Here is a 111,650-nt window from a genome sequence, read left to right as displayed (position 1 = left end):
TCTAATCTGTCTGTTTCGGCTTGGAGTGTGCTGAGTATTATTCTCTCTACAATCTTGCTGATCGCAGGTAGTAAGCTTATTGGCCTGTAGTTTTGCGGGAATGTGTTGTCTTTTCCGTGCTTTGGTGACATTATCACATGGGCCTCTTTCCATCTGTTTGGAAATTTCATGAATCTTGGCATCGCATTAATTATGTTTGTTAGATATACTATGGCTCTCGCTGGTAAGTATTTTCGATTCCTGTTCGTGATTTGATCGGGACCAGATGCTTTTTTCGGCGAGCTGTTTTTGATTAATTCGTTTATCTCCTCCGGTGATGTAGGAGGGATGATTTAGTTTGAGTTTTTGGGTAACTCATTTCTTTTGCGGCGGCTGCTCTTTTATACGGTCGAAGGCCTTCCATCTCCTATAGCGCACATCGATGGAGGATGGACTTCTGCTAGGGATGCGTGAATACGAAGAGCTGACGGTATCTAGGCGATGCAAATCATTACAATTGCTATGATCATCCTCTTTAAATTTTTATCTAGATTATCTCTTGTAACACATACAAGTAAGTAAAATAAAATTATAGCTAGTAGATCAATTAGAATGAGAACTTTTTTACCTATTTTTTTGGAATTGCTTTTACTAAAATTTGTCAAATTAAATAAATTTTTACAATGCAGTAAAATAGTTACCACAAATTTGCACAATGTATAAATATATATTGCTTACTTAGATGTATCCACAATATGTGAGACAAACAAATGTTGAAACAATGTGTTGATCTAGGAATTGTGGTGAAGCATATTGTTAATGATTCTGGAAAGATCCAGGCTTCTTGATTACAGCTTGTTTGAAAGTAAAAAAGAAATGATTTTGCAGATTCAGTCAAGATACACCTTCTAAATAAAATTGCCAAAGTATTTTACTAATAATGTCAAAAGTGATTCGAATTTGCAATCTTCAAGACCTATAAACAATGCAAAATATTGATGATGAATGAATTAAACCTCTACCACTAGACTCAACCACTGTCAACTAATAATTAAAACTATAAATACTATACAATAAAGAAACTGATGATGAACTGCAAGATGTTGAAATCACATTAACTAAATAGTGAATTTTTTTTTACTTTTTTCTTTCAAATAATTTGTTTATTAAATTTGTTTGTTTAGTTCTCTTCATTTGTTTCTTTTACAAAAAATTTAATATATTATTTGTTCTTATTTGTTAATTTCTTGTTCAATAAAATATAAGTGTGATAGTCCGTACCATAAAATACGATAATTTGAACAACGGCATACGATTTTCTGACTTCGATGACCTGGCAACGCTGCATTACAGAAACGTAACTAGGAAACGAATTGGTTTGGTGGCCCCACTTACTGGGTTTCAAATATGTTTCTCCCATTTTCTACCATTCAAAGTGGATGGAAGATACAGTATATAGTTTTATTCAGAATTACCAGAGCGTACTAAAAATATAGAGCTTAATATATGTCTTCGAAATAAAGATTAATTCAATTTATCTAAATTTTATATAAATTCCTGCTTTAGAAAGGGAAATTTAGAGCGATTGGGCCCACTTAACATAAATGATACGCATCTAAATCTAGTCATCTGGGCATCTATAAATCCATCGTCAGACCTGTAATAACATACGGATGCGAAACGTGGACCATGACCAAAGCAAACGAAGGAAAGCTGAGACGCTTTGAACGAAAAATACTTTGAATTAAAATCGAATTAAAAGCACTCTACAATGACGCCGATATCGTCCAAGAAATTAAATCACAGCGACTAAGATGGGCAGGCCACGTGCACATACCGAGACTGCATAACGAGACTACGGGAGGAATGGGGCAGAGGAAATACTGGACCCAGACTGCAGCGTTATACCTGGAATACTCAGTAGTGAAGTAAATTAAAACATTTCTGTTCTATTCTCCGCTTGTAGAATACACCTCCGTATTTTATGCAGAGATATTTGCAATCTTGCACTGTGTAAGATAAATTAACATGAGAGATTTCGAACTTAACCGGATCAATATATGCACAGATAGATATTAAACCCCACAGCGGCAATGTGGGCTTTTATAATCCGTAACGTTGCTAGTGTGAGAATACTAATATTGGTATGACTTTTAGATGCCAGGGAACTATAAGTCAATGGAAGAGCTAATGAACTTGTCAGAGGAGCATCAGCTACAAAATTTTTTGGTCCAGAGTCAATTGTGAAACTGTCAAATTGCATCGTAGGCGACCAAACAAAATCCTGCAACATAACACTTCTTCTTCTTCTTAAAGTGCCCTCTCCTCAATGGAGGTTGGCTACTACAATTTTAAACTCTTCTCTATCTTCAGCTGTTCCTATTAGCTGTTCAAAATTTAGCCCTGTCCATTGTCGGATGTTTCTGAGCCACGATAGTCTTTTCCTTCCTAGGTCTCTCTTTCCCTCGATTTTTTCTTTCACTATAAGTTGGGCATATTGGTACTTAACATAACACTTACTGGTTAATATATCCGGTTAAGCATCACAAAATAGATATTGAACGGACAGGTGCTAATAGGGGTAAAGTACTGCGAAAAATAAGCAGGAATCAGACCAGGGTCATAACAGGTTTCCTCACTGGATACCTGCATACGATGGGACTCCTGCATACCCATTCACTAGACCTATACAAGCTGATGCAAAGTTTTAAATTTCTGGAATGGGTATCATAAATATACGGAATATGTACAATAAGTCAATTTATTGGTTGCAGTACGACCGGGACTTAATTATGTTTTATAAAATCCGGAATGAAAGAAAAAACTGTGCATATACATCTTAAACGTGAAATGCTTAGTGACTTGGGGCAGATATACAGCAGGTGAAGAAATATTACCCTCAATAAAAAAGATACTAATAAATACTAAAAAAAATTTCTTATTGAAATTTACCATAATTCCCCGATATTTTGAAATTCGTTAAAATGTGCAAATAATTGATTATTACAGTCCATAAACAACATTAATTTTTTAATTTAAATTTATTTTTAGAATAATTGCCCATAAAATGAAAAATAAAATCATGCAATTTATAAAGGATGAAAAAACTACGGCAAGTAATAATAATTCATTGGTACGGAATAGGAATATTATTATTATTATTGGGTATTAAAATACTGCAAAATACATAATGTAATAGTATAACTAAGATTAAATTGCAAAATTAAATATGGAAAGAAGTAAAATTCAGAAGAGAATTGAACAAGACGGAAATAAAAAGATAATTCGAATCCAAGGAAGAAATGGAAAGGAAAGTAGAACTCAACAAGTAATGGAAAAGAACATAGCATCGGAAAATACTAACAAGGAAAAAAAAGGAACATAACTAGAAGAGTATACCAAAGAACAAGAAGAACGGAATACAAAAATTATGATAAATAAATAAAATAAAGAATCAGACTTAGATCTCTAACAGAGTACAAATAACACAACACCAGAAAACTGATAAGACCAAAAGAAAAGTAAAACAAAAAGTACCGCCAATCACGGATAACGAAAAAATTCCATTTCCAAGAGCCATTCTCGATGGTTCTTTCCAGCATTTCGATTGGTATTTCACCAATGACTCGAGTAATATTGGTCTCCCATGCCTCAATCGTATCTTGTTTATTCACGTAGACTTTGGACTTAGGTAGCCCCAAAAGAAAGAGTCTAGGACTGACATATCACAGGATCTAGGCGGCCAATTCACTGGTCCAAAGCGTGAAATAATTTGTTCACCGAATCGTTCTCGCAGTAAAGCCATGCTTTCACGGGCTGTATGGCAAGTAGCGCCATCTTGTCGCCGAGACCACGAGCTTCAATTTCAAGTACCAAATAGTCCGTTATTATGTCACGATAACCATCTCCATTCACAGTAACATTCTGGCCGGCCTCTAGTTTAAAGAAATATGGACCAACGATTCCACCAGCCCATAAACCACACCAAACAGTTGTTTTTTTAGGGTATAATGGCAACTCTTGAACCTCTTTGGGTTGTTTATCACCCCAAATACGGGCATTTCGTTTATTAACGTACCAAAAATAAACCTCATCTGAAAACAAAATTTTTCTCGAAAACAGTGGATCTTCTGAAAGCTTATCAAGAACCCATAGACTGAAACGGTGACGACTCGGCAGGTCGGTCGGCTTCAGCTCTCGCACTAATTGAATTGTGTATGCTTTTAAACCAAGATCGCCAAGTTCTTCGTCAAGTTCGTAAAATACGCCAAGTTCTTGCTTATGACAAGCCAAGCTGTTGAGAACGGCGACGAATCGATTCTTCATTATTTTCGAGTACACTATCCGTTACCGCCGCTATATTTTCTTCAGTACATGCTGAATGTGGTCTATTTGGTTGCGTGTTATCCAATAATTAAAACTGGATTTCAAACTTACTAATCGTAAGGTGAATTGTACGTTCGATAGACCGATTGTGTGGACCATAAATTGCTCTAAACACACGAAACACATTCCTCACAGAACTCCCATTTTCAAAATACAACTTAATAATTTTTAGACGCTGAGCCGGGAGTCTTTTCATCATGAAATGTCAAACAATACTGAACAAAAGCGAAATGTCAGTTTGACAGTATTTATGCACGATCTCCAATCAAATCCCCACCAAAAAAAGTACCTGTAAATGAATCACCCTTTATAAGGAAAGGTACAAGGTTAACAAAAAATAAGGAGAAGTGGATGAAATAGCAAGAAAACTGGAAGAAATTTATAAAAACCCTAAAAATGATTAATCACAATTACGCAAGGACAAAAAACAGAAATGAATTTACAGTATAGGAAAAATACAGTTGCAAAAGAAGAAGCATATATTTTCAAAAACACTCATACCACGTATTGATTTAGGACGAATGGAGCAAAAATAATAAGAAAACTAAAAGAAAGCAGAGTATCAGGAATAAAAGACATCCATAATATAGCACTAAAAGAGATACCGAAGAAGACAATTGTACAACTATTCTATGTATGATATGATAGTTCTACTAAAGCCCAAGTAAGACGAAAGAAGATTCCAGAGAAAGCTCCATACCAATAACTCTACTGTAACCACTAGGAAATATTTTCAGAACAATAATATACACAACATAGTCTAAAAGAAGAAGAGTAGTACAAAAAGACCAATTTATACTCAAAAAGTAAAGACATTTCGAGCTAAATTAGAAAGATAAATTAGCGAAGGGAATTGAATACAATTGTTGAACAGGCCAAAAGCCACAGAGGGTTGTAGCCCTAGAGGAGGAATAATAAAATAAAAATAAAAATAAAAATAAAAACATTTATTGCCTAATAAAAAGTAACATTTCATTCAGTATATGATTCATTTTAGCCTTCTTTTTTCAGCGTCCCGCACTTGCACCGCCAGATTCTTGGTTATTTGTCCTCTCGGCATCCTGGACATCTTTGTGTAGTTTTATCCTCGTCTGCTTCTGTAGGTACTAATTACGGTACCGTACCTACTTCCCTGTTTGGCTGTTTTCCGGCAACCATCCGGCTAGACCCTGATCAGATGGTCGATCAGTTTGGGGGTGGTTTAATGCATCCTCTGGATCCTGTTTTTCTCGAGGATGTCCCTGGTCTTTCGGAGTCTTCTTGTAGCCTGGTGGAAGAAATACCTGGTCCTTTTCTCGGCCACCTCCCTCAGTGGTGTGTACTGGTGCCTTTCTCTGATGGTTGCATTCATAACTCTGTTTTCCCATGATGTTCTGTCGATGATCCGGTAACATGATGTTTCGGTAGCTTCTAATCTTCTCCAGTGTGTCTCTGCGATGGAACTCCACACTGGAACTCGCATACAGTATCACCGATCTCACGTAGGCCTGGTACAACTAAATTTTCTTGGCCTTGGAAAGCGGGCTGGTCCTAAAAATGAAAGGGAGAATTAGTCTTTTAGCTGCATTAGCTTTTACCTTAGTTTTTTGTGTATACACCCGGAAGTTGAGTCTTCTGTCGAGGTGGACTCCTAGGTATTTGACTGAGTCTTCTTCCTGGATCCTGTTGCCTCCTACTCTGATTTCGTTTTGTAGTGGTCTCGATTCCTGGCTGAAAAGTATGAACTGCGTCTTTTGAGCGTTGATTTTTATCTTCCATTTTTCCGTGTATCTCGTGATTTTCTTTAAGTGGTTTTCCATATTGCTGATGATTCTTCCTTCGTCTTTTCCGGATGCATACACTGCTGTGTCGTCTGCATAAAGAGCTGTTGAAGTTCTTGGATTTGTAGGTAGGTCTGAAACAAAAATGTTATATAAAATTGGAGATAAAATGCTGCTCTGAGGCATTCCTTCCTGTATATCCTGAATTGCTGACATCTTTTGGTCCGCTGAAACTTGAAATGTTCTGTTGGATAGGTATGTGTCACAGATGTTAATGAGGTAGTGAGGAAGCCTAGCTTTGTCCATCTTGAAGATTAGTGCCTTTTTCCAAACCGTGTCATGTGCTTTTGCTGTCCTTTGGTTCCTGTTGAATTTTATTTTGGTGTCGCTGATGATTCTTGCTAATTGAAGTTCGCAGTTCCTTCCTTTTCTGAATCCGAATTATTCCTCTTGGATAATTCTTCTTCTTTCCGTGTGCTTCATCAGTCTCTTGTAGATGATCTTTTCCAGAATTTTTCCCATGGTTTCTAGGAGAGAAATAGGCCTGTAGCTTTCTGGTCTTCTTCCGTCTTTCTTCGGTTTTAGAAAGGGGATGATCTTGGCGTGCTTCCAGTTGTTCGGAAAGTGTCCTTTCTTCAAGCAGAATTTGAAGATATAGTACAGTTGTACTATGATCTTCTTTGGGAGTTCCTTGAGGGTGATGTTGTGAATCCCTTCTGGTCCTGGTGCTCTGCTTCCTTTCAGTTTTCTGATGATCCTTGCTACTTCGTATGGGCTGGTGTGGTTTCTTATTCTATTTGGAATTCGTTTCTTCTTTTGATCCTGTTGTACTCGTAGTCGACTTCTCTTCTTGTTCTTGCGTCCGACATGTCCTGGTTTTATCTGTGTATGGCTGCCATATTCCTTGCGATGGCATCTACCTTTTCTTGGGTTTCGTAGTGTGTTCCCTCGTTATCCATAATTTGTGGCATCTTTTGTTTTCCTCTTCTCTTGGCTTTCAGCATTTTCCAGACGTTTCCATGGTTTTCTTCTGCTTTCCTGATGTTGTTGTGCCACTGGTTTTCAGTAAGACTTCTCAGTCGTACTCTTATTTCTTCGGATAGGGTATCTCCGTATTCCTTGAATTCCTGTCTTCTGGTCCTCTGGAATGCTCTTCTGGCCTTGTTTCTGTCCTTGATGATGTCCTGAAGTTCTGTTGGGATGATCAGTCCTTTGTTGTTCGTCATAGATTTCGGTATGTTGTCCTCCATGGCTTGTTGAATTCTTCTAGTTATATCTTCTATTTTTCTTTCGACTTCTTCTATTGAATGGAATCCCCTCTTCATCTCGATTTGGTTGAGTTGTCTTCTGTAATTGGGCCAATTTGCGTCTTTCCATCGCCATCTTTCTACTGGTTCTATGGTGGGTAGATCGACTCTTGATGTCATCCTTCCTGTGACTGGCTTGTGATCCGAACTGCATTCGAAGTTGGCCCTAATATCTTCTATAATGACGTCCTTTGTGATAATTAAGTCCAACGTTAAGTTGTTGTGTCCTCTTATGGGGCTGATCCTTGTTGGTTCGTCTGGTGCGAATAACATCTTGTCCCTGTCTTCGCAGTACCTTAGTAGTGCAGTTCCTGGTGCTGTGTCTGTCACACATCCCTATGATGTGTGTTTGGCGTTGAAGTCTCCTGATAAGACAACGGTTGATGCTGAGTTAAGCATGGCATCTAATTCTTCAATGGCTGGTTCTTCTGACTGTTTCCTGTAAATAGAAAAGATATTAGTACCACCTACTTTGATTCCCACGTTCTCAAAGTGGTTGGTTTCCATGACTACTTGGTTCCATTCTATGTTATTTTTAACTCATCTGTCGTTGAGCACGTCTCTCCTTCCGTATCCGTCATAATTTGTGATCCTTGGTAGTTGAGTCTAGTAGGTACCTGGTAGTAGCGTGTTTCAGACAGGCAAATGACATCTGGATTGTGCCTTATTACCGTCTCTCGAAGTTCGTTTATTCTTAGCCGGAGTGAGGCTATGTTGAACTGAAGGATCCTTAGATGCTTAATTGGCATTGTAGATTTCTTCATATTTCAGGAAAATCATTGCATGTTCTGCAAATGATTCGGCTGCGAGAAGTTCTTTTTTCATATCCTGAAGAATGGCCATCATCTTTTCCACATTGACGATTTTGTTAATCTCTGCCCACGCACTCTTGACTCCTTCTGGCTTGGAGGTTGGCTGTTGGGTTCTGGAGTGGCTTTAGTTTGAGGCTGGTTCCTGTTCCTTCGAGCGGCTTGTTGATCTAAGTATTCAAAGTGTTTCCTGTACATTGAATAATTGGCAGTATGCTCTTCCTGGCAATTACAACATCTGACTTTGTTCTCCTTTCCCTTCGGTAGTGGACAGTTCCTAGTTTGATGTCCAAGTGCACATTTCATGCACCTTGGAGCCTTGAAGCAATTTTCGCTGAGTGCCCAAACTCTTGGCAGTTGTAGCACTGTGTAGCTCTTGACGGTTTCGAGTAAGCATCCCATCTCACTCGAATGTTTTGGAGGCCATTGATTTTCTTTACTCCCTTCAGGTCCTGCTGTTTGTCGACTTGGAGGAGGTAGGATTTGCTAGTTCTTCCATCCTGTCTAGCTTTCATCTCTGTCACTTTTGCGACAATTCCCTGATCTCGTAGTTCTGCTTCAACCTCATCCAGGTCCATGCCGGGGGCTGCCTTCATCACTATCTTCTTAGTGACCTCTGATTTTTTGATGTACGTGTGGAAGGCCGTACTTGTAGAGATGAAGTCGTGTTTGAGCTTCTCGTAGTCCTGGTTTGTTCTTAGGTACACCCTTGTACCTGCTTTGCCGGCTGGAGCAATCTGGAAGTTATTATGCCTCAGAAGTGTTCTGATTTCTCTGATGAAGGTGGTGTAGCTTTCAATCTGTCCTGAAATGACGATAGAAGAGGAAGACGAAGAAGGTTGAAGGTGAGCAGAAATAACATATAAGAAATAACTTAACATAACATTACTGGATAATCCAATTCACCCAATTGGCAGCGTACGCAGCTAATATCAATATAATGAGCAAACCAAAATATGCGGCGGAAGAAACTAATGTTAAATTAAAATAAAGTGCAGAAGTTGTAGGGCTAGCAATAAATATAAAATAAGACAAAATAACTCGTACAGATGATATCAAATAGACAAACACAACAACAATATTCTATCGATGAAACAAAATGCGTGAACTGATTCAAATACATACTTAGAATGGACATGGTCGCAACTAATGAAGAAGAACCTGAAATATATAGCAGATTTATACTGTCCAATAAAGCCTATTTCGCATGTGCCATATTCAAATTTTGAGATCTACATCGGAACACAAAACTCGGAGTCTATAAAATAATGATCACATCACAGAAATCATTCAATTCATTAGATGTATTGGAAAGAAAAATATTTCGAAGCATACAAGGCCTAACCAGTGAAGAAATATACGAACAATATAGAGAACCAACACTAGCACAATGTACTAGGCTGTAATAATTACGATAGACAGGACACGTAATCCGGATGCATGAGAACAGACTCCCCAGAAAATTACTAAACGCAAGAATGCAAAAACCTGTTGGAATGCCAAAAAAGAGATGGCAGCACGAAGTAGATGAAGATGCCAAATATCACATAAAAAGGTTAGTGGAAAAGAACAGCACTGGATCGAGATCTTTGGAGAAGATTAGTGAAGGAGTCCGAGACCCGACTTGGACTGTAGTGCCATTCGATGAGGATTAACTATTAGTGACTAAATTATTTGCATCCAAAAACATTTTTTGATGATTACTTTAATTCGGTTTCTGCATATACTTGTATTTAGTTTTATATTGTTAAGATTTAATATTTGATATAAAATGTAAGCCACAACTATTGCATGCAAATAACTATATTCCTGGTCATTGGTCTTTTCAACATTACTTAAGGCTGAAGAAGAAGAAGAAATAAAATGGTGTACTTCCCTTAAAGCAAAAGAATCACTGATGTTAATTCCTGTATCCACATCTGGTTCACTAACACTAAAAATTACAGGTGTAATTAGTTTGCGCGTTAGAGTCTTATTGCTTTATTCTCCCCCATCATAATAGAACAATTTCACTTTTAAAGCACTACTTTACCATAATATGTAAATATTTATGCATACAATAAAATTTAAATATTTTAATTTTAACAAAAACTAGAAGATTAATGACTGCAGATAATACCGGTTTAATACTGTTTCAGCCATCATATTTTTGGGCATCTTCATGGATTGCATTTTTTCAATTTTTAATATCTTCGGATGTACAGTTAGGTCTCCGAGTTTTATCAGTTTGTGGCTTTTCGTAAATGCCGTTGGACATTATTTTGTATACTGCGCTTAACATCGTGATTCAAGGATAGTTTCCACATTCCAACTAGTCTCTTTTTTTATGTAATGGTACAATAATACTGCTATTTCACTCCGCTGGTAACTGATTATTCAACTACATCTTTGTTATCTGCTCATTTATTGTTTTTAGTAATGCGTATCCTCCTTTCTTCAGTAACTCCAATGTTATTTGTTCTGATTCCGGGTTTTAGATATTCAGTCTTCTTCTTCTTGTAGTTCCTTCTCCTATCGGAGGTTGGCTATCATCACAGCTATCCGTACCTTATTGGCGGCTGCTCTAAAAAGATCTACTGAGCTGCAACTATACCATTCTCTTAGGTTTCTCAGCCAGGAAATTCTTCGTCTTCCTATGGATCTTTTACCCTTGATTTTACCTTGCATTATGAGCCTTAATATCTCATATTTCGCACCTCTGGTAATGTGGCCTAAATATTCCAGCTTTCTTCGTAAAAATTCATAAAATTCGTGAAAAAGCCTCAATTTTTGTTCATACTGTATCTCTTCACACTTGAAGTTGCATTTGCACAATATCTAAAACAAAATTTCAGAATAACTACTGCCCAGAAATAAAAACAATATTCGACTGAGCTTATTTCCAGGAGGCTGCTTGGCAGGAACTTTTCTATTATATTTTCTTTATATAGTACCCTTCTCCAGCATTTCTTTTTTTTTCTGCATTTAAGATTATAGAGAACGAGATAAACAATAACAACTTTAGTAATACAACATCAACAATACTGATACTGTCATATTTATTGGCACTTACTACATTTTTTACCGGCGACGTTGTGGCGATTGACAAACACGCACTCTGTTGAGAATTTTTTAAGTACGTAATAATAACCCGGCGACTTAGCGTATTACAGTGTATATAGGCTGTTGGTTATGGTACTTGGAACATTTTAAAGGTATAAAATAAAACTGAGATTTTTTGGCACTTACCTCATTATTTATTTCATGTCTTCAAATATGTTCTGATTATTTTACATTATGTATGGAATATAGTCTTGGTCACTGGCTTGGTCACGTAGAAAGGATGCCAGATAATCGAGCTGTAAAAGTAGTCCAGAGATGGAAGCCCCAAGGAAACAGAACAAGAAGAAGGCCCCGTAAAAGATGGATAGACGACGTAGAGAGGGATCTTAAAACCATGAACATCAGGCAGTGGCGAAGGAAAGTATCCGACAGGGCAGAATGGAAGAACATTGTTAAGCAGGCCAAGACTCACAAAGGGTTGTAGCACCATTAGAAGAAGAAGAAGATGGAATATAGTATTTATCTCGGTAAATAACGAATGTATACAAAAAAAATTGTATATAAAAGTTGTTTAACATATAATTTCCCATAATAAGGCACCATGCAGTTGTTTTTATTACAGAAAACAACTGAGTAACAAAAAACAATTGAATTTTTTAAATAGCAATGTCCCCTTTTAGTACCCTCCTACAAAAAAATGTTAAAAAAAAATTTAAAAATATTTACTGACCTACAATCAATTCTTAAGACAAATGAAAGATGTCAAGTATCTTAATATTAATGTAATTAACTAGATTGCTGTGTATAAAGAAATTGAAAACTGGTTCATTTGTTTTATTTTGATATCTAAATTAGTGTTATTGATGTAATCAACAATAAAGAGTTTTTACATTATTTTTATATACAGTAGGTATTGACCGAGTTGTATACTAGGTATAGCCCAGTCTGGTTATACAAAAATCATCGATTTCACGGCAAAATGTTTCGCAGATATCTGAAGCTTTTAAGACATAGGTGGGGGTTACTAGATGACGAATAAATAAAAAGATACTCCTATTTTTAGCTTGGGTTTTTTTTAAAGAATAATTTATGGTCAGAATTTGATTTTTTATCTATAACGTTTTTCCTTTATAATTTAAACAAACAATATTTATACCATTTTTTTATATCAAGAATATCCTTATTTTCCCGTTTTTTCAATTAAAATTGATAAATAATTTACGGAGATATTTGTAAAAAAGCAGTTTTTTTTGCACTAATTTATAAATTTAATTAATTTTTTTATTAACAAAATAAAATGTTTTAATAAATTTCAACATTGAGGAATTACCGTCCCTTAAATTTGTGCGAAATTTCATCCCGATCGGTCAAATAGTTTAAAAGTTATTTAATTTGTTTATCCCTGGGACTAATTATTTAAACCATTGAGCTTGCCCTATGAATGATGCTAGACACATTTAACAAATTTCATAGGATTCTTTAAGACTTATACTATCTCAGAAGTTAAATGAATATTGAGTTTTCATCGAAATTATTTACAAAATAAACGTTTGAAAAAGGGGTATGTTTTTGACGTGACAACGTCTTAAATTAGGTTGTGGCTTGGAGTCACTCATGAAAAAGTGTAACGCCCGCTCACGTCTGTTACGATGAGTCACCGAACGAGAGAGAGGCCCGCCGGACCGGCGAATGCCTTGCGTCTCTCTCCCACTCAAACATGATCGGTCCGCTGCGCGCGCAGCACTAGAGAATTAGGCGCGTTGAATTGGAATAGAAATTAGTTAAGTTTAAGTTTACATGTACAATGTTTTAGTAAACAAAATATATTTCTATAGTTAAAATTTGTGCAATTCTTATTTTCATTCAATTCCTTGTTCCTATTGTGCAATTTAATAATATTCATATCAATAAATATTCTACCGAGAAAAAGACGTTGTCACGTAAAATCTTCGCCCGTAAAACCGACTTTACAGGCAACCGATTTTTACTTATAAACAATTGTAATAACTTCTATATTTTTCAAGTTACAGACTTATACATATAACCATTAGATAGCTGGTAAAAAAACTCACATTTAACAAAAAAAATAAACCTTCTATGAACAATAGGAACGAAGTTAGCGACAATTTTTTTGTTAATTATATCTCCATTGTTTATAAACATTAAGAAGTAAAATTTGCACAAATTTTTAATGAAAATCTAAACTTTATATTGAATTTTATAGCTATAAAATTCATCCAATTTTTCGAAATTTAAAACCTTTCGAAACGAAGTTACTTTCGAAAGATCGACATAGGAAAGTGGAGGGGAAACTGTTTTAACTCCTCGCTGCAAAATTTAATATTATGGTTACGGATTTATCATTTAAAAGCTTTAACAGTTCTGTAGGAATTTCATCAGGTCCATTTGCTTTTCCATTTTTAGCGTTTCTTATTGCGTATTCTACTTCTTCTTTCAATATGTCTGGCCCAGTTGCATTGATTATCTGAGTTAAGTTGTTTCTATCGTCTTCAAATAATCCATTCAGGTATTCTGTCCATCTTTTTATTTTATTCTCTAGATCTACAATAAGATTTCCATCTTTGTCTTTAAGTTTACCTATTTGGCATTTCTTTATGCTTCCTGTTATCTCTTTTACTTTTTTGTGCATATTGAACGCATCGTACTTTTTCTCATAGGTTTCCACTTCTTCACATTGCTCTTTAATCCACTCCTCTTTGTCTTCTTTTATTCTCTTTTTTATGTGTTTATTTATTTCTTTGTATTTGTCTGGGTAATTCTTCATCTTTCTTTGTTCCATCAAGTCTAGTATATCTTGTGTCATCCACCCCTTATTCTTTGTTGTTGTTTTTGTAAGATATTTCTTTCCTGCTGTTTGTATAGCTGTAATTATGTACTTTAATTTTTGGTTAACGTTGTTTGTATCGTTAATTTGTTGCTGCACTGAACGGAGGTTTTCATTTATTTCTTCTCCTGTTTCTTGTCGTATATTTTTGTTTCTAAGTTTATTTAAATCTAGTGCCTTTCTGTGTGGTCTTCCAATCTTTTTTGGTCTCGCCTCTATCACAGTAACTACCGGGTTATGGTCTGAGCCTATATCAGCTCCTGGGTACGTCTTAGTACATTTAACAGCATTATGATACCTCCTTGGTATCATAATGTAGTCTATTTGATTTCTCACTATTTTTTCTTTGGTATGTTGGGGAGATGTCCATGTATATAACCGTCGAGGAGGTAATTTGAAAAAGGTATTTGTTATTACGAAATTTTCACTTTGGCAAAATTGAATCAATCGATCTCCTCTGTCATTTCTGTTTCCAAGCCCATATTTTCCTACTTGTTCTCCTACCTTACCTTGACCCACCTTGGCATTAAGATCGCCCATTAATATTTTAATGTATGAAAAGACTGACTTAATAAGTGAAGACAACCAACCTGCAACAACAAGGTTTAAACCTGACAGTGAAGTCGAATAAATGAACCAAATTTATACTTTTAAACCAATGTATGTAAAGAAAATAAAAAAAGTACAGTTCAATAAACATTGCAAAATTTAATAAGGCAAGTGATGAAAAAATCGATTTATTTTATCAAAGCAGTAAGGCAGATTAGATTAATATTGTATATCATATTTTGAAGAAAAATAGAATAAAAATCCATATTGTTAATTATAAAAATACAAACAACTATAATTAATATAAGGAATATAATAATATAATGTGTAAAAAATTATTAAAAATAAAGTATTATTACATCATTGATATAAAATGAAAAAACATATGTTGATTTTCCGGGATTTTCCGAGATTTATGGGGGGTGAAAATTATGTCATCATTATTAATACTGCGAGAGACTATTGGAGCAAATTAAAAAAAAAAGGAAGTATTTAGGATGAATTTCAAATGGACTCAATTTTTCCGAATTTTCCCATATTTTCCGGCCAATGAAAACTATGTAGTTATTCATATTTCGACGAGCTACCCCAGAATGAAAAAAGAAGCTTGCAGCTGCAAAGCAAGCCGAGATAATGTAAATTTTTCCTACGAGTTGCAATTTGAAGTTCCGATGCCGAAAAAAAAATGGAGCTGAAACATATCCTCTCCACTTTCGTATGTCGATCTTTCGAAAGTAACGTCGTTTCGAAAAATTAGATAGATTTTATAGCTATAAGTTTCAATATAAAGTTTAGATTTTCATTCAAAATTTGTGCAAATTTTACTTCTTAAATGTTTATAAACAATGGAGATATGATTTTTTTTAAAATAGTCACTAACTTCGTTCCTATTGGTCATAGAAGGTTTTTTATTTTTTAATGTGAGCTTTTTTACCAGCTATCCAATGGTTGTACGTACAAGTCTGTAGCTTGAAAAATATAGAAGTTATTACAATTGTTTATAAGTAAAAAACATACCCCTTTTTCAAACGCATATTTTGTAAATAATTTCGATTAAAACTCAATATGCATTTAACTTCTGAGATAGTCTAAGTCTTAAAGAATCCTATGAACTTTGCTGAATGTGTCTAGCATCATGCATAGGGCAAGCTCAATAGTTTAAATAATAACCCTCAGGGATAAACAAATTAAATAACTTATAAAATATTTGACTGATCGGGGGGAAATTTTGCACAAATCTAAAAGATGGTAATTCCTTGATGTTTAAATGTATTAATACCATTTTATTTTGTTAATAAAAAAATTAATAAAATTTATAAATTAGTGCAAAAAAACTACATTTTTGCAAATATCTCTGTAAATTATTTATCAATTTTAATTAAAAAAACGGGAAAATAAAGATATTCTTGACATACAAAAATGACATAAATATTGTTTATTTAAAATATAAGGGAAAAAATTTATGGACAAAAAATCAAATTGTGACCATAAATTATTGCTTAAAAAGAACGCAAGGTAAAACTAGGAGTATCTTTTCATCTATTCATCATCTAGTATCCCCCACCTATGTCTTAAAAGCTTCAGATATCTGCGAAACATTTTTCCACCTTTTTTTTTAACCAGACTGGGCTAGTATATATTACATACATAATGAGCACTCTTTATACAGTTATGCATGAAATATACCTATATAAATAAGATAAATTAGTAATATTTAATCATTTTTAGGCATTACCTTAACAAATTTGCTTTTCTTAATAGTATCCTTTGTTGTACGTTTGATCGATGTTGTTATTCTAGCCATGCAATTTGAATTTTTCAACTTCCCTTTTTTATTGGTCTTTAAAGGGACTCTTTGATAGCCTGAGTTCGATATGAGTGTAATAAGAGCTTACCTGCATAAATAGTGAGGAGAGTTTTTTTCGTATTTTTAGTTCTCCAGCTTGAAAAATAAATGCTTTTATATTCATTTAGCCATTTATATAAATGTCCTCTTCATTTCTAATGTCAACACTATACTCACTTATCTTCATTGATTACACTGTATTTAAAATTTTTTGGTAAATACATTATGTAAATAAACACATATCTAAACAGCAAGCGAAAGTCATAAAAAATGCCGCGAAAGCGAAATCTTCATAGTAAAAGAAAGAAATAATGCCTCGCTAATGTAACTATCTATATTGGTTGAAAAATGACCGCGTGCCGTAAAGGACCAATAGTAAAGTCCTAGGTGAGAGATACATATTATACTGAATGTTTAGATGCATCCGGTAGTGGTCAAGTTAAACCATTTTCATAGTTTATGGAGCCAGGATAATCTTCTTCTTGGACCACTTTTTCCATGCACCTTACCTTGAAGTATAGTCCGAAGTAGATCGTATCGTAGTGCATTGCGCATTATACAGCCCAGGTATTTTGCAACACGTTTGCGACGTGTTATGGTTATGACTAGTTCGATTAGTTGGCTCTTCAGTGATGCTTCAGTAAAGGTCCATGACTCTACTCCATATAGAAGAACAGAGAATAGATAGAGGGTACATACAGAGACATTTTGTTGCTTTAGAGGTAACATTTGCCCATTTGCGGAATGTGCGTTTCATGTAAGTTTCTTTTAAATGAAGACTTCGAGATACATATCCTATTGCGAGAATTCTTTTTAATTGTGTCTGGGTGAAGGTCCTCAGTTATACAGTTTTCGAGATATTCGAACCTGGAGACTTAATGAATATTATTGCCGTTTACATTTATACTCAAATGTATATTCGGTGTTCTGCCAAAGATCAGTATCTTCGTTTTATCTGTGTTAATTTTTAAACCAAATTTTTTATTTTAATTAAAATAATAAGGCTAAACGAAGGTTATTAACAACCTGACAATTAATCTTTATGCCATCCTCATCCTGTCCTACACTTTTATTCGTTGGTAAGTTTTTTAGAGGTTTTTAATGAATCTTAAGTCATTCTGGTCTATCATTCTGCCTTGTAGCAGTTTTATTAGCTATATATGTTTGACACAGTCGAACGCTTTCCGGTAATCAATGAAGCATATGAAAACATCTTTGTGCTGATCATACTGAAGAGTGCTTCACTATGCCGAAGCTTTGCCTGAATACAGATGAGAAGAACCAATGTCTCTTTCACATCTATAAATTCTTTAACGTACTATCTTTAAGAACAGTTTTAGGACCTGACTTAATAGATTGATCATTCGGAGCTGGTTACAACTATTTGAGTTAAATTTCTTCGGAATAGGTACAAATGAAGTCTTGAGCCAGTTCTGCGGTATTTCGCCAGAGTCATAGATGTGTTGATTATTTCTACCTATGCATCCATCTTCTCGTCATTTAGCAGTCTTATTCATCATCATTGGCTAGACAACCCTTTTTGGGTCTAGGTCTGTTCCACGATTCTTCACCATTCTGATCTGTTTCATGCTGTTTTCCAATTTTTTATTTTTAGGATTGTTATACCATTTTCTATTTGTTCTATATGTATCTCAGCTTCGGTCTTCCTCTTGTTATTTTTTCTACTGACACTTGTTTGCTTATTTTGTTTAGGATTTCGCCTTTTTTCATTTTTTCCATATGTCCCATCCAAAGCAGCCGTTCTATTTTAATGAATGTTATGATATCAGGATCGTCGTATATTTTTTATTGTTCAAAGTTATCTTTTTTGTGAGATTAAATTTTCTTTGTATTTTTGTATATATTTCGCAAAATTTTTCTTTCAAAGGTAGCTAATAATATTCTCTCACTGTTAGAGAGTGTCCAGGTTTCTTAACCGTGTGTGAGTACTGGTCTTTTAAGGTTTTGTATGTTTTGTATTTTGTTTTTCTTGCGTTGTTATCTGATCTTAGTTACCTAATGGTAACATTTATTGGCAATACATATTTTCCTTTTCACTTCATCTGCAACGTTGCTATCAGACGTAACTAGGCATCCTAAGTACTTATGTAAAGTTTTTTACTCCCTAAATGATGTATTCTCCTATTATATTAGATTAAGAGAGGTGGCCTTTCGGCCTATTCCACTGCGAACTTTTCAGATCTATTGTGGTCCATCTAGTCCTAGATAACATTCTCTAGCCTAACCCTTTTTATAAAGTCTAGTAGCTTCGGGACTGTACCTTCCATGTAGCTATTTGCCGGTGGATTTTCTTCTCCTAATGCAAAGAACAGCACATTTGCCAGACTTTCACACTGACTTAAAATGTGATCTGCTGTTTCTTCTTCTCCCATCAGCTTCAAGTGCCTATTCAGCTTACAGTGCCCTGTTAAAAGACCTACTATGGCCTTGACTGTTTTCCTGTCTTTGCTTATTAGGTCTGCCGTAAATTTTGGCAAATGTTCTCTAATTAACTGTTTCGCCTGTCTTTGTCCTGGTGAATTCCTCCGCCATTCCAAAGATTTGTGAGCTACCCACTTCCTTGTAGCCGTTCTTGTTACTGATTTTGCAACTCCGCAGAAGGGTTCCGGTCCAATTGACCTCTACAGAATTGAGTGCCTTAAGCGCTGCCTGACTATTCTCCTATTGTTAGATTTGCACGCATATATTTTGTTTTGCTCTGATTGATTTTAGAGCCACTATTTTGTGGAGCGCGTTCTATTTGATTGAGTGTCTCTATTATTATTTTTTTGACCTTTTTATGTCATCTGCAAACGCTAGTATTTGGACACTTTTATTATTTCAATATAGTTATGAAACCAAGTCTACCAGGTATTATTGACTATTCCACATACAATTCAATCTTTTTCACGGTCCGGATCCGATCGGATATATTCTAGTGCAATCGTCAATAATTAAGGGTATAATTAGAAAAACTTACAAAAATTTCATCACTATTTTTAGAATCGACACCTACCTGAGATAACAATGAGTCATATTTCCTTTTATACCATTCATTTTAACCAAACATCATACTATTTTTAATTGCCTATAGGTTTTGTATTCTATAATAAATTGTTTGTAAAAAACAACTACTTAATAACAATAATTAGTATTATTTTCTTTAAATTTAAATGTCTGATTCTGATGTAAAAGTTTTAAAACAAAAATGTTTGAACATTAAAAAAATGATCATTAAGTTTTAATTAATATTTAGATACACTGAAAAAAGATACATTAACTGAATTAGATATTTTTAGACTACACTACTACACGATAGACTTAATGATACTGCATCTTTATTATTAGAATTAAAAATATTAATAGCGATATTGAACTAATGTCTGACGATGTTGCACTAGATGAACTCGACAAAGAACTTGATACATTTGAAACAAAATTTTATTATGTTATTGTCACAGCAAAATTATTATCAAAAATCACGACGATTCCGCTTCTTAACGTTCTAAATTTATAGAAGTTATAAAGTTATAGTTATATTCATACTCATTCATGTAAATCAGGTGGTACAAAATTATCAGATATTTCTTTAGATAAATTTAATAAGAGAGAAAATTCTCTCTCGTGATGACAATCAATATGTAGCTTCGTCATTTAAAAAAAAAATTTAAACTGTTTGTCCTTGTGTGGTGTTGTGTTAATGTATAATTTTTAGTGTTTATGACATTCTCAATAATTGTTGGATAGGCCAAATTTGACGAAATGCCCCTGAAGATGCTCTGCGAAAGTACTTGAGCAAGATTTAATAAATAAACTGTGCTCGATATCTGCCTTCATTTGAATAAAAATTATGAATTAATTAGACATATTCTTCAACACAACTTATTTTCTATAATTTTGAAGTTTTGTCAATATGCCTATGTCGTGTATACCGATATCACTAAAATCTATAGGCAGCCTACTAAATCTAGAGCAGTAGTCACTGCAGTGAATCATATAGCGTGAAGATCATTTAAATCCATTAAAAACTTAAGAGCTAAATACGGTTACCTACGGCCAAGCTTCAGCTAATTTTCTCGCTATATTTGTTTGGTACAATTAGCAAACGAAATTGAAGAGATTCCAGCCCAAAAGTTGCAAGAAAAATCAGAGAAGACTTTTATGTCGACGATACTCATAGCAACAAATAGCAGCTATTTCCTGCTTCTACAACACTGGGCTACTACAACAAATGGTCGGGTTTGGGCAACAAATTTTTTAATTTGATTTTTGTGGAATCCAGAGAACAGTCTTTTTTGTGTTTTTTTTCAATGAAATATTTTAACATATTCACCTTGAAGGAAAATAAATCTGTATTTTCCTATTGAATCTCTCCTAGTAATGATACTTTTAAAAATTTGACCATAGTTTACACACTTAAAAAGTACTTTTTTTTCCATTCTTTGATTTGTCATAAATGTGTACAAAAACATATCAGTCTTTTCATTTAACTCATTTTTTACTGTAATCTTTTGAGTGGCGTACATAAATAATTTCATTTTTGAATTAATTCGAACTTGAAGAAGTTATCAGCATTATTTTAAATTTGAAAAAAATTACATTTTAAACAAACATAAAACAAAGAAGATTTTCAGAATTTTAAGGTTATTGTTATGATAAATATGACTCATGCCTAAACTGTAAATATGTTTTTTAATAAGGATTTTTCTAGTAGTTTCCCCTACGATAAAACCGGTCTTCTTTCCATGCTGTTCGAGAGAGTTCAAGTCTGACGGGACGCCAGAATAACGGCTGTTTATATATATATATATATATATATATATATATATATATATATATATATATATATATATAAAAGAAATACTGGATATTATTGACTGTCGATATAAACAAACAACAGAGTTTATTAGGATTCCTGTATTCTGGCTAAGGAAAAAAACCATTCCAAACGTGTTTTCTTGGAAATGTGTTTCATAAAATCTAATAGGTCTTGTATTAATAAAAAGTCAGACATAGATAAATTGAGCAACATTTGTTACTTACTGACAAAACATCAAAAATAAATATATATATATATATATATATATATATATATATATATATATATATATATATATATATATATATATATATTACTTTTACATATACACACCGTAATACACCTGCATACAAAACATGTTGCATACTATCAAGTTTAAGATACTACTTCCATTAATATAATAGCAAGAACTCCTAATTACTTTTTAATCACACTATTTTTGTTTTTTTTTGTTCTCTATAGATCAGTCAAAACACACCATGAAAAGATGTCACTAACAAAATTTTAAAATTTTAACTTTCCAACTAAATTTTAAAATGTATATTGTCCATTATTTTAAATGTTATATTTTATATGTGTGTTTTTAATGTTGAGTGTCGTAACTTTTGAAAAATAATCTCAACGACTAGTAAGTTGTAATGACAGTTTGAGATATGTTGTAAATATTTACACTTTCTTCTAATTACAGTGTCTTGAAGAAGGTATAAAAGAATTCCGAAAGCTCGACCAAAAGTCAAAAGAGTGTTTCTATAACATCCCGGCCAAACCTACTGACTGGCCGGGATGTTATATATATATATATATATATATATATATATATATATATATATATATATATATATATATATAGGATTTTATTACAACTAGTCTGAATAATAATATCGAGTCGAGTTTTGAAATGGAACTAGCGTATTGTCGGGAATATAAATTGTAATAAATGTTGTGAATAAATTATATAATTATAGTGTAAAATAAATTAGTGTAATATTGTATAAATAAAGACGTTAATAAACATAGATAGAACAAAAACATAGAAGTGTTAGAACGTTTTATAATAAATAAATAAATTAGATTAACAAACGCAGTTCATTATAATGCATAGTTGACAGATTTCTACCATTTAAGGTCAAGTTGACTATTAAACTGAAATTTACACTTAAAGCGGACGTTTAATTTATTTATTGTTCACTTTATATTAATTATGATACCGGGCGTCATTCACAGACGATTTTATATAGTTATTAATTGGATAAGATGACATTTATGACTTCTGACAGTTATGGTGAATTTTGTGGTTCAAGAATCGTTGCTAATCGAATTTTCGAATCGATCTTCTATTTTTCTGTTTGTTTTCTATCTATCTATCTATCTATACAGCCCTTGCTCTTCAATTTTAGTCATAGACCTCCTCTTCCTTCTTCCACGTCTCTGTATTGTAGGCAGTTTGTATCCACTTCGTGTTTCTTCAGGTCATCTGACCATCTCATTTGTGGCCTTCCTCTTTTTCGTTTGTAACTATATGGTCTCCAGTGTATAATCATCTTATTCCATCTGTCGCCTTTCTGTCTTATGGTATGTCCAGCGAACTTCCATTTAAGTTTTGCTATCTGCGTTAATACATCGGTCACTTTTGTTTTGTTGCGGATCCAAGTATTTCTTTTCTTGTCTGATAGCCTGATGTTCAGCATTTGCCTTTCCATGGCTTTTTGCTATTTTTTTTATGTTTTCCTTTGTAAACGTCCAGGTTTGAGAATCGTAGGTGAGAACAGGAAGTATACATTGGTCGAAGACTCTTGTTTCTAAATATTGGGGGTATTTTCTATTTTTTAGTATATAGGAAAGTTTTCCGAAGGATACCCAAGCCAACCGTATCCTTCTCTTTATTTCTCCGGTCTGATTTTCTTTCTGTTCTTTTCTGTTTGTTTTACTATCTTTATTGACAGATATACTTTTCATTTTTTACTTTTTATTTAATGTCTGTATTATGTTGGTTATTTTTTATGTAGTTGTTAATTTAAACTTGCTTAGAATAAATATATGATAACTTAATAAATTGATAGAGAGTGGTGAATCGATGTGAAGACCCGCTATTCTACGACGCTTCTCGTAGGGAAGCCGTCTTGTGGCACTAGTTCTGTGACGCTCGCCTCAGCATTTCACTATAGAGAAAAAAATAAAATACAACACCAGTATAGAAGCTTCGCTTCAAAAGGTCGTGGATACAAAACAATTAAATGTTACATAGGTCTTTTCATTTGCTTTTCCACCAAGTCCGTAAATCTAGAATTAATTTCAAATTTTTCATCTAAAGCATTTTTACTAGCTTTATAAAGATTTGTGTCCCGAAGAGTAAAAGTAACAAAAATGTTCTAAGACAATGGAACTAATTTTACAGATGCTCAACAAGAATTGGCATTTCTTCTAAATTCACATGCAATACCAAACAAACTATGAACATTATTAAATTAGCTAGCAAATGAATGGCAATTTATACCTTCCTATTCACCTCATTTTGGTGGACTCTGAGAAGCCAGAGTAAAATCTTCAAAATTGTATCTAAAACGAGTTTACTCAAATATAGTACTTATTTATGAAGAATTTCAAACTTGAATTATTCAAATAGAAGCAATTTTAAACTCACGCCCTTTTTTTCCCATTAGTCCAGATCCTAACGACCTCAGTCCGTAAACATTTGTTCACTCCCATATTGGTAAACCAAGTCAAGGCACGCTGACAGAAAAATCAAGAATCTCCCACAGATGGAGCCTTGGTCCTTATAAAACACGACAACACTAACCCAACATATTGGTAGCTAGGCCGAATAATCAGTGTACATCCTAGAAAATACAATATTATTCGAGTAGCTTCAATTAAGACTTTGACTGGTATTATCAAACGGGTATTCAACAAAATATGCCCACTCCTCTAGATGGTTGAAAGGAGCCTTTGTAGGTGAGGAGAATATTCGAGAAATTGTGCAACGCCGTCCCTAATGTATGTTGCACTTCACTCCTCTCCGGACTAGTAAAGGAGCAGGCAGTTCGTATCTTGACATTTAAATGCGATACACTAGTTATACAAGTAGTATTTTGTATAACTAGTTTCAATCTAGTCATTATCAGTTATTATTGACAATACAATTCAATCTTTTTCTTTCGTCGAGTATTGACTGTTGCGTCCCTTATTATTTTTTTTAGCATATTGTTGAACAAGATGCACGATAGGGCGTTTCTCTGATGTAGTGTCTTTTTACATTTATTGTTTCCGTTAATTCGTTTTGTAATCAGAATTTACTTTCTACTTGTAAAGTTTCTTTTGTCAGTACTATTAATTGTGTAGATACAGTCTGTCCCAAACCCTTCTTTCAGTGCGTCACTAATTTTGACGTCATATAGGATTTTAAGAATGTCGAGAATTATTGCATGACATTTTAGTTAAATCTGACAGTTGAAGGATCGCAATCGGCTAAATGTGAAAAGGTTATGTTTTGAAAATGTGGAGTAAAAACTTAAGAATTCAATTTTTTTTTTAATTTACATATTAGATGTCCCGTCCTGTATAAAAATTTTTATTGCGCATTATATTGGAACGGCAGTTTGTCATAATTCCTATTCTATACATGCTATAAAGGGCTTAATTAGCTAAGATTTATTTATGTATTTATTATTATTTATTACAAACACTATGGCTAAAATGTATAGTATTTAAACTACTAATATGAATATTTTTTAGAATAATTTAAAACTTACTTCACGAACGGCAGAAACTGATAATAAAGTTGTCCCAGCCTCTTTTTCTAATTGAAAATAATTTAATAATTTTAATGTTAGTCTTTGTTCATTCTCGGTATATCTCAGCATATTTAAAATATTTTTATGACAATAAATACAAAAATTAAATTTTCACTGTAAAATGTCTGAAAATACTAACCTGGAATGACAATTATCATTTTATCAGTTGACATTGTCTAAGTACTGTCACTATCGAGACCATCTGCGTCAAATTATATTTATGCGCATCATTGATTGGATATTTATTTAGCGTATTCTAAACTTCAACCAATTATATATCCGTAAGTAGAATCCGCTTTAATATGCAAATACCCGTAAACGATATATAATTTTCTAAGTTCTATGTATAATAATCACAGACTCACGTTTTTTTCTGTCACTTCTAGCTTAATGCGTTAGAGAGAATTCGATCAACTGTGACGCACTGAAAGAAGGGTTTGGGATGAACTATATATTAAATTCTTTCATTGTTTGTGTTAAGAATTTTCTGTTTATATTGTCATAGGCGCTTTCGAAGTATTTGAAGAGATGATTTGATGTATGTCGCTGTTATATTCTCTTGTTTTTTTAGAGGATCTATCGTAGAACAAATACTTGGTTTGTGGCTGGCTTTTACCTGCAGAAACCACATTTTTATTTGCTAACTATTTTTATAGCGTGTGGTTTAAGCCTCGATGGGCATTATTTTGCACATATGCTGTGTTTAACAGCATGATTCCACGGTAGTTTCTAAGTTTCAACTGGTCTCGTTTTGTATGTAATGGACCAATAATACCACTATTCTACTCCTCTGTACTTACTCGACCATATCCTTGTTATCAGTTTACGCATTGTTTTTAGTAATGCGTCTCCTCCTTTCTTCAGTAGCTCCGAAGCTATTTTATCCAATTCCGGTGTCTTATTACTTCTATGTGTATTTTATCTTTTGTTGCTGCTTTTTTTTGTTAAATTTGTTTTATTGCCTTTAGGATTTCTGACTTAACTAGTTTTGGAAAGGTTTAATTTTCGTTTGCAAGGTTTCGCTGGTTATTCTCTGCATAGAGTTGTTGGGTATACGCTTTTCAGTGATGGAGAAGTGTCTTAGGGTCAGAAATAATATCATTCTCCTTTACTATGTTGTTCAGGCTGCAAAATTTATTTCACTTGTTACTTCTTTTACTAACTTGTGTATGTTGAAGTTGTGATCCTCAGGGTATATGCATCTATCTTTTAACCTTTGCTTTTTGGCTTTATGAATCTGTTTACAAATGTCTTTATCAAGATGTTTATATTCAATTTTGTTCTTATTTTTGAGTGATCCTCTTTTAACCATAAGAGACAATATTTCGTTAGAGATATCAATATCGGTCCGAGAATGATAATGTTTTTTCATTCGTGATCTGAGATTAAATTGATAATTTCCTCCTATTAGTGAATAAAAGTGTCGATTTATTAGAATTTATTAAGATATACTGAAAGTCCTTTTTTCAAACACCATGTATAAGAATAAGTAAGTATTACTGTATAGGAATAAATAAGTATTACTGTATAGGAATAAGTAAGTAATACTTAGTCACTCCTATTATTTGTCAAATAAGCCAATTGTCTGTAGTCACGCCTTACGAAAAAAAAATATTTCTCTCATTTTAATATTTTTGCTTTTTTAATAACGTTTATTATATGATTTACAAAATATCTGGCACATACTTTGGTCTACAATCACCTTTTTTTGTTATTATTTTATTACTTTTATTTAAAGAGATCATAGTTAACAATATATACCCGAATCAGTCTACTTCTAATTTTTTGAAGCTTCCCTCGACTCCAAACAGATCTTCAGCGTTTTTGGTTGCACCTTGTCGCTTGGATTCGTCCACAAGTTGATTTTCTTGAAATTTCAAAAGGCTTTCAAAATCTCTTATTTTGTTCTTAAGATTTTCTGAAAAAGAAAAAGAATAAGCGTGTACTTAAAAAAATTAAATAATTTCATAATATAGATTAAAAGTATAAACGAACAGTGAAAACAGTGTTTTGTGTTTAGGTTTGGCATTTTATGCTCCCATTAAAAAAGCCTATAATAAATAAATATAATAAATACATAATTAAATAAAAAATAAATTAATTAAAAAATTAAATAAATAAATAAATAATTGTTAATTATATCAATATTCCACTATAGACGCCTGTAGACCTTTTTCCCATGCGTTTTCGGAAGTAACCATATTTAAGTAATACCTGATATTAAATTTTGAATTTTTCAACCGGTTTTGTCCTTGTATGTAGATTGTAGTATCTTTGATCTTGCACTGATAACTTGTTTATACTCCAACAATTAATATAAAAAAGAATAGCGGTAGGTACAGAAGTACATCTAGCCTTCATCGACCTAGAAAAGGCGTATAATACAGTTCCAAGACTTAAATTGTGGCAAGCTTAACAACAACTCGACATTAGTCCATACCTTTTAGGAATAATCACAGAAGTATATAGGGATAACACTACTTACCTAAAAATCGGATATAGACTATCAGAGCCAATAAAAGAAACTAAAGGACTAAAACAAGGATGCAGTATGTCACCCTTACTGTTTAATTTATATATTGAGGCAGCCCTCCAAAATTGGAAAAACCACTGCCAGGGAATGGGAATCCCCATATGAAATGACGTACTGTTCTCCCTAAACTTTGCGGATGACCAAGTCATCCTAGCTCAAGATTCTTATGATCTAGAATTTATGATAAAGTGTCTATAGAGAAAATATTTAAAATGGGGGTTACAAGTCAGCATGAAGAAAACAGAATATTTACTTAATTATCAGTTCAGATGCAAGGTTTGAAGTGTTGAGAGACGAGGACGTGGAAATCAAACAAGTGAAAAAATTTAAATATTTAGATCCACTCATTGCTAAGAACGGCTTGAGAGAAACCGAAATTAAACACGAAGTAATCAGGGACGTAAAATTGTAGGATGTCTGAACTCCTTATGGTGGGATCACCACATTTCCAAAAGTAACAAAAAAAGAATAGGGCAAACCATGGTTGAATCAGTTCTTTGTTCTATGGCTCTGAAGTATGGACAATTAATGCAGACCTGAAGAGAAGATTGTTGACAGTTGAAATGGATTATTTGAGAAGAAGTGCTAGAATATCAAGGCAGGAAAGGAAGACTAACGAATCTATAAGAAATAACATGAATGCTACAGAAACGGTCATTGACAGAATAGAAAGAAGAGGTTCAAAATGGTTTGGACATCAATTGAGAATGTCTGACAAACGTTGGCCCCAAAAACTTCACAAATCGAAGCCCCCTGGAAGAAAAAAAAGAGGTAGACCTCGACGCTCTTGAAATGAAGGAATTAGAAGAGCAATGGAATCGACAGGTTTGGAGGAGGAGCATGTCTTGTACCGGGAGGATTCCCGGAGGAGAACGGGAATACGGCGATAGCCGTCTTCAAAATGTATTGTATTTACAAGTTCGATTAATGTCAAACGTCAATAACCTTATTTTAACCTTCAATTTTGGCTTATTCCCATTAAAATAGTAATTACTTTAAAATGCCACAAGAAAATAGCTTCAGAACAATAGATAAGATCTAGATAAGAGAAGAGAGTGTTCCAAAAATGTCGTCAGCCTTACAGTGGCCATCCCACTTTCGGAATACGGTACGTGCGACAGTCAACTGCGCATAAGTAAGAGAGGGTGGTTTTAGTTGGTAGGTAGGATAATAGATACCTGAATCTTTGGAACTGCTATCTTTAGTACTTTAAATTAAACTAAAACCCAAATTGTAGGGACTCAACATGGAGGTAGCATAAAAAAATTTCAAAACCCCCCCCCCCCTAAGACATATTCTGGGTGCGCCACTGATCAAGATAACTCTATAACAAAATTATACAACAACAACACTTAGATAAACAGAAAGACCAAATTATAAAGATAATATATTAGTATAGTTCAGTTTAGTCTTTAGAATTGTGTAACCGCCATCTTGTCCTACAGGGGTAATGCCGACAGACCAATGGGGGCGGGGGTAAATATCTTCGACAGATGTCGGTATTACCCCATTTATTTTAAAATTAAATATGCAGTTATTTGATAAAAAAAGTCGTTGCTTTTGATGTGTTTTAGATGATGAGATCGAGAAAACGATGCAAATGGAACGAGGAGACACTAAAAAGGGCATTCGAATTGGTTAAAAGTGGATGATCCGGAAAAAGTGTTGCCACTGAATTAAATATTCCAAGAATTAGCTTTATGATCGTCTCAAATCTAATTCTACCAAAAAGCCACCTTGGGAAGAAAATCGTACTTTTCTGCAGAACAAGAAGCTATATTAGCTGATCATATCAAACAACTATCAAACCAGTTTTATGGCAGATCAGTTTTATTACTATAACAGACACCGAGACTCGCGTATGATCTTGCTGAAAAGTTAAAAATAAAACATAATTTTAATAAGGGTACCAAAATAGCAGAAGATGACTGAGCTTTCGAATTTCGTAAGAGACTGTTACCTGAAGCCTAAGACAATCCTCAGCAATAAGTCTGAACCGATTTATTGCCTTGAACAGATCGTTTGGTGGATTTATTTTTTTTTCCAATTTGGAAACAGCTTACAAGAAACATCTTTTTAAGTCCACTAAATAGAATTAATATGGACGAAACCGGTATATCGACTGTTAAAAAACCAGTAAATATTTTAGCTTTTAAGGACCAACATCAGGTGAGCTCTGTCACAAGTTGGAAAAGAGGCAAAAACATTACGATTGTCTGCACTTTGAGTGCTTTAAGTGCTTTTTTACATACCGCCATGTTTATATATCGAGGATGTTACTTCAGTTAAAGAAAGGTGGAGCCATTTACAAATGCTCCCATAATGGCTGGTCAAATGAAGACCTCTTTATGCAGTGGCTCACACATTTCAAACACAACGTAAAACCAACAGAGGAAGATCCTGTCTTATTGATCAAGGACAATCACGGGAGTCATATCTTCCTTGATAGTTATGATTATTGTAGATCTAATCGTATACACGCTGCTGTATGGGATAGAGGCCTGGACCTTAAAGAAAGAGGTGAGCGATCGACTTAAGCATTCGAGATGTGGACCTACCGAAGAATATTAAAAATACGTTGGGTAGACCGAATAACAAATGTTGAGGTCCTCAGAAAGATGAAAAAGGAAATGGAAATCATGAATACGATTAAGATAAGAAAGTTACAGAATCTCGGCCACGTTATGAGAGGGGATAAATATGTGTTGCTACAAACCATAATGCAGGGAAAATACATTGAAAACGAAGTATTGAAAGAAGACGTATTTCCTGGCTCAACAATCTGAGAAAGTGGTATAATTGCAGTTCTGTCGACTTGTTCAGAGCTGCAATCTCAAAAGTGAAAATAGCTGTGATGATTACCAACCTCCTTAGAGGAGACGGTACCTAAAGAAGAAGAAATCGTATACATGTTGTCTCAATACCACCTCACGCATCATAGAAACTACCTCCTTTGGACCCGTCGTTTTATGGCTCCCTGAAGAAAGCATTCAACATACAGTGTGATAGGTTCTTCAGGAAAAACAAATTTCAGAAGGTTTCAATGTACGACATAGCATCTATATTTATTGAAGCTTACTTAGAGGTCGCAACTATGGATAAAGGAGTTTCAGGGTTTATTGCTTCATGGATCTTATCGTACAGCCCTTAAAAATTTACTGATATAAACTTTGTCACTAAACAAGATACTCAAACTTCAATCATCGTTCACTGTGAAAATGTTGATGAAACGGCTATTGCTACAACTCTTCATGAGCACAACCATTATGTCACTGGAGAGCTCGCAAGTGCTAACAAGACTTGTGTCAAAACTTGTCAGATTTTAGAACATAATCCAAAAGATACGGTATAGAAATCTGGAACTAAGACAATAACCAGCTTAGATTTAAGTGGGATTTATAAAAATCCATTACCTGGTAGTTGGAAAACGAATGTACTAAATTCTTGTCCAAAATCTACTAAGAGTCTATCTCATTTTAAAGACATTTTGGAATCTGTATCACCTCTTTCAAAATTATTTAATGATGATAAACCAAATCCAAAAAATTTCAGAAAACAACACACAGTAATTATGACTGGTACCCCTATGAAAACGGTTTTGGAAGAAGCAAAGAAGAAAAAATAAATTAGGGACTTAAAAGCCAAGCGTAGATTAGAAAAAATTATGCAGGATCCAAAGATCGTCCCGAATGTGAAGCTCAAAATGTTGAAGAATGAAAAAAGTAAACAATTAGAAGTAATTATTAAAAAGAAAATGAATCCCTAATAAAATTGGTTAACATTAAAACGCAAGGCTGCAAATACAAAAAGAAAGTGACAAGACAAATTAATTTTGAAGAATCGTCTTCCGAAGAAGATATAGATTAATCAATAATAATGTGATGACAACGAATTTGATGACAGTTTTGAATTATTTTCCAAAAACACTGAAATGTGTTTGGTTTGTGATAAGTTTGTTGTAAAAACTGAACTATGGTACATATGTGTGTTTTGTGGATAATCGGCTCACGCTGAATGCAGTGGGTAATTTTTGTTCTATAAAATAAGTTCTTTGTTGTAAAAACAACTTTTGATTTTTAATATGCCTACTTATGTATCTGCTTATCTTGTTTTCGTTTAAGTATTAAATGTTTACGTATATAATGATACCATCAGTTGTCTTATTATTTTCCTATAATTACTACTGCCGACATTACCTCAAACGTCTGTCGGAATTACACCTGTGATCGGGGAAATACCGACACCTTTTAAAAGTTAGGAAAATATTGTTTTTAAATACTTAAATGACATTGTTTTAGCAACATTACACACTCAATGGATGCGGAAAATTCCAATTATAGTATAGGTATTTTCACAAGAAATGTAACTAATATAAAATAAATCTGAAAATTTAAATTGTCTTAAGGTGTCGGGATTCACGCGGTCTACCTTATCAAAACTCCTTAATCGAATGAAAATAGAACAAAATCTAAAAAAAACCTAGTGGATGCGGACAAGAATATAAGATACAACAAAACCTTTAGATGTATCAAATCAGGAGGAAATATTTTCATAGAATAGAGAATAAACAAACAGAAAATAGAAAATAAAATAAATAAACAAAAGGCAGAACCCAAATAAGGAAGATGGAATATTATATTGATTTATATAGGTGTTACAATAGTCCATCTTTTAAAACAAAATACGAAACGAATACTTGGAAATATAGATGAAATTAGAAAAACAACAAAAAAAAAGTTTATCTAAAGATACTATTCAATAAAATGTTTGTTTGAAGGAAAAATGCCACAAAGGTCCAACAACGAGACCACAATATTGATACATAAGAAAGACAATCCAACACAGATCGCTAGCTATAGGCCTGTATGTTTCCTATCCCAAATCTATAAAAAATTTAAAGATGTCATTACATATGCATTAAACAGCCAAATTAATGCATACCAAACATCAGAACTACTTAATCCAACTGATCAGTGCTCCTTCTCCTTAATATAAATACGGCGGTAGTAGCAGCTATACCCCAAGATAAGCCGTATAAATGTAAACGGCACCTACGTCCTTATTGGAATATTAATTGTGACAATATTATCAAACAAAGAAAATTAGCTTTAATAAATTTCCAAAAAAAACTAATTTTAAAAATTACGTTCAATATCAGGAGATCTCGGCTAGAACCAAAAAAATATTAAAAAATATATCAAAAAAGCATTGGGTTGAATGGGTCTCCTCCTTGAATAAAAATACGTCAGCTGAACTCTTTGGAATTAAGCTAAAAGACTTTACAGAAAAGCTTTATCAAACATAGAATCTTTCGAACATAAATGGATGGATGACTTTCTTATTAAAGTTAGCACTCCCAACTGCGAACCCCCAAATAATTCCCAGTTACGTAGCATTAGCCTTAGCTGACAAAAATCATTTTCTATTAAAACCCTTCACTTAATGAACTAATTTTCGCTATAAATAATCGAAAAGATAATAGTCCTGAGTACGATCTCATCAAATACTCCATGCTTATTAACTTTCCAGAAGTAGCAAAACATTTTTTATTAAACCTTTTAAATCGTATTATTCAAGAAAATTCTGACGTAAATATTTTTAAAGACATCATTGTTATTCCGATTCTAAAACCTGTAAAACATCCAAATTCAGCCGAATGTTATCGACCCATTTCTCTCTTTTCGTGTGTATTTAAAACTTTAGAACGGATGTTAAAACACAGACTAGAATAGTGAGTCCATACCAAAAAATGAGTACCAAACAATCAGTTTGGATGCAAACGAGGATGTGAAACTTTAGATGCTCTAACTACACTTGTAACGGATTTATAGAGTAATTTTTCTAGAAATAATTATTTACCTACTTCATCTCTAGATATAAAGGCGCTTATGATAGTGTGTGTTTACCTCGATTAAAAGACAGAATGCTCAATCAGTTTCAAATACCCACAAAACTGGCACAAACCATTATAAATTTCTACGCTCATAAACACCTTTACGTTAGAGACCATAAAAATGAACTTCTTGCACCACGTTATAATAGTTGGGGATTACCCCAGGGATTAGTCTTAAGACCTTTTCTTTTTTATCTGTATACTGCTGATTTTTATAAACTTAATGCACCAAATATTACTTATAAAACAGTTCAATATGCTGATGATTTCCTCGTCTATACTGACAGGACAAAATATGAACCTCCCCTTACAATCTTAAGAAAATTTTATGAACATTTCTTAAACTGGTTTTCTGAAAATGGTTTTAATATATCCACTTATAAATCTAGTGTGTGTATTTTTCACGACGTACTATTTCTAACATATATACTATTTTATTAAATGACCAAACTTTTAATTTCTGTAAGTCAATAAAATAGCTAGGTATGTTTCTAAATCAAAAGTTAACATGGAAATTACACATCGAGTATATATTATGCTTGCCAGAAGCAGTAAAAATATCAATTTTTTTAAATCCATTTCTAAAACTTGATGGGGAGCCGACGCAGAGACAGCTTTGCTTTTTTACAAATCTTACATCAGATCTACTCTCGATGATGGACATATACTTTATGGATCAGCAAGCAATAAACACATTTTAAATAAAATTGATATATTTCAACATACTGTTTTACGTATATGTATGGAAGCAATGAAGTCTACTCCAATAGCTCCGTTGCATGTTGAAGCTTTAGAACCTCCCTTGAATTTTAGACGAGATTCTCTAAGTGAAAAATTTGTAGTCAAAATTTCATGTATCAACAATTCCTTATATTTTGGCATAAGCTCACTAAATACAGATGATTTAAGAAACAGTTACAGGACTCATAAAAATCCACAACTCTACATGGCCTTTAGAGCTGTGTGTAACAATAAGTATACCAACAATATAAGCAACCTTAATATTAATTAATTAATATTAATAACGACTATTTCGCATTTTTTTATGAAGCTGACATACACACACCAACATATAATACTTCATTAATAAACTCATGCATCTTAAATACCTTTATTAAAAATAGCCCAAGGCAACTATCATCTATATAGATGCATCCAAAACATCGGACAGGATCAAATGTGCTTTCTACATTCCATTCAAATCGACAGAAAAAATGTTCAAACTACCTTCTAATTGCTCAAATTTTAGTGCCGAAGCATTAGCAATTCTTGAAGCCTTAAGATATTTCGACAGTTTAAACAATAATACAGCTTTAATAATATCCGATTCATTGTTAGTTTTATTCCCTCTCAAAAGCTCAACGTTACTCAATTAAAATTATAATCCTTTCATTTACCAAATTAAGAACATGCTTGTCAAGCTTAAAAATAAAAATAAAACTACTAATTTTATTTGGGTAAAAGCTCATCTTGGTATAAAATATAATGAGCATGTTAATTCTATTGCTAAAGCCGCAATAACCTCTTCACCTGAAATGTTACCAGATGAAGAAATTTGTGTTTCTGACGCTTTTCTAATCTCTAAAAGAAATCAAATAGATCGTTGGAGAACTTTTTGGCAAACTTTTGTCGACCAATCAACAATACAATACGTTTGTATATAATCCACATATCCCAAATCCCAGATGGTTTAAGAAATTTAATACTGTCATAAATATATAACAACCTTAATAAGATTGAGATTTGGTCACGCTTGTTATCCTACTCATCTTGTAAAAATCAAAATCTACAATGCTCTTACGTGAAACATGTCAAGAACAAGGAGATCTCAATCATATTTTTTTAAGTGTTCCAAATCTTTTCAGCATACAAGAACACTTTAAACAACTTGCAAATTGCAAAGATTTCCTCCGTATCAAATAAAAACCTAGTGGCTACTAATGATAAAAGAGTGTATGATTGTCTAATTGAATTTATACATAATCCAAACGTGTGTCTGTAGTCAATCTTAGCTAATGTCGTTAACGTTTGTTTTTAAACCAATTGTTATTTACCTTCCTTCCTGTGACCTATTTCTAGTAATATCTTAAACAAATGTCCTAATGGGTCCCTGGATGAGAAGCGAGTATTATTAATTAATTAATTGCTATTATTTTCTCTTTTTGTTTGATACAGTTATAGAGATTTTTATGAGGTTTTTTGATTCGAATATATATGTTACGAGCAAAGCCCGAAATTGGACAATCCTAACATTGTACACAAATTATTGTCCATTTCTAGCATTGTACCCCCAAACTGTACAATGTCCGAAATAATCAAAATAATTGTCGAAACGCTCATTGGTTCAAATCGATTATTATTGACAAGCGACACATCAAATCAAAAATTGAAAAATCGAATCGAAGAAGAAATTGTTCTACAATAGAGATATTGTTAGTATGTTAGTGAAACATTTCAAAGCTTCAAGAGATAGATACATCACTATAATATAGGGAAGATGTTTGTAAAACATCTTAGATTTTCAAGAGATATGTATGATAATTTAAAATAATTTAATTCTAAGAATCCAAAAGTCAAAAACGCTGGTTAATAATTATGGATTTATAACCTCAATTGATGTTTATTTGTCGTTAATAAAAAATGGGGAATAATCGTAAAAATCGATATGAATCGATATCTGATATATTATCTCAAACTGACGCATGGCTACTTATTGAAATTCGAACATTGTACAGCAATTCTTTTATACAAAGTCCGACGATTATATATATTTCGGAGATTGTACAGTAAAGGGGTACAATGCTAGAAGTGGACAAGATTTTTTGTACAATGCTAGGATTGTCCAATTTCGGACATTGCTCGTAACATATACACTTTTTGCACTAGCAATTATTAGTATAGATATACACTTAATTCTAAAGGGTATCCAGAAACTTTCCTGACAAACGAAGACCGGAGATTGCCCAGATAATCTTAAGACAATTTTACTTAATTCGCCTAGACCGAAAATGCTTCCTAAGGGAGCTAAAGCTCTTTAAAGATCGCACCTTGTAATTAGATTTTTTTAAATACCTCCACAACGCTTCTATTTAGAGAAACGAAAAGTTGGTACGATTATTTAACCTTCAGAGTTGAGTCGATTTAATAAATTGCTAATTTCTAGTACCGATCATAGGCGTCCGTTTTGGGTAGGTCATCGGTTATTTTAACGCACTTTTATTTTAACGTTAATTATATTATATTTTTCAAATATTAATGTTCGAAATAGGCCACAATATATTTATTTATAAGTTTTTAGTGACGTTTCGATCTCTATATCCAAAGACCGCTTTCAAAGATATAAACGATAGTTATATTTATTTTATTTGTTTATTATTATATATTTTTATAATCTTATATTATTTATTTTCTTTTTTTTTATATCTTTAAAAACGGAATAGAGATAGAAACGTCAGTGCATTAAACATGTAAATAGATATATTGTGACTTATTTCCAACCTTCTCCCTAAAAATACAGAATGCCACAAACAAAAAGCTATAGAAAAATAAAATATCTGTCATTTGTATGTTTGAAAACGGTCTCTTTATAGAGATCGAAACGTCCGTAAATTAAACATTTGAATAAATATATTGTGGCTTATTCCCAACATTATTTCTAAAAATACAGAACGACAAGCAAAAAGCCATAGAAAATAAATATTACTATCACTTGTATAATTGAAAACGGTCTCTGGATATAGAGATCGAAATGTCAGTAAATAAACATACGAATAAATATTTTGTGGCTCATTTCCTACATTCCCCTAAAAATACAAAATGCCACAAACAAAAAGCTATAAAAAACAAGTAATTTTGCAGAAAGCTTACTGATACCACCCGGCTGTCGCGGAAGTTACGCTAAAATGTCGTTTGACGTGACCCGTCCTTAAAGAGTTACACAACGAAATTTTTTTAAAACAAATTTTAAGACAGTTTCTTTTTTTAAATGGGTGTTCGCCAAGAGCCATATTGTCTTATTAAATAAAATGAACAAAACAGTAAAACAGTATAAAACAAAACAAAATAAAATCCTATAAAACAAAATAAAAATCTATAAAAACAAAATAAAAATAATGTTTGATGTAACAAAACATTGTACTATTCTATTTAAACACAAACACTATACACACTTACTATGTTCTTCTCGTTTTCTTTTTGTTTTTGGTTTTTTTATGCTGATGTTCTTACTAAACTATTAGAAAATATTATTCGCTGTCTAAATCTGAAGATGCAGTGCTGCTATCGCTGTCATTATCTTCACCACCTAAAGTAATTATAATTGGCTCTAGTAAAACTTTGATATGAGTGTCAAGTTCCCACATACGATGTTCTTCTTTATTTATGTGGCCTATACATTTAGCTCATTTCTCTGGAGTTACGTGGAGGATTGCTTGAATCAAAAATCATCAGTCATCGTTTTCGAGCTCTTGAAAAATATTTTTCAGTGTTGGAATTTCACTCCAAAAATAAAATGAATGAATTTTTCGACGTATAATATTCCTTGTCTCTTCATCCAAAACAATGCTTTTCCTACCTCTAGTTTTACCTTTTTCTTGCTTTTTATTTTCCGATGTATTTTTAAGTACAAGATAAATACAGCTAACGGATACTGATGGATACCCTCGAATTAGAAGTGGACTGTATGTTTGCTTTGCTTGAAGTATGGTGGTTTTACACCCATTGATTAGATGAATAATGAGCCAGAAACTAGAAAAACTACATGTTGACTTTAGAACGTATATTTCTAGACTGTTGCCGGACGGCGCGAGCAAGCTGCCTCGACCGTTAAACCTACAGGGTGGGCCTTGCCCAAAATATAAACATAATTATATTCATTTAAAAGAATGAAACTTGAACAGATACTTTTGTTAAACTGCTATAAATGTCGACCGCTTGGCTAACATTTAATGCCATTTTTCTGCCGACAATTCCTTCATAAACGTTTCGTATCATTACCTTTTCTTCGGACGTTAACATTTTCCGTCTCTTTTGCGGCTTTTCATTTTTGGAATCAACATCAGAATTTTGCTGTCTTCTCTTAGAACAACTCGGTTTTTCGTCCAACTCCAATAAAACTCAAACCAAATAATCACAGAATATAACTAAAAATTTACTATAAAACGACAAACTATAACACACGTATTATCAATAACACGTTTTATCAATAGCACAAACTTATCGCATAAAATATATTCACAAAATGTAACACATGCACTACCCTCAGAAATGCCAATGTAAATGAACGATTGTTGATGGGCACTTGCTCGGCAAAAACCAGTTTTACGGCTTTCTGTTGGTCGGAATTGAAACGGAGTTCCGTCGCTAATTCCAAAGTTGCCAAACGAATGAAAAATAATGTTTTAAAATATCGATTTTTATTTTATAAATTTAAATATGTAACGAAACGGAACATATAAATAAAATTTATTTAATTACAATTTTGTGCTTAATTTTTACTATTGAAAAAATCATGTTTTTTGGTATTTTTATGACGGTAATAATCGCTGCGTGGAAGAATACAGGTTTTGTATGACCATAATTACTACTTGTGAACAAGAATTGGCTACACTGTACGCCAACTTCTGGTCATTTTTTCTATAGAGAAGCACAAATAAATATACTACTTATATATTGTGTAATTTCTTATGAGAAAACGCAAATTGCAATTGAGAAAACGGGTAGTTTTCGAGGGCCGCTGTGTACATTTAAATTTGAGGATATTCAGCGTTTAAGCGATGAATCACTATTCCAAATAGTGGAATTGTAGTTTAGATTATTAAATTTTTAGGTATTCTTGTACTAAAAGGTACTGTTACTCTATGGTTTACTCTAATCGATTTGAAAATTTTTGGTTTTTTAGTCATGAAAGTTAAATTAGTATATTTTGCACTAGTTGGCTTGGACCTGTCAACAGAAGTATAACCTACGTTTTTCACTGTCAAATTGTAGTCGGTCCGCGAAGTTTATCTTTTAGTTTTTTACTTTGTGGCATTCAAATATAACAATTTCAATTCAACAAAAATGTTTTTACTAATGATTAATACCCTGATATGCTTAAGTTTATGGCGAAATGAGGTGTAACGCTCGAGCAGAACAACGTAGATACCCTAAGAAATTTTTCGATCATGATCCCACTCAGTCAATATTTACAGCTCTTCATCAACGATTAAGAGAAACAGGTTCAGTGGTTCCAAAAAATAATGAAAGAAGACGACATGATTATGTAACAGCAGCACATGAAGATGTTATTTTATTGGAATTTGAGGAAAACCTAGAAATTAGCGTTCGAAGACTATCTGTTATGTATCTCATTATTTTAAAATCTTCCGTATGAAATCCCTTACACAACGAAAATTTATATCCTTTTCATTTTACAAAGGTACAAAGGAGATTTTCCTACTGGTTTTGTTTCAATTTGATTTTTTGCTTTTTTTCCAAACTTTTTTTACGAATTGTGTGCTGCATTTATTTAAACAAAAGATAAGGTACCTATTAATTTAACTTTCATGACGAAGAACGAAAAATTTTGAAATCGATTTTTCTAGAAAATGGTGTATCCTACGGACTTAAAGTAAGAGTATCTTTTAGTACTAGAATGGTAGGCGTCCAAAACGGACGCCTATGACAGGTAATAGAAATTCACAATTGATGCAATTGATTCATTCGGGGTTAAATTGTCAACACTGACTGAGGTGATTGCGAGGTGGATTGAATAGCTCTGCGGTTACCACAGCCGGTCTCAAGCCCGGATAAAATATGAAGGATGATCGGCAAGGTTAGCAACTTACCAATCGTAAAACCAAATACTGCTCAAAGAAATAATGTACAGCCTCGGAACCGGATTGATACTATTAAGACGAAGGACAAGCGAAAAACATCCAAAACCCAGATGAGAATTACCACTTGGAATATCAGCTCACTCAACTTAAGGGACCAAGAAATAATCAAAGTGCTAAAAGAGAAAGAAATAGACATTTGTGCTCTACATGAAAGAAAAAATTGAGGAAAAGGCCAATCAAAATTAGGTGAATACATACTAATCTACAGTGGAGTAGCAAAAGAAAACAGTGCCAAAGACTAATACACCAAAGGTACCAAAATCACATCAAATAGTGCCAATATATATCAGAAAGAATAGTAACAGCAAAGATAAGAATGGAGAAGGAAGACCTGAACATCATCGGAGTATACGGCCCAGAAAATAACAAGCCTCAAACAACAAAGGAAGCGTTTTATGACCAATTACAACAATTAGTAGATCAAGTCAGAGAAAAGATGATAATATTGGGGGATTTTAACGCTCGAATCGAGAAATACCCGGCATTAAACAAAAACATACCGAGAATGTTAAAAACGAAAATGGAAAACTGATGATCAACTTCTGCACGAATAACGAACTAAGAATAAACAACACATTTTTTGACTAGAAAGCTAGATATCTAACTTATATAGTCTGACCCACTTTTCTAATTAGATATAGTTGTGTATGCTTGTGTATGGATATAGTGTATGTACTTGTGGTACAGACGTAGCTGGAATTGATAGGATATCCCTGGCCAAACGAGCCATGGTAGAAAATGTATTGTGGTTGTCGTTCCACCAAGATAAGATGTCCACGTTTCTTTTTTCTCGTTCTTCTGCAAAATATCAATCCAGTTTGCCATCAAAGCGCACCTTTTTCTTGTACAGTGACAAAATTTTGAGATTATCCTCGCATTTAGAAGACCCAGAAAAAGATCCAACTTCCTTGTTGCTTTCAGGTTAAGGCTCTTTTGGTTTTTATATTTCTTATTTAATTCTTTTTGACGAGAAGATGAGTTAACATGTTAATGTTAACATGTTAATTTCCCCAAAAAAGACAAAATGCATGGTTACAACTTTAGCGAATTTACTAAGATGTAAATTGGAGCTGGAAGATGAGATAATAGAACAAGTGATGGAGTTTAAATACCTAGGCATCACATTATCTATCTACGGAAAGCTCGAAACCGAAGTGGAAGATCAAGTGAATATAGCAAACAGAGCCGCAAGCTGCCTAAATGAAACAATATGAAGAAATAAAAATATTGGGAAAGAAACGAAAGGCAGAATTTACAAAACAGTCATCAGACCAATAATGACATATGCGGCAGAAACAACACCTGTCACAAAGAGGACAAAAAGGATGTTAGAAACAGCAGAGATGAAAAATTTATTGTAAGACACTATGGTACAGAGCTAGAAGTACAGATATACGACGTGGATGCAAGGTAGAGAACATCAAGAACTGGGTAAGAAATAAAAGAGTAGAATAGAACGATCTTATAAGACGAACTACAACAAATAGAGCAGTAAAGACGGCAAGAGACAGTTTCCCAATAGGAAGACGATCAGTAGGAAGACCACGAAAACGATGGAACGACAACTTACTGGAGGCACATTGAAAAACAGTCATGTCTATATAAAAAGAAGAAGGAGAGGTTTAAATTGTCTTAAAATTATCTGATGAATCTCCAGCCTTCGTTTGTCAGGAGAGTTTCTGGAACCCTGTATTAGAATAATAATATTAGTAATTTTTCATTTGTTTATTCTCAACACGTATCTGGCTAAATAGCTAATTGCTAAAGCCACAAAAAAAATCATTTGAACAAGTAGGGTTTCGAATGGGACTGGGACATCTATAGTAAGGGATAATAAAAGGTATCGATAGCATAAAACCAACGAATATAGACTTATATGCGTCTATATAGGGATAATAAAGGAATCTGCGCACACGGAAAATATTAGCTGCTGGCTGATAGCTTAGGAAATTGATCACGGCGGTTTAAAGTAACCAAACCAGAAATTTAAAATGGAATATGTTGATTTGGTAGATTTTATACTCTATTCAAAAATTCATTTAAAATAAAAACGAAGTTATTTGGCTTTTTGAGAAATCTTGAATCTGAAGTTTATTTTATACATACATTCAGTTACATTGGCATCAAAGATAATGACCTGTACTAAAATATATAAGAGGAGGTCAGCCTAAATATGTAAGGTAATAAAATGCGTAAATATAATTACTGAATTTGAAATATTTATCATGATAACCTTGTATTTCATAAATGTACAATCGCAAACCAGTTATGTCTGCATATTTATGTGTTCTTTCATTTTTTCATACATAAGGTGTTAATTTTGAAGAAATTGGTTTGTCTTTATAACTATGCGGGATTTCTTTGATATCTTTTACACACTTAAGCTATTTTATAACGTGTTATCTTACTTTAGATCAAGTATTCCCTTAGACTTCCTTGAAATATAAGGTTTTAATTGTTTTTCTTTTTTAATCTTCAACAGAATAAAGTTATATTAATATCAACGAATATACTCATATATGCATCTATAAGGTAAAACTACCTATCCACGGCCTATACAAATTCGTGATGTAAATTCGGCATATTAAAAAAATTTTAAATTCTTTGTAGACAAGGCGAAAAGCTCGGGTTCGTTCGGAAAAATATTTTCATGAGATTTTTTTGCATAATTACTTTCATGAGATACCCCAAAATAAGGTTTAAGAGGTCGCCCAGGCGAAAAATTGTTCAATAGTTTTTCAACAAATTGTAACAATTAACTTTTTCATCCTAGACAATTTTTTTTTAATTTATTGGATCATTCTGAACAAAATAAGTTTCTTGTAGTTTTTCTGTAAACCTGATCATTTTTATTTATTATTTACGAGTATTTATTTATTTATTGACGGGCTAAACCCTTTTTCAGTTTTTGTACAATATGTATAAAATACAGTAAGATACATAAGCTAGCTACAACAGTTTTTTGGAATGGAAATCTACAAAAAACAGCTCAGAATTACGGGTTCTTCACATAGGTATATTAAATGAGATTAAACCCAAAATTTCAGGGTAATTAATAAATCCATTTAGAAGCTTATGTAAAAAATATAATTCGAATTCAGCTCTTCTTGTCTCTAATTTGTTCATTTTGAGTTGATTATAAAAAGGACACCATATAATACAGCAGTATTCTATAATTGATCGCACTAGCGAACAGTATAATATTTTAAACGTAAAAACTGAAAAGTCCTTTGAATTTCTCTGGAAAAATCCTAACATTTAAGTTCAGTTTTCTATCCAGTGTTATACCCAAATCCCGTACCTGACGTATCTCCTGCAGAACAATACCATCAAGTGTGTAATTATTATTAAAAGAAGCCTGCGTTTTACTAAACGTGATTTTAAAACATTTTTTAGATTTAAGTTTAAAACATTTAAGTTTAAAACTTCACACCAACGTGAAAAATTATTTAAGGGCAACTGCAAACATTCACAATCAGAGAGGCAAGCAATGGATCTAAAGATTTTTATATCATCAGCGAATAAGAGAAATCAGAGAAAGCAGTGGATCCAAATGAGAACCTTGTGGAACACCTGATGTTATATGAATTGGTGTTGAGAAAAAAACTACCATATTTAACCATTTGAGAACGATTAGATAAATAATGTTTAATCTAATTTGAGATATTATCGCTAATTACTATTTAAATGGGAATAAGCCACAATTAAAGGTTAAAATACGTTTATTGACGTTTCAATTTCCAAATCGGAAATTGAAACGTCAATAAACGTATTTTAACCTTTAATTGTGGCTTATTCCCATTTAAATAGTAATTAATTTAAAATGCCACAAGAAAATAGCTTCAGAACAATATTATCGCTAATTCCATAGCCACAAAGTTTGGCAATCAAGATCTCATGATTGACTTTATCGAAAGCTTTTGAAAAATCAGCATAGATTGAATCGACCTGAGAACCAGACTCCAACGAGTTAATGATAAAATTTGTATAATACACGAGATTTGTAACATTGGCTAAACCATGTTGTTCACCATTCTATTTACAAAAAAATCTAATAGTTTTGGTAACTCTGACTGTATACAAACTGCATGGTAATTTTCAGCTTTATCTTTCTGACCAGAGTTGAAAATTGGTTTTAAAAAACTAGATTTCCAGAAATAGGGAAATATCCGTGATGTTAGTGATAGTAACCAATAAATGGTGTATTGATTCTGCCAAAGTGTATACACATTTTTTTAAAAAATACAATGGAACTTCTTCAGTCCCTTGGTAAGTTTCCACTGGCTACTCAGAATCTCATCAATTATTTCTTTAACGTCAACAACATAATTGCTTACACTCGCAGATTTCTTAAATTTAAAAATAGGAATTTGATTAACTACAACATCATTGTAGACAGTTGAAAAAAGTTCGCAAAAATATCAACGATTTCTTGACTATTTTCCCCAGTATAATCATCATACTTAATAACTGATGGTAACATATGTGAGTTTCTTTTACTATTTATAAATTTCCAGAATGATCTAGGGTTTTCAGATATATTGTTTTCAGTTTCCTGAATATGTCGTTTATATAGTGAATTCGTAAGTTCTTTACACTAAGTTCTAATATCGTAAAATATATTATAATCTTCTTCCCTACCTGTCTGTTCGAATGTTTTATGAGCACTTTTCTTTTTTAATATTAGCGATTTTAGATCACAGTTATACCAATTAGGATATGTGGATGTTTTATACATATGTGTGTATGTGTAATAATTTACCTTGTATAACCGTGCAAGATTCATAACTACCACCATATTCTGCAGGAAGTATATCTTGGGGAATGTCTGTATAAAGTGTCTTGATTTCAGAATGAATAGCTAGCTGTAAATAAAAACAAATTAAAGAAATGTATTGCAATATTAAAAAACATACTTACAGAGTCAAAAAGTTCTTTTTTCATAAAAGGTTTCACTAAAGCTAAAACTTTATCAACAAATGAGACTATATTGATTAAGTGTATCTTTTTCAGTCGTATAGGCATTCCTTCCTAAAAAAATACAATATAATTAATATATAAATTCAGCGATTAACAATATAATGGGGTAACTATGTATTTCTCACATTTAACGATTTGAACTAGCCAACGCTAATAGTACTAGCACCGCAGCCAGTGATATCAAATCTGATAATACCGCAAAATCTACTAATTTCAATATCAATATCAAAATTAAAAAGACCGATGAAAAAAAGAGCTTAATATTGGGGAGACCAGGGGAATTCTGTGCATCAGAAGAAGTATTTTAACATTCAAGACAGCGCGCAGTCTCGTATTCGCTGTAATAGCCGACCATATGTTGGTATAAAAAAAAAAAAAATAATATGACTTATGACTGCATAGTGCATTCGTAGTGTTGGTTTAGACAAGGTGGCTGATTGTTTGTTTTTCAAGACGTTGATGTAATTTTCGAATTATTTTTAAAAAGTAGTAAGTGCTTTTGTTTTAAATTTTCATTAAAACTATTCCATGATTATTTTATATATATATATATATATATATATATATATATATATATATATATATATAACTATAATCAATACCTATAATATATACAAAAACAATTCATTGTAAGTCATGAACGAACAGTGATAAGTTACGTTAGGTTAATCACCTAGAGGGAATAACGCACAGCTGCGCGGTATTACCCCGTGTGAGAATGTTTGCTGATAGTGTCTGTATTGCTTTTTAGATTCCCAAATGTCTTGTGCTTACATTTGGAAAACCGAAAGATCAGAATGGACAGAAGATAAACTAAAAGCTGCTATCACTGCTATACGATCCGGGCGAAAAATACAAGAAGTAGGACGATTATTCAATATTTTAGAATCCACTCTACGTAACAAACTAAAATCCGATAGCCACAAAAGAATAAAACTTGGTAGGAAACTAATTTTTAATCATGAACAGTAAACAATATAGCCAACCATGTTAAAAAATTGGCGAATATGTTTTTTGGAATCACACCAAAAAAACTAAGATGTTTAGCATACCAGTTTACTGAAACGAATAAAATAAAACACCGTTTCGACTCGATAAAGAAAATTGCTGGTGAAACTCGATAAGGAAAATTAGTTACAATTCTTTTTAAACCGTCATCCAAACATTAGTGTTACAAACCTCGCAGATACCAGTCAAAATCAGATTTTTTAACAATCTTGTCTTTAAAACTCTCAAGTCTTTAAACATACTTATGGAAAAGTTCAGATTTCCCGAGAGTGGAATTTAAAATGTAGATAAAACGAGCATACGGTCTAGAAACCATCAAAAATTTTGGCATCAAAAGGTCACAAGCAAGTAGGATCAGTAATATCTTGGGAAAGAGGAAAAAATGTTACCATAGTATGCACTGTAAATTCTTCAGGACATTTTGTCCCTTACATGTTCATATTCCGTCGAATACGTATGAATCCACAATTAATGAGAGGAGGCCCAATTGGAGCAATATACAGATGTTCAAAAAACGGTTGGAGAAAAAAAATTATTCTTTGACTGGATAAAACATTTTCGTTAGCATAATAGTTTATGCTATATGGTAATAATTCGTCTAAAGAAGATCCAGTGCTTCTAAAATTGGATAACCATGGGAGTCACATTTCTTTGGAGACTTATAATTACTGCAGATCACACGGAATTGTTATGGTTTTACTTCCCCCCATACAGGCTTTAACTTCTTGACTAAACTTTTTTTGGACCCCTAAAGAATTCTTTAAACCCTGAGTGCGACTTGTATCTGAGAACTCATACTCATGAAAAGATCACACATTTTGAACTTTCTTCCTTTTTTAACAGAGCGTATCTGAGAGTTGCCACGATGGACAAATGAGATCCTAATAAATTCTCTAAAGATGTTTTTAGCTTAGTAGATCACACTGAAGTTTCAGATATACACTTTGCAAGAACAAATGACACCGACGATACCAACGATGATAGTGCACTTGAGCAGTCGAATGTAAATTTTGTATGGTAAGCATAGAACGTTTCACAAACAATACTGTCGAGATGTGAGGACATGAGGACATCGAAATGTGATGAAACTATGTAGAGAACTCCACCTAGAAATACCGAACCCCAACCAAGATGTGATGAAACTATGCACAAGACTCCATCTAATAATCCCAAATTGAAATCAAACCAGCCAGCGAGATGAATCCCAGCCTGGAACATCAGATGTTAAAACTCAGTCTAGTGTACCTATTTAAAGACTAGCGCCTCCTCATGCCAAAATTGTAAAGAAAAGTTTCAAATCACGTGCAAAACAACACTCAATAATTTTCACTTTCTCGCCACTTAAAACTCAAATAGAAATAAAACTAGAAAGGATAAAGAAATTTTAAGAAAAAAATGAAGAGGTCAAAAAACTGAAACCAGGAAAAGAAGGACAGAAACCGTAGGAAAACTGGCTACTAAAGCGAAAGAAACGACATATAACCAAGAAAACTGGAGTTAGAAACTTACATTTTAGTGTAAAGTGACAAATCTGGTACAGAAATCTGGTAAATACAGTGGATACTCCAACAACGACTTTAATTCATGGATTTTAGCCTTATATGACGACTTTTTTTCTTCTGCAAACCGGGTCTTTTTTTACGAATTTTTTTCTTCAGCTTATCTGAAAGATTACAATAAGATTTAGAATTTATTGTTTTGCTAGGTTGCAAGTAATCCACGAATAAAATTCTTTTCGCATCCCATAAAACTGATGCTAATAACTTCTTGGTCGATTTCTGAACACAAACTCGTTTCGGAGCCGAAGAATTAAGTTCACACCACTCTTTAACATCTTGTTTTGATTCAGGATCATAAGGATAGATCCAAGTCTCACCTATAGTCATGAATCGATGCATAAAATCTACTTTATTCTTTCAAAAACGCTCTAAATGTCATTGAGAAAGTCGCATTCGAATGTGTTTTTGTTCCATTGTTAGCGAATGCGGCACCCATTGTGAACACAGCTTTCTGAAACCCAATATTTCAGTCAAAATATTGCTTGCACTGTACAATGAAATGTCTAGGGCTTCTACTAAATCTCTTTTATTTACTCTATGATTTTTTAATACGATATCCTGTATTTTTCAACTATTTCTGGTGTTGTTGATGTTTTTAGGCGTCCTTCACGTAGATCGTCTTCAAGGCTTGTACATCCACGTTTAAATTCAGCAACTCATCTTTCTACTGTACTAATTGTGGTTGGGGAGTCCTTATACACTTTCAACATTCGTTCATAAATTTCCTTTTTTTTTTTAAACTTTAAAGCTCTTAAAACCATATTTTATCCGTCGTAAAAAAAATCTGTGACACGTCGATACTAAATGGCTTAAATAATGAATTGGCAGATTGATATAACTCACTGATATAACCTCACACACGTTCATATAAAGAGTGTACCAACATAACCAAACATTTTGGAAAGTAGCAAAGGCCTCTCCTATTGAACCGCAAAGTTATTGAACAGGCCTATTATTTACAATAGCCTATAAAAGTAAAGCAAGGAGACGGGCTGGCACCGACACTATTCAACCTGACCTTGGAATATGTGATAAGACAGCTGAATATAGGAAGAGGTAATCTCCTAACAAATAAATCAATACAGATTGCCGCCTATGCCGATGATATCAGCATCATGTCTCGCAGAACAGAAGAGGCGGCAGAAATATATTCACAATTAAAAACACAGGCAAAACAGACCGGACTAGAAATAAATATACAAAAGACAAAAAAGTTAACACAGGCAAGAGCTAGGGGAAACAGACGTACAGTGGAATTAGAGGACGATATTGAAACGGTAGAAAGTTTCACATATTTAGGAGTTGCATTAAACAAGGATGGAACAGAAGAACCAAAAATCCAAAGAACAATAGTTTCGCTCCAAAAACACACACTGGAGATCAAACATCAGGGTCTACAAAACTATTATCAGACCAATAGCATGTGAGACATGGATGATGACAGAAGAGACAAAAAGAAAACTGGAAGTCTTCGAAAGAAAAGTCCTAAGATATTTGGACCTATTAACGAAAACGGAATATATGGAGATCCAGGTATAACCATGAACTCTACCAACTGTTCAAAGAGACACCGATATCAGAATTCGTTAAAATTCAGAGACTTCGCTGGGCTGGTCATGTAGTAAGAATGGAGACAGAAAGATTGCCGAAAAGAGCCTTAAATAGTAAAATGTAGGGCGCAAGACCAAAAGGAAGACCACGGAAAAGATGTGAGGATGAAGTGGCAGCGGACGCGCAAAATTTGCTAGACGTGAGAACCTGGAGAAGATCGGCGCGGAACCGACAAGGTTGGAGGCATAGTTTGGAGGAGGCCAAGGCCCTATTTGGGCTGTAGGGCCATTGGAGAGAGAGAGAGAGATAAAAGTATAGTTTAAATAAATTCTTTTGTTAAAATATTACCGTGAAATAGTTCTGAAAACTTTAATGATATAGTTAGTATAGTTGTAGAGTAATAAAGAAGTATTTTTGTCAACTTACCTGCAAATAATATAAAAGCTTTTTCATAAGTACAGGACTGACTTTGAGAAAATGCCCGAATGTTGATTGGCTCATGTCAATTACGATTTGAACTCCATTCATTGGTCCTTTTTCGTGTAAATTGAGTAAAGTAATAACATCGAATAGTTTACATTGTTCAGGAGGATTGTAATGAGCTGAATTTGGATCCATTAGCTTTCCTATGATCACAGTATCTCCTGATGGAGTTTTTTTTGGAAGAGCTGTAAGTACACTAAAAAACAATATTGTTAAATTAGTGTTGAAATTCCAACTAACGTCGTAACAATTTTTTCGTTGCAATATTATTTTACTAAGGGCAGGGTATTTTATTTGAAATAAAATATAAGATCCGTTAATATTCTTTAAACCGTTTGTTTTAAAGAATATGGGAGATCATCAACATTTTCTGTAAATTTTTTGCTGCCCTTAAGACAAACGTGCTTTATCATCATCATCCAGTTGCGAACGTCTATTGCTAAATTAGGCCTCCTTCCCTTGTTTTCAACTTCATCTGTTATACATCCGCTCTCATCCCGTTTTTATTCATTTTCTTCAAGTCCTCAGTACATTGTGCTGGTGTTCGTTGGACGTTTCGTTAATTCTCACGTCGTTTTTATTCCAATAGTCCATTTGTCCATCAACCATCTGTCATTCTCGCCATGTATCCTACCCATATCAATTTCAGTCTGGCTATTCGTTCTATGTTATTAGTCACCTTTCTAACGATACTGCCGTTATTGAATCTTTATTTTAGGTATTAAACAACGGTAAAGATTAAGACCATAGAGGGAGGAAGTACGAAGGAGATAATTCTCGTATCAGCATACCTCCCATATAATGATCCCGAACAACTATCATCAAGTGAGCTGGAACAGCAAGTGAGAAATTGTAGGAGAAATGGACTGCAATTGGACCCCTTTATGCAATAAGGAACCAACTAGCATTTTTTCGAAAATGAAGTTCTTGGTTCGAATAGACTATAAATAATATTATTCATGTTCTGCAGAATAATAAATTCGGTAGTACAGGTTTTCAATTTCGAACCAAGTAACTTTGGTTCCATGTTGTAGATTTATTTCATTAGGTTTCTGATCACCATTGGCAATCAATAATAATTGTGAAAATGTTACCTTACCAAAATAAATTTCTATCGCAAAGAGTGCAAAAAATGATGAGAAATGTAACGTTGATGCTATCAACTTCCACTGAAGCTTATATTTGCAATTTGCAAGAGGTATGTGTATTGATTTTGTAACGTATATATTTTGCCTACCACATAGGGTATAATTATAGGGGGTTTGAACATTGTGACAGAAGTTACTGGGGTGGAGATAGGGCAAGCAAAATAAACGACACTGTGCGAACGACACTTAGGGTTTGTTTGGAAAGCTGGGTCGTGGATAAGTTGAATGGCAAGGGGTCGGATTGGGGCAACTACAAAAAAAAATGAAACAAATGGATACTTATATGAATCTTCTAGAACAAAAGGGTAAATAAAAACAACAAGAAATACCTCTAGCTATTTGAAAAAGGACGCCGCTTCGAAGAATCCTAATCTTGCTGGATAAAGGAAAAAAGGCTCTTCTTTCCTAAAATAAAGAACGCACACAGGGGTTAGAAGACTTTTCTAAAAAAATCAAATGGTTCAGAGAGATAAATTAAACATTTATTGTTGTGTCACCATAAACAGCTACAAAAATACAGGTAATACATAAAGACTATATTGATAGTCACAAAAGTAAATATAAAAATAACAAAGAAAAACTTACATGTGTCCTATTCGTTTGGTACAAGTGAGAATTGCAACAAAACTTACAAATGTTATTGGGCTATTAACTGTGGCAAATAAAAAATTATTACAAGTAAAGAATTATCTTTTTAGATAATGAAAGCAATTATTATTTTTTTGAAAAAATGTCTATCTTGACTTTAAAATTTAACATAAAAAGTTACCTTAAATTTCACTAAATTTCACTCTGCATGTCTGGGGTCGGGCACTGGATCCATTAAAACCTCTGGGGGCAGAAACTGGATTAGAAATCTCTGAACATGAACAAATTCATCTCTAAACTGCTAAAAAGCCAGGGATGACAACCAGGGATAAACAAAACGAGGATGGAAACAAAGATTCTTGTTCATCACCTTCTGGAACCTTACTTAAACTGCAACTATCGACTGCTCAATACTACACATTTAACTGCTAGTGTCACTTTATACTACATTTCCATGACAAAAAAAGGAAAACGAAAAGATTACTAATTTGAAAACAAATTCGGACTCCAACAAAACTAAACACGCCTTAATTAGCGGCCGACCTTACCCAGAGTGAACACTTACTTTTAAAATTCATTTGCACAATCTTGGTATAAACAAAACATATAAACTGGAATATTTATTTGAAACGCAGAATATCCTAAAAGAGGCTTCGAGTAAATAATACCGATAAAATACGCATCTTGAAATACACTAAAATATTCTTCGATTGCTTTAGCAAACACGAGGGGATTTCAATACATTTCAATATATATTTCAAAGAATTTACAAATGCTACAATTTCTATTTTTTTAACTTCTAACCTTAAAAACATTTTTAAAATTGTGTAGGATATTATATTTTTTAGTTACTTGTATCTAATAGTATGTTAGTTAACAATTTTTAAAATAATACGCTCTTTTTGTTTATAATTTTTTAATTCCACTTTGATTTTTTTTGTAAGATGTAAGTTGGTTCCTTATTGCAAAATTATTTTTTAGGTCCAGCCAATTAACAGCTAGGAAAAGCAGGGACCAAGTACCAGCAGTAGTTCATGTGCAGAATTAGAAATAAGTAATTTTAATAAACAGGATATATTAATTACTAACGATGTGGGTAATGAAGAAGATTCTGATGATTTTGTTAAGGATAAAAATTTCGAACCTACCTACAGTGACATATCTTCAGATGAAAGTTTAGATCAAAATCTAAGTGAACAGTCTACTTTGAATGCAGAAATATCTTTTTCGGGTTGTCCAAGAAAAAGAAGAAAGAGAAAATTTGCACAAGACAGAAAAGAAAGAAAATAAAAACTAACAGCAATATGAAATATTACTCATCAAGAGGAAAACTAGTAAATTCAAGAGATTTTATCAGATACATGTGTTCATGTGCCGCTAAATGCCATGAAAATTTTTCTGTTTAAACCCTTCAACAGTTTTTCGAACACTATTGGCACTTAGCTGATTATAATCTACAAACTACATTTATATCAACATCCGTTAGAGAACATCCTGCACAGAGAAAAAATTTGCAAGCCACAAATCCTGCAGCACGACAATTCTCAAGAAAATACTTTATAAATAAAGAAGTAGTTTGTAGAAATATGTATACCAATACATTGCAAGTGTCAACTAAACGCATAAATACTGCTCTTCAAAAAGTAAAAACTTTGACTACACTTGATAAGCGAGGATTTCGGGTGGGAACAACAAAATGTCAGCAGATGAAAGAAATATTATAGTTAACCATATAAACCAGTTTCCACGGTATGTATCTCATTACTGCAGAGCACGTCAAATGGACCAAGAATTTTTGCAAGAAGGAACTACTTTATCAATAATGTATAATCTTTACAAACCAAAAAGTGAAAATCCTGCCAGTTTCTTAACTTTTAAAAGAGTTTTTTTGATTGATTTTAACTTGCGACTAAAAAAGCCAAAAAAAGACACCTGTAATAAATGTGATGCCTTTAAAATTAAGATACAGAGTATTAAAGATGATGAAAAAGACTATATTGTTAGACAACATGAACTGCATTTGGAACAAGCTGAATTAGGAAGAAAACAAATGAACCTTGACTTAACCAAAGCAATAGAAGATGAACAAATAGAAACTCTGACCCTTGATTTAGAAAAAACGCTGCCTTTACCTCGTATATCTTCAAATATTATATTTTATAAACGACAGTTATGGGTATATAATTGCGGAATTTATGCAGGTAAGCAAAAAAATCCACTTTTCATTTATGGCTCGAAGGACAGGCAGGCCGTGGACCTCAAAAATGGGGTCTTGTCTAAGAAAATATATTTTCAGTAATGTTAGCGATAAAGTTGAGCACATTATTCTGTGGAGCGACTCTTGCGGGGATCAAAACAGGAACATTAAAATAGTACTTGTGTTAAAATGCCAGAGAAATCACAGCATTTAAAGACAATCAGGTTGAGATTTTTAGTTCCAGGTCATACGTGGAATATGCAATTAAAAGGCAACATATTATATTTTTACCTGGAGAATATAGCAGTCTAATGAAAACTTGTAGACAAAAATGACCCATTAATGTAAATATTATAACACAAAAAGATTTTTTGAGTACCGCAAAATTAGAAAAACAAATCACCAACAGAAAAAAAAAATGAAACCAACGAGACAATAAGTTGGTTACAAACCAAAAAAATTAAATTGTGTAAAGATAAGCCTTATAGCAAACGACTTATCAAGACACTGACGATTATACAGAAATAAGAATAAAAAAAGGGAACAGGAAAAGAACATTCAACTGGGTCACAGTTTGCCACGTATTGGAGCCATTGTGGCCTAAAGGAAAGCCAGTTTCGGAAGCAAAACTTAAAGATATACAAAGTTATGTTCACTTAATACCCTTAAGTTACCACGATTTCTATACAAATCTTATAGCAGATAATATTATAATCAAGGATATAGACGGATTTAACGGAAATCCAGATTTCGAACCATATGCGGATTGTTAATGTTATTTATATTTAACAACAAAGAATCATATGATTTTTTTCTTACTTAGGAGCTAATTTTTTAGTTGTTAATTTGATTATAGCATTAATATCCATAAGTTATAATAAACGTGTTTACTTTTGTGTTTTTTATTATTTTTATATCCAAATAATTTCCTCAAATAAATAAAACATTTTTCTTGATTTTTTCAAAACTAAGTTAATGTCAGTTGGTTCCTTGTTGCATAATGGGGTCCAATTAATCATCAGCTGTCTTTTGTTACGGAACATGATAAGACGTAGTAAACGTAGGAATCCAACTTTCGTAACTCACGAAAGAAAGTAATTAACACCGGCCACGACTTACGGGGTTAAAAAATGTCATTTGTCACTTGAGGTGCCTTGTTCAAACATCGACATATCAGTTTTGAAATAACAGATAATAAACCTATTAAGGAAACTTTATCAACGTAAAACAAACTGGCAACTGGGAAGCTCATCAAGCATACCTGGAATATTGTTTAGGCAGGATTAAAGGGACGATAAGGCATACACTGGACCTAGACATGGCCGTCGAACAATTTTAAGAGGTTGGCATACCAGTGTTAAAAGACAATTGTCCGGAGAATGTCCTTGCAAATCAAAGGACAAAAGTCAGACAAAAATTGACCAAAAGATCATGTGAGCTGGACGATTGTCGTAAAGCTGTGACTGAATATAATAAGGAACTAAGTGAAGAAATGTTTAAAAGAATTGTTTAGGGTCGCTGCCTGGGGATCGCCAGGGCACGTCTGGAGCCGGCGCTGGACGTGACAGCATTAAAACCTCATGACTTCTCCAAACAAACCATATCCCATATTATCAATACGTTCCTGAAAGTATACTTAAGAATGATAACTACAAGCTATACTGGGACCGCACTGTGCTCACAGACCAAACAGCAGGTACATAATACACCAGATCTCATACTAGTTAATAAACTAAAGAGACAAACAACACTTATTGATGTGGCAATACCCAACAACAATATTCTTCGTGTTAAACAAAACGAAAAGATCGCCAAGTACAGGGATCTCGAAATTCAAATACGAAGACAGTGGAGAATGGAAAGTACCCAGACAATACCTATTACTCTCTCTACTACTGTAGTCATTCCGAAGAACCTCCTAGAAAACATAAGAAAGCTAGGTCTGAATGAACATCTCTACACGAGGTAGAGTCTTGGGTAGTACCTATATATTTAAAAAATATATTTTAGTTGTTATAATTTAACATAACTATTTATTATATGGTGCAGATAAATAAATATTGATGGTCGGTAATTCGCAAAGTTCTATTTTATTTACTATTTAGTTTGTTTACTATTAATATTGGCTATGAGTACGTGTGCTTGGTTGTATAGTAATTTCCAGCCACTTTTAGTCTGTCAAAAAGTAACTAACTTAAAAAAAAAATAATAATTACTAAATTCACTAGACATTCGGACTGGAAATAGCGAACCGAATATATATTGTTATTTTCCAATAAAAATGGTAGATAATGATGATAAGAGGATATCCCAAAGGTAGGTGTATCATAATGTGTTTTTTTGTTAGGATTGTTAAATTCAAAAGAGTTAACTTACGCGGTATTTATTGCTTCTTCTAACGGCTTATGATTTAGGGTTCTTGATCCAAACATATCGGGACACAAAGTTCTCACAGTAAAATAAGTATCGATAGTAGCTTTAGCTGCTTCATTGCTATAATAACAACTATGTAGAAAAAGAGCGGCCTGTAATTCTGAAATGCAATAAAATAAAAATCACTTGATAAATGTAAACAATGAATGTTGTTGAAAATATGTCAACAAAAATATGTGAACAAAATCGCGCCGGCGCGGCTTAGTGAATATAATCTCATCTCCATGTTTTAACATTCTGTAACACTTTGACAAAAATCTGACCACGTTAGACATTGAAAACACGTGTTATAACCTGTTAAAGCGTGTTGTCGGTCTCTGACGACACATCACAATAATATGTATAGATCTATTTAAAATAATGTAATAGATATTTATATGACACGTATTAATGCGTGTTAACATGACGCGTGTTAAAAATGTGTCTTTAGCTTAATTTATTGTAGATAGCATGCATAAAATACTTGTCGGTTCTAAATACGAAATTGCAAGGACCAGGTCAAGTTCTGTAAAATTCTGTAAATGGTTGGACGTACCTATAAGTGTAAACCACTATTTTCTTCGACCAAAAGAAACAAATTTCCCGCAATATCGGGATATACAGACGCAGTTTTAAAAGGTATTTCCGACGATAACTTCACGCCACAAATGGACAACTTAATAAATACAAAATATGTGACAGATCTGGGAAAAGAAGTTACCGTTTAAGTTTTTTTGTAATGTACATTTTATTGAAAATTTAATACCCTTATATTATATATATATATTTATATATATATATATATATATATATATATATATATATATATATATATATATATATATATATATACATATAAATTGAACCAGATTAATACTATTACAAAAATTAATATTAAACTCAAAGCACGGTTCATTTATATATAATACAGAATATATGGACAAAGAAATAATACCCGAAGAATGGAAGAAGGAAATTATAGTGACAATCCCAAAATATGCAAAAACTACCGAGCAATTAATCAAAACAAGTGATAGAGAAAACATACGAGTACGACGGAGAAACACATATACTTTTCCTAGACTTTCTAGACTAGACTAACTAACAGGCGTTTGACAAACTAAACAGAAGAAAAATAATCCAAGACTTACAAAAGAGTAATATAGGTACCAGTTATTATTATTATTATTATTATTCCCAGTTAAATAGTAATTAATTTAAAATGCCACAAGAAAATAGCTTCAGAACAATATTAGGTACCAAATAAACTTATAAGAATGATAGAAATGATAATGTGAGATTCCCAAGCAATAATAGATACCGGAAGAGAAAAAACAGAAATAATAAAAATAAAAAATGGAGTAAGACAAGGAGATGCTCCATCAGCGGTAATATTTATTCTATCACTAGACAAGATAATAAAAAAGCTGTCAAACGCAGGAACTATAAACAAGAATACAGTACAAATAATAGGATATGCGGACGATATAACCATAGTAGCAACAGATAAAAAGGCATTAAAGAAAACCTTCCAAGAAATAGAAATCGAAGCCAAATTGAGGGGACTGGAAATAAATGAAAATAAAAGAAAATACATGAAAGTAAGCAAGAAAAAGAAGACACGAATGACAGAACTGACAATAGAAGATGCACACCGTTTCAAAGAGGTTGAAACATTCAAATATTTGGGAGTACTAGTCAACAGAAAAAATGAAAGTGTAGATATAAAAAGAAGAATTCAAGCGGGAAATACAGCGTTTTATAGAAATAGAAAAATGTTTAGAGATAAGAAGATAAGCCGAAACACAGAAATGAAAATCTACAAAATGACCATAAAACCAATAGTAGTGTATGCTGCAGAAACATTTACATTAACAGCAAGAGAAGAAGAGCAATTGAAAGTTTTTGAGAGGAAGATTATCAGAAAAATACTGGGACCATAGACCAATGGATGGGTCAAGAGAACATAGTTAGAGCAATAAAAGCATGAAGAATTAGATGGTATGGGCACAAAATGAGAAGAGAGAAGAGCAATCCGTTAAGAGTTATAACTTTAGGCTAATCTTTTACAAACTTATCACATTTTAAAAAATTTAAAAAAATACATTTAAAAATGGTTTAATATATAGGGTGTTCCATTATATAATCGAATATAATTTTAAGTTATAGACGTCTTTGATATACATCAGTTTTGTTTGAAACATGGTTTTATATATTCTGTAGTTATATATATATATATATATATATATATATATATATATATATATATATATATATATATATATATATATATAACATACATAAAATATGCAATAATAATTAGTTTTATTTTTAAAAATGACACAAACCTGTAATTTCGGGTAGATGATATTGTTTATCATTCCATTCCAATAATGCGTTGACGTCTTCCTTCTTCAATTTACTATCACTTGCGTACACTTCCTCAATTGTTATTTCTTTACAAGGCATGTTTTGTTGCATGTAATCTAAACAAAAATGGCAAATATAAGAAACAATGTAACAGACTTGATTAACGAGCTATCTTTTTTTCAAGTATTGAGAAACATTAATTCGTGATTGAATAAAAAAGACTGGACCAACTAAAATATTCGCACCAATATAAAAACGTAGAATTTTACGACTGTCACATTTACGTAAATATTTATTATAAGTGCGTACTATAAAGAAAATATTAACATACTAATTATATTAAATCTAAAAATTATAAAAATGTTACTATACAACTTTATGTACAACGAATAAATAAAACTTCGTACAGGAATGAATGAAGTGAGTTGTTGGTAGAAGTGAAATAAAGAACAAAACAAAGATTAATCAATCCTGTTATAGTTCACACAGAGTACAGATACAAACACTATAGAGCAGACCAATATTATGCCGTCTCGAGAGTACATTTTAGCATTCCGTTATGCTACGACGTAATATTATCTAGAATAGCGATGTATTATGCTACTACTAAGGCTTTTCCCTAAAACTTTGCCGTCATGGTAGGCTTTTCGCAACATTGTAATCGCAGTGAACAACAAGTGGCCAAAATGTTCAACGTTTACTAGAGCGTGATTAGTCGGGATTAGAATCGTTTCCAGGAAACTGTTAGATCTAATCTACGGCGAGGAGGTTATCGAAAACGGGCTAGTTTCAGAAAACATACCATTTTAATTGTTACGAGAGCTAGAATAAATTCGTACACTATCCGCTTTAGGCTTCAAACATATACTGGTATTCACGTAAATTTGTCATCCATTCGCAGATTACACAGAACAGGAGTTAGACCCAGAAGGTGTGTTTAATATCACAAGTTAACAAGGGCCAACCATAATAGTTGTATGGTTTGGGCTACTTAACATTAGCACTGCACTTCAGTACAATGTGTAAACGGTTTGTTCATGGATAAATCTAGATTTACATTAAATCATTCAGTTTTATCCTCACCGAGCAGCAGTTGGGAACTTAAATTTATAATAGATCGGTGTGGTACAAAGATAGTGGCATCCACATGACTGTAATCGACAGCTTGAAATTGTTTCCAACGACCGCCTAATTTTTATTATGAATAATTTTAATTATCGATTTTAAAACATATAGTGCATTTATATCTAAACATACTATATGTTTATGTCTTTTGTCGCTTATGGCTCCACGTGCCACACCCCGGATAACTGCATTGGTCTGCAGGCTAAACTAAGTGACGGTAGCCAAATATGGTAAAATCACCGAACGGCTATCGCTATAAATGGTCTTCTTTAAATCTATCAACAGCTTCCTTGAGAAGGTGGAAGTGTAATGTGGAAGAACCAATAAGGTCAATGACATCAGGATGCAAAAAGTAAGAAGAAACATTAAAGATCTTTTATGGATATCTTAAGAAAATGACTCATCATGGCAAGTAAAATCAACAATTCCTCTGAGTACTGGTACTTCTTAAATGAAGCAGGGGCGCAAAGAATCTCCAGACTTGCTATAATTAAAAAATTAATAAAAACTGGAACATGGAATATCTGAAGCCTTATAAGAGCAGGATAGGTTCATAATTTAATTCAAAAAAATGTATAAAAATAAACAGTAAACATATTAATAATGTCAGGTATGCTGACTATACCATTCTGACAACAGAGAAAAAGGAAAACTTACAAAATATACCAGACAGAGTTAATAATGCAAGTGAAGCAATGGTATTGACAATAATTAATCTTCAAAAAACTAAAGTAATGGTGATTAGCAAAACCAATGAAAATTGTCGTATTGGCCTAAATAACACTCAATTAGAAAAAGTTTACAAATTCAGATACTAGGAGTAGTACTAAATTATAAGTGAAATCCAGATAAAAAAATACAAACATAAATAGGACAAGCTAGGAACATATACAATAAATGGAAGCAAATTATCTATAACCAAAAAGTAAGCGACATCCGAGTTAGAGGTATTACGAAATGCTACGTTTAGTCAGTCCTTCTGTATGGAGTTGAAGCCTGGATATTAAAATTAAATACCATGAAATAGCTATAAGCCTTTGAAATGCGGCTTTATCGCAGAATGCTAAGAATATCATGGACACAACGCATTACGAATCAAACAGTATGAAACACTATGAATTGAGAGAGAGAACTTATAGCTATGGTTAAAAAAAGAAAGAACTCGTTCGTAGGCCACATAATGAGAAATGGTAGACATAATCTGCTACGAATATTAATTAAAGGGAAGATAAAGGGCCAAAGAGAACTAGGCAGAAAAGCCATGTCATTTCTTCGCAATATCTGAACTTAGACAGGCATAAATGTGCAACAATTACTAAGGGTGGCACAGAATAGGGAATATTTTGATGTCGTGATCGCAAACCTCCAGTAATGGAGTGCACCAGAAGAAGAAGATGTTTTCTCTCTCTTTTTAATTTGTGTAGTGTAATGTGTAGTGTATGATATATCACTATGTTTTGGCGCTCCCACGACTGGCATACCTTGCTTCTTCTGGCAAATTCATCAGCTCATTCATTACCATATATTTCCCGGTGTCCTGAAACTCATACCAGTGTGTTATGTTCCACCAGGTTTTCGAGTTCCTCTCGGCATTCCTACACTAACCTAGAGTTACAAAATCTCTGCCGGAAAGACAGAGGTATATTCTCCTAATGAAATAGAAATGTTTAAATTTTCATGAAATTGATATTCCTGCACCCTTCTGCAGTTTTAGATCTGTCTGTACACCAGGTATAACCCTGAAGTTTGGACCGAGTGTTTCCTCTGCTCCATCCCTCTCGTGGACAAAACGTCGATTTGTAAAGATTCTTCAGGTCTAGATCTGGTTGCCATATGCTTAGAAATCATATCTATCCGGTACGTTGCTCAGGTTTTCTCGCAGTCTATAATATCCCTCCTTCCGGTTATAATTATATGTTAAGGTGGGAGGTAGAGTAGGGCCTCCATAGCTGGCATAGTAGGGCATGCAAGTCTTTGCACCTTGCCTAGTTTGAAGATGGTACGTTTTGGCTGCACCTTTGGCTACTATACCACTGATGCTAATATAATTGTGGATTTTACCACTATGTAATAAATCCAGTATAACATTTCTGGTTTTAAATCCCACATTTTTCCATAAGTTTGTCTAGCTACTATTAACGTAGTCACCGCTCTCTTGAGGCTAATGTTATCATAAGATACTTTAATTCACTCACCAGCTTTAGACGTGTTCCATTTAGATTTAAAGGAACCCAATCCTTCCAATTTTTCATTTTTGTAAATTTCATGATTTTGAACTTCTGGGGTCTTATAGTTTTTTTAATTTCCATATTACCAGATTCCAGTACGAACCTAATAAGGTATCCATTAAATTCTAGCAGGCAGCGGTCGGGGAAATCTTTTTAAAACATCTAATGTCATGGAGCAAGACACCCTGGCATCTTCTGGCCGAGTCTGACACTAAACCAGAAAACCCCGAATAAACCGTGTTCCGGCTAAAATATTAACCATTGCTCCAGAGTAGTGGTCTTACTACTCAACGAAAAACTAAAAATTTATACATTAACCATTACCTTAAAAGAAGAATAATTATATTATATTAAGGAAATCGTACAACTAACTATATCTATCACCACAATTCAAAAAATAATAGTTCAAGAAATGGCTATTACCAAAAGAAAACAAAAGAAAGAAAATATTTCCGTGGGGCCTTATAGGCCCGTGGGGTCTTATGTTAAGTCCTACATTTGAAGAACGTCCAGTCTGTGTCATTAAATTTGCTGTGGGCTAAGATGACCAGGTCATCCGCATAGCTCAGGACGAGATGCCTGTCGTTGATGAGTCCAGCTATCAGCCGAAACCAGATTTCACAAAAACAGATTCCACAAAAGAGGAGGTAAAAGTAAAACTCCTCCCTATGGACAGCTTTTGGCTACTTGACCTGACACTGTATACCTCAGTAACGTTACGTATATGCAGTTCCTCAGCATGCATTCTATCCGTCTGTAGCTAGTTCGTCTATTGCTTTTAGACGAATCACCCTTATGATTGCTTCGTAGGAGGCATTCCATAGAGATTCCTACTCGATATGCATACTGTCCTGTATGTATCAAAATTTCAACCAATACACCAACCATAATATGCCTATCGAGCAGTTTTTCTAGAGTCTTCAGTACGAATGACATAAGATTTATCGGCCTCAGGGACTTTCTGTCCAGTTTTTCCAGGTTTGGGTATAGAAGCCACTCTTATTAGTCTCCATGCTTTTGTAATATAATCAAGCCCTAAGCTAGCCTGTCAAGTCATTTCCCTTCTGTAAGTATTGGATAAATCCCGTCCGAACCCTGTGATTTATATGACTCAAATGAGTTCATTGTCAATTTGATTTGGAATATTTGAGAAAGAATACAATATTTTAATTGTAACCAAATTTATTTTTCGTTTTTGACATGTCACAGCGTGTATGCAGAACACCAAACCACTGAATGTCTTGGTAGAAATAGTGAGGCAACCCTTGAGCTGTGCGATATTACAATGTTAATTAATGAGCTAATCGTAATAAGACTTCTTCATAGCAATTTCAATTAAAATAATAGCAAAACAGAAACTATAAATAACCTTTACTAATAAATGTAAATAACCTTTGGTGACAATTAGGTAAATTTAAATTATTTAAATATAATGAACTAAAAACTATTAAAATGAATTTAATGAGAAACATCATGAATTTTCAATATCTTTCACAAGGACAGCCGCCACCGGAATGTATACCTAGTACAATTTTATAGCAAATTTAACTGATCGACAAGATCAAATTACATTTTCATTTCCGTTATAGGTAGAAAAATTAAAATTTAAATATATAATTTGTAGCAGCAAGATGCAAAAAACGAAAACAGGAAAAACGATCAAGTGGAGTATAATTAATTTGAACTTAATAGACTTAAAATATGTGCTAAAGATCTAAACAATGAACAATAAATAATGAAAATTTTAATCTAGTGGTACTACGCAAAGCCATAGTAAAACAAAGTCCATATGGAAGTTTGATAAGATAATAAAAATAAATGAAACTTTCCATATTTAATTAAAAGTTTAGACTTTGGATTTACTCCAGTCGTCAGAGACGAAAATACCACTGAACCTCTAAAAACCATACGAACAAGCCGAATTTTGCCAAAATGTAATTTTAGAATGCTAAAAAAGATGCAAAAATGTTTACCACTATTACCACCGGGTTTTCCTCTAAAATTCCTCACGTAGAGGGAGGAAAACGGAAAAAATTTGAATTACCAAGAATCTGTACGCCATAAAAAAAAATGTTTTTACTAAAAAATGTAGCTAAGATAATTTTGAATAAAAACGTTTATTAGCATTTTTTGTGTAGAACGAACAGTGCTCTCAGAAACAACGATTGAAGCGATCGGCGATTTTAAATGTCAGTTAGGCGTGTGAAATCAATGCTCAATAATTTGTATCAGTTCGACGGTAAAAATTCAATATCTTTTGGTCCTAGTATTCTATCGGCAGAAATCAAGAAGCGTTTTTAAGGTAAAGAACGCAGCTTTCGTTTGCAATTTTTGTGTTTTGCCGAAACTGAACTCGAACTTGAAGTTTTTATAAAGGTGTTAAATAAATTAATGTGACGCGATTTTTGCCATTTTTTATGATTCTCATGAGATCAATACAATGTGTCCCTTTCATTGACCGGACACTATAAAGTTTCCAAGCTACAACCTAATCTTTAAAATCTATAGCATGAAATTTTAGTTTTGAGTTTTGGCAACATAATATGAGGCACTTGAAATACGCTTAAAAAACGCTGAATTTAAACTTTTACATTACAAACGATCTAAAACGTTTAAAACTCTTCTTTTTTAATTACACTAGTAAGTATTTCAAAATAACTTAACTTCTGCTATAAATTACACCCAAAACCGTCTTCTTGGAGGTATTTCCCGTGACGTGCGATCATTTGTAATGTAAAAGTTTAAATTCTGCGTTTTTAGTCATATTTCAATTGCCTCATATTTGTTGCCAAAACTCAAAATCAAATTTTCATGTTATAGGTTTTGAAGACTGGTCTCCAACAATGAAAATTTCACTACGACCAGTCAATAACAGTCATAAATTTTATTGAAAAAATTGCATAAGAAAGCTACACTCTTCTCCTTTAAAATGCATTTTGATTTTTGTCGATAGGACACTCTGATCAAAAGACATCGATTTTTTACCGTCGAGTTGATACAAATTTTAATTAACAATAATTTCGCGCGCGGAACTGACATTCAAAATCGCCGGTCGCTTCAATCGTTGTTTCTGAGAGAACGGTTCATTATATGAAAAAAGTGCTAATAGACATTTTTATTCTCTTTTTACATTTTTTATTTGAAACATTTTTTTCGTAAAAATTCGTAAATATTCTCGGTAATCGATTTTTTTACGTTTTTACCCCCTTGCGAGGAAGGTTTTAGGGGGAAGCCCGGGAGTAAAAGTGGTAAACTTTTTTGCATCTTTTTTGGGGTCCCAAAATTGATATTCTTGGCAACTACAAAGTTTATTTTCCCATTTGGGGACATCTTCCACCATGTGGCTTTTGGTATACCATAGAATGGCTCTGGTCCGATAAATGGAGTATTTGTTTCTTCTTCGTTAAGAGTATCAGCAATATAATTACCAACAATTTCTTTATTCCTTGACACCCTTAACAAAGTAAAATGGTTGTGCTTCGCCAGTTGCTTGGAACTGTTAGCAGTTTCGATCTTGTAACTTGGCTATCTGAGACAATTAATATTTTGGCTGAATTGATGCATATTTCAGGCACTCTGGAGAACAAAAATCTATTGCTAGTAGTCCTGCTTAAAATATTGTAAAGTATTTCGAAGGTCTATTCACAGTCTGGTGTTAGAAGCATCAACTCTCATTCTTACTTCTTCTGTGTTTTTGAATCCTCGCTCAGTATATGTAAAGGCACTTCCCATGATTTGTTTGATTTCGTTTTGTATTTAATAATCCTTGTTTATGATAATATTTCATGTGAATTCGAAAATTGGTTTTGCAGACATAATGTCTGTGAGCATCTCCGTGAATTTCGTTGTTCCAATAAATCTCGTTTCTTTGTTTTACTAGTTTAGCCCTTGCTAGTATAAAGCACTTTCTAGATGAACTCTGATTACATGTATATATGAGAAGTTTTAGTGAAACGTTCCTCTGAAACCTCCAAGGCTGCAGACCAATAATCGTTTTCGGTTATAGAATCAACTATACTGATCTGGCTGTTATTAAGAAGCAAGGGTTGAAGAGCACATTTCTAGGATAATGCTACTGTCTTATCCACGTTAAAAGAGAGTAAATTAGAGTTGGACCAGGTTTTTATTTTATCAGAAGTTATAGTTGAATGAAGAGTTACAATATTAGACCTCCTCCAGATGATACTGGTATCATCAGCAAAAAGAAAAAATGTTCCATCGATTTTTAAGTTAATGATGTCATTTATAAAGATAAAGAAAATTAGAGGATCCAGTACTGAACCTTGTGGTACTCCACATACAATGCTTTTGTGACTAGATTCAGTATTATCTGCTCTAACTAGTTGTTTCCTATTTCCCAAGTAAGATTGGACCCAATTCAAAGAAATACCTCGAATTCCGTAGAAATTTAGTTTTTTTATCAAAATGTAATTAACACAATCAAAAGCTTTGGCATAATCACAAAAAATAGTTAGAGTGTAAAGATTATTGTTCAGTGCTCGGTAGATCTCATATAGTATAGAAAACATAGCACCACTGGTAGATCTCATATAGTATAGAAAACATGGCACCACTGGTACATTTATTAGATAAAAACCCGAACTGACTTTGTGATAAAATGTTGTTTTCAACGAGAAAGGACATTAGTCGGGCTTTTATTTTATAAGTCTCTCAATAATTTTGGATAGTACCGCTAGTAAGGCAATAGGTCTATAGTTGCAGTAATGGCTCTCTTTAGACACTCTGGAAATATACCTTTGAAATTATTGATTGTTTGGATCAGTTCAGATTTATCAACTTATAAATTATCAACATCGAATGAATGCAAGACCTTTTTTGAATTCGGTAGCTAGCAAATGGGAGCTTGTTGTGGTAAAATAGTTGATGTTATATTTTTACTCACATTAACGGAGTATTTATTTAGGTTTTCAAAGTTTTAAAGAGAAAATATTTGAGCTGTGTTAGTTTTATTTCAAAAATCGTTTATTGTGGACCAAGTTTCTTTTGCAACATTTTTAAAGCTTCCCAGATGATTTTGATAGTACATTTCTTTAGCTGTTTTGATAAGTTATCGATAGGTTCTTCTGTACTTGGTGATATATTCAGTGACAAAGACGCTGGTAGTAAATTTCTTGATGTACACTAGTGAACGCATATTCTTGGCTGATATGCGGATACCTTTGGTAGTCCAGGGTTTGTAATGTTTTTACTTAATTGTGATTAAAGGAAATGCCTTATTAAAAATACGGACAAGTCTATCTAAAAAATCACTAAAATTATAGTCCACGTCCACAGAAGGAAAGTGCCACCCAGAAGTTAAGCATAAATTTTGGAATTTACGAAAGTTCTGAGCAGAAAATATCCATATACAAGCTAATTCAAGGCATTTGGCGAGAAGAAACAATGCCAGATGAAAGAAAATAAGGGGTTATTGTACCAATCCACAAAAAAGTAAAGAACAAAAAGCACTGCATTGACTACCCAGGAATAACGCTCCTAAGTACAAAGTGTTCCGAAGGCGCTTGATTTTAAAGTCGAAATTAAATATTAGCGCGCAAAGTGATAAATAAGCTGATACATTATATCCACGTTTATCAGTATGGCGGGGAGAGACGGTTTTCGTCCGTCCTTTAAATTAAAATATTTAGTACCTTGGCTCAGTTTGAGTTGTACACGCTTGTGTTGCAAAATTTGTCAACCACGTGTAAAAAGTTGTAATTTGGTATTAATAGTAGTGTTGGTTAAAATAATTGTAACTCCATTTAATTTATATTAGAGTGAGTTAAGAAAATTGTAACCTAAATATATAATTTAGCATAGATCATCGGAGTCTATTGGTTTAGTGATTAATAGAGGATTGATAGATGAGATTGTTGATTTGTGTAGGAGAATGCTGATTTGTCTATAGTGTATTTTTATGTATGAGAGAGTAATAAAACAATAAATTATGTATGCAAATCCCTAAACTGTTGATACGGGTGACTCAATGAAAAACAGATATTTGTCAACAAGTTTACAGAAGTATATAGGAAAACAATTTTAAATTGAGTATGACCACCAGGTATAAAGGTTGGAGCAGAATAGAATACAATAGTTGTGAGGTTTACTAATCCCTAAATAAGGTTGCCAGTGTCGGAGTGATGGAGGTTAACAGGTACTAATGAATTTGCAAGAAATGTAAGATGTTTATTTTATTGGTTATATATAACCAATAAAAGTTTAATAAGTACCTACCTATTTGCAAAATAAAGTTTAATTCTTTAGATAAAATAAAACGTTTTATTTTATCTGAAATGAGTGCATTCCACGAAGTAAGGGTTTCAACAATCAAACATTTAATTCTTTAATTCCAGGAATCTACGACAGTAATTGACTAGATAATTACCTTCTAAACTTATTCCACAGAAAATGTGATAGTAGGTTTTTCCATTTTGTATATAGGAAGGTCCAAGTGGCGTATTCAAAATTCTTAACAGTTCACTAAAAGTAGGTACTTCAGTTGCAAGGTGCAGTTTATTGTGTATACTAGTGTTATGGAAAATTTGGAAGTGCCGTGTAAACGCCGAAAAATTGGTCCTCTAACAGTTAATGAAAAAACATTAATATTTAATTGTTTTAAATCATTTACAGACAAACGTTTATGTGAAAGTGTTGATGAGACCGTTGACTTAGTTAGCAGTACACTTGGTGTTGGGAAATCTACGATTTACAGAGTTATTAAAGAAGAGAAATGTAGTAGTTTTCAAATGCCACGTAATGCTCCAGGGAAACCAAAATTTCAAATAGAATATCATTTTAAAGAAGGACTTCGACGGAAAGTGCATGAATTCTTCTTTAGACAAGAATTTCCAACATTGGATAAAGTTCTTGTCTCAGTTCGAGATGATAAGGATTACCCAGAAATGAGTCGAAGTACGTTATGGAAACTTTTAAAAGAAATAGGCTTCCGCTAGAAAAAGAATCCCAGAAAGTCTATTTTATTAGAAAGAAGCGATATTGTCATATGGAGAAGACATTTTCTAAGAACCATAAAGGAAATGAGAAACCAAAAAAGAAAAATATTTTATCTTGATGAAACATGGATCAACGAGGGTCATACACCAAATAAATTTTGGCAGGATGAAACTGTTACAAGTCAAAGGCACGCTTTTGTAAATAACTTATCTACTGGTTTAAACTCACCATCAGGAAAGGGGCGCAGGCTGATAATAGTACACATTGGCAGTTCAGACGGTTTTGTTGAAGGTGGTTTATTAACTTTTGAATCAACTCGTACCGGTGACTACCATGAAGACATGAACGCTGATGTCTTTCAAGAATGGTTCGAACAAATGATAGATCTTCTTCCTAAGAACTGTGTAATAGTAATGGATAATGCAAGTTATCACTCCAGACTTATAGAAGGACTGCCCACAACCAAGTGGTTAAAAAAAGACGTGCAGAATTGGCTGAGTTCAAAAAATATTACGTACCATCCCGGATCTATAAGAAAGGAACTTTATTCGTTGTGTGCCCTTCATAAAGAAAAATTTTAAAAATACGAAATTGATGAAATTGCCAAAAATCGTGGAATGACAGTACTTAGATCCCCACCATATCATTGTGAATTAAACCCGATTGAACTGGTATGGGCACAGATAAAGAGTGAAGTTTCAAGAAAAAATACCACTTTTAAAATTCATGATGTTAAACAGTTGTTTGTGGAGGCCGTAAATAATGTAAAACCTGAAAACTGGGAAAAGGCAGTAAATCACACTATTAGAAGAGGAAAAAATGTGGAAGCTGGACAATATTACTGATAAAATGATCGAGCCAGTTATTATAAATCTTGGTTCTGAAAGTTCATCTTCTGAATCTGATTTGGATTTGTAACAAGTAGCTGTAAGTTTTATATTAATATTTTTATTCATCTATTTAACATACCTTAGACGGTTTTAAAAACTCTTTTTCTCTTTTGTAATTTTTAAAAATTAAAAAAAATGTGAATTTTTTAAAACCCTTTTTAATGTAGGCCAGTCAGTTCTAATATAGTGTGTGATAAAAGAGGTCACTTTTGTTTACATACACATAACACTTTATAACACTGAAATAATTCATTTATTTTTTACAATTATTCAAAGTAATTTTTCAATTAATCTTGAGCACGCCCATGGAGTGGTCGGAGCTACCAGTTAAAATTATGCTAATTACTCTCTCGTTCATAAAAATAAACTATAGTAGGCTGGTGAGCATAGGTCCAAAGTTTCAAGACCACAGCAGATTTGCTTCAAGTTCGCGGAATAGCCAGTGATCACCAGCCATCGTGGTGTACAATAGGACCACAGCAGATTTGCTTCGAGTTCGAGGAATGGCCAGTGCTCACCAGCCATCGTGGTTTACAATAGAACTGGTAGATATAACAGAACTTTTTATTATATATATTTAAAAGAGTGTTACGTCCATAGACTCTCAATTTATCTCTTTTTTAGTTTAATATCTTTAATTTTGTATGTTTGTTGTTTTGGGATAATTAAACCTGTACTTAATCAACCCATCTATTATTTTAATCTTACTCAAAGGGTTAGATAAACTTTTTACCACCTCTTTATTGGGTGTGATATTGAACAAAAGCGTTGGTGAATAATTACAGTCCACAAAGGTCATTGGGACCGATCCATTTATCAACAAATTGGGCATTTAATTCCAATTGTTCACCGCTTATAAAGTCCTTGCAAACATCCTGCTAGAAATTACCAAAATATACACAGAAGAAATCGTTGGGGATTATCAATGCGGATTTAGACCGCGCCGATCTACTAATAACCAGATATTCACAATAAAACAGATAATGAAAAAATGCTGGAAGATTGATTGTGAGCTTCATTAGATGTTCATAGATTTTAAACAGGCATTTGAAAGAGTATGCAGGGTTAGACTGTGGACAGCGATGCAAGAACTTGGCTTAAAAAAAAATAAGTCAACTTGATACGGATGTGTATGGAAGGGTTACGATATAAGGTAAGAGTTGGACAACAATACTCGACGACACGTGAAATAAACAATAGACTAAACAGTGGAATGTACTTTCACTACAACTCTTTAACTTAGCTTTAAAACACATAATTAAAAGTGCAAAAATCGAAAAACAAACTACAGTATTCCATCGAGAAGGGCCAAACTTACTGTTAGCATTTGCAGACAATATCCATCTAATAGGAAATACCAGATTAAAGGCGGGTTGACACGATCCAAGTGTACTTGGTTAAAGTCTGCCTGGACGTTGCGCGCGCAACACTTGAAAGCTACTTTGATCGTGTCACCTCTTCTTCCAACCTACACTTGTATCAACAGGTTCTATCGAAGTTAAGTAGGACGCTGGTTAAGTTCCTTTGATCCAAGTAGTGTGGTATTGTCAAATTAAAATGGCGTCGATGTCGAAAAATCGAAAACGAGAAGGAAACACAAAAAGAAAATAGTCTGTAAGGGAAAGTTTTAGATTCATGGAGTTATACGACGCTGAAGCATTATGGAATGTACGGATAAAGAAATATAAAAATAAGGATGCTAGAAGTGCGGTCCTACAACGAATAAAAATGCACATGAATATTCCTTGTCCCACTGAAAACGGGGTATTAAAAAAAATTAATGCCATGCGAACTACTTACAAACGAAGCCGAAAAAATTAAAGCATTACATAAAACAGATGCGTCAACTGAAGACATTTATGTGCCCAGTATAGCGTGGTTTGAAATCGCAGATCGATATCTGTGTGATGTTTCAAGCTCATGCATCAACATAGCAACCACTAGAATTACCTTCCACGATTACTTCCTCTATCTTTGCAATGGTTAATTGGCATCCAAGTCATTTAACCGTGGCGACGAACTTGGTACCAGTACACTTGTACAAGTGCACTTGGTCCAAGTTGGAATCCAAGCATTCTTGGATCGTGTCAACCAACCCGTGTTAAGGATGAACCTCTCGTCAGGTTGGAGAAAGAGGCAGAGAAAGAGCAGATTAAAACAAAACTAAAAATTGTAATTATGAAAACATGGTTTTGTCTACTAAATGAAATGAATCGTTGTTGCTATACAATTTACTTTATTTGTGTATTATTTATATGATCTCTAAGTTTGACTGGTTCAAAGTACTTATTTTTTAAAAAATTGGTTTTAAAGTAAAAAAAAATTTGAAATTTTGAAAAAAAATGCATTTTTCTCAAAATAACTAAAAAAGTATTAGTGTTAGAAAGAATCTTGAACAGTAAAAATATATAGTTTTTGTTTTTCTGAACATTTTGGTATTTTTTTTTTTTGTTTTTCTGTATGACAAAAATTGGTTAAAATTTGGCTGTTTAAAATTTTCTTTCACTCGTGATTAGTGATTCGTTCAAGCCCTTCCAACCACAAGCCTTTCAAAAATAAGGGTTAAAAAAATTAATTTAATAGATTCTATTGCCCTTATAAAAACCTACAAAATGGTTTTTCAACTATGTCATAGCTTAAAAGCTAATCGAGTTATGAGTAAAAAACCAATTACATATTTTAGGAGATATCAAAACGCTTATACTGGAGTATTGTAATAAACACATAATGTGCTATTAAGGCACAAACATACTTTTACCCATCCTTACAAACTAATAAGGGTTGTTTCTGTAACACGTTCATGCCGTAGCCGATTACCAATGTGATAACTCACAACCGTATTTTTTTGTAACAGGTAAATTTGTGTGTATTATTGATCAACAAATATATATACACATGTTTTATGGTTTTTTATTGTTTTTTTTTTTGTTTTAAACATGTACCACTGGTGGAATGCGACGGCTGTGACCTAAGTTTGTTGCTCAAGGACGTCATGTACCACCGGTGGCCACGATGTGTAAACTGAGTTTATTGCTAATTATCTCTTTATTGTTCGAAATAATTAATTTGCAACAATGTTAATCAGAACAGCAAAGATTTTAGAAGCTGCTGAACGACTAGGAAGTACATCAGATCCGCCAGGGCCATCATGTTCTACCAGTGATACTGAAAATGCAAATATTATTGTAAGTTCCCCTTCATCTTCTTCACTTCAAAATAAAACGGATCAACCTCAGAGCTATGTGAAGCAACCACAGCGATTACGTCCAAGAAACTATTCAGCAGAATTATTTTCATCAGGTGATGAAAGCCAGCCATATGCAGTTTGTGAATCTTCTTACCAGCCTTCAGACCAACAAGAAAGTAACAACGAGAATTCTTCAGAAGATGAGCAAGCTGGCAATGACAATAATCAAGTTGCTGGAATCAACTCTCAAATAATTTTCAGTTTACTTTACAAAGTGGCTGTCAACTCAATCCAAATGACTTTCGCGACCCGTACAAAACCTATCGCCAGTTTATCGACGAAAACGTGTTTGAACTAATAGTGAGAGAAACACACAGATATGCGAACCAGTACATTAGAAGTCACGAAATTTCTCGCAGGTCAGAAGTACGTAAATGGACTGACACCATCATGAGAGAAATTCGCTTTTTTTTGGTATTCTCTTAGTAATGGGAATAAATCATCATCATCATCAGTGGTGCTACAGCTCTAGTTGAGCCTTGACCTTCTCCAGTCTATTTCGCCAGTCGTTTCTGTTCATCGCCAACCGTTGCCAATTTGCCGCGCCGATTTTCCTTGCGTCCTCGTCCACACCGTCCCTCCATCTCAGTCGTGGTCTGCCTCTACTCTTATTTCCCACTGGGACCGATAATAGAGTTCGTCTGGGTGGGTAATTTTCATTTGCTCTTGACACATGTCCAGCCCATCTAAGAATACCTATTTTTATGAAGGATATTACATCTCTACCATTTACTATTTTTTTTTATACTTCTCGTACAATTCGAAATTATATCGCCTTCTCCAAATACCATTCTCACAGAATGCGCCCATTATTCTTCTTAGTATCTTCCTTTCGAAGACGAGCAGAAGATTTGCGTCTGTTTTGGAGATGGTCCATGTTTCTGACCCATATGTCAGCACTGGTAGGATGAGTGTTCTATATATTATTAGTTTGGTTTTCTGGCTTAAATTTCTGTTTTTTAGCTGCTTGCTTAGTCCAAAATAACATTTGTTTGCTAGCAGTACCCTCCGTTTTACTTCTTCAGATGTGTCATTATCGTTTATTATGAGAGAACCCAAATATGTAAACTTATTTACTACCTCAAAATTATATTGGTCTATACTGAAGTTTTCTTCGGCGTTTCTAGCTCTATCTCTGTTATTTGGAATAGATGCTAACATTTTGGTAAAGCATGAAACGTGCCAGGTTTGACTTATTGCCCAAATTCATTCATTTGACAATGAACAAAATATGGAAACCCAGATAGATTAGCAAAGGTGAGAAATGTGTTAGATCATATAAAGAGAAACTTTCAAGAGGGTTTCACACCAGGAAAAACAGTCGTTATTGATGAAACTATGGTACCATGGAGGGATCGATTGGTTCGACAGTAATCTACAATATTTGCACACCTGATGATTATACTTACAACTTTAGTATCTACTGTGGTAAAAACGAAGACGTAAGTGATCATGGACATACTTTTGATATCACACTCTTCTTCTTCTTCTTCTACGGCACTACAGCCCAAAATGAGCCTTGGCCTCCTTTATTTTTTGCCTCCACCCTTGTCTGTCTGTGGCTGCTCTTCTCCATACACGGACTCCTAAAAGTGCTTGTGCGTCGCTGCTTACTGTGTCTTCCCAGCGCTTTCTTGGCTTTCCAACTGGTCTCTTTCCCTGCATTCTGGCGTTCAGTGCTCGTTTTGGTAGCCTATCCTCTCCCATTCGTATCACATGTCCGGCCCATTGCAATCTTTGTATTCTAATGAAGTCTGACAGGGGTGTTTCCTTATACAGTTGATAGAGCTCGTTGTTATATCGAATTCTGTAGATTCCGTTTTCCCTCACAGGTCCTAGTATTCTCCTCAGTACTTTTCTTTCGAATGTGTCGAGTTTGTTTTTGGATGTTTCTTTCAGGACCCATGCTTCGCTGCCATAACATGCTATTGGCCGAATTAAAGTTTTATAGATTCTCATCTTTGTATTTCGGTGGACACTTTTAGACCGAAATATATGGGAGAGGGCAAAATAAGCTTTGTTTGCCTGCATTATCCTTTTTCGTATTTCTCCATCCTCTGCTCCATCGGCATATATTTCTACTCCCAGGTATGTAAACTTTCCAACCGTTTCAATGTCATCTTCATGCATAATGTTTTGTGGGATTATATTTCTTCTCGTCTGTACCATTATTTTTGTTTTTTCTGTGTTAATTTCCAGACCTAGCCTTTTCGTTTGTGTTTTTAACTCTGCGTATGCTTCCTGTGCTCCTGTTGATGTTCTACTCATAATATTAATATCATCGGCGTAGGCAGCCAGTTGAACCGTTTTATTGGTCAGTAGGTTTTCTCGTCCAGTTTGCATTTGCCTAACCGCATACTCCAGTGCCAGGTTAAACAATGTTGGTGCCAGCCCATCTCCCTGCTTTAGTCCCTGCGAGATTTTGAAAAAGTCTGTCCGGTTGTTTTGTATTCGTACACATGCCTGAGTTTCATCCATTGTGGCTTTAATGAGTCTAATCAGCTTATGTGGTATTGCTAATTCTGCCAATATATAGTATAGTCTGTCCCTTTTGACTGAATCGTATGCCTGTTTGAAGTCTACAAACACGTTGTGAACATCAATGTCGTGTTCCCTCAACCCATCCCAATATCACACTCAACTTGATAAAAGATTTACTGAATAATGGTAGACTGTTATAAACTGACAATTTTTATACCAGCGTAAAATTAGCAGAACACCTTCTACAAAATAATACTTATTTGTGTGGGACCTTGCGCTCCAATAGGAAAGGGAATCCGAAAGATGTTTGCAATAAAAAACTGAATAGAGATGAAGTTTTTGCAATGGAAAACGCTAAGAGTGTGCGTATTCACAAATGGTTAGATAAAAGACCTGTTATAATGCTCAGTACTTTACCTGAACATAAGGATGAATTGATCACTACGGGAAGGACGAACAGAATGGGTGAAGATATTACAAAACCACATTGTATAATAGATTACAAAAGCGCCAAAAAAGGTATAGATATATCCGACCAAATGTCTGCATACTACATTGCCTGAGGAAAACGGTTAACTGGTATAAGAAGGCTGTGTTTGAAATCATTTTAGGAACCGCTGTTGTCAATTCGTGGGTAATTTATCAAAATGTAAACAATATTGATGGATTCGCCCGTTACTTGATGAAAATTCATTTTATGTAACAATAAAACACTGAAAACTTTGTTTTCAAAACTTCCACAAAATTTATTTTAAAATCTTATCACTACAGCTGTTTCGGCTGATTGCCTTTCTCAAGTGATCTATTTTTGGCATGCGTTTACACTTTATAGTCTCTAATGAAATAGGTTGAGGAGGGGAGAACTGTTTGTCTCAAGTTGGTCGTTCAGAATTATATATGTGTTTTTTAATTTGTTGATTTCCATAGATTCTAACAAAGATAGCTTAAGGCCTTTTTTTAATGTAAAGAATTTTAAATTCGTCATTAAAAGAATGATTATGATCTAGAAGGTGAAGTGTGTATGTAGAATCTGTTTTTCTATTAGTGAAAGCCCTTTTATGTTGTGCTATTCGTTTATTGAAGTTTCTACCAGTTTGACCGATGTAAGTTTTTGGGCAGTCGCCACATTTAAGTTTGTACACACTACTGTGGAAGTGTTTTTTATTTTGGCTCTTGTTGTTATTATTATATTTGCCTAGGTTGTTATTTGTTCTGAAAGCTGATGTTATTCCTTTCTTTTTTATGTGTTTGGCTATTTTTGTTGATTTTTTGCCTGTATATGTAATTGAGCAGAAGGTACTGGGTTTTTTCTTTGGTGGTGGAAATACTAACTTCAGTGCTTTCTTGTGTAGTTTTTGATTTAACGTTTTATTAATTATTGCCTGTTCGATGTATCCATTGTTTACTGCTATTTGCTTAATGATATTTAATTATGTCTCAAAATTGTATTTTAACATCGGAATTTCTGTTAATCTATGTAATATACTGTGATAGGCTGCCAGTTTTTGTTGTGTGGGATGGGATGATGAATTGTGTATAGTCGTGTCAGTATGGGTAGGTATATGAAATACGGAGAAGTCATGTTTGTTTTTAAGTCTGATAATTTTTAAATCTAAAAAATTTATGGATTGATTTTGTTCTGTTTCTATTGTAAATTCAATATGACTATGAAGTGAATTAATATACGATAAAAATTGGTCGAGTTGCCTGTTAGTTCCTGTGAAACATACAAGTACGTCGTCTACGTATCTCCACCAATATAAAAACTGTTTAAATAAGGGATGTTTTGAAACCTTTGTCTCTAGATGATCCATAAAGATATCTGATAGCAATGGGCTTAGAGGATTGCCCATTATAAGTCCTGCACTGTTATTTGTATATATTTGATTATTAAATTCAAAGTAGTCCTGGTTTATGCAAACTTCAAGAAGATGTAAAATTTCAGATGTAATGATTGGATTTGTACTATTTTGGTCTAAGAGGTTTTTTACTAGAATAAAAGTTTCTGTAGGAGGGATACTAGGAAAAAGATTTTTTACGTCAAATGAAATTAATCTGGAGTTGTTAGATAATTGAAAATTAGCAGACAAAGGTAACACTACTATTGCTATAGATGAAATAGAATATAATAACAAAACAATAGAATTTTTAGATAATCAAAATATTGAAACGTTACACAAAGATCCGACAGAAAAGTATCAAAAACAAATTAAGCTAGCGTTAGAAAATTCAAAATCAATAGTAAATCGAATAGAACAGAAATACCTCAATATCATGAACCCACAGTCTCCTAAATTATACTCTTTCATTAAACTACACAAACCGGATCACCCAATAAGACCTGTAGTTTCTTTTTATACAGCTCCGTCATATAAACTTTCAAAAAAACTGTTAGAGATTATTTCAGAACACACTAAATTTTCACCTAAATTTACCTTAAAAAATACAATAGAACTAGTTAATAAAATACAACATTTTCAATTACCAGACTTAAAAACAAACATGACTTCTTCATATTTCATAAACCTACCACCCATACTGATACGACTATACACAATTCATCATCCCATCCTACACAACATAAACTAACAGCCTATCATAGTGTCGTCGCAGCAAGAGTGAACCTACGAAATTATTCACTCTGCTGTACGCTCTACTTAGGGGCTTCAGGTATATTGGATGAAATACCCCTAAGCATTTATCCAATTAACTTCTGGATGTATGTTGTTACACCAAGTCTTGATAAAGACTTGGTGTGAATTTTCTTATATGACGAATACTATCAGGATATCGGTGGAAATAAAACAAGTTTTTGTAGCAGAAGAAAGACTATCTACAGAGTCTTAATTGTTTGCGGTAGCAAATGGAGCAGAGCCCCGACCGGCGACCTCCTAGAGCGTACGTGCTCTAGGTAAGGCCGTGGTCTATCGACTGATGCCAAGATCCGAAGAATGCGCATATTTAAAAGTATTTTAATATTTATATGGCATTTTCGGATCTCTCGGCCAATGGTAAATTAAGAAATGTGTAAAAGGCGGGGCGATGCGCATCAGGGTGCGTATTAGTTCGTCACTAAAGGCACCAGGATGACAATAGTATGTTACATAGATTAACAGAAATTCCGATGTCAAAATACAATTTTGAGACAGAATTAAATAGCATTAAGCAAATAGCAGTAAACAATGGATACAACGAACAGACAATTAAAAAAATAAAAATTGATGGGAAAATCCCAGTAGTTGGCTGTATACCATCGTTTAAAAAAACATACAGAAGTTAAAACACTTCACCATTGTATTTAGGTATATAAAAACATATAGTTAAAACTTTTACAAGTGTCGTCAAAATTTATACAGTAGCAGCATAACGTTTTCGATCTAATCAGATCATCTTCAGTACCTTATGTACTTGAAGCTAACAATGAAATTTGTGGCTATGGCATCCATATATGGGTTTACATCTTTCCAAAATTAAATTATATGTTGACTCTAGGTCGATGAAAATGGATAAATTTAATACTTGAGGAGCTACATGTCTCTATGCTCGGTTTTTAACACATGGTTCTTTTCAGTTAAGACGAAACAGACCAACTGATACTTGAGGAGCTACATGTCTCTCTGCTTGGTTTTTAACACGTGGTTCTTGTCAGTTACGACGACACAGACCAACTCAGTTGGTCTGTGTCGTCTTAACTGACAAGAACCACGTGTTAAAAACCGAGCAGAGAGACATGTAGCTCTTCAAGTATTAAATTTATCCATTGTCGTCGACCTAGAGTCAACATATAATTTAATTTTGGAAAGATGTAAACCCATATATGGATGTCATAGCCACAAATTTCATTGTTAGCTTCAAGTATATAAGGCACTGAAGATTACTGAAGACACTGATCTGATTAGATCGAAAACGTTATGCTGCTACTGTATAAATCTTGACGACACTTGTAAAAGTTTTAACTATATGGTTTTATATACCTAAATACAATGGTGAAGTGTTTTTACTTCTGTATGTTTTTTTTTGTTTAATTAAAAAAATGTTAAATCAAAAACTACACAAGAAAGCCCTGAAATTAGTATTTCCATCACCAAAGAAAAAACCCAGTACCTTCTGCTCGATTACATATACAGGCAAAATATCAACAAAAATAGCCAAACACATAAAAAGGAAAGGAATAACATCAGCTTTCAGAACAAATAACAACCTAGGCAAATATATTAAAAACAATAAGAGCCAAAATAAAAAACACTTATACAGTGGTGTGTACAAACTTAAATGTGGCGACTGCCCAAAAACTTACAGCGGTCAAACTGGTAGAAATTTTAATAAACGAATAGCAGAACATAAACGGGCTTTCACTAATAGAAAAACAGATTCTACACATGCACTTCACCTTCTAGATCATAATCATTCTTTTAATGACGAACTTAAAATTTTTCACATTCAAAATAAAGGCCTTAAGCTATCTTTGTTGGAATCTATGAAAATCAACAAATTAAAAAACACATATATAATTCTGAATGACCAACTTGAAACAAACAGTTCTCCCCTCCTCAACCTATTTCATTAGAGACTATTAAGTGTAAATGCATGCCAAAAATAGATCACTTGAGAAAGGCAATCAGCCGAAACAGCTGTAGTGATAAGAGTTTAAAATAAATTTTGTGAAAGTTTTGAAAAAAAAGTTTTGAGTGTTTTATTGTTAGGTAAAAAAGATTGATATTTTACAATTTAGGGAACTCTTAATACAAGCACCGCTTAGTGAGGAAGACAATGTAGAAGAAATAAAGCATAAAATAAAAAAAACTTGAGGGTTGCGCTTGAAAAAATAGAAAACGCAGTACATCCTAGTACGAAAAATTGAAATCAGAAACAGTAATAAAGGAAGCAAGAGCCAAAACTAAGAAAGTGATGACCTTCTGCGGTGATTGTGACCTTAAACCGCCAATGTGTTTAGCATGTTTTAACGAAAAACATTTATAAATATTACACTTAAATTTGATATTACTATTAACGATTTTCACTTTTTTTTACTTCTAATAAGTTCTATTAATTTTAATTTTTTGTTGTTTTCGAAGCGTGAATATGTTGCAATAGGTTTATTTTTTATTCTTCTAAGTTTGTATATGTTAGGTTTTAGTTGTTTTTTTAGGTTATGTATAAAAAAATAAAAAAAATTGAAAATATTCTTAAACTCAAATGTCTTAGTTGTTCCTTCAAAATGATGCGATAATAATAAATACAAATATGATCCGATCTTGAAACAAATGTACCACTGGTCATGTACCACCTTTACATACAGCCATAACTTGTTTTCTACGGTTTCTATACAGCCGTAGCGTTTTCAAATACGAATAAATGTAAAATGCACTATGTACCACATGTGGTACGTAACGGCTGCTGAGATGAACCGGCATGTACCACATGTGGTACACGACGGCATGAACGGGTTAAGTTTAAATAAAATATATTCATAATATTTTAATAAAAAAAATTTGTATTTATAGATTTAATGAAAAAAAATACTGCAACTGTTTAAATTTCTCCGCAAGAGGTTGATTTTATAAGGGTAAAAATTATGTGGTAAAAGTTTAAACAGTAAAAAAATTTAAATTTTATTGTGATTGTAAATAATTCCAAATGGCTTGAATTTACAATTATATGATTTTTTCTAATAGGGGTCGTTTTTACCCCTAAAAAATTAAAACCAGCCAAAAGCACAATCAGTTTTGAAGTTGAAGATAAGTATAACTTAAATTTAAATTTCAATGCAAATGAATGGAGACAAGGTATTCAATGACATTGTTTTAATTATAACTAATATAGGGGATGTGATTTAGGGGTTAAACTATGATAAAATCTTAAAATATGTTGTTTATTGTTAATTGACATTCATTTACTTCATTAAAATATGATTTGAATCAAATTCATGCTTTAAATTTACAATTATAGGATTTTTTTAATAGGGGTAGTTTTCATCCCTAAAAAAGAAAAAGCAACCAACAACACAAGTCCAAAAGTAAAGTGGAGGGTAACTAGACCCCGAAACCAAATTTTTATGCAATTCATTGATGACACGGAAAATTACACGGCATCGCCGTTTGCACGTTCATTTACTGTCCTAATGAGCCATGGAACGTACAATACTGGAGATAAGCCTGCGATACCATATAGTAAACCAACAAATCAGGCAAAAACTACGCATTCAGGACGTTATCGAAAGAATCACGACGTTAAAATGGAACTGAAGGCTCAGAACCTATAAAAAATAGCCAAGGATAACTACCGACTAGATGGATCGACAACGTGAAAAGAGTGGCGGAAAACTGGCGGCAAGTGAACATTTAAAGAGACTTAGGGAGGCTCATGTCCAGCAGTGGACCTAATTAGCTGAATTATGATGATATTATTATACTACCTACAACTACACAACCTGCAGTGTTTTATAAATATGTTTAGAGGAAAGTAGCCTAATTTCGGATAGTGTCTTAATTTCGGATAGCGGTGTATCTAAAAAAGTTTCTTTACTTGCGAACAGAAACCTATACGTATGTCACGCTGAATACCACAGAGAACATTATCTTAAATTGTTTAGGTAGTAGAGCTGCTCCCCGTTAGATGGCAGTGCCGAAACCACCAAACGTTATTGTGCAGTTTTTTTTCGGTCGTATTTCAAAGCCTATTTTTTCGTGTTTTTATTCCTGTTTGAAGTTTGATCTTTTGGCAGGGGTAAGCTAGAAACCTGTTTTATTTGATTTTGCTACTAATTTAAAGCAGATTTTAATCACATATAAATTAGAGAGCCCTAACCTTAAAAATAAAAAATTCCTAATTTCAGATAGTACAAGTCCCATAATTTCGGATATCCGAAATTAGGAACCTTAAATTGATGATCATGTTAGCATAAAAACTTTTGTTTCTTTTCAGAAGAAAATGCCAAAAACAAGTAAAAAACATAAACAATGGGATCCAGACCGAATGATACGTGCTATCCGTGCCGTCAGGGGAAAGGAAATGGGGTATCTTAAAGCCTCGAAGTTATTTGCTGTTCCGAAATCAACTCTGGAAGATTATGTTAAGCAAGAAAATAAAACTCCGGAGCAGTTGGTTGCTGTTAAAATTGGAAGAAGACCAGTACTTTCTGCAGAAATGGAAGCAGATTTAGTCTCGTATTGCCTAGAAATGGACCGGCGATTTTACGGAATTGGGACCGCTGATATCAAGAGACTTGCATATCAAATAGCTTTACGAAATGGTCTTCGTCATCCATTTGCCCATGCCGAATCTGCCGGTAAAAAATGGTTAAGGGGATTTATGAGGCGAAACGCAGTTTTGTCCCTTAGAAAACCACAAGGAATCTCGAAAGCCCGAATTAAGGGATTTACCCCAGAAAATGTCAGCAGATTCTATGATCTTTTAGAAACGTCAATGGAAAAAGTTAACTTCAACCCCGCAAGAGTTTATAACGTTGATGAAAGCGGCATAACAACGGTTCAGTCCAAGAATACTCGTGTTATAACATTAAAAGGAAAAAAACAGGTTGGATCTGTTACCGCGACTGAAAGAGGCGCATTAGTTACTGTTGTATTTTGTATGAATGCTGCTGGTGGGTTTGTCCCTCCATTATTCGTGTTTCCAAGAAAGAACATGAAAGTGGAATTATTAGATGGATCGCCGCCTGGCTCTATTGCAGCTTGCCATCCATCAGGTTGGATTCAGCAGCACATTTTTTCCCAATGGCTACAGCATTTCGTAGCTCACGTGAAACCATCCCGTGAAGACCCAGTGCTGCTTATTCTTGATGGTCACTACAGCCACACAAGAAATATAGATGTGATAGAAGCAGGACGTGCAAATTTCGTTACAATTTTGTGTATCCCGCCGCACAGTTCACACAAACTACAACCTCTAGATTTGTCTTTTATGTCACCATTTAAAACATATTATTCGCAACAAATTGAGATGTGGTTAAGGCAAAATCCTGGACGCACCATAAACTCGTATCAAATTTGTAAGCTTATGTGCCCGGCATATTTGAAAAGTGCTACTGCAGAAATTTCCGCGAATGGTTTTCGCAAATCTGGAATATATCCTTTTAATAAAAATAACTTTTCTGATCACGATTTTATAATGGAGAGACAAAGAGAAAGAACACCACCACCCATAAATCAAAATCATGGGGAAGTATTACCAACAAGAGGTCAGTCAAGACCAGAACCACAAAGCATTATCGAAAGAACACCTCCAAAACATAACTTAACAAATAAATCATCCAATGGAAATGCAACTGAAACTACGGCAACTATGATAAGAGCTGAGGATATTAGTCCACTGCCTTCTTGCAGTTATACCTCACAAACAAACAAACAAAAAAATCCTCGAAAAGGTTCTAGTTGGATGATAACTAGTACACCATATAAAGATGAACTTGAACGAAGTGTAGCCGAACAAGAAAGAAAAAAGTCTTTGAAAGAAAAGAAACCAAAAATAAGCAACGAATTAAATCAAGTCAACAGAAAAAAAACTCCACGCCAAAAAAAGCAAAAGAAAAAAATTGAATCGAGTAGTAGTGACACTTCACATCCTGGTGATGACCTTATTTTGGATGATGATTCTGATATGGATGTAGACGATGAAGATGGAGACACAGAATGTATGTTTTGTGACAGTTTATATTCCGAAGATACACACGGTGAGAAGTGGATAAGGTGTATAAAGTGCTTCAAGTGGTGTCATGAGATGTGCGCCAATGCTGATAAGAAGAAAACCTATATTTGCGACTTTTGTCAAGATGTGTAACTATTCTTATGATGAACAAAATGGTGTCTTAATTTCGGATAGGGTATCCGAAATTAGGAGCCCTAAAATTTTTGACATACAAAAGCACTAATTTTATTGAACAATATTTTTTGTAAAAAAGATTTTCAATAAATTGTCTATGATAATAAAATTAGTTTCTATATTACTCTGCAAGTACTCTTGAGTAGATAAAAGTTTAAAATGTGTTATTAGGTGAAAAATATGACACTAATTGTAAATGGTATCCGAAATTAGGCTACTTTCCCTTATAATGAATGATTTCGAATAAATATAGTTATTTAATAGTATCTCGGCATTAAGAGTCGGGTTAGTATTTATCTCCAAGTAAACTCTATATTGTAAAACCCTAAAACCAATTTTTAAATAACTTGTTTCAATAAAAATGTCTAAAATAAATAACGTATAAAATAAAAACATATTTATACTTAATTATTATCATTCATTTATTTTTCCCCAAATACGCATTGTAATTCCTTCAATACAATAATAGCATCGATATAATTATATCAAAACATACATTATTATACAACGCACTACATCTACCACAATTTGCAAAAATAAAAAAAGTAGTACTTACGATTCGGAGAATATGTTACTTAATGTTTACTCGATTGCCGAATGACTGAACAAGAAGCTTGCACCTTCGGCAAGGTATCATTACAACAAAATAATTATCAATTATTACAGAATGGAATAAAGATCAATTATTTCGTGGTCAGCAATAACCGAAACATGAAAATGTACAGTTTGTGTTCGAGGTAACGTAAAAAATGTTTTTTTAATTACCTCGACGTGACTTCAGTTCAGATTCGTTTACTTAATTGAAGTTTGATGGACATAATTTAAAAAGAGTTATTACATGATTATTTTAATGAAATTTAAAATTTTAAAAGGGAAAGTGGAAAAGGAATTTATATGATTGTGATAACTTCAGCGTACTAATAAATTTCAAAAAAACTGATATAATACCTTCTAGAAAGTTGCTAAGAGGTCAAAAGCAGTTACATAAAGCCAATAAATTTAGAAAAACGTAAATATTAACTGTGTATATATTACAGCTGCAACCCGAACCGACATGAGTTCGGAACCGCGTTCCTAGTATCAAAGAAAATCAAAAATTTTATTATTGGTTTTAAAGTCATAAATGATCGGTTATGCATCCTTCGAATAAAAGGAAAATTTTTCAACATATGCCTGATCAACGTGCACGCGCCAACCGAGGCAAAAGATGAGGAAATTAAAGATCTATTCTACGACGACCTCGAAAGAGTATATGATAACTGGGCCAAAAACGATATTAAAATAATCATTGGAGACATTTCCCAGATAGGAAAAGAGATATGCTACCAAGATTATATTGGTAAACACAGCCTTCACGACGTTACCAATGACAATGGTTTAAGGCTTATTAGTATGGCAGCTTTCAAAGATTTAATTGTGGGAAGTACATGTTTTAATCATAAGAATATCCATAAAGCAACTTGGATATCACTAAATGGACACACCACAAATCAAATTGACCATGTTATAATTGACAGAAGGCACTTTATAAACCTAATGGACGTCAGAAGTTACAGAGGCGCAAATATTGACTCAGACCACTTCATGCTAGGGGCCAAGTTACGACAAAGAATTTCCAATGCCAAGAAAGAAAGGGGCACTAGACAAGTAAAATATAATTTACATATGCTAAAAAATGAAAACCAAGAGAAACAGTTCCAGTCACATATAAAAGAAACCCTAGAACACACCTGGGCGGTCGACCAGTTAAGCACGGAAATGTGGAACAACTGCAAGGAGACTCTGAAATTAGCAGCCGAAAGCACATTGGGAATATCCCGAACCCAAGAAAGAAACGACCGGTTCAACCAAGACTGCAAAAAAATAACAGATGAGAAGAACGAGGCATTTAGGACCACGCAACAACGGAAAACTAGGACAACAATAGATAGATACAAAACTTAAGGAGAGAGGAAAAACGCATACACCGAAAAAAGAAACGAGACTCGGAAAATGACATATTAGAACGGCTCGAAAGCCATATGAGTCACGGAGAAACAAGAAAGTTCTATCATCATATAAATATTATTAGAAAAGAATTCAAACCGAAAATCAACTATTGTAATGATAAGGAAGGTAACTTACCAACAAAGAGGATATCCTGTTACGATGGGTAGAGCACTTTCGAGAGTTGCTGGAAGGGGAACCTACTAACAATATAGAGCTGGAATACCGAAATGAAGAACTCGTGGAAGCCCCTCGGTAGATGAAGTGAAAATATCTATAGAAAAACTAAGGAACCACAAATCCCCAGGCAGCGATGGCATCCCAGCAGAGTTATTTAAGCACGGTGGAGAGCAGCTCACCAAGGTGATGCGAGAAATTATTTGTAAAATTTGGTCTGAGGAGCAAATGACTGAAGAATGGAGCTTAGGCATAATTTGCCCGTTACACAAAAATGGAAACCAACTGGAATGCAATAATTACCACAGAATAACTCTCCTAAATACAGCATACAAGATATTGTCAAACACTTTGCACGAGAGATTGAAGCCTTATACCGAAACGTTTTTAGGAGAATATCAGCCAGGATTCAGGCGTGGACGTTCAACCATTAACCAGATCTTTACACTACGACAGATCCTCGAAAAAGCAAAAGAGTTTAACATAGATATGTATCATATTTTTGTCGATTTTAAAGCGGCATGTGACAGTGTCTTAAGACCAAGTCTTTACAACGCTATGAATGAGTTAGGAATTCCAAAAAAACTCATATGTTTAATAAAAGTGACAATGGCGAAGATGCTATCAGAAGTAAAAATTCAAAATGACTCGTCAACCCCATTTGAAATACGTAGGGGGTTAAGGCAGAGAGATGCGCAGGCGTGTCAGCTTTTAATGTCGCCTTAGAAAAAGTTGTACTTCTTCTTCTTCTTCCTCAGTGCCTTATCCGGTCCGGATGTTGGCGATCATCAAGGCTATCATGGTTTTGTTGACTGCTCTGCGAAATAGCTCCGCTGAGGTCATCCCAAACCATTGTCGGAGATTTTTCAACCACGAGATACGACGGCGTCCCGGTCCTCTTCTGCCAAATACTTTACCCTGCATAACAAGTTGAAGAATTCGATATTTTTCTTCGTTCCGCATCACGTGGCCGAGGTACTCAAGCTTGCGTTGTTTAATTAAATTAAGCACTTCTTTTTCTTTTGTCATGCGCTGTTGGTGACATCAACGGACCTCAACGTTGGTGACATGGTCCACATAAGATATTTTTAGTATCCTTCTGTATATCCACATCTCGAAGGCTTCGATTCGTTTTTCAGTGGCTTGCGTCAGTGTCCAGGCTTCAACTCCATACAGTAACACTGGAAGAACGTAGCACCTCACTATTCGCATCTTGGTTCCCAAACTGAGATCACTGCAGCACAGCAAGGATCTCAACTTAATAAATGTAGACCGTGCCATTTCAATTCTGGATCTAATCTCTTGAGCGTAGTCCCATTGTACGTTGAGGGTAGTTCCGAGGTAAGTGAATCTGTCGACTCTCTGGATCTCTTCGCTACCTGCCATTAGTGCCCCGGGATCTAAATTTGTACGGCTGACAACCATGAATTTAGTTTTCTTAATATTAAGGTTCAGTCCGTATGTTACGCTCACAGTTCGCACTCGGTCTAGTAAGGCCTGCAGATCGTTTAGGCTGGTTGCTAGTAACACAGTGTCATCGGCGTAGCGGATATTATTGATGTATTCACCGTTCACTCGGATTCCCATGTCTAGGTTTGTGAGGGCTTGTAAAAAGTTGTACGAGACGCTAATTTAGATAGCAGGGGAACAATATTTAATAGATCAGTCCAAATTCTAGCATATGCAGACGACGTGGACATTATAACAAGAACCAGGACGAGAACTGCGGAAATCCTAACCGAGCTAGTAGCAGCAGCAGAACGAATGGGGTTACATATAAATCAAAATAAAACCAAATTCATGGCGACTAACACAAACACAAGAGCTGGAAATGTTGACGCAGATTTAATCATCAATGACCAAAACTTCGAAGCAGTCAAAGAGTTCATATTTCTAGGGACATCGGTTAACCCCAATAATAACACATCTGAGGAAATAAAAAGGAGAATAATAATTGCAAACAGGTGTTATCGTGGTCTATCAAAGTACTTAGCTAATAAACGGCTGTCTCAAAAAACTCGTATAAGGCTGTATAGAACACTGATAGTCCCCGTTCTTACATATGGATCAGAGGCATGGACGCTAACTAAAACAGATGAATCCCCTCTATCGATTTTTGAAAGAAAGGTGCTACGCAAGATATTCGGAGCGGTCTGTGAGAACGGAATATGGAGGCGTAGATATAACTTTGAGGTGCAGAATATCTACAAGCATACGTTTGGTGGTAAAGATATTACCACTACAATTAAGCGAAACCGCCTGCAGTGGGCAGAACGTGTAGCCCGGGCCCCTGAATCGAACATGATAAAAAAAGATTCTAACAGCGCAACCCGTGGGAATGAGAAGACGGGGTAGACCAAAGCTGAGGTGGATGGACGGGGTAACACAAGATGCCGAGAAGATCGGAGTCAGCAACTGAAAAATGCAATCAAGGGACAGAACAGAATGGCGTAGAAAGCTCGAGCTGAAAAGCTCGAGGCCCTCTAAGGGCTGTACCACCAAGATGATGATGATGATGATGATGATGATGAAATATTAACTGTGTAAGAACTCATGTATTTTATTTAACCTACCTACCTTCTTATTATAAAAATTTTCCCTAGCTAAAACATTAGTAATACAAAGCAACAAAGGTATAAACTTTTCTCGCTCTGGGGTAGCCTCCAAGCTTTGCACACACCAGAAATGCTACCGACGGAAATAGTAGAAGTACCCAGGACTAAAAGAAGGAAGTTTATGGTTTATAATTTAATATTGAAGGTAGAAATAAAGTTACATAAGATGTTTATTGTATATTTATTAATATTTTTAAGGGTTGTGCAAATATCTTTGGGAGTAGGAAGTTTAGTTTTTGCTAATTCAGCACACAAGTTGAAATGTGAGTTTTGATCTAAGAGAAATTTTAATAGAATATGGTTTAAGCCTCCCACTTGGCCATATTAGCAATAAGGATCATCTTTGACTCCAATTCGGAATAGATGAAGAGGTGATGAGCAATGATGACCCGTTCCCATACGGATAATTGTGGTTAAATATCTCCTAAATATGGGTATTTATTGAACCATGATAGAGTGTGCTTATTAATTTTGAAATAGAATGAATTACTTGTAACATATCCTTAATACCATTCAGCTGCCATGTGGGACCAATTCTCTAGTTCAATTCTAAAGTAGAGTATAAAGTTTGACAATTATTGTAGTTTGATATCCATGGGAATATTCAGGGAAGATTTTGATATTATTTTTCCTTCTAGGATAATTCCTCTTTTCGTTAAATACGATATATATTCTGTGTCTTTAGAAAACCCTGTTTTTTTTGTAATACACTTTTGAAGTCAGAAAAGATAATAGCTTTTAATGATATTTTGTTTCAGTATAATTTTGACTGCATGATTGATCGCTAACACCTCCATTGTACATATTTGGGTATGATTAGGTAGTTTAGATGAAAATGAATAGTCTATATCTGGGGAGAAAACTCCAAATCCTGCATTTCCCATTGTGTCAGTTAAGCCATCTCTAAAGAATTTTTTGTGGGAACTTTTTGTAAGAACTTTTTAACTATGTTTACTAAATTCATTGGGTTGAATTCATTTTTTGTTATGTTTTCATTCAGAATTCCTATTGGTTGAAGATGTAGTTCTAGTTCGTATTCATGGCAAGGAAGCAGTTTACTGAAGTATGGGTTCTGCAAATAAAGTCGAATTTTTCTAAGGGTTGTTATCAATATGGGTTTTCCCTTATTTCTCCAGTATTAATTGTCTATATAACAAAGTGTTTCTAATTCAATGATTGATTTTATGATAGAGTTGTTTTTACCACTTAGGTTTTTAAGCAAAATTTTTGTCGTGAAAATCGAGATACTTTGATAGTGCATCTAATCTAATTTCTTCAAGATATATTTAGGGCATGTAACTAGGAATTGACTCCCATAATTTAAATGACTTAGGATAAATGCTACATGGAGCGTTTTTAATATTTAAGGTTCACAACCCCACCATGTTCCACACAAAGTACACATTACATTGAGTGCTTTACCTATTTTGACTTCCAGCTGATTAATGTGTGCCTTCCATTTAAGGTTCTAAAGAACCATTCCTGGGTATTTAATTTTTTTTATTCACTCTATATGTTGTCTTATAACTGATATTTCCGGATTTTATTTTGGTACTACCTTTTGTGAACAAGATAGCTTTAGATTTGTCTACAGAAATGTTCAAATTGTGATAATCCAGCCAGACCTCAAGATTGGTTAAATATTTGTTTATTTTTGATATCATATTTAGTACTTTCACTCCCTTGACTAGAATTAAAAAATCGTCATCATACTGTATAACTTAACATTTATTGGGAACACAAGGTGTATTGAGTAGGTATATATGTTGAATAGAATTGGACTTAATGGTGATCCTTGTGTGAGTCCAGTGCTAGTGGTATTTGGGCAATGTACTAACCCAGAGTTATCTTTGACAAACAGTTCTCTGCATTTTAGAAAGTCATATATGAGGTTAGCTAAATCATGTGGTATAATATCCAACTGTACTAATGTTGAGTAGGTACAGTTTGTCAAAACTAACATGATTATATGCTGACTGGATATCTAAAAATAGTTCTATTGTACATTCATTATTATTAATAAATGATTTTTGGATTTCAGTTGTCAAAAAAGATAGACATTTTAAACTTCTTTTACCTCTTCTAAAACTTAGCTGCAACGGTCTGAGAATTTCCTTATGTTCTATAATCCATTCCAACCTATTTTTGATAATCGATTCTAAAACTTTACCTACGAAAGAGGTGATGGCAGTAAGCCGATTGTTAGCTGCACTGGGTTTATCTTTCATAGGTTTAAGAATTGTTAGTTAGTTAAGCATTTGTTAAAATATTGTAACAACAGTAATGATCCTGAAAGAGGTAGATTTTTATTCATAGAGTATTAAATTATGTCAAGTCTCGTAGCAGATTTTTTAAAATTTATTATGTATTTGTATTCATTAAAGGTAAAAGGGAAAGTTTTATTGCTAGGCTGTATACTTTGTTGATGTAAATGGATACTGGGTGAGCCAAGGATTTCAGTATTTCTTGAGATATAATAGGATCGGGAAGGGAGTTAATTAGGTTATTACCATATCTAGCTATTTACTCAACTGTATCTAATATTGACTTGATTGGCCAGTTTCTTTTAAGGTCTTCTACAAATTTCCTAAAATTATTTTTCTTTTTTTCTTTTAGGAATTTTCTAGCTATAGCACATTTGTTTTTTACTGTTAAATAATTTTGTAAGTTGGACGTTGATTGGAATTCCTTTGTTGCCTTTGTTATGTCTTTAATGACTTCAGCGCAAGATTTGGCTCACCATGGAAAGTGATACTCATTTATTGAAATTGGATTTGTACAATGGGATAGTCAACCTTCATTTATTGAATCTGCAAATGATCGGTAGTTCTCACCTGGAAATTTAGTTGTATGTGGATGGTAATGTTTTAGACACCAATTTTGCACATTGCAAATTCTTCGGTAGAGAGGTTGTGTATTTCATAGAACTAAGATCTATATCCTGTTTAGATGTAGTCCTACTTCTTTGCGATTAAAGTTAGTCGAGTGATTGTCAATTTAGATAACCTCTCCGCACATATATGGATAGTAGTATGATTGTCTACTAAGCTTCTGTTTCGCTTCGAATAAAATGTTGAGGTTGTGTGGTGTGTCCTGTAACAGCCAATACAGATCACCGCTTATAAATCCCAAAAACAATAATCCATCGGAGAAAATAAGTCGTCAAAATAATTCTGAATTTGTCCAAAATCATTGAGTATTTTAAACTGAAACTATTGTTTCCTTCTTTGCACGATTCACGAAGTTCTTCAATACAGTTTGTACGGCGTCCATGTTTTATCTCAATGGTCAATGTCTAATCCAAAATAATCACAATTTACTTTATTCATAAAATCAATTATTCCTTTTTGTTACTTTCGTTTCATGAATTTATTACAGATATAACAAAAAGTTATCTGATTCCACCGCTGAAAAGCACACACATCAAAAAAATCTAAGGAGCACTTCTATTATTCCACTATTTTTAATAAAACCTACTGTTTTTGGTTAATACATACCGGTCGATTTAAAAACTTGTTCTCTGCTGATAAAGCTATGCCTTGACAATTGATCTGTCATCTGCACTGTTTCATTGAGGCAAATGTGACAGCGCCTCAAATTTGTATGACTAATTGCATCAAATTGTAAAGAAAAAATACTTTAAATTTTGAAGATAGTTTGTATTTACTTGAAAATTTTACTAAAACAAGATTATTTAACGCAAAGATAGTCATGAAACGTAAGCATTTAATACATGTTCAAACGGTAAGTGCTGTGAATACTGAATATGATTGAGGTAGATCTTTCACAGGCTGATGTTGTCCGCCATTTTGACATATCTCAGAACGTGATTTCGCGATTGTGGCGTCGATATGAACAATTTGGTAATGTCGCTGAAAGACATGGAGGTCACCAACGTGCAACTACTTCTATCTTTGGATTCTCCTATCTTCTACAGGATTGGTATGTGTTAGGATTAGCTCGTCGAAATGTGCATATAACTGCAGGTGAACTCTGTGGGCCTTAGAAAATTTCCACAACATTACAGTACATAACCGAACTTTGAAGAATAGATAGCATGAAGCTGGCCTTTACGCCAGATGTTTATTGAGGGTTCCCATGTTACGCCATGGAAATCGTGCACTTAGATTAAGGTGGGCAACACACTGCACAACATGTGCAGTGGAACTAATAAGAATAAATTTCTGTGTTAGAAGAGTGAGAGTTTGGAGAGCTTGAAGAGAGAGAGAGTTTGGAGAGGACCTCTAAAATGTGAACCGGAATATTTTTTCATCATTGAACTGTTCCCGTTTTTGTGGAAGGCACTTTGAAACAATATCAAGATACTGATAGTATATTGGAACCTGTTGACCATTTGCCACTGCTGCAGGTCCTGATTTGTGTCACATGTAGGATATTGCAAGGCCATATTCTGCAGCAAAATTAAGAGATTGGTTTTATAATAATATACTTTTACCTTGTTCAGCACAATCGCTAGATCTTAATAACATCAAGCATGTATGGGATATGCTTCAGAGATGGACAGTGCACAATGCACAACATCTGCACAATGTTTATACTAGACTAGGTCTTCAAGATCTTCTTATACAGGAATGGATCCTATTGCCTCAAAACGAAATTGATAATTTAATTTTAAGAATGCCAAGGCGGTTTGAAGCTATAATTAATGCTACTGACTGTTTTTTTATTGACTTTTATGTTAAAAATTTTCATTAAATTAGTGCAATTAGTAACTTTTGTTTAATTATTTTTTCATAGAGAAATCATATTACACTTAAAGTACGAGGATTGGTGAATAATCAGGCATTATAATGATATGTCACTTTTTAAAATCCCAATAAAATTGATGTATATATAAAAAAAAACCTTTGAATTCCTTAGACATTTTTGATGTGTTTATTTTGTTTTCCACGTAAGTTTAGTTATTAAATTTTTTGTTTAAGCTTGTTTAAACTTAGTTAGTTTTATCTTTGTGTTTCAAAACAAATTATCCATATCAATCGTCTGTAAGCTCTACGTAATAGCTATTTTTATAATAATTAGTCTGTAATTAGCAGGGATGTGTAATTATAATTAGAACGACAAACAAGATCCCTACTATGAAGGTTGAATATAAAATATTAAAGAAAACAAAAGTACTTATAATGGCAAATAACAGTAAAGATATTCTTTCGCAACAGTTCATAATACTAAACTATAAACATCAATCAAATTCCAGTGTTTTAAAGCTTCCATCAATACCAAAGAGACTCTCGTTATACTTTGATTGTCCTTGTCTTTTGGATTCGTCAACAACTTGAGATTCTTGGAATTTTAGAAAAGCGGCACCATCCTCTATTTTTTGTTTTTCTTGTTCTAAAATATAATATTATTATTTATTAAGTGTCTACATGTACAATTATTATGATTAAAATTTACCTTGAAATTCTAATAAAGATTTGCAGTTGCCACCATAGTCTTTTGGTAGAATATCTTGAGGAACGTAATCAAAAAGAGTTTTTAGATCAGAGTGAACCACAAACTACAAAAGAAATTATTAGTAAATTTATAAATAAATGCATAAAGAAATTCTTTTTCAAAACTATTCAACGGTCTTACTTTATGATAATAATTATTATCTGAAAATTTAGGATGAGGGGTTTTTAGATACACCCAGTTAACAACTTTGCGGGATGCTCGCATTTGGATAAACCAGATCTGAGGAAAACCGCCGTTTTCATACAGAAATTATTCTTAAAATGTATCAAATATGTATATCCATCCCATCCCATCAATTTGATTCCAGGAATAACTAACTATTCGACCATTAACCAAGTGCATCAACTTACGGATGTCATTAAAAAAACATTAGAAAACAAATAATATGTGTGCCCTGCCGTTTTTATTGTTGTCAAACATGCAATCGGCATGCTTTTAGCATGGATAAAAATCTCTCTTTCCTCTTTATTTCTATCATATTATAGATATTTAATTTACCGAGATTTACGTGTAAAACATGAAGATTCGTACTCGGAACCGAAACAAATTAGAGTTGATATAACACAAATGGGCCAGTCTTACAGTACATTATACAATACAACAGACACTTTCTCACTCGCTATACTTTCGCTTGCAAAATTAAAGTATATATGTCAATACATTAAAATACGTTGGTATTTTACTCCAATCAGGGAAGAGCATATTGAGAATAAACGTGACGGGCGTAACAAGTGAAGAAAAATGTATTGGTGTCTTGGTCGTAACTCATGAGTAATCAATCCATAATAAACTTGTTCTATATGAGCAAAGACTGCATGTAGTGTGGAGATATGGTGTTCAATAATAGGGCCATACTAGCGAATCCAACATTCAAGTGAGTTAAAGTTTTCAATGCTAAAGTATAAAATGAATGCACCTTGGTAAGTGCGTTATAATGTGACCTTCATCGTGACCTAAAGATCAATATGAACCACGTAAACTATGACTTCCAACCAAGACTTTGTAGCATTTTCGTTTCACCTCGTATATCATAAAACACCGAAAAATATTCCTAATCTTTTTGCGTCTCTAAAGATTGGTTATGTAAACATTTTCGAATCTCTAGATGATTACGATGGAAATAAAGAGGAATCTTTCCGCTTTTGTTTAAAATGATTTTGGGAGAACTAAATCACTACTTGATGGACCGGCTGCGAAAGCAGTCTATTTCATTGTTGAAGTCATGAAGAATTTTGTCATCTGGAATTCGTTATTGAAGCAGTCAATAAGAACAGCTTACGGTCAGAACGAGGAAACATGGTTTTCGGTAAGAGTTTAAAAAACCGACAAATTTTCATTTAGTTTCATGAGTTTTGATAAGAAGAAGGTGATTTGATCTCGAAATGCTATTTTGCAGTCTTTATAAAGTGAGGTAATCACCGGTTCTTTGGTTTATTCCGTGTCAAGGGATCTGATAACAGTGTTTCTGGGGGCTAAGTGGGCCTACATGATTTTGAGTGAAAAATAAGCAGCCGAGTTTTAAAGAATCATATAGTTATCATCCAGGATAAAATGAGGCCCAATTTTGCTGTTTATCAGCCTCCATTTTGTGTCATCCCATGGTTCGGATCGAGATCGTTTGTAGTTTGTGTAGGACAGTGTTATGTTTGTATCGAATTCCAAGGTAACAAACCTTTTAAATAATTTCAAAAATAAATAATTTTCCAGTGATGAAATGTAGTTTTGTTAATTTAAGTTAAGTTAATTTAAATAAATTTAAGTTTTATGGATCAGCTTATAGTCATATTTTAGTTTTCCTTTAAATGAAATTAACCTTAATAATTAATTAATAATTAAGAAAAGTTTGGTGATACCTGGTGATAACAACAAGTTGTTATCAACAGGTCCTCGAAGACACTTTGTCTCAGGACCATGTAACCTATGTAGAGCCATACGTTGCCATGTTACCAATTCCAACGGTAACTTAAACATCCTAATTTATAATAATAATATATAATGTAACATATCTCTAAATTAATAACATTTAAAGGGTTTTCAGCCATATATTTTAGTGGCTCATAACATGTATACTTCGTTACACTGATGATGGAATTTACATTCCGAAAACGTCCTGTAATGTATTTGTGATGTAGCCCGTTTGGGTATTTTATTTTATACCTTTTATAAAGAATTTGAAATAATTTTTTTTTTTAATTACGTTCAAATCTGCTCCATTCATTACTTTTATTAGAAGGATCTTCAAGATATTTAAATAGGCATTTTCCTATTTCATTCGCACCTCGCAAACCTCCCTCGTGCCACAAATAGCAGAGTCTGCTAAGCAGACTCCTTCTGTGGTTTTGATGTTAAATATACTAAAATTAAGAACATTCAACTTTAAGACGTAATAGAATGAATTTGCAAGTCCAATAGGACACGGCAAAGTTTTTGAAGTTTATAAACTAAAACTGTCAAATCATCGACAGTCTTCTCTTTGTCGTTTTATTTTTCTCCTCGGCTGAGTACCTTTTCCTTTAACTGTGTTCGTCTTTCAATTTAGCTTCCTCGGATTCTGCACAATTGCGATACTCTAAACACAACTCGCACTGATCCATTGATCCACTGAAAAGATGTTATACTCCTCCTTAAAGATTTTGCTGTAAAATTGGTAATTTAGTATTCCAATTACTCCTCTTGACATAATTTTACATAATCTCTATGTAAATCTGACAAAGTTTTTCTACCTTCTATAAATTCGCGTGAAGTATTAGCTCTACAACAGTGAGCCTCGACTCTCGGAATTAAAATATGTGTAACCTTATTCTGTCCTGTATTTCGGTACCTATCTTTTTATGATTTCCGTGTTTTCCTCTTCTATTTACATCAATAATCTTACCAGATTCACAAATACTTTGTTTTTTAAGTACAGTCTGAATAGTTCTATTGTTAATTGATAAAGTTGCCATAAAATATGTTTTGCAAACCCTTATGTTTGCCCAGAAATTATAAAGGTAAATGCATTATTCGGTTTTCTTGGATTCGCAATATTACTACATTTATATTTTGGAATCTGCATTTTTGACCACATAGTGGTAGGATGAATCTTTGTGGCCTTTCTTTTTTTACTCTTGATATTGTACCAGTTTTTTTTCTGTATTTGAGTAGAAATATAAGAATTTTCCTTGTTTTTGATCCTTTGACTCTTTTGCTTTTTCTTTCTATTTTTTCCAATTTTCTCAGTTTCAGTTTCAGCCGCCATCGACACTTTCTTTCTCTTTGATGTATTCTTATCTTGATCTACTTCTATTTCTGCTTCAGAATCGGAAGATTCACGTGGTTCCGGATATATGGAATCGCGCACGCTATCATCGGATCCATATGGATAATTTTGTAAGTTCTCATCGGAGAAATCTAAAACAATAATGTTTCATTAAATATATACACGAAATGCCAAATAATTATACATTAATTTTTTCTAAGCAAATCATACGTGCTCTTAAACTAAAATTCATGATATTTGTATATGGAATAGGATTACATTTAAAAATGAATTTAAAATAATACAAATACATAAACTGAAATCTGGAGATTATAGATACATTTAGACTTAAACCACAATTTAATTCAAATTTCTCGAGAAAACTGTTATAAGTCACAGTGTTACCTTATTCTTAACAAAATCTATGACAGCTAAAAGTCACATTTAAATATAAAACTTTTTTCATAATCAATACTACAAAATATTCAACTTACCCCGATATTCATTAGTTTTATAACAACTTATAACACTATTCCAGAAAGAGAACTTCAAATGTTTTAAAACGAAATCTGTTATTTTTCAGCGGCGGTAATCCCACAGGAACATTCGGTAATAGACCGAATTATGACACTCTTGTTCACAGGTCTGTCAAAGCCGCTGACGTTACCACGTTGCATGTCGCAATATCGCATACAAATATTGTATTACAGTTATAATCATTTTTCTCAAAAAAGTAGACCACTTTTTCGGTTGATTACTACATAAATCTCGAAAACAGAGAATTTTTAGTTGTAACACTCTTCTTCATCATGGTCCGATATGACATATAGTATATCCTTTTCTGCCATTTGGTACATAACCAAGGTTTTAATTCTGTTTTGTTAGAAGGTTCAATTTAATGTTTGTGTATAAATTAAGAATTTTTTGTAATATCTGTTTATGTGAAATAAAAATTAATATGTCATATTTCTCTAAAAAGTTTAAAATTTTTTTTAGTCATAGTCATAGTCATAGTCATCTTTATTGGTCCTTTAAGACATTCAAAATAAATGTATAGGATGCGTCACTACAGAATTTGGTATAAAAAACATTAATGTGTATAATACAATATTCACAGTGTTACAAAATTGACAAAACATAAAATATATAAAATAACATTTTTACAAGTAAAATATGAAGCTATTGCAGTTTGTCCTCAAGATATTCATTTATAGAATAATATGCTTTTCTTAAGAGTAAATCTTTAACATATTTTTTAAATTTAGAGATAAGTGGTATTTCTTTCACAGTTTTTGGTAAATGATTGTATAAGGTCAGTCCCATATATCTGAAGCAATTTTGAAATTTAGATGTTCTGTGTTTAGGAACTCGTAAAGATTCAGCACTTCTTGTATTGTAGTAGTGATTGTCTGAATTTACTGGAAATGTATTGATTTCCTCTTTGACACAAAGTAAACATTTATAGATATATAGACAGTAGAAAGTTAAAATTTGATGTTTAATAAAAACTGGTTTACAAGACTGTTGATAATCCAAATTAAAAATTTTACGGATAATTTTTTTTTGGTTAATGAACACTTTGTTACTATCTACTGAGTTCCCCCACAAAATTACGTTCATTAATGCCGAGATGGGTAGTGTGTTTTTAATTCTAGATATAGCATAAAAAGCTTTATTCAATTTCATGTTCACTGAATTCACTTGCTCTGACCATTTGAGATTACAATCAATGAATACACCCAAAAACTTTGTAGAGTGAGTGGAAGATAACATATTGTTTCTATCGTGGATGGTTAAGATATAGTCATATTTAGATGAGTTGTATAAATGAAAATAAATAATTTGCGTCATGTCAATGTTTAATATTAGTCTGTTGGTATTACACCAGTGTATAAAGCAGTCAACAACAGTCTTCATTGTCATTTTTAATTCCTCTAGTGTACGTGCAGAGACTATTAACGAGGTATCATCAGCAAACATTGATATTATAAGTGCCCTTATGTGATCTGGTAGGTCATTAATAAAAATTAGGAATAATAATGGTCCCAGCACGGATCCCTGTGGTACTCCTTTATTTGTCGTGTATGGTTTTGAGCTTGATTTTTCCATCTTAACAACACTCTTCCTGTCACTTAAGAAATTTATTATCCATTCTAGAAATATCCCTCTAAAACCAACGTTATATAATTTATTGCAAATAAATGTTATGTCTAAGCAGTCAAAAGCACATGATAGATCAAAAAATAGTCCTGCCACGTGGTTTCTACTATCTAATTCATCATAAATACGCTCAAACAAGCTGCATGCAGCCGTGAGTGTTGACTTTTTTGATCTAAAGCCGTGTTATGTTGGAGTTAATAAATTGTATTCTTCTATAAAATTTAACATCTTGTTATATACAACCTTCTCCATTACTTTTGAAATTATGCTAAGGACAGATACTGGTCTATAATTTGAAATATCATGAGGGTCGTTCTTTTTGAAGATTGGAATAACTTTTGCCATTTTAAATATGGATGGAAATTGGCTGGTTGTTATTGAGAGATTAACTAAATGGGTTAAAGGAATCGATATATGATCACTTATCAGTTTTATTATTTTTACAGATATGTTATCAATACCAGTACTAGGCTTATTTTTTAGTTGATCGATTGTATTTTTAATTTCAATTGGAGTTACGGGTAAAAAGAAAAATGTTTTGTTACACATTTTTGATGTAGTACAAGAAGAAGATAACGATGTACCAAAATGAGTTTGAAGATTGTATTCTGTAATTGTAGCAAAATATGAGGCAAACGAATTAGCAATATCACAAGACTTGGTAATAATTTTATTATCATAATGTAGAATAATATCAGACCTGTTCTTTTGCCTACCAGTTTCACTGTTTACTAAATTCCAAATTGTTTTTGGTATATTGTAAGATTGATTAATTAAGTCACTATGAAAGTTTTTTTTTTTATTTATTAATAGAGAATTGTATTCTTTTTTTGCCTGTTTATAGGTATCTTGAGACTCGAGACTCCCTATATTTTTTGCTATCCAGTGTAGATTTTTTAGTTTTTCACTAGCGTGTCTTACCTCATTTGTTACCCATGTAGCCTTATTTGTTTTGTGTGCTTTATACCGTGTTTTTATTGGACAATATAAATTTAGATTGTAATCTAAAATGCTAACAAATGAATTTGTGGCATATTCAGCATTCAATTGTGAATAAACTTCATCAAAAACTGTAGAAGAAATCCCTGCTTTAAACATCAGCATATTTTCATCTGACATATCCCTGTAACTGATGGGTTTTTTATCTTTTTTCGATACTTTATTGGCTTGCAAAATTTACACTAAGTGAAAATACTTTATGGTCACTGAAGTGACCCTCGAACACATTTGATTTATAAAGATGTGGTTCGATATTTGTCAATATGTAATCCAATTTTGTAGATGATGTTTTACCTACTTTATCTACGAAAACTCTTGTAGGAGCCTCAGATGTGACTCTCAGATTATAACTTACTAAAAACTCGTTAAAAGATTGCTTATTATTAGACATGACAAGATAATCAATGTTTACATCCCCACAAATATAAATATCATGATATGACTTACTGCATAGCTCCAATATATTATGTAATTTACACAGAAAACTCTGAACTTCTCCTGATGGTGAACGATAAACACTAATAACACAAATTTTCCTATTGGCTATAAACAGAGAAATCGCACAGCACTCACACAATATTTCCTCACTAAAGTTAGAGACATCTAATGTTTTGAATTTAATATCAGTTTTGATGTAGATGATGGATCCTCCATGGATATGGAACTTTCGACAAAAATAAGAGGCGATGTTGTATCCATTCAGAGTCATAAATTGGATGTTTTCTTCAGTACACCAATGTTCTGATAGACAAATTATATCAGGTGTTTCCTGCAATGTTAAGACTTCAAGTTTGAGTAACTTATCTGTCAAAGATTGAGCATTTAGTTGCAATATTTTTATACAACTGTCTGGTGATGATAAAAGTAACGTTTCTCTTGAGTTTACTTGACTAAAAAAGAGTCTGGTCTATCTTCTCCAGTTGACAGACCTCTATCATGATGCTCTCGATCTAAGAATCTTCTTCCTAACCTAAAGTTAAATCGTTCAATGCCAATTTTTTTCGGCCAAAAAGCAGGATTGTAAATTTCTTCCCTTAAGTCAGGTAGTACACCTATCATAAAACATTGATTATTCCTTCTTTTATGGTCAGTTGGTAACAATTTTACTTGTATATTCTCACAGTTTATCTTAGTTATTATGAAACTCTTGATGTGGTCCTCATTTACACTATCCGGAACTTTTAAGATGAATAGCCACAATTTTTTGTCTGGTTTTTCGGATTTTTCATGGAAATCCTTATCACCAATTCCAGTTCCCATTATTTTCTTGCGTCTTGTTGTCACAATCTGATATCCTTCATCGTCGGCTTTATTCTCTGAACTCCCTGTTGTGATATGATTAAGATTTATTTTTGTGCTTTCCTCATTCTCAACAACTAAATTTGTAATGTAGTCACATGTTTGTTTGGTTTGAATTTCCATTAATTGTGCATTTAATTTGTTTGCAGTAATTTTTGAAATGCCCTGTATATTGGAATTCCTTTTAACATGTTTGGTGTTTTTATCATTAAAATTTTTATTTGACTCAGTTTCATTGTTTGTTTTGTATTTAGAATTAGTCAACTGGACACTGGCCGTCTTATCTTCATTACCTTGAGTTTTTATTAAACCCTCATTAACAGTTGACTTGGGTTTTTGTGAGATTCTGGTTCTGGTTATTTCTGATTTCAATAAATTTAATTTTTCTAGCAAGTGTTCATTATTTGATTTTAATAGATTATTGTTATTTAATAATAAATTGTACTTATCATCTTTTTCAGCTAACAGCCTTTTTAACCACTGATTTTCTATCGCTATGGCACTAAATGATTCGATGGGTTATCCATCACTTTTTTTATTAACAAATTACACGTGAATCTCCTATCGTGAAGAATTTCACTTTGTTTTTCACAGCACATGAGATGTGATAACTATTTCCACATACTTTACAAACGAGTATTTTATTAGGCTTAGTTTGACAACATTTAAATGTATTCTCTTCAAAATCTACCTCTTTTACTACAGAGAGAGGTGACGGCACATTTTTACTTTCCGCCATCCTGGATGAAATAAAATCACTAATCAATAAAATCAATATTTAAAGATATTAACCCTTGAAATGTTTTAGGAAAGAAAAATCTTTCTTTCCAAACAACAAGAGGATGTTTTTAAACGGCATCCTATTTTAAATAGTTTAGGAATCTTCTTGTGTAGTGTTGCCCAGGACATCTCTGTAAGTATTTTTTTAATTTCTTTTTTGTAGTTAGTCCTCCGAATCCTCCGCAAAAAAAGGAATCCTTATCCACGATTCAGCTCTCCAACCAAAACACGAGTAGCCGTTCGCAAAAGTTTCAATTTATTTGCTTACCCTATCTTCAAGCCCAGTAATTGTTTAGTCTCCCCTTTCAATCTCCAATAAGCAAATTATATATAAATTATTACAACTTCTTAACGTGTGTAATATTAATACAAGATTCAAACGGCCAAAGGTATTTGAATTTCATAGAATGATCGACCACTTAGTTAGTCGGTGAAAAATAGCTTGATGTCAAGGAAATTTTTAATATATATATAACAACAATTTAAATAAATATCTTACCAATTCAAACAGTTCTTTTTTCATCATGGGCTTTATTAAACTAAAAACCTTATCTAGGAAAAATGCGGGGTTGATGAAATGTATATGTTTTAATCTGATTGGCATTGCATCCTACAAACATCAGAAAAAAATAAGGTTATTATTGAATAATTATATTATATTATATTTAAAAAAAAACCTTCATTTACATGAAATTGATAAAAACTCAAACATCTTTCTAAATTATATATCAATACTACACCTGTAAATAGTAGATGAACTTTTTTATAAGCATCGGATTCACTTTAAGGAAATGTGCAAGACTAGAGTTTTGCATATCGAAAACCAACTGAAAACCACATGGTGGACCATTCTCATGTATAAATAAAGCCAATGCGACATCCATTAATTTTAACATACCCAATGCAGTAAAATTACTTAAGTTAGTATCCATAAGTTTTGATATTACTACTGTTTCTCCTCCAAGTGCTTGCTTAGGAAGGATAGAAAATACACTAAAATAAAAAACATATTTTATTATATAGGCTGAACCAATGAAAACAGTCCACCTTATATATCTTCAATGGAAGAAGTTTTTCCGGAAAATTCCCGAAAAATTCCCCACAGTCGCTTTCAACTGTCAAGGGAGACACGTATTGCCCCTATTGATAAAATAGGTGGCAACAGATTCAAGTATTTTAAATGGAAGAGGGATCCAGTTACACAACATTTTGAAAATAGTTTATTTTTTTTACAAAACCATTGTAATGTGTTTCTGTTGTAGAATTATTGTAAACAACCAAATGCAACCAATTTGTTTCCATACAGTACGAATATATTGTTCCACATTGGCTAGAAAATTTTGTAGCAGTTCATTTTGGAATGACCTCAAACAAAAATACCAATGACCTTAGATTTGGCGATCTTGGAAACCATTCAATGAATTCCCTTCTACATATCCAGTGTTCGGTTAAGTCTGTGGTAGAAAGCATTCCTTTTGCAAAAATATATTATTTTCCGGTATTTGATCTTTTATTCTTGAAGATCGGATCTCTACAATGCGAGAATAGATGAAGTCTTGAAAAAGTTGAGATGAGGATACCGTCTACTTATCAGATATCAAGCAAAATTTTAGAGAGACTAAACAAAATTTATTTACCGTAAAACACTTGAGTAGAGGATAGAAATAGAACCGATTGAAAATAAAAGTTGCGTAGAAACGAGTTAGAGAAAACTTAAGAAAAATATGGATGTCTCCCAAGAAGCTCTACAAATAGAAACAATAAAAACAGTAAAGATAAAGGTAAACAAAATCAATATGATTTATAGTAGGCATTAAATAAAAATTCAAAGCACAAAACAGAACTTTCCTAAGGAATAAATCAATAAGTGGTAGAACCTTTCCTGGAACGTTAGAGTAATAACTGAAACTTATCAATTAGAGAAGAAGAAAATATATATTACTGGGAGATATTCACAAAAGCACCAGACTATGAATTCCATGCAATACACTTTAAACCGGAGACCGTTTTGCTCCATTTAAATTTCTAGTGGGAGATGGAATATTTCCTAACCTACTTCAAAAAGGATTGGACATCTTATTTTCTAATCCAACCTAACCTAACGAAAATATTTAGAGCTAGCAAAGCAGTAGGTTATATACCAAAAACTTGAACCACTGTAAGGGTGGCATACATATGCAAAATAGAAGGAAGGAAGAAGGAAAATCAAGAGAAACAGCACTGAACAAAGTTCATAAAATCAGTCAATCCAATACTGCCCTGCTAAGTTGAAAGGACCTATCTACCAATTGTGTTATTTTAAAAAAAATGTAATCATCTTTAGTGTGCTGCCCCATTCCTAATATTAATTATATCAAACTGTAATTTTAAATGAACTTGATTTGTGTAAATACAATTTATGGGATAATCCTTGGTAGTAATTAGTTTAAAGCTTACATAAGTTTTGGGAGATAGGACGGTTTAGCTTAGGATTTTATTAAAATTTCAAATAGAACAAAATTTTTTATAACAAACTTTTATCGCACTTATAACGAGACATTGTTTTACACATAAAAAAAACTTAATATAGCCTTCTAATATTGTAAAAAAACTTAAATTTTCTATTTTCGTCCTCTTTAGCTGCATCGCCTACCGATAATTTTTCCCAAAAGTTTCTCCTGTTGGCTGGAATTATAGCAGCGGTATATTAACTTTTGTAATTTGTATTTTGAACTGAAATCTGTCCAGTCACAGAAATTTCTAATCTCTAATGCTACAATATCAGTCTGTTTTGTTGAATTTAGAATACATTGAACATAGTCATTAAAATCCCAAACAGTTTTGACCCTCTTTAATGATTTTTCTACCTGGTGGTGAAAATGGTCCGCGGACATAAACTTGTGTCCGCGCTCAAAGTATTTTACGGATAATTGTTTTAAGTTAACTTCTCTAGGATTTACTGTATAGACAAAAAAGCTGAACAAACACCAATTCTTGCTCTGCCCCGAGCAATTATCCAGCCAAATTGTTATGGATTCTTTATCCCTGCTTTTTAGGAAGAATGCGTAGAAAGTAAATACTATATCTTCTTTTTTTCTTCCTGACATTCCTTTGTGCCACAGAATTGCTAAAGGACGGACATTTCTACCTTTCCTGACAGCATGCGCCTACCTTTTACATGCGCCCAGAAAAATGATTGCCCTAAAAATATCTGCTCTTGGAAGCATTATCACTTTCTGAAGATCTGCTGAAACTATGAGATCTGATGATTTTAGTTGTGATTCCGCATCTCTTCTATACTCTTTTCTGGCAGTAATATGTTTATTTCTGTGAGATACATAGTTTTCGCACACTACACAATTGTCCGTTGGATTAATATGATTGGCTTCAGTCTTATGGAGATCACCAAGTTATGCAAACGATATGTTCAGTTTTGCAATTTCCTGACGATAGAGCTTATAACTACCCTGACAATCCGGATTCTTTATTTTGTAGTCATTGTACATCATTGTAATCGAAATATCCGATGGTGAGTATAGAGGATTGGGAGCGTGCTCCCGATGATAATGAGATACGGTAGGTCGAAAAGACTTTATATGTTCAACGATCGGTTGTTTGTCAATAAAATTCAGAGCTGGTCGGTGCCCTCGTTGGTCTTCTTTGCGAACAATAGCATTATTATTATCAATTACTCTAATATATGTCAAAAATCGATCATTACTTTTGTCATAGCCTAACGTGGCGAGAAGTTTTGCATATTTGCATATCTAATCCGTTAGCATCCCGTAGACAATATTTGTACGAATATTTGCGACACGAGTCAGTTCCAACAGTATTTTTTCTTTTGTTTAGTGGTTTAACATTACCGTGCACAAACAAACGTTGAGCTTGCTTAATACTTCTCAATACAAGAATACTTCTTAGAGCGCCCTAATACTATATGTGGGTCTACCGCGTCTATCTGTGGGAATGAAATTTTATGTCTACTTATTACTGAACTGTTAATATTTTTTATAATAACAACATACATTTAAGTTCTTTACAATTTAAAAAATCTTAATTGTTTTCTTTAAAAAATTTATTTAATGATTTGAGTCATTTTCACAATTTGTTAAATATTGTTAAAAAAGTTCTGTAAGATTTATTCCACAAAGAAAAAGGCCCTTGACGAAAAAGAAGAAGTAGTTCGGGAACATTCAAGGTGACATCGAAAATTCATGAAATGCATAGATGAAATGGCTATACTCCAGTCGTCAAAGACTGCACCGCACCACAGAATACACCAACCCAATTTGGGATGGTGTATTCTGTGACTGGACTCTCAAACTCGTCACAGACTATTTAGTGTGTATTTCCAACTAATATTTCAGAAGGTACAATGGGAAAGAACTGTAGGTGCAAAGATTGGAGGAAGCATCATTAATAACATAAGATTTGCAGACGATAGAGAGGGTCGACAAGTGTAAGTGCCTCGTAGCATTTTTAAACTTACAGTTAGATCAAGATGAGGAGAAAAATGTCAGAATTGAAATAGTTCGAAAAGGATTTATAAAATATAAGTTAATGTTTACAAATAAGAAATTGGCTATCATATTGGATTTTGTCGAATGTTATGTATGGTCGCAACTGCTATATGGAGTAAAAGCTTGGAATCTGAAAGCCCAATCCATAAAAAAATTGGAGGCATTCGAGATGTGGTTATATAGGCGTATTCTGAAAATTCTTTGGACTGCGAAGGAGTGTTAAAACGAATTTGACATGTCAGAAAGCTCATGAACACAATTAAAATAAGAGAAACATCGTATCTGGGCCACATACTTCGAAACGATAAATACTCTCTTCTGCACGTCATCACGCAAGAAAGAGTAGAGGGAAGCAAATACTTGGGAAGAAAGAAGAAATCTTGGCTGAGGAATATCAGAAATTGGACTAACCTCATTGTTGAACATTTAAAAGAAGTGATCGCTAACCTTCGTGAGAAGACGACACAATAAGAAGAAGAATGTTGGGCAAGTAAAAATAAAGAAGAGCGAATGCATGTTGCTTGAGTAATAGTAATAATAATAATAATAATAATAATAATAATTGATTGATTGATTGATTGATTAAACAACACTAATTGATGTGGCGATACCCAACAACAATAATCTTCGGATTAAACAAAACGAAAAGATTGCCAAATACAGGGATCTGGAAATTCAAATACGAAGACAGTGGAGAATGGAAAGTACCCAGACAATACCTATTATTCTCTCTACTACTGGAGTTATTCTGAAGAACCTCCTAGAAAACATAAGAAAGCTAGGTCTGAATGAACATCTCTACAAGACCATGCAGAAAGCTGTACTTCTCTCAACATCCAGATGTGTACGAAAATTTTTGGGAGATACTCCAGCATACCAAGTCACCTAGGGCTCGATAACACGGAAAGAGTCCCACCAGAGCTCAATCCTTTTGATACCGTAGGTATCTGGGATGAGTGAATTTTCCCCTTAGAGGGAGTGAGAGCCGTATGGCTAAATCTGGATAATAATAATATGGCATAATCGTATGGCATTTTTGTCGGGGAGTTTTAGAAATAAAAATGTCATTGCTAGTGCCGAGAATCGAACTCATGTGCTCTGACTTAAAATGCCAGTATCTTAGCACATACTTATAAACCAAAATAGAATGAAATTTGGGAAGTCGCATAAAATGACGCTTTTATAATGTATATAAGTAAATTTTTCCACTTACTATGTATTGGTAGCCAATTTTAATACATTATCCTGAAGTGTACGTGATCCTAAAAAGTCAGGACATATAGTTTTCATTGTAAAGTAAGACTCTATAACATTCTTCGCCATTTCATTACTGTAATTAGAGCTGTGGAGGAAAATAGCGAGTTGTAATTCTGTAAAAGGAAAACCATTATATTAAAAAGATTATAGAATATAAATTATATATATATATATATATATATATATATATATATATACTTATTTATTTACTAACAACAAACCTATACCTGTGGCTTTTGGTAAGTGTGGTTGCTTCTTCATCCATTCCGCCAAAGCTAAAACGTCTTGTTTCTTCAGTTTATTATCGTTTTGATAAACTTGTTCTACATTAATTTCCTTAAACGTCATTATAGATCTAAAAAAAGCACCACTACGTTGTCTATATTCTATTTTTTATCAATTATATTGGTATTATCAAACAACAATATATTTGATTCCAAAATCAAAGTTTAAATTGGTTAGATTGTAATAAATATTTTACTTAAGAAGAAAGTTGGGTAGATAATGGAAATCTATGACAAGATTATTAGACTCTTAAGAAATTCATAGCCACTTCTGATTATTTAAAATGTCTGAATGTCTGATAATACTCGATAAGACACTTCCATAATAATTTTAATTTATCTGCAAAATTAATGTCTTAGAGACAAATATTTTACTTTTTTGAACGGCTATCTTCTTACCTTGAATTATTAATTTTATATATTCTTATTTTATTTTTAGTTTTTTTTTTGTTTATTTTCTTGTCTATATATATATATATATATATATATATATATATATATATATATATATATAGACAATGTCACCATCGACGGTATAAATGAAACGTCCTCTGTTCCCAGTACCAGTAATGCATTTGTTAGTGCAGATCGGTGTAGTAGTGTCTGAAGACTCGGGAGACTGAGATCTCGGAAGCCCTGAAGAGGACATCTAAGAGGATGTCGAAAGCTCGGTGCAATGATAATCAACGCGGTTCAACCCGGAAGACTGTTAAGTTCAATATTAATTCTTGTAATAGTAATAGGTTTAATTGTACTAACCGCGGAAATCTTTAACCTAGAGCCAAGATTAATACTTTTACAAAAATTAATAATTAATTCTTGTAATAGTATTAATCTTCACTCTTGGTTTAATTGTCCTAACCGCGGAAATCTTTTGGAACATTTTATTCGCCTCTACGGTGACGAATTTTACCAGCTCACCAAATCATATAGCAATCTGCTGCTACGTAAGAATCGTCTTCTTTGTGATTTAACATTGCTTAAAACCTATCGAGACTATAAAGCCATTCCCAATTTTCTAAAACTCAAACAACATACATCTTTCTCTTCTTCCCAAATTCTTAGGAAGACCAGGTTTGCGCTTCTCCGTGAAGCTATTCATTCCACTAGACAAAAACTAGATGTCACAAATATCAATATTTTTAATATCTGATCATCTATTCATTATTTCAATGTTAATCCTATATTATGGGACAGTTTCGACCGTATTAACATACATACAGCCCTAAACACTTTCGAATTTAAGGCTGACACACACAAGCGCAAATTAACGCATCTAATTGCCGAACAAATTCCAAAAACTACAACGTTAAAACCCTTTACAGTGGTTCATAACTTTTCTGATACCCCTATTTTGACCATTGCTACTCAAGCCTTAGCAAAAGGTTTCAATTACTCTGTTACCCTAAGTCACATTCCAATTGAGACAATCATCTATCAAACTGAAGAAGCTGTCTCCAATTTACGTTCGGAAGATGCTGAAATAACAAGTCTGATACCCCTATTTTGACCATTGCTACTCAAGCCTTAGCAAAAGGTTTCAATTACTCTGTTACCCTAAGTCACATTCCAATTGAGACAATCATCTATCAAACTGAAGAAGCTGTCTCCAATTTACGTTCGGAAGATGCTGAAATAACAAGTCAAGACATCGCTAGAGTTCTTAGAAACGCAAAGCCCCCTACTCCGAACATTAGCCAATCCGTGAAAAAGCCCTGAAAGAATTTCCGTCAAATCCAAATCTAGTCATTCTTCCTGCCGATAAAGGCGTTGCCACGGTCATCCTAAACACTTCTTCTTACAACCTATCTGGAGAAAACACAAAAGCCATTATCAACAAAACCTATCTTCCTGTTGACATAAAACAATCTATAATTCCTAGTGAAAAGTCATCCAGAACACCTCGAATATATGGTCTACCCAAAATTCACAAACCCGATATTCCTCTACGTACCATTGGCTCGTACATACAACTGCTCTACATAACCATTGGCCAAGTACTTCGCCAAAACTCTCGCTTCTCGCGAGAGAACTTCTCGCAACAACTTCTCGCCGAAAATGCTTCATCTTTCGTCAAAAATTATTTTTATCGAACTTCTTAAATAATATCCTATCTCACCGTCAGACATTCTAAGTTTCGATATCGTTTCACTCTTTACAATCATTCCTACAGACGAAACTCTAAACATTCTGAAAACTAAATACACTATCCTGCAATAACACTTATCCCTCATTAAACATTACATGTCCAATACTTATTTCATCTTCCAAATACAATTCTACAGACAAATAAATGGTGCCCCAATGGGCTCCACACTATCTCCAGTAATTGAAAATATCTTTATGGGAGACTTTGAGACCCAAACACTATCCACGTCA

At 33.4% G+C, this 111,650-nt stretch overlaps 3 protein-coding genes across 5 annotated transcripts; 1 reads left to right on the top strand and 2 right to left on the bottom strand.

Moving 5' to 3' along the window:
* Positions 1-26,764: 26,764 nt before the first annotated feature.
* LOC140437179 (alpha-tocopherol transfer protein-like) lies at positions 26,765-85,236 on the bottom strand. Of its 3 annotated transcripts, XM_072526530.1 has the most exons (8): positions 85,053-85,236; positions 62,054-62,410; positions 58,712-58,849; positions 56,328-56,484; positions 49,962-50,214; positions 45,358-45,468; positions 45,200-45,302; positions 26,765-27,051 (listed from the first exon to the last, which is right to left on the bottom strand). In XM_072526530.1, exons 3-8 carry the CDS (start codon positions 58,842-58,844, stop codon positions 26,900-26,902), a joined length of 909 nt encoding a protein of 302 aa, XP_072382631.1. In that variant the 5' UTR covers positions 58,845-58,849; positions 62,054-62,410; positions 85,053-85,236; the 3' UTR covers positions 26,765-26,899. The 3 variants fall into 3 exon arrangements, with proteins under 3 accessions (XP_072382631.1, XP_072382629.1, XP_072382630.1); XM_072526528.1 differs by lacking the exon at positions 62,054-62,410 and having other exon boundaries at positions 85,053-85,235; XM_072526529.1 differs by lacking the exons at positions 62,054-62,410; positions 85,053-85,236 and having other exon boundaries at positions 58,712-58,966.
* On the top strand, positions 82,193-84,721 carry LOC140436012 (uncharacterized). The gene is made up of 2 exons (XM_072524722.1): positions 82,193-82,384; positions 82,583-84,721. Exons 1-2 carry the CDS (start codon positions 82,274-82,276, stop codon positions 84,452-84,454), a joined length of 1,983 nt encoding a protein of 660 aa, XP_072380823.1. The 5' UTR covers positions 82,193-82,273; the 3' UTR covers positions 84,455-84,721.
* Positions 85,237-94,399: 9,163 nt separating the features above from the next.
* On the bottom strand, positions 94,400-109,506 carry LOC140437178 (alpha-tocopherol transfer protein-like). Its single transcript, XM_072526527.1, has 6 exons — positions 109,215-109,506; positions 108,944-109,100; positions 103,969-104,221; positions 103,728-103,838; positions 94,693-94,795; positions 94,400-94,629 (listed from the first exon to the last, which is right to left on the bottom strand). Exons 1-6 carry the CDS (start codon positions 109,333-109,335, stop codon positions 94,478-94,480), a joined length of 897 nt encoding a protein of 298 aa, XP_072382628.1. The 5' UTR covers positions 109,336-109,506; the 3' UTR covers positions 94,400-94,477.
* Positions 109,507-111,650: the final 2,144 nt, after the last annotated feature.

This window comes from Diabrotica undecimpunctata, chromosome 3, assembly GCF_040954645.1.
Source record: "Diabrotica undecimpunctata isolate CICGRU chromosome 3, icDiaUnde3, whole genome shotgun sequence".
Lineage (NCBI taxonomy): Eukaryota > Metazoa > Arthropoda > Insecta > Coleoptera > Chrysomelidae > Diabrotica > Diabrotica undecimpunctata.
Note: the sequence above shows the minus strand (reverse complement) of the source record. Positions and strands in the feature narration are given on the sequence as shown.

Coding starts and splice junctions, on each gene's coding strand:
- LOC140436012 (XM_072524722.1), top strand. CDS start 82,274: ATGGCAGTGCCGAAACCACCAAACGTTATTGTGCAGTTTTTTTTCGGT. Junction 82,385..82,582: donor AGTTTGATCTTTTGGCAGGG/GTAAGCTAGAAA, acceptor GTTTCTTTTCAG/AAGAAAATGCCAAAAACAAG.
- LOC140437179 (XM_072526530.1), bottom strand. CDS start 58,844: ATGCAACAAAACATGCCTTGTAAAGAAATAACAATTGAGGAAGTGTAC. Junction 56,485..58,711: donor TCATCTACCCGAAATTACAG/GTTTGTGTCATT, acceptor ATTGCATTTCAG/AATTACAGGCCGCTCTTTTT. Junction 27,052..45,199: donor ATCTTGCACGGTTATACAAG/GTAAATTATTAC, acceptor TTTCTTTTTCAG/AAAATCTTAAGAACAAAATA.
- LOC140437178 (XM_072526527.1), bottom strand. CDS start 109,335: ATGACGTTTAAGGAAATTAATGTAGAACAAGTTTATCAAAACGATAAT. Junction 103,839..103,968: donor AGTTCATCTACTATTTACAG/GTGTAGTATTGA, acceptor TGATGTTTGTAG/GATGCAATGCCAATCAGATT. Junction 94,796..103,727: donor AAAAAGAACTGTTTGAATTG/GTAAGATATTTA, acceptor TTTCTTTTGTAG/TTTGTGGTTCACTCTGATCT.